A 144179-nucleotide genomic window follows, 5' to 3' on the forward strand; every position below is an offset into this window, starting at 1 on the left:
ATTTTTCCACATTCAATAATTTATAACACAATGGGAATTTTCTTGTTTTTATCCCTCAAAGCAGTATCGGAATTCAATATCGAACTGAATATTCGTGTGTCAACATCTTCCTCCACGCTGAGGCCAACGATCATTTCCACCTCCCAGGCGGCCCCTCTAGCCTTAATCTCGTTTTCCCTCTCTATGGCGCGCGCCGCTCAAGCTTCGCTCCCCTTCCTTTGCGAAACCTCAACCGTAGATCAAAAAGCGACAAATCCCAACGCAGCTTCGCTCTTTAGCTCCACCCCCACGTGGCCCCGCCTCCTGGTTGCCAAAGCAGCGAGACAGCAGCCCAAGGCTTGGGCGGCCGGCGGCCGGGCGGGCGCGAGGGGTGGTTCCTTCCTCTGGCCCCGCCCACTCAATCCATTCTAGCCGAGGCAGTTGGAGCCTGGCCTTCGCGGGAGGAGGAGGAGGCGCCGCCGTGTCGCGGAGGTCGGGAGTGGAGCGTTCTCGGTGGTGAAATGTAAGAGGGAGAGAGAGAGAGTGAGAAAGCCGGTGAGGAAACGGTAGAGAAACGAGAAGGAAAAAAAATCTCGGTTTTGGTTGCTGCTTTTAGAAGGAGGCTGCGCTTTTTATTTTAGTGTTTGGGTATCTAAGGAATGGAGTGTGGAGGAAGGTGTGGGAAGCTGAATGTGATAGATAGTATTAAAGTCCTGTTGAAGTGGAGATAATATATTTTCAGAGTAAACATATTTCGAAGGGAGGATGGTATGACACTTCCTTGAGGTTTGGCTTGCCTTTCGCGCAGACCCAGCCAATCTGTTGCTCTCCAGGTGTGTTGAGTTAGAGTCCAGCTGTTGCAGCCATGCCGTTGCAGGCGGATGAGAGTTGTAACTTTTAAGCTCCCCAGGAAGACCTCTCTATCAGGCTGAGGAAGTTTTGGAAATGTTTCTTTTCTCCTTAGAAAACAAAACACACTTCTTGACTCTGAGAGGGGGTCAATAGCAAAGGCGGGGGAGGGGGGGCGGGAAGCCCAGCAAGCAAAAGGCACGACAAGGCTACGTGGTGATAAAGATTATTATTTCAGTGACAGCTAAAATGTTGAAAAACGTGATGCTTTTGTGTACAAACAGGGCTGCAAGTATATTTATTGATACTTCCAGCCCTACATTGTTCTCCAGATGGGCTGGGTCTATTTAACAGCCAAGCTGGGAGGGGTAGGGGGAGAACTTGTGGCAGCTGGAGAACACTAGGCTGGGGAGGGTTGGTATGCACTGCCTTCCAGCTGATGTCATCTTTGGTAACCGACAGGAAGGTCCCTAAGATCCCGTGCGTGGCTAGCTTCTGTTTACTGTGCTGGTAATCAGAATTGAGACTTTTTTTGCATCCTGTTCATTTGTGTGATGCTTCCTAGTACAATGAAAAAGTACCTTTTTCAAAGTATTTTCTGGGTTGATGATTAGTTGGGTTGTAGGTAAAATTGTGTCATATTTGATGTTAGGATTAATAGTAAAAAATAACAAAGTTATTTGATAGTTTTCTTCAACCCCTCAACTGCTTGCTTATCTGCTCCTGCATCCAGCGTAAGCTCCTTCTTGATTTCAAAATCTTCATCGCTCTAAGGTCCATCTTATCTTGTTCATTTCTTCTGCAGTTCAAAGGTTTCCCTTCTCAGGAGATTTGCCTTTTCCAGCATTACTGCCACTGGGCTTGGAATCGTCCCTACAAAGAATTGTATCATACCATTCCTCTCATTGTTTTCAAAATTAATATTTTCCATGATGTTTTTAACATAATATGCATCTTATTTCCAATGTAAACCTGTAATTAACACCTCCCCCATCCAAATATACATAGATGAAACAAATCATTGTGGATAGGGACCAGGGAAACTGAGGTTCAGAGTCCATCCTTAGCCATGGAAACGTATTGTGTAATCAATACAACACAATAGCAGAGTTGGAAGGGACCTTGGAGGTCTTCTAGTCCAACCCGCTGCCTAGGCAGGAAACCCTATACCATTTCAGACAAATGGCTATCCAACATCTTTTTAAAGACTTCCAGTGTTTACCCAATACATTTCCAGGGTGACTGAGCTAATCATAATCCTGCAGCCCAACCTACCCCACAGGATTGTGGAGAGAAAACGAAGAGAGGGCTTGGTGTAAGACCACCTAGAGCTTTTGGATGAAATGTGGGATATAAATCTAACAAAATAAATGGTTTTTTTTCTAATTTATGTAGCTTCACTTTCCTTTGTTTTCATAGGCCAAAATTTTGGGGGACTTTGGATTTTAAGCAGCAAATTTTGCTCCATGAATTACCTCCCAGTGAAATTAAATGACCCAAAGAGTTTCCTTGTGAATGAATTGAAGGACCATCATTTTTGCAATGCTTCTATATTTTGCCACTTAAAATTCTCATTCCTCAAAAAAAAAAAAAAAAAAAAACCAACCCCAAACCCTGAAACCCAGATCAAATGGCTTGCTCTTTCTTGCTCTTTAGGGCCTCAAAGTAGTTGTTTGAACCTGAGGTTATTAGTTAATTACTATTGTTATGTGATTGCTCTACTTTAATTATAATGTATAGGTTAATACTTAAAACTGCATTCTCCAAATTGCCCCAAATCCATTGTCATTAGATGTTGGATCACATCTGTCATCTGTAGGCACTTTGACCAATTGGTGGATGGTGGACATTCATATCCAAAATGCATGGAAAATAGTACGTTGAGAGTTTTTCTTGCAGTTGAATACTATACATTTCAAACAGATACAGTATGTATTTAATAGCACATGGTGTAATTTGATATGTAGGTTGCTCTCAGGCTTGTGAAGTAACACAAGCCTTTTCTTCCCTATTTTCTATCTGACATAAATAAAGAACAAGAGGAAATTGCTTAAATTTCAGCTTTCTCCCCAACTGTGCTATTGCTTAGAAATATAACAGAATAACAACAATGAAAGGACCTTGGAGGTCTTTTAGTCCAGCCCCTGCTCAAGCAGCAAACCCTACAATACTTCAGACAAATGGTTATCCAACATCTTCTTTAAAACTTCCAGTGTTGGGGCATTCACAACTTCTGGAGGCAAGTTGTTCCACTGATTAATTGTTCTAACTATCAGGAAATTTCTCCTTAGTTGAAAGTTGCTTTTCTCCTTGATTAGTTTCTACCCATTGCTTCTTGTCCTGCCCTTTGGTGCTTTGGAGAATAGTTTGACTCCCTCTTCTTTGTGGTAGCACCTGATATATTGAAACACTGCTATCATGTCTCCCCTAGTCCTTTTCATCAGACTAGACATACCTATTTCCTGCAACCTTCTTCATGTGTTTTAGCCTCCAATCCCCTAATCAACTTTGTTGCTCTTCTCTGCACTCTTTCTAAAGTCTTCACATCTTTTTTTATATTGTGGGGACCAAAACTGGATGCAGTATTCCAAGTGTGGCCTTACCAAGGCATTATAAAGTGGTATCAGCACTTCACGTGATCTTGATTCTATCCTTCTCTTAATGCTTGATTCTATCCCTCTAAGATTGCATTGGCTTTTTTTTGGCAGCTGCAGCACACTGCTGGCTCATATTTAGCTGATTGTCCACTAGGACTCCAAGTTCCTTCTCAGAGTTACTACTATTTAGCCAAGTACCACTTATTCTGTAACACTGCATTGGTTTTTCTTTTAAACGTAGAACCATATTTTTCTCACTATTGAATTTCATTTTGTTAAATAGAACCCGGTGTTTCAATCTGTCAAGATTCTTCTGTATCTTGATCCTATCTTCTGGAGTGCTGGCTATTCTTGCCAGCTTTGTATTGCCTGCAAATTTGATGAGTTCCCCTTCTAAATCATTAATGAAGATATTGAAGAGTACTGGGTCTAAGACAGAGCCTTGGGGTATCCCACTGCATATTTCCTTCCATGTAAATGCAGTTCCATTGAGGACTACAGGTTGAGTGTGGTTGGTCAGCCAGTTACAAATCCATCTGGTGGTGATGCTGTCTAACTCACATTTTTCTATGTTAGCGAGTAGTAGGTTGTGATCTACTTTAGCAAATGCCTTACTAAAGTTCAAGTAAATTATATTCACAGCATTTCACTTGTCGGTTAATTTTGTCACTTTGTCAAAAGATTTGTATGGCATGATTTGTTTTTGACAAGCCCATGTTGTTGAGTGTAAATTGTTCTGCGCATGCGCAGAACATGAAAAAAATGATTAAAAACCAAGCAGGCAGTGGTGACCAGGGAACCAGTTTGGGAGCATGGCCAGCCTGCCATCCCTACTGGTTTGGCGATCCCGTCCCAATTTCCAGTACTGGTTCGCCCAAACCGGTAGCAACCCATCTCTGGTCTATAGTTTCCTCAATCTATTTTTTCCCTTTTTTGAAGATGGGAACTACATCATCCTTTTTCCAGTCCTCTGGTAGTTCTCTGGTGCTTCAGGATCAGATATAGTTCAGTGATTCTGAGGTCACATCTGCCAGTTCCTTCAGAACCTTGGGTGTAATCGATCTGGTCCTAGTGATTAGATTTCCTCTAGAGTGGACAGATGTTTTGGTGTTTTATTTATTTATTTATTTATTAGACTTATATACCGCTTCATAGGGCTTCAGCCCTCTCTAAGCAGTTTACAAATTTTTTAGCAAATTGAGTCAGCAACTTGCCCCCACAGTCTGGGTCCTCATTTCACCCACCTCGGGAAGATGGAAGGCTGAGTCCACCTTGAGCCGATGAGATTTGAATCGCTGAACTGCAGATCACAGTCAGCTGAAGTGGCCTGCAGTACTGCACCCTAACCACTGCACCACCTCGGCTATGTTTACCCAAGTAAACAGTTTAGAAAACAATATTATATTAGCTCCAGTTGAGATCCAAATTGATCTTTGAGATAATCTCAACTGGCTTTGGGATGATTTTGTTGGAAGATGTTGCACGGGTAACAGGAAATGTACACATTCCATGATTCAACTTGAGTTATACATTCTTCTTGGGTGTAATGAGATCTTGATAAAAATGTAGCCAGTATTACATGGTGACTTGTGATAATCAGTAATGTAATTGCCCAGAAGAAACAATCTACAGAGATGGTTATATGTTAAATGTAGGCTGTTTCTCAAGGCTCTAGAATATTGTGATGTCATACAACTTAGTAGACTTGGTGCAAAACAGAGCACTGAAGCATCAAAGATCTTCACTGTTTACCATGTATGAGAATTTTTTTTAAATGCAGCATTTTTAAAGGTCTGATTTAGATAGCTGGATTCTCAAATTTATGGAAATTATCCACTTTTAAAGTGACACAATCTTTCAGACATGGGGGGAGAGTTATGTTAATTTGTGGTAGCACTTTTTCAAACTAACAAATTTTATTAAAATGATTAAATTTTCGTAACTGTAGCTCATTTTATTGAATGAAAACATACCTTTTAATAAAATTTGTATCTCGAAAACACTACCTGTCTTTTGATTTATGGCATTTTAGAGTAATCAAGGTATTAGACAAGTTTTTCCCAATTTTCTGTCTCATTGGGACTGCAACAATTTTCTTAAAATAGTCAAGGCTCTCTACCGATAATGGTAGTTGTAGTACATCACATTTATAGGATACTCAGTTGGGGAAAGTTGTATTACAAGAATGTGAAAACTGTGATTCCCTAGAGAACTTGGCTTGTTAGACTCACAGCACAAACAACAAATAGCTTATTGCTCTTGCATGACTAGCACAATTATTTTTGTAGAAGATTTCATGAATCATAATCTATGATGCATGAAAATTTATGCCACAGGTTTGCCACACAGCTATAATACAAATTTCAAGGCACACATGATAGTATATACCATATTTTTCCAAAGTAAGATTGGGTCTTATATTAATTTTTGCTTCAAAGGATGCATCCGGGCTTATTTTCAGGTGGTCTTAATTTTTTGTTGCTGCAATGGATGTACTAAATGCATCCATTTGGCGGACGATCTTAACTGGGGCTTATTTTTGGGGTAGGACTTACAAGCATCCTGAAAAATCATGCTAGGGCTTATTTCCCAGTTAGGTCTTCTTTTGGGGGGAAATGCAGTATCCGTAGGGCCCCCAATTTTTGTTTTAACATTTATTTTTAAAATTACCATCTGTATTTTTTGTATTAGAATACAAATACCACTCCCCCCCTCCAATTTTCATTCCTGTCCTTGTCTACAGTCATACACTACAGCATCTGTCCATAGTTGACCCTTTGGTTATGCAGTAAGAAATTTGTTACCTGTTAAGGTGTGAAAACTTTGTTTTTATTTTTTACCTTCCAGATTTTGTTGAGTTCAAGTTCTCATCCAACCAGCCCCCAAAGGCCAGTGATTATGGATATCTGGAGCTGTAGTTCAACAGTATCCGAGTGGTAGTATAGTTTTCCTGTCCTCCCTTATATTGAGTGCAACGATGAATGAGTTAAGCAGTTTTAGATGCCTATGCTTAAAAAATAGCTTAGGTTTTAAATTCCCTCTCTTTGTTAAAGCTATGTGGAAGTTTGAAAAGAATTGGCAGCCCTAGTTTGCTTAACTAAATCAAATTAACAAGTAGCTGGATTTTCCTAGCAAACCAAGCCATAAACAATGATTTTCAAGCAATAGTTGCTATGTCAGCCTTTCTAGCCTGAAGGTCCTCCATGTATATAAACTTCATATCCCAGCCAGCCTAGCCTTTGCTGAAATTTCTATGAGGCAATCCATATATCTGGAAAGTGTCTATGTTGTGGAACATTGAAGTAAGTTCACAAAATACATTAAGCCCAAACCAACAATGACATTGTTGCTTATGGGCAATACCATCTGTGTAACTAGTAGTGAAAGGGAATTGGATGTATGTATGTGCAAGAGCAGGATAGCTGAATTTAAAACATACTAAAGTAGGCTTAACAGCATCTAGTGCACAGATTATTCCCACTTATTTTTACTACTAGAAAATTTCTTCCACTTTTGTTTGTGATATTTTGGTCAAAATGTTAAGGAATAAATGGTAACAAAATCTTACAGTATGGAATACATATGGTCAGAATGCTAAATAATTATTTCATTATTTAGGTGACTCCAGGTCATATATTAACCCCCTCTTCTGATGTTCTGTTTTTCTTTACCCAGATTACAATATTGTTTAGGCCAACATGTTCCATACTCATTTTACAGGAAGTTATTTTTTGCTACCTTAAATATTTAAAGAATACTTTATGATCCCACTTAAGCCCTTCATTATTTCCATCTGTATACTACTAAAACTTTCCTGGTTGTTGAAAAGATGCATCTGCTTCTTTAGTTATTCCTGTTTATAAAAGTTATATAGGTATAATTTATATAGCTGAATACAGAGGTGGGCTCCTGCCAGTTTGGACCGGTTCGGGTGAACTGGTAGTTCCAACCAGTGGCTCGGCCTGCCCAGCCCCCTTGCCCCGGTGCTATCCTGTTCTTTATAATCGCTGTGTGTTTGATGCTATGCGCGTGCTCACATTTTCGGTTTTAGCTGAACTGGTTGTTACATTATGTGATGCCCACCTCCGGCTGAATACTTTCTATATATTTTTGTCTTTCTTTCTGCCTTTTCCCATTCCCCACAAAAAGACACACATGTACATTTGTGTTTCCCAATTGTACTTATGGAAATCCTTTGGTTCACTAGAGCACCTACAGTCTTTCTCCTTGAGTATAAATGTGTTTTTACTACTTAACCATCATTGTGGGCTCCTGAATTTTGTTACTGATAGTGTGTCACATACCTCCATACTTTCCTTGAGGATGCTGAAGCGTTCCAGTGCAGTGGTTACTAGACTAGGTTTTCTTTAGAAGAAGACATTGGAAGTTTACAGAGTGCTGAAATATTTGGTGTACTTGAGAATGTATAAGTAACAGGTACAGACCAGCACATTCAGTTCTTTGTCTTTCATTCTCTGATGCAGCTATTAAACAAGCCCAGGGCTCTGGACAGCTATTACCTCAAGGCAACTTGAACATACGTAGATAGGACACCCCTAACAATGGGAATGTTGATATTGCATAATGTAATGGGAGAGGAATGGTACATCTGCTGCACATACAGCATTTAAATAAGTAAACTATTGGAGATTGTAAGTGAAGTAAACAGTTTTGGACAAAGTTGTGTACCGTCCCAAATTAAAGATCTGTATAATTTTAACATCTGGCCCTTTAAATTATATGTTTTAATTTCTTGGTGGCACTCACATGAAGTATAACGTAGAGGAGAAATAACTTAGCTCATGAAATTTATCATATAAAGTCCTTAAGGGTTTCTGTTAGATAGATAGTTAACCAGAGATGTTTTGGAGCCCTAAATAATTTTAAGCTCTGATTTTTGCTTGACAAGTTAAAGGAGAATACAGAATAAATCTTAGTTTAAGGCAGGTTTTCTTGAATTCACACCTGCTGCCTTAAAACATTTCAAGGCCAAAACATTGGCGCAAATTCTATATGGGGCAGAAACAGGTATCCTTGCAAAGAAAGACTTGCTAGAAATCATACAAACCAAATTTTTGCGAGCCATCTTAGTTGCACCCAAAGGAACTCCAAATGCCCAGTTAAGAATTGAGACAGGCATGCCTCAAATTCAGATAAGAGCCTGGAAGATAATGATCATTCATTGGCTTAAAATGCATTTCTTTCCAGAGGGACTGTCCCCACTAGTGTTGATTGGCAACTTCCCCTCCCCCCGGAAACAAGCAATTGATCACAAGCTGGGCTCTTATGGGCTCTCACAGGTATTCTTAATGTCCCTAGGCTTTGACCAAGCAAAGTAAGTAGTAATCAATAGAATGAAGGACATGGAGTTTCAAGAAGAATTAAATAGGTTGCCTCTCCACAGTAGGGACAGAATCAAACGGGGTGTGTGTGGGAATTGGCAAGATATCTAAATGACCTGATCTTCCCAAAACAAAGAATAGCATTCTTCAGAGCCAGATTTAACATTCTTCCTTCAGCACTCCTCCAGGGCAGGTATAAGAGAACACCAATAGCAGAATGGGTCTGTATATGTGGTAAATGACAAGTTGAAGATATCTCACATGTTCTATTACACTGTGAGCTATACAGAGTTTATAGGTCTGCATATATTCTCCCCTTATTAGAGAGATTACCAGGGAGGGCAGACAATTTTTATGTAGGCTTTCTCCTCCAGGATACGAACCCGGCTACCACGTATGCAGTGGCAAAATTTTGTGTTGCTGCAATGTCCACAAGAATTACAGTTGTCATATTGTATCAATTATTTGGACACATCTCTAGCAATTTCTGGACCATTGTATTTATTCCATATTTATCAGCTTTTCACCCATGTAAACCAGGGAGTGACCTGAACAATTTGAGAACATGCATGTTGTTATCCACTTTTAATGTCAATACTTTTAAAATATATTTTAATGTCAGTACTTTTTAATACATTGTAAAAAGTAAAGTGTATTGCTGGTCTTTGACCATAATAAAGTTTTATACTACTGAATTCACATTGAATTTAATATAGTTTACTTTCTAGTGAGCTGAAGGGTAGAATTGTGTTCCAATTGAGAGTTTAAAAAGTTATAAAGGGCCTTAAATGATTCCCCTGATTACCTATTAGAGAGCACAGCTGTTATGGCTTTGAGGGGGAAAAACGGAAAAAACACTCCTAGTTATATATAATTGATATTACCAATTGATCAGAGAAAGAGGTGCTGTACGTATATACCGTATTTTTGGAGTATAAGACGCACCTTTTTCCCACAAAAAAGAGGCTGAAAATTTGGGTGCATCTTATACACTGAATACAGCTTTTTTTTCTTTCCCGAAACCCCGCCCCTTCACCAAAATGGCCGTGCAGAGCCTGTAGGAGGCTTTCAGAGAGCTCCTGTGGGCTGGGGAAGGTAGAAATGAGTGAAAAACGGCTCATTTTTTGCTCAATTTTGCCTCCCCAGCTCCCAGGAGTACTCTCTAAGCCTCCTAAAGGCTATGCATGTAATTTTTTTGACAAAGATGAGCCTGTTTTTGTGAAAAACTAGCTGGTCTTTGCTCATTTTGGGGGGGCCTCACCCCCCAGGGACATTCTGCAATCCCTCTAAAAGCTATTCATGCCTTTTTTTGGGGGGGGGGTAGGCTGTTTTGGGGAGTTTTGCAGAGTGCAAAAACTTTTTTTAAAAATTTGCCTCTTCAAAACCTTGGTGCGTCTTATACTCTGAAAAATACAGTGGGTGATTATTCAAAATAATCTGAGGTTTCTTTTGAAGTGAAATCACATTGTCTTAATGTAAGAATTTTAACAGCCAAGACATTGGATAATGTAAGTAAGGAAAAAGCTGCTTATCTTACAGTTTCATCAGCATTTCTTAGCTTCCAATTAGTGTCGTGATTGATATCTTTGGCTTGGCTATGAGGTGAGAATATTACCACCTTTACGCTTTGGAAAAGATGTGTAATGTTGTGACAGTGAAGATTACAAAGTTTGTTCTGCCAACCTGATAAAGTGTTTTGTGGATAATTCAAGCGGGGAAATCATAGGATGGTCCAGTCTTAACTAGTAAGAAAGCAGATACCAATCTGAATTGCTATTGGATTCTAAGACAGCTCCTGCTTTCAAACTATTTAGACAGCAAATATAGTTATTGCATCTTGTTTAGGCCTATCAGGTTTTTTGGAAGAGAATTGTCTTTCCTATCCTGCAGCAGTTTATAAGATTACCAGCGATAACTGCACAGTTTTCATTATTTGTTTTGAGGCTGCTGGGAGTAAGCAACATCAGAGAGCCACAAGTTCTAATGAAGCCGTTGTTCCAGCTAACCCGGTATTATTTGCTTTAAATGCAGGACCAGCTAGCCTAGTATTCTCTGCTTATTTACCAATTGGCTTTTGACAAGTGTCATTAGAATTGGTCTAATTGAAGTGGTGGAAATAAATTTCCCTTCCATATTGAGGCATTGTAATAATTCATCAATTCTTGCTGCAGTTTCCATCTTTTATGATAACATAATTTATGATCTTGCATAATGTAGTCCATGTACACTCATATCCTCTGGAGCCTCAGCTCTATGAGGAACAAAAAAGCTCAGGAGGATATGAGTATACATGGAGTGTATTATGTCGAGTGTTCACATTCCTAGAGTGGAGGACTTGATTGTCAATGCTGACTGGGGAATTGACTGAAGTTTACCCATCTTAAAGTTGTCAAAGATGCACTAGTTAATTCAGTCATATTTCTGTTAAATGTGGAATATGATTGAAACCTCAAAGAACAGGTTTAGCTAAGTTGCCTTACACTGGAAAAGTTTGTGTGGCAAAGCAAACATAATAATCTTAACAATGAATAAACAGTGGGTATATCTGCCTGCTTTTCTTGCAGGTAGGCACAGCTGAGAAGTCACAGATTGCTCAATAGATACTTTATGAACTAGGAAATCCGGCATCTTTTGAGAACAAGTCAGAATTTTTGATTCTCACAAAACACTAAGCAAATCATAGATGGAGCTTCCATCCAGGCTGCTATGGGTTCGCCTGGATTCGGGAGACCCGTAGCTAAGGTTATGGCTGGTTCGGAGAACCTTCCAATCCCACCCCTGGCTGGCCCCACCCTTGCCTCCCACCCCCCGCCCCTCCCAGGAGTCTCCACGCAGCTCGTTTTGGATGCCAGGTAAGTACAGGGCCTGCGTGGAGGCTCGGGGAGGGGGAAAAATGGGCCTCCCAGAAGTTACAGAAGGACAGAAACGGGCCTATTTCCAGCCTCCGAAGGGCCTTGAGCCTGGGGGAAGCAGTTGCCGCCCTCCTAGAGGCTCAAGGAAAGACTCCAGAGCTGGGGAAGGTGAAAATGCCACCCACCCACCCCGCCATGATGCAGGAGGCTGACTAGGCCACGCCCATCCAGGACCTGGGTAGAGAACCCGTTGCTGAAATTTTTGAAGCCCATCCCTGGATTCCATGGTTTGCTAGCTGCATCTTCTTGTAAGAAGAATTGATGCAGTCAGTTAAAGCAATCAGCATCAACATGCTGCTCGTTAGCCATACATTCTTTTCTTGTGTTCTGCAATTAGTTCACCTAGTTTGGGGAAATCAACAGAACATCCTAAGAAAGGCATATGTTAAGACATTGGTATTTTTGTATCATTCTAAGAAAACTACATTTGATTTTTTAAAACATTTTAGCTCTGTGTGATATTTTCACTAACTGGCTGTGGAGGATCAAAGTTTAGACAAGTGTCTTTTGCCCCGTGATCCTGGAGTGATTGATTTATAAGGCCATTTTTTAATACTACAAGTATTAGTTTTGGTTTTTGAGAATTTAGGGATATCATGCTGGATACTTGACATTGCTCATTAGCATTTCTCAATAACAAAGTGCATTTATATTTTGAAAACATATTTCTGTATGGTAGGAATAAGGTATGATCATTAGTTAGTAGTTAATGCAACATTTGTGGGTTACACCTCCAGGATGAGGCAATCTTTTACATTGCTTATAGATTGCTTTTCTCACCTCCCTAAAACATTTATGGAATTTGTTGGATTTATTTAAAATTGTCTTTCTAACATCTTGTAAACCATTTTGGCTGCTTGAGAGAAGAACAATATAGAAATAATGATATACAGGTAGTTAGTGTCTAGAAAATGCCAGTGTCTGTGTATAGGCAGGGCATTAAGAGTTTCTGAGTAAATTCAGGTCACGGCATATTCTTAAAGGAGTTGTTGTAAACACTAGAGCAGGTGTTCAGATGATCACCATAGCAGCGGTCCCCAACCTTTCCAGCTTGGCGGATCAGCACAGGGGGTAGAGGGGATGATTCCGTGTGAGCTGCAAGCATGCGAAAATGGAACTGCATGTGTGTACTCTTCTGTAACCTGGGGATTGGGGAGTCCTGCACTATAGTAATCAGAATCTGATTAGACGTAGTTTGCGCCAACTTTTGAATTGTGTGTATGTTTTCCAACTAGGATCTTGCTGTTGGGAAACCTGTGTCTTGCTAATGTTGTTTTTGGAGCATTTGCAAAGTACTAGCATGTGCATCCATGATAGCTAGGCAGAAATGTGCTTTATATTTTATCTGCTTTCAGCTGTTGATTAATCTGCTTCATAAGAGCAGTCTGGGTAAAACATTTGAGTTCTTTGACCTCCTCTATGTAGTAGTGGCTTGAGGCTGCCTAGAACTCACTAGTAGCGCTTGAAAGAACATCCTGTCTTGCCATGTTACCCATTATATTTAGAGGTAGGTGTTTCAAATGAACCAAGCATTCCTGTCTGCCCAAAATACAGTAGCTGTTTTCAAATATCACATGAAGCCTTAATGTAGTATATTTGGGTTTCGGCTTAGCACAAACTGTGAACCAAATTTTTGTTTTTTAAACCATCATTTATAACTGATTGTTATATGGGCACTAAATCATAACTTACCATTATGAGTGAACCCTGAAGCAAACTATGATTTAGTATTCTATGTGAATGCTATTGTAGTGCAGCTTGTGTAGCTCTCAGGTTGGATGCAACCATTTCTACGGAATGATGGGTGCTTGCTGTCAACAGAAACTTCTGGCAAAGATCCATGATGTCAACCTTTGTGCTGACTTCAATGCACAATCATGGTGGTGACATAGCCATAGGTGTCCCTCACAAAGTTTTTTTTTTTGCTGGTGCATCTTAAAGCTTTATTCCATTTATATTCTCCAGTGGCAGCTGATATTTCAGACATTTTGCTGTTTAACCAGAGTTCAGGATTTGTAGAAGAAAGTTGCCAGAGGAGAATGCTTTTAATCTATGAATTTGGTTTATAGGTTGAGCAGGAGAAAAGGGGTTTGTAGTATTAACAAAGTCTGGTCATTTGTTACCACGTACAGATCTAGGCTCAGACTCTCTTGCAACATAGCTGGTTATGCTGAGACTACTATCTCAGGCAGTTAAACCTTGTGTTTATCAACATTATCTGTACTGTGTCTTAGGCCAGATGGCATAGGGTAGATAAACTGTTATGTATAAAGAGAATTTTAGTTCCGGGTCTTATCAGCAACAGGAAGCTATCTTTACAAGGTCATTAGTGTCAGATTTTAGAAGGATTTATGGGTGACAGTAGGTGTGCCGGACTCACCCTATTCTTGGTTGCTGGTCTACATCTGCTGGAAGGTAGAAGGAGATGGAGGAATGGATTCATCAGTCCAGACTTTAGTCCAGACCCAGCATCCAACTCGCGGCCCGCTTGTGGTCCTGGAGAGCTAGTGATTACTATCCCACAAGATAATAAAATATGAAAAAATAAATTAAATTTGTTATTCATATTCATTAACTATATTATGTATTTTATATGTGACCCAAGAGAATTCCACTTCACTCAATGAAGCCCAGGCAAGCCAAAGGTTGGACAACCATGTTTTAAAGTATGGCACGAATGACTTAAACAGTGTACTTAGATGGGCTAAACAGGGAATAGGTAGTTTGTTGTTCAGAGTGTTTATTTATTTAAATAATTTGTATGACTGCCCATCTCACAAGAGTGATTCTGGATGGCATAGACTGTAGATCCTAAAATAAAAACTAGAATTTAAAACCCAAAGTTCCTCAGATTAAAATAGTAAACCTCAGTCACAGAAAGAAAGCACATCAACCGCAGTGGAGCTAACCTGCTCTCTTGGAGATCTAGGCCCGTGATGGCGAACCTATGGCACATGTGGCAGAGGTGGCACACAGCGCCCTCTCTGCCGTTGCCCTAGTTCTGCTCCACCGCGCATGTGCACACGCCTCCCCACCGGCGAGCTGGTTGTCGGGTCTCTGCTGTGCATGTGCATGGCGTGGAGCGTGTGCGTGGGGCATGCACGCATGTGTGGTCTGCGGGGCACTGCCAAGGACGCATTGCATTTTTGGGGTTCAGGCATGCATGCTTTGGACTAGTCTGGAAAAGGTTAGCCATCACTGATCTAGGCAATCAGCGTTTTGCAAAAGGCTAACAATATCGGGGTCATCTGGATTTCTTAGTGGATGCTGTTCTTTAGGGCAAGTGTTGCCAGTGAGAAGGCACAGCTCTGGAGTCTAGCAAGATGACACTGTTTGATAGAAGAGACCCAAGGGTGCAAGGCAAGCAGAGACAATAGGAGAGAGGCAGTTCTGCAAATAGCCTGGCCCTGTGCCAACTAGGATTTAATAGGTAAGAACCAGCACCTTGAGGCACACCTGGAAGCCTCACGGGAGCCAGTGCAGTTTGTGAAGGAGCACTTTATATGAGTGTAATAAGAAACACTTAATGCAGCTCATGTTGCTGCAGTCTGAACCAGCTGCAGCTATTGAATGCTCTCCGAGGGCTGCCTGATATGGAGTGCATTATACAGTACTCCAAACAGGACATGAGCAAGGCATGAGTCATCATGTGCAATGCCTCTTGGTTCAGGAATAGGCACAGTTGGTGGAGAAAAAGAATTTGTCCAAGAATCCTTCTTGCCATGGCTGCCACCTGCTGTTTTGAATAGAAGACCCCCCCCCCCCAAACCAAACACCAATTTTGTCTGGGGAAGTAAACCCCTGAGAATAGTTAAAGATGGAATATCTTTGGAGCCCGGGGATCTAGGATTGAACTGAAGCCTGTTTCCCCACCCCCTCTAGATCCTCACAGCACAATTCGGAAGTGACTTCCACAGCATTGCTTGGTCAACCCAGGGTGGAGAGATGTACAAATGGGTATTATCTGCATAGTGTTGATATCACACCTCATGCTGACCTCACCCAGCGGCTTCATCTAGATGCTAAATAGGAGTGATGAGATGGTAGAGCCAGTGAGGCATCCCCACAAAGCTGTGGTAACCCAGCTATTATCGTAGCATAATGTGTGAAGCTGGTCATCACTTTAGACTATAGTGTTGTTTAGACTTTACATAATACTGGCAGCCCTCAGTTAATGACCACTTATCACAATGATTTGAAGTTAACAATGGCGCTGAACAAATGGTACTGATGATGAGCCCTGCTGAGGCTTGTCTCAGTAGCTCTGTGGTTGTGTAATTGTGATTTGGGTGCTTGGCAATCTGCTTGCACTTCCAATGGTTGCCGTGTTCCACAATCATGAACAGTTTAACAGATTAATAGAGTTGGAAGGGACCCTGTAGGTCATCTAGTCCAACTCCCCACTCAAGCAGGAGACCCTACACCATTTCTGACAAATAGCAGTCCAATCTCTTCTTGAAAGCCTCCAGTGATGAAACTTCCACAACTTCCGAAGGCAACTTCTGTTCCATTGGTTGATTGTTCTCACTGTCAGAAAAGTCTCTCCTTATTTCTAGGTTGAATCTCTCCTCGGTCAGTTTCCATCCATTGTTCCTTGTCTGGCCTTTGGGTGCTTTGGAAAATAGCTTGACCCCCTCCTCTCTGTGGCAGCTCCTCAAATATTGGAACACTGCTATCATGTCTCCCCTGGTCCTTATCTTCACAAGTTGCTCCCCCTCTCATTGCCTTTTCTCTCAAGAGAGCACTGCTATGGCATATAAGATCCCAAGAATCTTGTAATCTGTAGCAGCACTTGCTCAGCCTGTTTGAACCGGGCTGCAGCACTCACCTTTGCATTCACCTGTACTCTGTGGCACTCACTTCTCCACCTCCCCCCCTGCACTCATGTTGTAGCACCTACCTGCTGTCCAGCCTGCATTCTGTAGCACTCACTCATCTGCTGGCCTGCTTGTGAATCTCCTAAGGAAAAGCTTGCCTTGACTGGGACTTGCAATTTCCTGCTGGCTTCCCCATTGACTTGGCTTGTTGAAAGCTGGCAGGAAGTATCAAGTTGTGGTCATGTGAAGTCCTCGCTTAATGATCCACAATCCTTGTTTAACATCACTGAGGACTGCTAAGATTGCTGTCACTAAGCAATGTTGTCATGTGAGGTTGTGATTTATGACTGCATTGCTTAACAATGGAATGGAAACAAAATTTCGGACTCAATTTAATGAAAATTACCTGTACATTGCATTTTGTTAACTGGGATTTAAGGTTAAGGATTTAATAGTTTCCTTGGGCACAGAGGCCTCAAAGTTGGTTAATAAATCTAGCTTTTGCAATTTTGGAAGAAACTAGGAAAATTAATATCCCTTTTTTCCTCCCTCTTTCCTTTGCAGGCTGTTAACCTCCTGATTCATGGTGCCATTTTGTACTTTCCTACATACTCTGAAGATTTCTTAACTGAGAAAAATAGGAGAAATTACTGCAGGCATTTATGTATGCTAGCTTTGGTAAAGAAAGCAAAAGATTTGTACAAAGATTTGTAACTGCAACTAATGAGTTGGATTTCGTCTGTTTAAATTAGCATTGTTTCCTGTAAATTTCAGGAGGTTTGGGAAGACGTTTCTAGTGCTGTATTTAATGATTTTTCCTTAGAGGACATTCAGGAGATTAACTTCGTGACTGTGCTTGCCAGAGAGACATATTTTTTTCTTTGATATTAGTAGTCCTGCTTCTTTTATGGAAATGCATTCTTCTAGGTACATGGAGAAACTGCTGTGATAAATACCAGCAGCCCCTTCTAGCTGCAATGTTTTGAAGCAGCCATAGAGAAGGAGATTGCTTAGTGCATTGACGGGAAGTATTAAAACTTATGTTGACTTGGATTTACATGGAACAGTCCTTATTCCACTGTTGCTAATGTAGAGTTGCTTGTAACTGTTTAAAAAATATGTTGGTGTAACTCATGTTCCAGTCAAACAGCATGCCTATAAAGGCTCTGGTTGGGGCATAAAGTTTGATAGGCTTGCTAGAGCTTATTCAATTCTGTCCACCAGAAAGCTCCTTCGATTAAGTCCCATAAAAGGGCTTTAAAATAAATGAGCATGAAAGCAGAAGGGTCTTGGAAGGTCATGTTTATGTTAGTCGGAGCACTTTGCCAAAACAGTGAGATGTTTGGACCTCATTTGCTGCCTTGCCACATATGAGCTCTTAATTTCTTCTGAGTGGAAGAGGGGATGTTTTATTCTATTTTATTTAGTTAATTTTGAGGTTACTCAATTCCATAATGGCTCTGGGCACTTCACAGTTAAAAATGAAAAGGCTAATTCAGCCATTCCTTATTTAATGACTACGTTGGTTAGTGACTATTCACAAATACACACACAATTACTACCATATATTGCTGTTATATTTGTGAATGGTCACTAACCAACATAGTCATTAAATAAGGAATGGCTGAATTAGCCTTTTTTTAACCAATATGTGCACTATTCTGTGCCTGACAGTTTTATTTTTAGACAAATTTACATGGATAAAATGATGGGAAACATCTTACAAGATGCTTACTTTCAAGATATTATGACTGTAGCCATTACAATAAAAGTAGTCCTATATGGTATTGGTTTCTTAGTTTGCTCTACTGGCTGGTCTGACAGCCTCCTAGTCCAGAAATAGATATAACTGGCACACCAGATGAACCTGTGCAGAGGCCTTCTTGGCCACAGCTGTCTTATCGTCAAGCAGGATCTGTGTATCCAATAGGACCCTTGATCGTACATTAGTCTTGCACGGAGAAGTGCAACCCCATTAAAGACTAAAGATGGAATATTTGTCCCCAGAACCATGGGAATCAAGCATCTGAGTCTTGTCGGGCTTGAGCCTGAGTGTTTCTCTCCCCATTCAGTCCTGCATAAGCAGGACAACTTCGCTTGATTAACAGGAATTAAGAATTATAGTTGAGTATCATTAGCATATTGATGATACCCGATCCCAAATTGATGGCTGTATCTCACCCGTCAACACTGACTGAAACTGCCGATAGAGAGAGGAGGAGAACCACTGCAAAACAATAAAACTACTCCTCACTCCTGAAACACATCCAATTGGATAGTGTGGTTAATGGTACTGAAAATTGTTAGGTCAAGGAGACACTTCTCCCATTCTGACTCAACCACAGATCATCAACATATGCAATGAATATTGTCTCTGTACTCATCCTGACCTGAACCTGAGTGCCTTGGGTATAGACAATCTAATCCAGGGATATCAAACTCAAGGTCCACAGGCCGCATCTAGCCAACAAGGTGCTTAGATCTGGAAATAGTGAAGGACCGGCCTGCGGTGCCTCTGCCAAAGAAAATGTGGCCCTCCCGAGCTCCATTTTTGCTGGCAGAGGGTTACAGGAGGCTGTCGCAGGTGAAAACAGAGCTCGGGAGCCCATTTTCACCGGCAGAGTGCTCAGGCCACAACAGGTACCCCCGACACAAGTGATGTTGAGCTGTCCATGCCCCCTGTCCATGCCCCCCCAAGGTCAAACTCAACCCTGATGCGACCCTCAATAAAATTGAGTTTGACACCCCGATTTAACCCCTCTATATCCTACATTTCTCCATAATGAAACCATAACAATGTATGTTGTGATGCAGTATAGTTTTCTACCCAGAGCTGATCAGATCCAGGTCATCTTATCTTCAATAAGATGGTTTCATTATCTAACTTCAGATCAGATCTATTTCAATAGGATGGTATTAAAAAGAAAGGAACTGCAAAGGAGTTTCATTCATTTTTAATGCTTTGTCCAGAAGGCCCATGGAGTTTTGAATCCTGATACAACAACTTTGTATTTAATGTTGTTATATGTCCCTGGACACACAATACATAATATAAATGCTTCAGGCAAATTTTTTTGTGTGGTATAGAGGAAATGGCTTGCCCATAGCTGTGGCTTTTTGTGGGTGTGTATGTGCTTTGCTTTAACTGTCATTAGGAAGAAGAATGCTATTAGAAACAGGACCCAATCTTAATCTTTATTTTTGCTTAATGTGGTCGGTGACTCCCATCCGTTCAGTTCACATGCATGCTTGCTATTTGTTAACAAATAAAATGTGTTAATTTATGTACGGTATACAATTCACAAACTGTCAACTTCCCAGAAGGACTTGAGGCAGTTTACACTGTAAAGAAAAACAACAATTAAATTCATCATCAACTAACACAGCCCAAGTACTGTCACACTCAGCAGAATAAAATAATCTGTCAGCTCAACTATCTTTTTTTTATCTTTGTGAGAATGATGCTGTTGTTCAGTGCTCTTCCATTGATCTCTAAGCTATTCTTCTTTGGCGGCAGCAGCTGTGCAGAGTCCCTGCCCCCTTCAGTAACCACAAAGACAGTGCCATCAAATTCTTCAGTAGATGCTCTTTGTTTGCTGGGACTGCACAGAACGCTGCTGCTATGCTATTGATTCTGTCAGTACCATCCAGGTTCTAGCAGAAACCGCATGGTGACACTCTTCAGATCTTCCACTTTCTTTTTGATGTTTTTTTCTTCTATGTACTACACACTTCCCTTTACCATCTGCATTGTTCTTCAGTTGTGACAGGGCCCATTCCTTCACTTTTATCACCTTAAACACAGTTGAAGCAAATGGAAGAGGATCTGCAATTTGAGAATGATACCTTGGTACATTTTCAGGGGCCAGAATTAACAATCCAGGGTGGCTGCACTGGCTAGCCAGTGGCCATTTATTTTTGTCCAAACCATAGTTCATGGCATGCTTCGTATGAGTGAACCAGATCACTTATCCCAATTGTATAGCTAAGGTAAACTTGTTTGCATTATATTGAGCCTAGTCACTGTATTGAGGTATGTGAAAACTGAGCTGATTTTTGTTACACTATGGTTTGCTTAAACATTCATCAAGTTAACACAATTGACTGCATGCATTACACCTTAAATTTATAGACAGAATTATCATAACATGCTAAGCCAGTATCAAACAAACTGCATTATAGATTAATAATGTGCAATGTGAAGCTGCTCTATGATTGCATAACCATGCAATGTTTAGAGACAGACCTCTCTAAGCGGTTTACAGAGTCAGCCTATTGCCCCCAACCATCTGGGTCCTCATTTTACTCACCTCGAAAGGATGGAAGGCTGGGTCAGCCTTGAGCCTGGTGAGATTTGAACTGCTGAACTGCAGCTATCAGTCAGCTGAAGTAGCCTGCAGTACTGCAGTCTAACCACTGCACCACTTCAGCTCTTGATGATGGACATACCTTTCTCCTTTTAGCAGTTACATGGTAGCCTTGCTTCCTACTGGAATCTCACAGGTATTGAGTATTGCTCACTTCTTGCAACCTGATTGAAAAAAGGCTATGGGGTAAATGTAAAGGTGGTTTGTTTTTTTAGCTCTAATGTTTATTTTTGTGACTTTTATATGATCTCTTGATAAGATTCTGTGTGTTTTAGTGAGTATTTTTAGAGGAAAAAAATTAAGACTGCTTTGTATTGAGTTCAGATGGTAGCAATATGGGACACATTTGCTACTATCTTCTTTGTGCATATTTGAATTAGGACTGCAAATCTAGAATTTCCGGGTGTTCTCATCTGTCTGCTCACATAATCCCAACTTGTTTAGCTTGTTGGGATTTGCCAAGTTCTCTTTCTGTATTCAGAGGGATGTAAAGAGAGGGACTATATAACTGGCCTCACATGTTTTTGAGCTATGGCTTGTATAACAATAGTTTATTAAATAAATCACAGTTGGCTGACTCTTCATAACCCATTAAAACCAAACCAAACAAATCATATTTTGGCTTCAGCAGTATGTGAACCAAGACAATTTGTCTTTATGAATGACAGAGATACTGTTTTGCTCTTATTCTAGCTTAACATTCAACTACAATGCAGTAACTACATTCCGTAGAAACAGGACAACTTCCTGCTTTCTAGTCTGCATTAATTAATTCATGACCTTCTACCAAACTAAATGTTTATTCTGACAAGCCAAACAATTAGATGCCAGGAACACAGTTAGGTCACTATGTGAAAATTGGGGTTAACTCCTTCCCCTCCAAAATCTGAAACACTGCACCATATGGATTTAACATTGGTCTGCCTCACAGAGCTTCCTATAAGGACTGGTAAAAGTTGCCTATGAAATGTACATACATATATACATGTCACTAGTGGGTACAGTATCTCATATTAGACACCTGTTTTAGCTTTAAAAAGATTCCTGCCAAGACAAATGTAATATTTTAAATCATAGTACAATTTGCATTCTGAAAAATGACACTTTCTACCATTTGAAAGCTATGATAATAATATGCAGGGCAGAACTAAAGTAGCATTTTATAGTAGCTTAAATTCAACCACTAGGTTTTTTTTCTTGCCCAATTAAAAAACAGGTTTCCCCTGTTAATTTCTTATTTAGACTCTACCTTCCACTTTGTGTTACTAATTAGAATACAGAAGATTGTTTTGATCAAATTCCAACTGTATACAACAAATGCTCATGAGCAAAAGGAAGTGAAACAACTTCCATTTCACTTAGTAGACGAAAACTGAAGTAACTCAAAATATGTTTGTTTATTATTTATTTCTCATATTGAATTTAAATATGTAAAATCCACATTACTGCCAGTTATTTGCAACTTCCCATTTTCTCAGTAGAATACCATCTTTCATGTGTTTTGATAGCTGCTTGAGAGTTTATTGATTTTGTGTTTTGCTTTGAGCAATCCAAACCCATCCCTAGGGAGTTGGTGAACTTGGTTATGCATTCCAGATGAGTGGTGCATCAAGGTTTGCTAGCTTAGCAAGCTTTGATTCATGGCGAAGACTTTAATCATGGCTAGCCAAAGTATCCTAGTTCACAGATAATGTTAAACAGGTAGAGAGTTCATGCATCATGCCAACCCTAAAATATCAACTACTGTAATGGTGGTGTTGCTTTTGGAAAAAAAAACCTGATGATATCTGAAAGTGAATCTCATGGATCAGGATATGTATGTGGGGGTATATAGGAGACCATGAAGTGGATAAAACAGTGGGATGATTTATTTACAGGTGCATATACACATTTCAGGGACGCAGTGGCTCAGTGGCTAAGATGCTGAGCTTGTCGATCAGAAAGGTCACAGTTTGGCAGTTTGAATCGCTAGTGCTGCGTAATGGAGTGACCTCCCATTACTTGTCCCACTTCTGCCAACCTAGCAGTTTGAAAGCATGTAAAAATGCAAGTAGAAAAATAGAAACCATTGGGAAGGTAACAGCGTTCTGTATGCCTTCGGTGTTTAGTTATGCTGGCCACATGACCACGGAGTCTTCTTTGGATATAGCACTGACTCTTCGGCTTTGAAACAGAGATGAGCAAAAACCCCTAGAGTCAGGAACGACTAGCACACATGTGCAAGGAGAAACTTTACCTTTACCTATAAACATTTCAAGTGACATTGATAACTTTTGAGAAGGGGGTGAGTGTCCTTTCATTAGTTTCAATTATTCTGTCTGTGCAGTTATTCTGACTGCGTGAAATTTATGACACTGTCAGTCAAATTATTTCATGCGTTATGTACATATACTATGTTTCTGTAACTTTTTAATTTCTAACCTGTAAAAGAATAAAATTCTTTTGTCTCTTATAAAGATGAGCTGAACTACTGTGAGGTAGGATATGTCTTAAAACATGTTAGTTATATTGGAGATGGGTTGCTGAGTATTGGGTTTAGCTAATCATTTGCTTGGAAGGAGCTATTCCTTCTCTTGAGTGCGGGGCTGTCTGGTTTAATTATAGAATAACTGGAATTTAACTGAAGACAAATCGACCTTGAACTGGCTCCTGAACTGGGCTCCGAATAAAATTTTAGTGAGGGATCCTTGGTGCTCTCTGACCTTGCTTGTTTTCTTCCAAACATTTCATTACCCTAATAGGTAACATCATCAGTGCTAGTAAGGAGCATTGTTTGCCGCCAGATTATATTCTGCTGTCTTGTCTCGCTGTCTCTGTGGGAGGGGCGGTTTTAGAGATTCTTTGGTTGGGCTGTTTACTGATGGCAGTTTCTTGATTGGGGTATTGCTTACTTGATCATTGGTCTGAAGTTAACCTTGGAGTTAATCTGTGTTGATCTGGATGCTGATTACTGGTGGAGAGGTGCTGGAGTCTTTTTCTCTTTTGGGCTGGTGGATTATCTCTTTTGCATATTCTATAGATTGTTAATGTTGATTGAGGGCTGATTTGTCAGAGTGCCAGGCTTTTTGAAATTTCCTGGCAATTTTTGTGGCTAGTCATGCCTGTGCATTGTGAGATGAATCATCTGACCTTTCATATAGTTTTTCTTATTGCAATTACTTCCTTAATTAAATGTAGTAATAGTTTAGCTGTCTTAACTTTCACTTCTTTCTCTCTGGTGTTTTGGCGCCATGTGACTATGAAATCTTTATCGCAACAATAATTGCCAAAAACTGGCCCAGAGCATTTGAGGTTTAGGAAATAATAGGCTAAAACTCTAGTTGTTGGTAGTTGCTCTTATCATAATTTTACTGGGCAGTTTACTTATTATGCCCTCTTAATATTTCCACAATTTATTATCTAGGATGCAAAATTTCTCTTTGTTCTTTGCCTTTGATTTAAATTCAGAGATTATGTCAATAGGTACAAGAACTTAAGGCCGAAATATAATAGTTGGTTATGTTGGCCTCCTTTCAAAGCTGCTTGATGCCGTTATACAAAGGGATTGGGTGTATTTATGTCATCAAAGTCTTGTTGAGAGTGATTTAAATTTACCGATATTTATTTTACGCCAATTATGGATGATGCAATCAAAGAGATTTTATCAATAAAGAGTTTATCGTGACCTACTCAAAGTTATGAGTCCTCCAATTACAAACATATAGGAGGTTGCCATTACGATTGCAAGTCATAATGTTTGTAAAACAGGTTGGCCCTGTGATCTATTCAATTTTACAACTTTTTTGCAGCAATTGTTAAGTAGACCCATTGCTCACTGAGGCTCAGTTTTGCCAAAAATTAGAAGTAAGTGTGCAAGTAAGATGCGTGACCATGGGATGCTGCAGAAGACTGTAAATGTGGCCACATTGCTGAGCACCCAAAATATGATCACATGATCATGAGAGTGGGAGAGGAAACTATCATTGGAACTTTGGATCTGGGTCTTCTACTTTTTCCAGGTAGGTCATAATGTTGGATGGTCGCTAAGTGGCCAGTCATAATTTGAGTACTACCTGTACTTCAATTCCATTTTCTTGCATTTGAAATTGTTTCTAAACTCTTTATGGGGTGCATGGAGCAGGCGTGCTATTGCCGGAAACTTAAGGAAGCAACTATTCCTTTGCATCTCTCTTGGCAGCTGTTCTTCATAGGCAGTGTTTGGGTAATGATCCAGTGAGACAGTTCTACTGGAACTCTCTCTTTCAAGGGGCAATACTAAATGGGATAAGAGGGGAAGGCAGGTAAATCTAGGAGCAACAATTTAGATAATCCTAGTGTCAGGGTAACACCCCTAATGAAAGAAGACTCCGAGCCTTGAGTTTCCTCAAAGTTCCATTTTATTAGAGATGTCATATTGGCACATCTGGGAAAATCCGAATCTGAAAGTTTCCAGGTTTCCCCCACCCAAAAGAAAGTTAGTCCCTGCCCAGCACCCACATGTCTATCACATGGCCCAAACAGGCTCCGTTCAAAACTGGAGATGCCTCTCAGTCACACCATTGCAGCTGCAAAGCAATGTGTCCTTGACTCTCTGAGAAAGGAATCTTATTTTTAGACTATATATCTCCCCCATACTCCATATAATCCCACCTCCCATTTTCCCACAGCATTAATTGTGGCAAGCCTGAAGGCCCAATGTAAAAGATGGCTTCCACCAGGCCTGACACTTGGCCTTCTTTGTCTAAGAAGAGGAGAGAAGTACCCTCAAATCTTAGGTGATTTGTGAAGTAGACAACTGGACTATATTTTTAAAAATATCATCACACAGGTACAGCAATCTTACGAAAGGTTGCCAATGCTATCATAGTATTGTTATATGAGGCAGGCTAGTATATTACAGGTAGTCCTTGTCTTAATGACCACGATTGAGCCCCAAATTTCTGTTGCTAAGAGAGATATTTGTTAAGTGAGTTTTGCCCCATTTTACAACCTTTCTTGCCACAGTTATTAAATGAACCACTGCAGTTGTTAAGTTAATAACTCGGTTGTTAAGTGAATCTGGTTTCCCCATTGACTTGGCTTGGCAGAAGTCGCAAAAGGTGATTACATGACCCCAGGACACTGTAACGGTCATAAATATGAGTCACTGTTCAAGAATATGAATTTTGATAATGTGATCATAACGGACATAAGTGTGGGAAACGGTCATAAGTCATTTTTTTCAGTCCTGTTGTAACTTTGAACGATCGCTAAAATTATTGTAAGTCGAGGACTACCTGTATTTCCAATTTGCTCAGATTTGTAGAAACCAAAGCCAGTCTGGTGAATTGATAGGTTCGGGGAGATTTGAACAAGAGATTTGTGAATTTGTAGCTCAGACTCTGATCCTTTGCATTATAAATATGGGAACATGTCATTTCATACTAATTTATGAGATTTGCATCATACGTTCTTCCAGAAAATAGCATTTGGATACTGACCAGACACTGGTTTGGAATTTGGCAGTGGTTTTACTCTCCAAGCTTGTTTCAATTTAGTTTCTGAACATTTTGTTACAAATATTTTCTGTCGTCGTTTTGGAATATTGGAATTGGAATATTTAGAAAAAATATTTTGGAGTACATGGGCTATGACTGTTGCATCTGTGCACAACTCGTTAAAACGGCCTGGTCTTTCCCCAGGATAATGCAAACTCCCTTCAGTATTGTATTTATATTTTTCCTCTGGTTGGTTTGATTTCAGTAGATAAATTTTCTTAATAAGAACAACAAAAAAGGCTGTTCAGCGAAAGTCTATTAAGGATTATCAGACATAACATATCTATTTTAAACTTGATCAAATAAACCCAACTTTATATTCATTTACTTTTAACAGTCTTGATTTTTAATCTCTTCAAATAATGTGCTGAACTTGATTTCATTGTTCTTTGTCCCTTCTCATAAAATTCTTCAAAGATTTAAAAAGTCTTTTTTATAAATCCAATATAGGAAAGTTATCCAGGTCATACTTTTGATTTTTTATTTCTTTGCCCCCTTTAATTATTATCAGTAGGTTTCATTTGTATATTCAAGGCAACTTCTTTTTCCATTTTATTTTTATATCCTGTCACGTTTAAATCCATTTTCAGTCTCAATCTTGTTCAGTAAAAGCTGTTCCTCTTCCATAACATCTTCTAAATATAATCTATAAAACCAGATATTATTATAATTAACTTCGGCACACATTGTTCAAAAATATCCTTCAATACACCCAATTTTAAAATATTTTGCTCCATTCTGTATTCGTAACTTTAAATATTCATCTCTTTCAATTGTAATCTTTAATTCCTTCTGGTTCCCTCTAGTGTCCAGTCTTCAAAGTTTTATCCTAGCATGTTATTTAAGAGAATTCAAAACATTGCATTTCCCATGGGAAGAATACTTACAATTAATGCCAAATTTAGAATTCTTCTGGAATTCCTTGGTATAATGAGACTTTAAGGATTTGTTTATAGGTAAGAGATGGGATATGGGAAGATCATTGTTGTATTTTAAGGGAAAATGATGTTACTAAAATATTGTGTACAATTTGATAAAATTGGTTGTTAATAAAATTACTATTAAAAAGAAAGGGATGGATGAAATTATTCCACTTTCCTTTTATTGAAGGGTATTTTTATTGGTTGGGAAAATGTTTATTATAAGAGAATTACTTTATTTTTTTTTTTTTTTTTTTTAAATATAATTTTTATTAAACATTATTACCTTTAAAAAAACGGAAAAAACAATACAACAACATAAATACAACGACATAAGCAAGACAAATCATACATAACAATATAAAGTAAAACATACAGATACAAATACCGTTTTAAACATACAACCCCCCTCCCCCCCCCCCCCCCCATGGTGACAGTCATTCACAGCCTGGTTTTTCTTTCTTTCCTCATTATTAGGTCTCTAAGCCACATCTTCTCATTGCAAAATTCAGGGATCTATTACGGTACCTATGTTGACTTTCCCCATTTTAAGTCCCTGCTGTTCTCCTAGTCGCCCACATATACCATAGGTTCCAGCTAAGATAATGTTCTGTTTCTCCTTTGTCCCTCAGCCAACCCGTCATTCTGTCCATTTCTGCACATTCGTAGATCTTTTTAATTAAAGCATCTTCCGGCGGTATAGTGGTGGATTTCCAAAGTTGTGCATAGGTTATTCTTGCGGCCACAATTATATGCAGGCTCAAATGCCATATTGAACTGCTTATGTTATCTGGTTTGATGCTTAGTAACAGGTTCTCAGGTCTCCATTCAATGTTTGCCCCGGTAACCTCTTTTAACCATTTTTTAATCCTTTTCCAATATTTCGTGGCCTCAGTACAGGACCACCAAATATGGTAGAATGTGCCATCCTTTCTTCCGCATTTCCAACACAATGGAGATAACCCAGGAAACATCTTAGCTAATCTCGTTGGGGGGAAGTGCCACCTATAAACCATCTTGTATATGTTTTCTTTGAATGCAGTAGAAGTTGTAAGTTTAATGGTCTTACTCCATAGATCCCGCCATTTGCCCATTTCAATTTCATAACCTAGGTTTCTCTCCCATACTGTTAGAAGGCATTTGTCCATCTCTTCATTAGTATCTTGGGAGGTCAAAAATTGGTAGATCTTCGATAACATTTTTTTGTCTCCACCAAACAAGATCTTATCTAGCCCCTGAGGGTTTGGGTAGATCCCGAAACGTGCCTTATCACTTTTAAACCTGTTTCTAACCTGTAAATATTCCCACCATTCCAAATTCCTGCCCTGTTGCTCTAATTCCATCTTTGTTTTTATGTTGCCCTCTTCTGTCATGATATCTTTATATGTTATGTTTCTTGTCCAGTTAAATAAACTCGGATGCGTTAAGGCCTCTAATGGTGCCAACCAACACGGAACCCTAAGATAGTATTTTTTCCTCATTTTTTCCCAGACCCCCATCAAAATCTTCCGAATATAATGTCCCATGAAGTACCTATGGGGGGTGTCTCTTTCTTGCCAGAGGGAGGCATGCCATCCCTGGGGGAGGTCATGTCCCTCTATAGCCAATAGGCGCCTTCTATTCAACATCACCCAATCTTTCACCCATGTCATGATTGCTGCGTTATAGTAAGCTTCCCAGTTGGGTACTCCGAAGCCTCCCAGTTCTCTGCGTTTTTGAAAGGTTTGGGCTTTGATTCGTGCTTTCTTGCCTTGCCATATAAACTGTGTCACTATTGTCTCCAAGGATTTAAAAAAATTTTTGTCCAATTTAGTTGGTGCCGTTTGAAACAAAAACAAAAATTTTGGTAATACATATGTCTTGACTGTCGCGATTCTGCCCATCAGAGACAATTGTTTGCTACTCCAATTAGTCAAATCTTTGGATACCTGTTGTAGCAATTTCATATAGTTATCTACCTTGATAGAGGAACATCTCTCCGTCAGCCAAATTCCCAAATATTGTACTTTGTGGGCCATGTTGATCCCTAACAGGCTTTGTACTTCCCTTTTCTGGTTCAGAGTCATATTTTTAATTAACAGTTTTGTCTTCTCTTTGTTTATACGTAGCCCCGCTATCCTACCGTACTCCTCTATTTTACATAAAAGTTGTATCCCAGACGCCATAGGGTCCTCCAGGATAAAAACAAGGTCATCGGCGAAAGCCTGGACTTTGAATTCCTGAGCTTTAACTCGTAACCCTTTAATTTGTGTATCGCTTCTCACTATTCTAAGAAGGGGTTCTAATGTGAGGATAAACAGTAGGGGGGATAGCGGGCATCCTTGTCTTGTGCCTTTACCAATCACAATGTCACCCGCCTCTTCTCCGTTTACCAATATTGTCGCGGTTTGTCGTACATAAATTGCCCGAATTGCATTTAAAAAACTTTCTCCAAACTTCATGTTTTCTAATTGTGACAACATAAAATTCCAATTTACCCGATCAAAAGCCTTTTGTGCGTCAAGAAACATAAAGGCCACTTGTTTATCTGGCCGAGCTTCATAATATTCTAAGGCATCCAAAATAATTCTGACATTGTCTTTCAAATGCCTTGACGGCAGGAAGCCATTCTGATCAGAGTGTATAAATTTGTTAAGGAAAAATTTGAGTCTATCTGCCAATATAGCTGCAAAGATTTTATAATCCACATTCAAAAGTGAAATGGGCCTATAGTTTTTAATTTGGGTACGGTCAGCTCCAACTTTAGGCAAAAGGGTTATATAAGCCTCGGCCCATGATTTCGGTGCAATAGAATCCGTCAAGACAGCATTAAATATTGCTATCATCTCTTGTCCTAGAATTTCCAAAAAAGATTTATAGATTTCAACTGGCAAACCATCCATGCCAGGGGTTTTGTTGTTTCCCATTTTTTTAACTGCCTTTTCTAGTTCCTCTAATGTTATCTTTTGGTTCAGTACCCCTTTTGCTTCATTTGAGATCTTGGGTAGATTTGCGTTATCTAAAAATTCCTTAATTTGGACCTCAGAGACTTCTTCCCTACTATATAGTTGCTGAAAAAAGCCTTGGATAATTTCCTGTTTCTCCCCCTTGGTTTCTACTAATTCCCCTTTACTATTCTGCAGTTGAGCTATACGTCTGCTCTCTCTTTCTTTTCGAAGTCTATAAGAGAGCCAGCGACCCGGTTTGTTAGCATGCTCAAAAAAGTTTTGCTTAATCCCCCTAAGCTTTCGAGCGACATCCTCCTGGTCTAAAATAAATGGTTTGAATTCACTAAGAAAGAGAAATAAAATACTAAATGCTTTACGGAAAAAGAATTGTGATTTGACATGCTTGCAAGAAGTACATATAGCGAACCACCAGCAAAATGTGTTGTATTACCCCCGGCTGGGTATAATGTATACAAGCTTAGCAGATGAAAAGAAAAGGGGCACTGTGTTGTATGTTAAAGACCATATCGATTCTAAATTGGTGTATACGGATGGGGAGGGTAGAATCTTAATGGTCGAATTGAAATTTGGTCGATATAAAATCTTGCTGGTGGCCATATACGCACCGAATGACAACCAAAGTACCTTCTTTAGAAGGTTGCATTTAAAAATTGCAGAGTTAGGCTATGATCATATTTGTGTGGTGGGTGACTATAACGCGGTGGCAGATAGGACAATGGATTACAACCCAGGAAACATCCAAAAGGGGGGAAAATTAAGAGAAAGGAGGAGAGTTCTCCCCAAAACCTTTGAAGACATGAGGGAGGAATATGAATTAAAGGATGTATGGCGTGAAATCCACCCACAGAAACAACAATTTACTTTCTTTTCACATAGACACCAATCCTGTTCTAGGATCGACATGGCCTGGTTGACACCAGAAATTGGGGACTTGATTAAGGAAGCAGCAATTGAGGTCAACACTTGGGCCGATCACAATCCACTCTTATTGGTATGGAAGGGAGTAAGGCAGGGGAGGAAGAGAAGGTGGATGATGAATACAGAGATAGTGAAAGAACAAGAATTTCAGCAAATGTTTAAAAGGGAAATGAGGTTTTTTTTTGAAGAAAATAGGAAAGGAGTAACCCCACAAATACTTTGGGATACGGCCAAGGCTTATATGAGAGGCCTAGCTATCAAACATACAATAGGGACCCACAGGAAAAAATTAGAAGAGAGGGCAAAATGGGTAACTAAACTGGAGGTGGTAGAAAAAGCCTTGCAACAGAACACACTAGATGATAGGAAAAAAGAAGAAATGGCTAGAATTAAGCATGGGATCTCTCTTTTAGACCAAGAGAATTACTTTAGAAGGCACACATTTTGATTGTTGTATTTTGGGATTTAAAATAAATAGATTTTAACTGAGAAAAATATATTCCCCCCATTTAAGAAAACTAGAACTATAGAGCAGAGACATTGCCCTGCCAATAAAAGTGTGTATAAGTCATGGCTATGGTTTTCCCAGTTGCAATGAATGGCTGTGAAAGTTGGACCATAAGGAAGGCTAAGCGCCAAATAATTGAGGCCTTTGAACTAGGGTGCTTGAGAAGACTCCTACGAGTCCCTTGGACTGCAAGGCGATCAAACCAGTCAGTCCTAGAGGAGGTCAACCCTGACTGCTCTTTAGAAGGCCAGATCCTGAAGAGGAAACTCAAATACTTTGGCCACCTAATGAGAAGGAAGGACTCACTGGAGAAGAGCCTAATTCTGGGAAGGATTGAGGGCAAAAGAAGAATGGGATAACAGAGATTGAGGTGGCTGGATGGAGTCACTGAAGCAGTAGCCGTTAAATGGACTCCAGAGGATGGTAGAGGACAGGAAGGCCTGGAGGAATGTTGTCCATGGGGTCGCGATAGGTTGGACACGACTTCACAACTAACAACAACAGAAGTATAGAGAGTGATCCAGCATAGCTTACTTGTGAACAGCTGAGCTTTAGATCCCTTGTGTGTGTATCTGTATGTCTGTATGATAATAAGGAGGTGTAATACTTCTCTGTTCCTAATGAGTCTGACCCATTTTGTTATGCTGTGAAATGAATCACCTCTGTAAAAGGAGAATTAGTCTCTTTAAATCCCAGGAAAAAAAAATCTATGCCTTGGTTATCTAGATTCTTGCTTTCTAAGGTCTTCCTTCAAGCCAAGAAAACCAGCCTCTTTCCTTCTGTTGACTGACTTTTTGTTTGAAAAATTCACAGCTATCATGTGGGCTGCATGTTGCAACTGGTTTTGCCTGAATGGACAGCCTGAAGACATGCCACATTGCCCGCAGCCAGGAACTCGAGCATACTCCAATGCTGGCTACAGCTCCTTCCCATCTCCCACAGCTTCAGAGCAGAGTTGCAAAGCCTGCGGGGTGCAGTTTAGCAGCTCCTTCCTTAAGGTGAGTGATGAGATCCTTTGGGACTAATTATTGGAAGAAGGCCTCTTTTTAGACTTATTTTAGTGTATGAAGCACTCAGCGCTGCTATGATTTAAAACCCTTACATCAGATGGTGGAACGGATCAAGCTGCAAAGTAGAAAAGTTGTGGGCTTCTTTTAAAGAAAAGTTTGAGCTGCATCTAATAAGATAGAAAGATTAAATCAGACATTTGGGATTCCCAAATTGTAATCTGAGTGGGTCATGCTGATTGGCACTGATGGGAATAGTTCAATAGTTCAGGGGTAGAAGACCCAATTCCTACTGTTGCTTTTAATGTTGGCATGTGTAGTTTCATGGAAGTTAAAAGCATAAAATCCTAGAGTTGAAAAACACTGCAGAGAACATCTAGTCCAAGATCCTGCCCAGGGCAAGATCTGCCAAAATATTTTGGGCAGATGCCTACTTAGCTTCTGTCTAAGGGCTTCCAGGAAATTCTTCCCAATATCTAAATCTACTTCATGCACTTTGCAGGGACAAACCACCCTTGTCAGACCAATAGCCACACTTAGCCACTGAGTAGTGTAGGCAGGCCAGAATGAAGACTAAATTTGACTTAATTTATATTGAACCCTAAATTAAACATCACCAATAATTTGATTAACTGATAATGTGCCATCAAGTCATTTTTGACTCCACATAGATCTTCTCCATAACCTGTTCTTCCAGGTCTCCCAAAAGGTGCACTCCTTGTCACTTAACTGAGTCCATCCACCTTCTTGCTGCTCATCCTCTTCTTCTCTTTCCTTCCACCTTTCATATGTTTAATAACCTTCCCTCCTGTCACAGTAATAATTAAACCAGTGGCAACTTTTGAAGTGGTTTTGAGGCCTGACATGCTGGCCTGAAGTCCAATATTAGACTCTCTTACTCTGTTTGTATGGTGTAGCAGCTTTCATAATGCCAGAAGAGAAAGCTGTGGGTTTAGAAAAAGCTCCTTAGATATACTAATCTCCTCACCTTGGAATTCTAGTCCATCTTCATAGACCTTCCTTTTATCCTGCTCTAGGAAAAAAAATGAAGCAAAAAAGAGAGTTCTAGATATACCTCCTCGGACATATAGAACAGGCTTCAACTGTTCTATATGGCTTCAAAATACCCCAACTAAAAAAATAGCCGTACAGCTCTAAAATGGAAAAGTTTGTAGTGGGAATTACTTTTAAGACCATGTTGCCAAGTGACCAGCAACAAAATTAGAGACAAAACTAGGGGATCCAATTATTACATACTGGATTCCAAACAAATTCCAGCACGTTCAGTTCAAGATGATCCTGCAGATTTGTTTTTTTTCCCCTCTACTTGAAAACAATGTCGAATTTCAGAGTATTTGCAGAATGAGGGCTCTTTAGTGTTCTTTGAGCTTGGCTGTTTTCTTGTAGACATTTCATCATCTAGCACTGATAATACTTGGAGTTGTAGTCCTAATTTCTCTGAAGACTGCAAAGTTTTGGGAAGAGGTTACGTGTAACTAAACCAACCTCATCCCTGTTGAAAGAATTACTGATTCTAATTGGAACAAAAGTAAGATGTGGTATATTACCAAATTCCCTGGGATATTGCAGGGATGGACAGGCAGCTGCTATCATAAAGTTTTAGATTACAGCTTTCATCTTACTTTATCTCTAAGGAAACAGGCAGTGTTGATAAAAGTTGAAATGCAAACAACATAGAGGGCTATAGAGGTGTATGTCACAGTAAATAATCACTGCTGTTTCAGAACCTAAACTAGGTGTATTGTGGTTTTCTTCCAAAGGGAACCAAGCCCAGATAAATTCTGCAAACCTCTACATTCTATCTATTTATGCACCCTCTCTTCCAAACTATAATGAACATTTTGTCATACTGGCTTTTAAATTTATTTGCTGTCCGTCTCATGATATGAGCCGAGTCTGAGCAACTGAGACTACAACTGAGACAAACTAATTTTGTGTCTTGAGAAGAGAAGCACGAGGGCCCCCCTGTTGCTGTTGTGAGGTTAGGCCTACAGCAGCAACCGTTCTCAAACATTTTGTCTTGGCGCCCCTTTACATTCAATTATAAAAATAATTGAGGACCCCAAAGAGTTTTATATGGTTTTATCTATCAATACTTAATACTTTAGAAATCAAAACTGGGAAATGTTAAAAACATTTATTTGAGATCATAGACCTCTGAAAGGGTCTTGGGAATCTCCCAGGTATCCCCCACATTTTGAGAACTACTGGTTTCCAGAAGTGTTTCTCAAATTTGGCAGCTTTAAAATGCACAGCTGTGGGATTCTGGGATTTGAAATCTTAAAAGTTGCTAAGATTGAGAAATACTAGTCTACGGCAGGGGTGTCAAACTGGCAGCCCGCGGGACGGATGTGTCACACACACGCCACACCCACCCCAGCTTTGCAAAGGGAAAAAATGTCATGAAACGTCACATGATGGCACCGTGATGTGGTGAATTTGACACCCGTGGTCTACAGGTTGAATTACAAGCCCAGCTGATACTTTATCCTCACTTCTGCAGGCTTTTGTAGCAAAATGTTCCTAGTGACTTATGCTTTGCTGATCAAATTTGTCTTTTTTGTGAACTTCTGGGTAGATAGGCCTTTTTTTGGAAAATCAACACTAATCTAGAGTGCAAATGATGGTGGGAGATTGCTCCGAATGGGTGAAAGAGACATAGTCCCATCTCCTTAGGTAAGAGTACTCACTTAGCCAGAGTATTGTCCATAGAAATACATCCAGAAGTTGAGTAATAGAATAGCCTCAGACACGTATGCTTTTATTGCCTTGGTGTTCATAAAGGCGGAAGCAGAAGCTGGATTTTCTAGCTATCCTTGACTTGTGTACTAAATTCTTAGGCATCTGACCTCTCCAGAACCACCGGGGTCCTGTGGAACAAGACCTAATCCACATTCTTCTCCCAAGAGATTTGTATTTCAATGGGTTTTCCCAGCTGTTTTCTTCCCTTTCCTGGAAAATCCTTCCAAGAGGTGGCAGGAGTCCAAGTTTTTAGTTTCTCAGCAAAAGTCTCTGACCTGCTCCACGTTCCCAGACAAAATGCGATGAGGAAAAGTGGGAGGTGGATGTCTGAATGGGCATATGGCCTTTTGATCACCCCGCCCCCGGCCACCCCCACAAACACACACAAAGAATTGGGAGCAACTTCAGCAACTGACAGCATTGGGCAGCTGCCAGGAGTGCCAATCCCAGTGCCTTATTGCCGCCTCTTGTTTGTTTCTTGGATTTATGGTCTGCTATTTGTTCAGGGTTGTGCGCATAACATTCCTTTCTCCATTTTCTTCACCGCAACCCGAAATAGATTTGTGTGTGAGAGAGATTGACTGCTCCATGGTCACCCAGTGAACCACTGTAGCTATGAACTTCTGGGCTTCCCTGACGCCAGGACAGGCAGTCCTAAAACGTACGGCCACAACTGAGCTCAGAATTTATGTTGGTAACGGAGGCACTTGTTTAGGGAGCCGAGGTGGCGCAGTGGTTAAATGCAGCACTGCAGGCTACTTCAGCTGATTGCAGTTCTGCAGTTCGGCTGTTCAAATCTCACCGGCTCAGGGTTGACTCAGCCTTCCATCCTTCCGAGGTGGGTAAAATGAGGACCCGGATTGTTGTTAGGGGCGATATGCTGACTCTGTAAACTGCTTAGAGAGGGCTGAAAGCCCTATGAAGCGGTATATAAGTCTAACTGCTATTTTACGACTTTTCTTGCCACAGTTGCCAAGTGAATCATTGCAGGTTGTTAACTTAGTAACATGGTCGTTAAGTGAATCTGGTTTCCCCGTTCACTTTGCTTATCAGAAGGTCACAAAAAGGGATGACATAATCCTGGGATGCTGCAACCGTCATATATGTGAGTCTGTAAATCATGTGACCATGGAGATATTGCAACGGCCATAAGTATGGAAAAGTGATCATAAATCAATTTTTTCAGTGCCATTGCAACTTCAAACAGTCACTAAGTGAACTGTTGTAAGCTGAAGACTACCTGTATAATATCTTAACTACTACGCCCCATAGACTTTTCTGCCTGCTATTCTAGTCAGCATCAGGCAAGCTAGATCTTGATGCTGCCACCCAGATCAGAGGCCTGCCATAAATGGATTTTACATGGACTAAATAGGCCCCTTGGTATGATCCAGTTGGGCTCCTACAGTCACCATTTAAGGTCCCTGTAGCTATATGTTTACATGTTATATTTGTCAGCAACATTAACAATCCGTTTTTTATGCATGACTCATATCCTGAAGTAGTCAGTATCTCCAAGAGTGCTATGAACTTAAATTTGGATTTGGTCTGCTTTAATGAACTGAAGAAACGTGGACCAATTTAAAAAGATGGGGACTGGAATAACTCTGGAGGAGTTAAACTTGCAATAATCAAGACTGAATTACGATATAAGTGATCTCTGACTCTGATCTGGGGTTATTGTCCCATTGGGAGCATATAAGCATGTATTATCAATAGGATAGGTAAAGGTAAAGGTTCCCCTTGCACATATGTGCTAGTTGTTCCCGACTCTAGGGGGGTGGTGCTCATCTTTGTTTCAAAGCCGAAGAGCCAGCTCTGTCCAAAGATGTCTCCATAGTCATATGACTGGCATGATTAAACGCCGAAGGCACATGGAACGCTGTTACCTTCCCACCAAAGGTGGTCCCTATTTTTCTATTTGAATTTTTATGTGCTTTTGAACTGCTAGTTTGGCAGAAGCTGGGACAAGTAATGGGACCTCACTCATTACGGGGCACTAGTGGGTTTCGAACTGCTGATCTACTGACCATTCTGATCGACAAGCTCATCATCTTAGCCACTGAGCTACTGCGTCCCGCATCAATAGGATGGTTCCACCACAAAACCGCGCTCGACTAAACCGCACCCGACTAAACCGCGTTGCTGACGTCATCAACAGGGCTACAACAGCGCGGAGACAGAAGCACGCTGTAAACCCTAAACCTAAAATTAACCCCTAAACCTAAACCTAACCCCCCTAAACCTAATCCTAAACCTAATCCTAAACCTAACCCTTAACCTAACCCTAACCCTAACCCTAAACCTAACCCTAAACCTAATCCTAACCCTTAACCTAACCCTAAACCTAACCCTAACCCTTCACCTAAACCTAACCCTAACCCTAACCCTAACATAACCCTAAACCTAACCCTAAAGCTAATCCTAAACCTAACCCTTACCTTAAGTTGAATCGGCTTGTTTTCAAAGCGCTATTTAAAGCGCCCTTCTTTCTCCGCGCTGGCTGTTGTCGCCCTGTTAATGACGTCAGCAACGTGGTTTAATCGGGCACGGTTTAGTCGAGCGCGGTTTTGACGGGTCACGCAATAGGATACTATAGTTAAATTGGATTAATACTGCCATGGCATATATATCTTGAGTGGAGGAAGTGGGCTTTGAAATGGCACATAGAATCGAAGTCCACACATCTTAAAGTTGCCAAGTTTGAAAAATACTGCTTTTAAGCATTACTTTTAGCTCTAAAATATGGATTATTGAAGGTGAGTTCAGCGTAAAAGTGTGTGTCATGTCATTAGTTGTGGCGTAGTTATAATTTAACATACAATGGATTAGCACGATAAACCCTGTGTACTTTCTGTATCTTGGGGTTTAATCTTAAATAGGAACTCACAACAAGTTTCAGCTGATCTATTTTAATTTTGTAGTTTTCATGTGCGACAGAAAGCAAAAATAAAGGAGAAATATAATTCCTTCCTGCTTTTAGACAAGTCCGGATGTGTTGCAAAACTTCAGAGGAGGTGTTTTCCCCTTTGTTTATCTGCCACTTTTGTTGATGCATCTATATAGCAGATTTTAATGAAAGCAGATGCCAGAAGGGAAATCATTCACTCTGATGACAGGAGTTATCTTTATTTATCAGCTTTAATTCCTTCATAATGGATGATAACAAGGATTTGTATGGCTGTGAACACAATTTAATGAGATTAAGTTAGCTTGGACTCCTCTGGAATAATGATGATGCGTGACAGGAGTCCTGTTTGAACTGACAAGGAACATAATTTTCTCATTTGCATGAGAAGTGGATCTGGATGGGAGCAAACAAGTTGGCACTCAATCCAGACAAGGCCGAGTGGCTTCTGATGTTCCCTCCCAAAGATTGTCCAATTATTCCATCTCTCAGGCTGGGGGGTGAAATTATACGCCCCTCAGAGAGGGTTCGCAATTTGGGAGTCCTCCTGGATCCCCAGCTGACTTTAGAACACCATCTGTCAGCTGTGACCAGGGGGACCTTTGCCCAGGTTCGCCTGGTGCACCAATTGTGACCCTACCTGGATCGGGAGGCTCTTCAGACAGTCACTCACGCCCTTGTGACTTCAAGACTGGATTATTGTAACGCGCTCTACATGGGGCTGCCCTTGAAGAGTGTTCGAAGACTTCAGTTAGTCCAGAATGCAGTCGCGCGAGCGATTGTGGGTGCACCTAGGTACACCCACGTCACACCTATCCTCTGCGAGCTGCACTGGCTACCCATTAGTCTCCGAATCCGCTTCAAGGTGCTGGTCGCTACCTATAAAGCCCTACATGGCATCGGACCTGGGTACCTGAGAGACCGCCTCCTGCCGATTACCTCCCTCAGACCGATAAGATCTCACAGGTTAGGTCTCCTCCGGATTCCATCTGCCAGCCAATGTCGGCTGGCGACCCCCCGGGGGAGAGCCTTCTCTGTTGCAGCTCCAGCCCTCTGGAATGACCTCCCCGTGGAGATCCGGACCCTTACTACCCTCCCGGCCTTCCGCAAAGCCACCAAGTCCTGGCTGCTCCAGCAGGCCGGGGGGCTTGTGAAACACCCAGCCCCACGGAAATTGTGAATGTTGCACCTTTTTTTAAAAGTGTTGTCTATTTATCCCCTTTCCCTTGTCTGTTGTGAGCCGCCCGGAGTCCTCCGGGAGTGGGCGGCGTACAAGACAAATAAAATGAAATGAAATGAATGAAGTGGTTCAAGGAGAAAGATTTTGCTTTGCTTGTTCTTTAGTCAAAGCAGTGAGCCCTGATGAGTTGCTCAGGGAATCTTGTGGGATAACAACACTTCCTTTGGTTCATTTCCCATGTACTTTAAATTGAGAAACACTTGACCCAAAGTGACCAGAACTTTTTGAGTTGGGAAGACGTAATTACCATAAGTTTTTCAGGCTGTTTGTTTTGGAAGCATTTTTATTATTTATTTATTTGTTAAATTTATTTACCACCCATCTCATGGTGGGGCTACTCTAGGCAGCTTACAAGAGTAAAAATGGAGAAATGAAAAGGAGTGTAGACATAAGGGTAGCAAAGCAATGGAACAATAGAATCATCAAACCGCTCGGGATGTGTGTTCTCTTAAGATGCAGCCTGTTGTGCCTTAAAATGGCTTCTACTATACAGCGCAGTGGAATTGCCATGGTAATGGCTTCACAGTACTCCACAAGGGGGCTCCCTCTGGTAAGGGGGAAAATCCAACATTAGGAATTATGTTTGCTCCGGACATTTTCCCACTATAAATAAATTCCTGGGCAATGCCCGATTATCAGCTAGTAAACAATTAAAAAAAACAACAATGAGAACACAGCTAAATGAGAATAATGGGTGGGAGGGGAAGCTAGGAGTGAGGGGACAGGTGGGGTTTGCTATCAATCTATCTAGTGTCAGCCCTCAGGCTGCTATCCAGGGGGAACCTGTCCATCACCATGCCCACTCAGCCATGCTTACAAGCCACTAACACTGCCACATTGATGTTGCCTCTCTGATGTCGATTGAGCCTGTAGCTGCATGTGGCTCTTCTACTTGGGTGCAACTGCCTACTCTGATGTAACTCTTTTGCTCGGATGCGGCTAATCAGGAAAGAGGCTATGATGACACTGAGTGGGGGTGTGGCTGAGGTGGGTCATGGTGATTGGTGATGGTGGGTGTCATCTGGGTGGAGTTGTGGGTGGAGCTGGGTGTATATATAAATGGGTGATGGTGTTAACTTGGTTAAAACTGACTTGGATTTGATTACCTTTGTATCATTGTCATTTAGTGCTGGTTATCACGTAGTTTCTTAGATAGAGATAAAAGTTTTTCACAAAACAAACTGAATCTCTGTTTGTATGCAACGTGAACGCCGGAACGTGACATCTAGTAGCCATCTTCAGTGTGGTATTCCCCCATCTAGGTCCCCAGTGAGGAATTTTTTAAAATTGGGAGATGCTTTTATGGATGTAGGAAAACACCACTTTTTGATTGTTTTGTGCTCCTGATGAATCAAGTGCTTAATGCAGAGACTTGACCAAATTTTACATTTTGTTTCAGGAGGAACAGAGTGACTGTACCCACAAAGCTCTCTGGTGTTGCCTTGCACTAGAAATAAAGCCAACACTTTGGCAGTTGAAAAATTTCCAAGTGTTCAAATTTAGCAAAGAGTTCTAGACCGCATGAGACTTTTTGCATATTTGTTATGCCTGTGATCACCTTTGAACCTGTTTATGTTAGGCACCGAGTGGAAAGTTGTAATAGGCATGTGACCTGTACATTATGTGAGGTAGAGCAGGGGGTCTCCAAACTTGGCAACTTGGCTGGCTGAGGAATTCTGGGAATTGAAGTCCACACGTCTTAAAGTTGCCAAGTTTGGCGACCTCTGAGGCAGAGGATGGGCCAATGGTAGAATAAGCGCCTATGGGAAGAATTTGATGGAAGGCAGGCAGCATGATATACTGAGAAAGAGAAGCTGGAGAGAGTTTATGCAAAGTAACAGGAATGTGCATAATAAATTTAATGAGTTGTGATAATTAAAGAAAAACAGTATAATATAAAATAACAAAAGTAGGAGAAGATTAAGTAATATTGTCAGGCTCTGAAAGTATTCTTGAGAAGACAAAGGGGCATCATAGCAAGTATGGACACTGCAAGTTCGTTTGCGAAGATGGTTTGCTGTTGTAAAAAAACCCACCACCAGTAATGGAATCCCACACATTGACTGAATTCCAGTCCATATATAGTGATAAATATGTCTCAGTAAATAGCAGCCTGCCAGTTAGTTTTTCCAGTGTAAGTGTTCCATTGCTGTTTTCTGCCTCAGCACGGGTCTTCTGTCCATTGCCCTGCTGTGCTGACCCCTGCCTCATCCTTTGGGTTTTTCTCTATATTCTCTCTCCTCATTCCTCTGCTTGCCCTTCAAGCTACAGCCAAGAGAGCTTTGAGAGCTACAGACTGAGCAGAATTTACTCCACTTTTGATTTAGTTGTGTGGATCTAATATTGGTGTTTCACGTCTGAGGTGCTAAATGTTCCATAAGGATATATTTTCAGATAGCAGCAGCAGCAGCAGCAACCAATGTTTAGCGACTAACAGAGTAGCTAGACTGGAAAATTGAGCAGGCTTCCTCCGCACCCTTCTTGCCTCACAGAAGGTGGTGCTGTGAAACTGCCTTCTCATGACTTACATCATGCCAAACCAGAATGTGGGAATCTGATGGGTTTTTTTTTCCCTCTGGGGATTGATAGGAAGATGGTTAGCTTGCCTGCCTGTTTCTGATGATTCACAGACGGCATGATCTCAATACTCACAAGGATGGTGTCACGAGAGGGTGCAAAACATGTATTCTGCGCTGTGGTTTGGTTTCCCCCCTGACGTTCTCTCTCCTCTTCTCCCCCTGCTGAGCAGCGCGTCTGCCTGGACTGCAAGAAAAGCTTCTGCCCTTCCTGTTCGCACCAGCCCGAGAGCAGCCCCTGCCTCTGCCACCTCTGTGAGCGATTCCGAGCTACAGCTTTTCAGCGGGAAGAACTCATCAAAATGAAAGTGAAGGACTTGCGAGATTATCTGGAGCTCCGGGAGATCTCCACGGAGATGTGCCGTGAAAAAGACGAGCTGGTGTGCTTGATTATCAGTCAGCAGCCCTTGGATCCCCAAAGGGAGAGGGCCCCCCAGGTTCCTTGCCCAGCACCAGTTTCTGTTGCCCAGGAGGAATGTACAACGACACCAGTTTCACAGGATTACCCTCCCGAGCAAATTTCCACCAACCCTGCCTTGCAGACTGAGGAGCATCCCCAGGTATGGATGCCTTTGCTACCCTGGTCCAGGTACCAGGATACTTATTTATGTGTCTTAGTTCAAGGTCCTGTTGGCTGCTGTTGTCCGATGTGATGATGTTGCTTGAGTATGGAATTTGAAAAAAAGGGCTTATACAATGTAGTGGGAAAGAAAATAGATAGCAATAGCACTTAGACTTATATACTGCTTCACTGTGCTTTACAGCCCTCTCTAAGCAATTTACAGAGTCAGCCTATTGCCCCCAACAGTCTGGGTCCTCATTTTACCCACCTCGGAAGACTGGAAGGCTGAGTCAACCTTGAGCCTGGTGAGATTTGAACTGCCAAATTGCAGGCAGCCGACAGTCACCAGAATTAGCCTGCAGTACTGCACTCTAACCACTGTGCTCAACATAGATATTTGGAATGTGTATTTTGTGTGCAGAACTCCCAGGTTCAGCCTCCTGCCATCTTCAATTAAAAAAACAGTAATTTATAAGAGGGATTATCACGTGGAGGCCACGCCCACCCCAGCTCCGCGAAGGGGGAAAAAGTCACAAAACATCACGTGACGGCAACGTGTTTGACACCCATGATTTAGATAATTTTCTTAATTTTGAATTATTCTTAAAATTGGGTGGGCCAGAGTCTTCAACTTAGCCAGGTTTCTCTGATCCCTTTGGCTTAGCCACTACCTCTCTCCTGTTTTGAGAACTGAGGGACTGGGAAAGGCTCTGCTGTGTCTGTGTTTCATTTTAAAAGAATTCGTAATGGCAGAGATATGGGAAGTCTAGCACTTCAGTATAGGGTGGCTTCTGCCTCCCCCACCCCATCCTGCTCTTGATTCTACCTCCTAAGATATTTTTTTTACACTTCTAAGAGAAAATAATGCAAAATCATCTCCCATCTCGGGAACGCAAACAGGTCTGAGAAGCTTATGAAGAAATTATATTTCTGGCCAGTGTTTAGTCTTACATTTTAGAGTATATTTTTGTTAGTAACATCTGTACAAAATTGCTTTCCCCTCCATAAAATATTTGTCCAGTTTTTATGGGTTTATTATTATGAAGGCCCATGGCAGAGGAGAGTTCCTACCAGTTCGCACCAGTTCGGTAGAACCGGTTCGTCAAATCTACCGAACTGGTTAGAAGAGGTTCCACTAGTGGACCCGGAAAGCAGGCCACACCTACAGAAGAGGTTCCAAAATTTTTTGAAACCCACGACTGATACACACACACACACACACACACACACACACACACAGAGAGAGAGAAAGAGAAAGAAAGGAAGAAAGAAATAAAAAAGAAAAAAGAAAGAAAAAGTGAGAGAGATGAAAGAAAAAAAGGAAAAAGGGGACAGAGAGACAAAAGGAAGGAGAGGGAGAGAGAGGGGGGGGGGGGAAACACATGGCTGGCAAGCCACTCCCACCAGGTCACATGGCTGGCAAGCCACTCCCATAAAGGAGGCTACACCCACAGAGTAGGTTCGAAAAATTTTGAAACCCACCACTGGCCCACGCAGCGGGAGAAGATTGCATTGAGCTTAAGAGTTTCCCTACAGAAGACTTTTAACTTCCCTTTTTACTTTTCCAGAGAGTAGATTACCTAAAAGTTAATCTTCCCCTGGCCGAATGCAGGAAGGGAATTGCAACTTTTATGATTAAAGATGTCTTCCTCCATTTGCCCAGGTCATGTCAAAAGTTTTTTTCCACATTCTGCAACTCCGCTCCCATCCTCCCAATTTTGGTTAAAAAGAGTTCCTTCCGTTCTAACCTGGGTGGGCTTCACGGTGGATTTTTGGTGGCTTGAAGGACATGCACGTGGCTGGATGCTTTCAGTCGAGGGAATCCTAAATCGGCAGGACTTCATTCTTTTCAGACCTTGGTGTGGGAGATGCATGGCTAAGCTTCCAGAGAGAGGGCCTTTATGGGGCTTTGGTATTGTGTCATAAAAAAATAATGCCTTGCATTCTCCATGATGTCACGGTTGTGTCACAATGGAAGGCAGCAGAGCAGAGCCAGGCCTTCATAGCACGTCTCTTGCTAGCTCCCTACAGCTCCATCATGACTGTCCTGGCTCTGCTTCCTTGGAGATACCACCCAAGGGCTTTCCTACGTGAGCCAAGGCAGTCCTAACAGGGCTTAGCCAACAACAAGGTGAGGGTCTCAACCTAAAGCAAAATTCCTTGTCCGGTTTTGAAGCACCGAGGATGGTCTACCTTCTCACTATGGCCCTGTGCATTGTCTCGGGCTCTCTATGATCCCTTGAGTGAGCCAAGTGAAGGCCAGCTGAAGGGAAGCTTCTCCTCCCCACATTTTCTGAACAGTTCAGTTACACTTTCTCTTCTTAGGCAAATGGGCATGTGCTGCCGAGCCAGGACGATATGGCAGAAGTTGAGAGCGCAGTGCAAAACCTGCCTGAGGAAGAGACGCAGGTAAGAGAAGGTCAACGGCCTGCTTTTCAGCGATGTAGAGGCCGAAAAGGGGAAGGCTGTATCTTGCTATAGCTGATACAGTCCGAGTCAACACTCCAGGCCTAACCCAGAAATGGGTGAAGTCCTTTTAAGTGCAGAGGATGCTACAGAAATAACTACATGCTTGGAAATGAAAAGAGGTGCAATTCTGGAATAGATTTGAAGCTGGAAGACAGATAGAAGAATATTTGAAGCTCAGGGTTGGAACTGTGGGGTCCTTGATGGTCTCTCAGCTGGGTTGCTTTCTTGCAGACATTTCATTACCACACTAGGTAACAATATCAGTGCCAGCATGGAGCTGGAAGAGGTAGGATCTGCTCCTGATTCCTTTATGTGGCTTAAAAATAAAACCCTCAGCTGCTTCATTCCAGCAGCAGAATCAGCTACACAGCACTTAAACTGCCTTCTGCAGACATGGCAATCCCAGTACTCCCCTGCATTCTTGCTCCCCATTTGCTGAACCTCAATAATGGAGCATATTCTGTGCTGCTCAGACAAGGCGTATGTCCGTTTACAGATACAGACCTTTGTAAAAATTGTACTTTGTTGACCCTCAAAGCAATTTTATCATGTGATAGAATAACATGGTGTTTTTTTGTTATTGATTTATTTATCAATTTCTAGACCACTCAACCCCAAAACAACTTGCAGGGGGACTTCACAAAGTTAAAAGAAACAATTACATAAAAAGAAATATGACATAAAGTAACGTCCATACACAAAACATTAACCATCTGAGGGAACGACACATCCTTGCAGTCCACTCCCCCCTCCCAATCCCTGCTTAAAGGCACTCACCCAACATCTAAACCAGGGGTCAGCAAACTGTGGCTCTAGAGCCGCATGTGGCTCTTTCCTCCCTCTGCTGCGGCTCCGTCACCGGTCGGCACCACAATTTTGAGAGGAGGTTCCCGGGGGGGTGGGGGGAGAAGCACAGTGCGCCAGGAGAAGACTCTATGGCAAGGGGAGGGTTTTCCAGTTGTCTCCACAATTGATAGGGCTTTCGGTTATGACAGGTAGAAGAAAAAGTATGCCGCGCTAGGAGGAGCCTCTATGGTGGGGGAACTGAACTTCCGGTCAGCTCCAAAATTGAACAGGGGGCTTCCGGTTAGAACTTTTGTGGCTCCTGGTGTTTTCTTTTCTATGGGAAACGGGTCCAAATGGCTCTTTGAGTGTTTAAGTTTGCCGACTCTAAACCAAAGGCCTTTTTTTTAAAAAAGGATGTTGGGAAAGGTATTGGCACATACAAATCTTCAGAGGGAGGCTGTTCTAAATGGCAGGAGCAGTGACAAAAAAAGTCTTGCCTCCTGGACCCCATTAGATGATGTGGCACTGTCTACAGGTAGTCTACGACCACAATTGAGCCCAACATTTATGTTGAAAGTGAAACATTTGTTAAGTGACCTTTTATGACTTTTCTTGCCACAGTTGTTATGTGAATCATTGCAGTTGTTAAGTTAGTAACATGGTTGTTAAGTGAATCTGACTTCCCCATTCACTTTGCTCGTCAGAAAGTCGCGAAATGACCCCAGGACACTGCAACCTCCATAAATATACGAGTCAGTTGCCAAGCACCTGAATTTTGATCATGTGGTCATGCGAATGCTGCAACGGTCTTAAGTGTGAAAAATGGTCACAAGTAACTTTTTCCAGTGCCGTTGTAACTTTGAATAGTCACTAAATGAACTGTTGTAAGTTGAGGGCTACCTGTATTGGAGTTGCTGATTTTGTTGGGACACGCAGGAAGGGACGTCCATATGGGAGATGGGCAAGCCCTCATTTGTGGGTGTTGAGCACAACGAAGAGACTGTTGTTATGGCTTACTGTTGTGGCTTTATTATTATTACTATTATTTTTTCTGCTGTAGCTTTTAATTTTTTTAAACAAAATCAAAAAGTTGTGTTTAACTTTGGTCTCGGTTGCTTGACTTCATTCCTGTGGTGAATGTTTCATTTGTTCTATTTCAGTCCACTGATTCAGAAGATAACCTAGTTACGGGACGGAGGGCATCTCTCTCTGACCTAACAAGCCTGAGAGATATTGATGCCCTCTCGGTAAGGCAGTTGAAAGAGATCCTGGCTCGCAACTTCGTTAACTACAAGGGCTGTTGTGAGAAATGGGAGCTAATGGAGAGAGTGACCCGCCTTTACAAAGAGAAGGACCTCCAGCAGCTGGGTATGAAATTCCTTCCTCCCTTCCTTCCTTCCTTGTTTTTGATTTGTAGATATTAAGGACAGTTAGGTGGGATTATTTGGAGTTTTAAAATTACAGCATCCCTATGGAGAAAGCAGTTCCTTTGGTTGATTTGGGTTCATTGACACGGAAAGAGCATTGGCATCGGAGCAGATCAATAGCTGTGTTTATACAACATGCTTTAACCAGGTCAAGCAATCTGGCGGATGCTTTTGTACGTCTGCTAGACTGATTTAAATTTGATAAGCTTGGTTAATAACCTTCAATAGGTTTTCATAGCGTAAAACTTCTGCTTTTGTCATTTAACTTAATAATTTAAATATAGTGGAAAAATCAGAAGAATAATTCATTGTTCAGGTTCAGGCTGTGGCCTGAATGCAACCAGTGCTTCTTTGGGCTCTTGCAATATTTCACTCCGTTGCCTCTTAAGCCAAACAGAATGGTAAATGGTTTGTTTCTCCTTTGACGATCACAGATACAGCAATAACCAGGGTCTGTCCTTTTCCCAAGTAACATTTTCCACCTTTTATCCAATTCCTTAAACAGTGGAAAGTGGAAAGGTAGAAAGTAGAGTGATGGTTGGAGAGTATGAAGGAAGCCCATTGATTTTCCTTGCAACCTTGTCAGTGGTGGGATTCAAATTTTTTTACTACCGATTGTGTGGGTGTGACTTGGAGGGCGTGGTAGGGGAAGGGTTCTGTAAAATCTCCATTGCCTCCCCACTCCAGGGGAAGGTTACTGCAAATCCCCATTTCCTCCTGGTCAGCTGGGACTCAGGAGGCAGAGAATAGATGGGGACGGGGCCAGTCAGAGGTGTATTTACCGGTTCTCTGAACTACTCAAAATTTCTGCTACTCCAGAACTGGTCAGAACATGCTGAATACCACCTCTGATCCTAATTCATGCTTTTTTCCCCTTTTCTCATTCAGTTTCAGATACTGACGATCAAACTGGTAAGCATCTTCTTCTTTGTCTTCTCAACATTGTAGGCTGCAACTATTTAAACAGGAACACTTATTGTCTTCCAGGAAAATTGGTAGTCTTAAATCAATGTAATTTGGTTTCTTTATTTGAGCCAATAAAATGCATGTATGCTTTAGTGTTTGGGCTACTAAAACACACACACACACACACACACACACTGTCGTGTAAATGCATTTTATATACATTAATATTGTGTATTTTTGTATTAGCAGAATGGAAAACCATAGGCAAAATATTTCATGAAAGCCCCAGAAATTACTTTAGATTGGCTACTTTTTCTCTGCCTTATGGAGCAGTTCAAAATTATAGGATAAATGCACAGGAATGAGTAAAATAGCATTTTAGACAAGAAAAAACCCAAATGCATGGTGCTCTTAGCATTACTGAATTAATTCATTTTCTAAGTTTACACGGTGCATTGAATCATAGATTATCAGGCTGGTTTGCCATAATATAATAAGTCTCAAAAAAATCAAACTCTACGAATTCTAGATCAATGGAATAGGCTGCCATAGGAAGTAATGAGTTCTAGACGTCATCAAACAGAGGCTGAAGGATCATCTGTCAGGCATGCAGAGGTGGATCTTATACTAGGCCGAGGATTGAAGTAAACTTCCATTGTACATGATTTTATGAACTTTATTAAAATCAACTCTAATGGATCTTAGTATGCTGCATGAGTTCATCTACAGTAGACATGATTAAGCATGTCTTATATAAGCCTACATGCTTCTCAGTTTCCTGGGCATATGACCATGTTCAAGAACCATGCCATATAGTCTTGAAACTGTTGCAGAATGTGGAGATAGCAATAGCACTTAGACTTATATACCACTTCATAGTGCTTTACAGCCCTCTCTAAGCGGTTTACAAACATCAGCAATATTGGCTCCAAAAATCTGGGTCCTCATTTTACCGACCTTGGAAGGATGGAAAGCTGAATCAACCTTGATCCTGGTGAGATTTGAACTGCCAAATAGTAGGCAGCCGGCAGTCAGCAGAAGTAACCTGCAGTACTGCATTCTAACCACTGCGCCACCAGGGAGATAGTCACAAAGAGAAATACATAGAAATGGAGAGGCATTGTGTATCTGTGTGTCATGCAAATTCCTACCCACCTTTGTTCTGAAGGGGGGAAGACATGCTGAGGAGCAAGGGTGAACCTAGGAGAGAATAACTGGAAAATAAAAGAAAGCAGGTAGAAACATCTGAGGTGGTAGCATGCAATCTTTTCTAAAGCAGTAGGTAGAAACAGAGGATCGGCATCACAAGTGTGGTACACTTTATTACCTTGTTTTTGATGTTCTAAGTTAGGGGTGTTAAATTCAATTTCATTGAGGACCACATCAGGGCTATGGTTGACCTTGGGTGGGGGAGCAGGTGGGCATGGCTGACTGGATGGGTGTGGTCAGCTGGATGCCACTCACAGCATGGCTGACTGGGTGGATGTGGTTAGCTGGGTTGGCATGGTCAGCTTGACCTCACACCCCAAACTGCTGGCCTGATGTTTCCTCTTTGCACTGGGTAGATTGGGCCAAAGTGACATGGGTAGACTGGGCTGAAGTGAGGTGGGCTAGCCCCTTATATTTTCCAGGATGGCCCCCTGGGCCGGATCTGACCACATTGAAGGCCGGATCCAGCCTGCGGGCCTTGAGTTTGAGACCCCTGTTCTGAGTGAATCGAACCCAGTCACTCTATGTTTCTTTTGCTTCCTGCCAGAAATTTTAGTCTCCCATGCTAAAAATCCTTCTTCTCTTCTTGTTGTTCCAGCTCCAACTGGTAATGCCACCCTCCCTGGTTCTGAAGAAAATCTCTGCAAAATCTGTATGGACTCCGTCATTGACTGTGTCCTATTGGAGTGTGGCCACATGGTGACTTGCACAAAGTGTGGGAAACGTATGAATGAGTGTCCCATCTGCCGGCAATACGTGATAAGAGCTGTCCACGTTTTCAGGACTTAAAAGCACAGGAAGCAGGACTAATATTCTTCCACTGTGACAGAGAGCACCAGTCCCAGAGCCACCCAGTCCCCATTCTTAAGAAGCCCACAGATGATAGGTGAGATGAAGGATGGAGGGCTGCGGAGAATTGAGCTGTGATTGGCTGCCTACCCCAACTAATACTGTGCATTATACTACAGTGCCTGGAGAGCTGGACATCCTCAGTAGATCTAGAAAGCAACATGCCTTTTCTTTGTCTGCTTTTGACAGGGCATAAAGAAACTCTTGATGTTTCCAAGACATTGAGGCTCTTCCCCTCTGGAGTAAATAAACAAGGTGATCTAAAGAGGAAGAGAGATTTGCTTCTCTCAATTCTCCTTTCTCTTTGACTAAATCCTTGAAGGGGAGAATATATATTCCTCCTTTTTTTGGATATATATTTTTTTTAAAGAAAAAACTTTTAGTTTATTAGCTAGCCTTGCTGGTCAGGCTGAAAGTTGTCTCTTCTATTGCCTTGGATTCTTGTACAGAGTAAACCTGTGTCCTACCGTAGTGGCCATGGTGACATATCTACAGATGAAGAGGGGTTGTAGGCGAGGCGAGGATTTACAATGATGGAGTTGAAATTTTGCCAGTTTTGTAGCGAATGAGTATCTCAGGGATACTTTCTATGTTTTTGTTTGTTTATAATTTTGTCATGATCAAAATGCGGTGGCCTTTAAGAAAATCAAGTTGCATTATAATTGATTTGTTTTGTATTGTCATTGGGGAAAACTCTTTAACATTTGTTCTGGATTTTGCTTATGGAATTAGCATTTGGGATAATAAGGCGGAACCAGTTGTGCTTTTTAAAGGCCAGCGTCAGATCATAAACTACATTAGGGCCTGTCCTTGACAAAGGATCCTCTTCATTTCACTCTTTTGTTAGCATTTGCTGCCTTTCTGATAATAGTATTTCATACCGAGATGAACAGATGTCCAGATTGCTTTCTGTAGAAGTTCAACTACTTGATTTTTTTGAAGTACGTATTTCTGCCTTTAAATGACAAGCGTTGGCATTTCATTTGCTTCTATTGAAAAAAAAAATCTTATGTTCTTTAATCACTCTTCGGTGAAGCATTGAAGTGAAGAAATTGGATACATGGGATCAGAATGGATCTTTTCATTAGTAAAGATGAAATGAAATGCTGAAGATGGAGGGTCTTTTGCCGTGCTCTTCTGAAACCATTTTTTGGTGACTACGCAAATGTGTTTAGCTATCTAACTGCAGTTAATGAATCCCCATGAATCTTGGACTGGATCCTACTTTTACAACTGACGGAGAGGACTGTTTTAGGAAGAATCACAGAAAAAAGGTAATCAGTAATTCTTAAAAAAAAAATGGTTTTGGAAGAAATCCAGGAGAACCATTTAGTTGTTTACATACTATCTTCTTCCAAGGGTGTTTCAGAAAGACAGTTTTTCTCTCCATGTTGCATAAAAAGCCTTAAGAAATGTGGCACTTTCATATCAGCGGCTTCCTTCACTGTTCATGTCTTAATTCCCAGTCAGCCCAAGTGCTTTCTTAAATTTTGGCTGTTTCCCAAATTTGTTAATTGCCTTTTGTAAGTTGAAGATGCCTTATAGTTTGCCTTAAGCCTACAGTACAGGTGTTTTGTACTGCAGTTCTTTTTAGCCTTAGCAGCAAGGGAATTGTATTTCAGAACATAGGAAGTGCACTAATGCTGCCTTAAGTCCTGAGATGAGTGTAAAATAGTTAACCATCAATTTGCTTACAGGTTGCATCGATGAAAGATTGCATATAAATCTTTCCTCCCTTTCTCCTATGGAATTCCACAGGTGTTCAAAAGAAAGGGATATATTTTTTTTACAAATCAGTTTGCACATGCAGTATATATTACCTTCTTCATTATGGTTCCCAAAGATCTACCTTCAGAATTGCACTATTGGGCATGGCAATATCCCAAATACCTGGGATTGTGAACCTCTGTCCTACCTACTTTTTTTGTAAATGCTTTTGATAACAGATTGTGAGATATAATCCCTATATGTATATCTGTAACCTCTGCAACCAACATCGTAGTTTGTGGATAGTTTTTTTAAAAAAAAGCTTTTTTGGGGCGGGGTGGGGCTTCGGTGCATTTTTAACACGGATTGGCTATGTATAAAGCCAATGAGGGAAACAATTTGTAACCCTTTTCTTTGGGATGGTGAGGAACAGAGGGATTTTTTTTCCATATAGGAAATCTTAAAACTTCAGTTAATGTTAGAAATGTCATTTGAGTTACTGTTGTTCAGCTGTTAAATTTCCCTTTTCCCCCTTTTAGGAAGGACTTTTTAAAAAAATAAACTTTACATTCCAATAGGGGGCACGATAATGAATAAAGGGGTTCTTTGTGAACTTTGTGAATATTAGATGTTGATCATGCCTAAAACAAAATTGCTGGTACGGGTAATAGCAGGGGAAGAAGAGGTAGGAACCTGAAGAAGGAAAATACCCAAATCTCTATTTGTTGTCAAGTTCAATGTAAACATGGGTGGTGACTTAACAAGTTAGACAGGGCTGCTCTTCCCAAAGCGTTGGGCTATTCCATGGGTGTCAAACTCGGTTTCATTGAGGGCCGCATCAGGATTGTTTGACCTCAGGAAGCTGGGGTGGGCATGGCCAGCTTCATGTCACTCCTGTCGGGGGCATCTGTAGTGGCCTGAGCGCTCTGCCAGCGAAAACAGGCTCCTGAGCTCTGTTTTTGGCTGCCACAGCCTCCTGCAACCCTCTGCCAGTGAGCTGTTTTCATTGGCAGAGGGTTGCAGGAGACCCTGGCAGCCAAAAATGGAGCTTGGGAGCCCCTTTTCGCTGGCAGAAAAACCACGGGCTAGTTCTTTGCAGTTTCCGGTGCAGCCCCGTGAGCTGGATCCAGTCCCCGGGCCTTGAGTTTGACACCCTTGATCTATTCTGATCTTCCCCACTGATGGGGAAAAAAAAGAGTTGGGACAGCAATAATGTCCCAATCATGGGTAAAACAAGTAGCTTGTTTCTTTTTCTTTCTATCCCTTGTATAATGAAGTTCCCACTGCCACCCTATTTTGATTCAAAATTTGGTATTTTCCAATGACTGTGATTTGAATTTTGGTGAAGCGAAACCTTCTCCATAGTGATGCTGCTTTGTGACTGATGGACTGCTGCTGCTGCTGCACTAAGCTATGGAGGATTTCTGTTATTCTACCAGAAAAAAACAATAATATAGCAATGTATTGTCTGAACAGTGGGAAAGTTAATTTTGACTGTGAGAAGCTGTATTTCGACAGGTCTCACTAGCACAGAGTCCTGCTTTATAATTTTATAATAAAATGGAAACATGTTATTAAATTATGCTCCTCTTTTTCTTTTTAAACAAAGAATATGTTTCAGGTTTAACATGAGTTACTTGATACTTGGCAAAATATTGTTTAGACTAATAATGAAAACTGGAAACCGATCCTTTTGCTTGATCATGTCTTGATGGCATAACCGTTTGAACCAGAGCCCGTTGTGTCTGCAATGTAAATGAAACTCCAAGGAGTATCCAACAGTCCACCTACCTGTTCCTTCCACTATTTGCAAACAGCAGTTTAAAATTCCCTTTGGCCATTTTTCCTGCAGGTTGGTTATTTTAACACCTCACTCTTGTGGCCCTCAGTTGAAAAACAAAAGCTTGTTTTCAGTTCCATGATCTCTGAAAAGGATGCTCAAAACACTATGGAATGAATTTTGTCCTTTTTTTTTTTTTTTGCGTGGGGGGAATTACCAGTGTTTTGTTTTCAGTTCAGAAAATTTCACAACTCCTGCAAAACATTTTAGTTTTAATTATTTGTATGTAGGACTGGTGAATGTGAACTTCCATGAAACATGGGCTCTTAAGGGATCTGTTCCACTGCTTAAGGGCTCTCAAGTCAGGAAATTCTTCCTTATTTTGAGTTTGGAGCGTCCTCTGAAATCTTCCATTGATTGATTTTTATGGTACCCATGGGAGCTCCAGAGAACAAACCCACAGTCTTCCTGAGACAACATTGGAAGATTGGTATCATGTCTCCCTTTAGTCTTTGCCTCTTTAGGTTGAACATGCCCAGTTCCTGTAAACATTCTTCATAGGATTCAGCCTCCAGACCATTATCTCAGTTGCTTTTTTCTGCATCATTTCAGTTTCTCTGCGTCCTCCTTGCATCATGACAGAACTCAATGCAGTATTTCACGTGTGGTCTCACCAATGCAGCATCGAGTAGAGCACTCATCTCCAGTGATCTTGACACTGTACCTCTGAGGATGCAGCCCAAGTTTGCATGAGAGCTTTCAGCAGCAAAACATACACTGCCTTTGGCTCATGTTTAACCTGTTGTCTACCACAGGGGTCTCCAACCTTGGCAACTTTAAGACTTGTGTACTTCAACTCCAAGAATTCCTCAGCCAGCTTTCAACTCCCAATTCTGGGAGTCGAAGTCCGCAAGTCTTAAAGCTGCCAAGGTTGGAGACCCCTGGTCTACCAGGACTCTGACATCCTTCTCACAAATACTACTACTGAACCAGGTACCAACTATTTTGTACCTAAGCATATGGTTTTTCCTAAGTCTAGAACCCTACGCAGATAGCCCTCAATCATTTGTTCAGTGACCATTTGAAGTTACGATTGTGCCAAACAAATTAGGGGATGGTGAAGATAGGTAGCAGCAGAGTGCAGAATGGCCAAAGGCAGAGATGACAGAGAGAAATGAGCTTGGTAGTGCAGCAGAGAACTCAGCTGGGGAAGAAATAGCAGGATGGAGCCTGCAGTTCGCACATGGCAAGAGAAGTGTGAGGTTCTTGCCTAACAAAGACAACAGGGACTGTCAGAACTTCCATTGTCAAGTGTTGTAATCGCACGCTGTTTCACCTAACACCAGCTTTGCTCAGTGATGGAAATTTTGATGGGGTTCATTAACCAGGGTCTGTCTGAACGGCAATTAGTTGGATAGGGCCCTATGTTCATCAGTATCCTTACAAATCTTGAATCTCTGTTCTGAGGGTTAATAAATCTCCAGCTTTGTGTCACCTCAAATTTGATAATAGCAATAGCGCTTAGACTTATATACTGTTTTACAGTGCTTTTACAGCCCTCTCTAAGTGGTTTACAGAGTCAGCCTATTGCCCCCAACAATATGGGTTCTCATTTTACCCGCCTCGGAAAAATGGAAGGTTGAGTCAATCTTTAATAAGCATCCCTTCTGTCATTTTATCTAAGTCATTTATGGAATTACTGAGCATTAAACCCAGGATAGAACCGAGGTACCCCACCGGATACCATATTTCAGAATGACATAGTACTGTTAAAGATCATGTGGCAGGTATGGTCGTTCAACCCTGAAAATCCGTCTGGTAATGAGACCGCCCATCCATTAAACATTCTATAAAAAATAAGCTATTCACTTCAAACAAAACATAATAGATAAAATGCATGCTACCCTGTTTCTCCCAAAATAAGACCTCCCCTGATAATAAGCCTACTTGGGCTTTTGAGCGCATGCGCTAAAATAAACCCTTCCCTGAAAATAAGCCTGAAAATATTGCAACACAGCAGCAACCATGAGGTAACCACGCTCGCTGCCTCTTGTACCTCAAAAATAATAAGACCACCCCCCCCCCCCCGAAAATAAGGCCAAGTGCTTATTTTGGGAGTAAAAAATGTCCCTGTTTTATTTTCAGGGAAACATGGTAGTATCATCTCTAAAAACTTCCAGACACAAGGATAAAATAAACTGTCAAGTAGTGAATGGCTGAGAAATAGAAACGAAATAGAAACACATGGTTACGTAGTGCCAAATTGATCTTTAAAAAGTTATATACAAAATTTTTGCACAGCATTATTATTATAAAGAACTGATTTATGGCACATGATATGTGGAGTCCTTGGTGTTCTCTAAGCTTGATTGTTTTCTTGCAGACGTTTCATTACCCAACTAGATAACATCAGTGCTATCACTGAGTGAAAATTAGGAAAGGGAGCTTCCAGATAAGGTTTTGTTTCTATTTTTCATTTTAAAAAACCCTACACATTAAAAACAAGTGGAAATATTTTCAATTGATTGCTATTCAGTCATTTTTTTCATTAGGTACTTAATTCATTCCAGATGGTGATCATTTAATGGATGCAGTTAAGAAGTCTCTACATTTAATCACTGTTTTTCATTGGAGCTATTTGCTTACAGCAGATAATCTAGCATGGAGTCACCAGTCTTCTCTTTCGGATGCATTCCCAAATCCACTCAGGGGAGACATGCTTAGCAGCTGGGTTGTCTTCCATCCTCCCCATCACATGTGTTGCTGAAGTGGCATCATACTCCTGAACCAGGTCTCCATCATAGGCTACGAAATAACGCTTGAGTTTCCTGAAACCCTCCACAGATGGGGGAAGATAAAGCTTAACCCCAGTGAATACGTCCAGTAGCATCTGCTGTTTTGAGGTAGGAAACACACGAGAAGAAGGATGAACAGTCAACGAGAATTATGTTTTTAAAAGGTTCTAAATTGGAAGGAACAGAGCTGTATGGTAACATGCGTAATGTAAGAGAAACATACTTCAGCATTTAGGTGCTGTGTGTACACAAGACCTGCTTAATCGGGGTCTGTGGAAGATTCTGGAGCAACTACATTTCCTGAAAATGCTAAACTTGGTTGGAATTAACCCAGGGCTTTGTTCTTGCTTTGCATGCTGTGGGAATGCAGACTATAAGGTAATCCTTGACTTACAACTACAATTGAGCCCAAAATGTCTGTGGCTAAGCAAGACAGTTAAGTGAGTTTTGTCCCATTTTATGACCTTACTTCCCACAGATGTTAAACAAATCACTGCAGGTCTTAATAACACGGTTAAATGACTCTTGATTTTGCTTCTCAGATGGTCACAAAAAGTGGACATATGACTGCAGGGGATTGCAACCCTCACAAATAAATGCAAGTAGCCAAGCGACTGAATTTTGATCACATGACTGAGGGAATGTCACAGTGGTACTGTATCCTTATAATTCACGTTTTTCACTGCCACTGTAAATTCAAGTGGTCCCTGAACAAATGGTTGTAAATTGAGGACTGCCTGTATTTGGTTAAATGTGCTGTGTGTGGCCAGACAATAGATTATTTTAATGAGATGATGAAGTTTATGTGTGAATGCAGTTAGTGACAAAATGTAGTTCTGTAGCTACTTAGGAGACAATTGAAAAAAGTGGAATAATTCAAGAACCTTGCTTTACTTCAAGAGTAGGAAATTCAAGAGAATGGTAAACGAGAGCCCAATTTGTAATGCATTAGTGACCTGTGACAGCCACTAGGAAAAAATTAAACAACCCCACCCCCACCCCCCCATCACAGGGAGAAACCACAGCAATTATACACAACGTTGCAAATGTGTTCACCGGATGCTTGCTAACATGTGAAATGGTTGCATCTGGTGTCTTGTCCTCCTCTCTTCCCACATCCCAGAGAATTTTTCTATAAATGGGTGGGGGGGATGCACTCATACAGGAGTGCAAAGCTACCCTGTTTTCCCAAAAATAAGACCTCCCAGATCATAAGCCCAATCACGCTTTTGAGTGCATGTGCAAAAATAAGCCCTTCCCTAAAATATTTAAATGCATGCGCAGCTGTTCCCGCCATCTCCTGGGATGGGGGAACATACCCCACGCAGAACGGCCTTGCGGAGGCCACTCCCGCAAGCCCTAGCTACTGCGTCCCTTCTCTTAGTGGCGGACGCAAAAAGAGCGGCAGGTCCAGCAACGCCAGGGCTGGCAAGAGTGTGCCAGAAACAGAGACAGAACTTCCAGCCCTCTCTGGATCAGCTGATCCGCGGGCCACGGTTAATGAGCCTCCTGCACCTCAAAAATAATAAGACCTCCCCAAAAATAAGGCCAAGCCCTTATTTCAGAGGTCTTATTTTCAGGGAAACATGGTACCAAAATTCAAATTAATTGACTAATTTGTTTTTTTGTGCTTTTTTTTTTTTTTGTTCAAGTGAAATGCTTTTAAAATGTGTGAATAAGAGTAGAACAGTCTGGTTTACTGCAGTCATTTAATGGCTAAATCTGAGGTGGTGTTTTGAGAGTATGTTACTAGATCTCAAAAAGGGCCTGGTGTCCTCACTGCCTTCCACTGAACAGGAGAGAAGGACTCTCTGCAAGCTCTCCAATTCAGCTTCTCTGTAAGGAAAACAATAGTTGTTGCTGAAGAACTTCATAGTTTTGTGATGGGCACAGGGTGCTTGAAACATCCAACCGTCTCCTTGCCGAGATCGTATGTGGTTCAATATTGTTTCTAACGAGGAGGAAGGAGAAGTAGCCAAAAAGATGCTTTTGGAAGCTTTCAGCTCTATTCTCAGCATATCTCCTCAACTGGTCATTGGCAAGAGATTATCTTTTAATGGAGCAATGCAATTCAGTTACATTAGCCAAATGTTGATCAGACAATACTGTCCGATTCCCCTCTAGAACAGGGATCTCAAACCTTGGCAAGGTTAAGACTTATGGACTTCAACTCCCAGAGTTCTTGCCGCTCTTTTTGCATCCGCCACTCAGAGAAGGGACGCAGTAGCTAGGATTTGCGGGAGTGGCCTCCGCAAGACCGTTCTGCGTGGGTGGTAGGGGCACGTGGGGTATGTTCCCCCACCCCAGGAAATGGCGGGAACTGCTGCACAAGTCTTAACGTTGCCAAGGTTGGAGACCCCTGCTCTAGAACAATTCCAATTTCTGCAGTGCAGACTATATTTCCTTCAAAAAATAGCTGAAGCTAAAGAGAACTTTGAAAATGCAGACTGGCTACTATATGGAAGTCCTCACCTAACAACCATTTGTTCAGCAACTGTTCAAAATTACAGTGACACTGAATGAAGGGACTTAATGACTTGTACCCAAAGTTACATCTGTTGCAGCTCCCCCATGGTAAAAATCCAGATGTTGGGCTATCTGCCCACCCACACTATGACAGCTGCAACCCTCCTCAACCCACCTATCTTTTCCCCATCTCACCCGCCCACCCACGCATGCAAAGCTGCTGCAACCCTGAAGGCCTGCTCCCCACCTCATCACACTCAGGAGGCCCAAGCTTGCTCCCCACCCACCAGGTCTAGGAGGCCATGACTGGTTACAATTCCATAGGGTGTGCAAATTGGCCCACTTAGCTTTGCAGTTTTTCTGTTGATGGGTACACACAGCCTATGCGAGGCAAGGCCGCACCATTCTTGCAATTATTTGGAAGGCTGCTTTTCAAAATTGCATAATAGGCATTCTGGGCCTGGTGGGGAGCAGCCATGAAAGGTTTTCACATGCTGGTGAATTGAGGAACTGAAGGCGCTCAGGGCCTATTCCAATCCCCTCAGACACCAACATACTCCTTACCTCAGACCAGTGGTGAAATTCATTTTTTTTTACTACTGGTTCTGTGAGCATGGCTTTGTGGGTGTGGTATGGCTTTGTGGGTGTGGTATGGCTTTGTGGGTGTGGCAGGAGAAGATTACTGCAAAATCTCCATTCTCACCCCACTTTGGGGCCAGCCAGAGGTGGCATTTGCCGGTTCTCTGAACTATCCAAAATTTCTGCTACCAGTTCTCCGGAACCTGCTGGATTTCACCCCTGCCTCAGACGCTCTACTTACCGACTGAGAGACTGCTTATGACCATGACTGGGAGTACCAAGATTGTGGTTGTTGAGCAAAATCGTTACATGACAACTCACTTAATGACTGTTTTGCTCAACAAGTTGAGATTCTGGTCCCAACTGTGGCATCAAGTTGAGGATTACCTGTAATATGAAATGCTAGGGAACTGTAACAGACTCGAGTAACATTTACTTGGGGCGTGAAATTCAGTTCTCCATCCTTATAAAAAGCTTAGAATGTACATTATAGATGACAAGGAGGTTCGGAGGATTTTCCAATTTGTTTACATTGAGATTCTTACCTTTCTTTTGTCCTCCTCCATCTCGGCTGCTTTCCTTTTTTCTCCGCGCTTTCCCTCAGTTTTCTTCAGTGGAGATTTATCTAGCAGTTTGCTGGCTAATGAGGGAAAAAAGTTTCTACATCAATCCTAAGCAGATGGCAAAAAACAATGGATTCATATAAGAAAGGTTATCCTGCCCATGGAAATAGAGGCAGAGGACACCTTCAGGCAGGCTCTGCAGCCATTCCTGCTGACTGACGTTATATTTGAAAATAACAACAGTTTTTAGTTCTGATTTTATAGCTTGCTCCATCGTAAGATTCAAAGTTGGCAACAGGTAGTTGTTTCTGCAATGACTGGAATGCTGTATGTACCTTCTCACACTGATCACCAAAAGCAACCGGAGGGAAACCTCATCTTTATATTATGTACCCAAGAGCATTTTGAGCACAAAATGGCACAAATCAAAAGAGAACTTGATTCCGTTTCTAATGGACCAAAGTTGTCCATGAGAAGTGAATTCTCATTGTTGAAGACAGGGAATGGCCCAAAACCATTTTAAAGCTTCCAAAATACAGAACGGTAATTAGCCCCGTATATCTACCAAGCCAGTACTGAAACAATACCTACCAACACTGGTTGATTTAATAGATTAGCTAAGTGTCAAACACCTGACAATGTAAACAGCAGCCATGAAAAGCATGTTTGAATTGGAAAGGTAATGTTGCAGTGTTTAGATTTCTAGAGGAAATCACTGTGCACGTGGGGGGCACAGCAATTATTCGAAAAATTCTGATCCTCGCAACTATAATCCTGAGATTTTTACAGAACAAGGTCTGACTAGAACCGTGATGACGAACCACATGTGGCACGAGGAGCCATTCGTCAGGGCACACGAGGCTTGCCCTGTCATCTGGCTAGCGCGCATGCATGCGCTGGCCAGCTGACTTTGGCCTTTTTTTGAGGCCATTTTTCGCAAGGGAAGCCTCCTGAAGGCTCCTGAGGGCTAAGACTGGCCCTATGAGCAAACTGGAAGTCAATTCCCTAACTTCCGGTTTGTCCGTAGGGCCAGGTTTTTGTGTTTCGGAGGCTTCGGGGAAGGCTCTGGAGGCTTCAGGAAAGCTCCTGAAGCCTCCAGAGCCTGAAGCCTCCGGAGGGCCTCTGGGTGGGGCCGTGGAGGTTGTTTTTGCCCTCCCCAGGCTCCTATAAAGTCTCTGGAGCCTGGGGAGGGCGAAAAAAGCATGCCAAAAATGGGGGGGGGGGAAGCCCTGGTCATGCGGGCATGCGTTCTGTGGTCGTACGCATAGTATTATGGGTGTGGCCGCCCGCGGACGACTCCCCCTGCTTTTGACACGCGAGCCAAAAAAGGTTCGCCATCACTGGACTAGAATAAATCTAACTTGGTGGGGCGGGGGGCGGAAGTAAAAATGGATCCCTGGAGAAGTTTTAATACCTTTTCTCCACTGCTCACCTTCAGGCTTCTTGGCTTTCGCAGGAGACTTCCTGGATTGTGGTTTTGCAGCCTTCTGAGGAGAAGACAATTTGGGCTGGCCCTCAGTTTCTCCGCTGCTGCCCGTTGTGGAGTTCTCCTCTTCTGCTGCAACTACCAAGAAGTCCGATTTTTCTTTAGATATTTGGTACAGCTCCTGCACAAAAGCCAGAAAGTTCCATGAAGTTGGGGGCGGGGGGGGGGGGGGGAGAGCTTTGTAGCAAGTCTTTCTGTAATTTCCCACTTCTACCTGCAAGGTACAATTCAGATTCTACTGGAAAAAACAGGACAATAGGCACACTGGTAAATTATTCCCAATGAAACATCTGGGTTAACAAATGGCACAGATTCCAGCTTAATGTTGATGAGAAGTCTGGGATTATCAAAAGCTTCAATTTGTTGTCTTTTTCTCAGTGTGTGCATGCTAACTTTTTAACCACTATTGACTATTTTCTCTGGAAAAAGAAGTTAGATGCTTTCAGTCAAGCCAGATAGATGGGTTTGAATTATTCCGACTGAAGGTTGGACAAAAGCTGATCTACAAGGCCGGATGTGAATCACACTGATCCACCAACACTGGATCCCATTACTCTGTGTTGTCGCCCATATGTTTTTCAAAGAATTCACCAGTGCCACATAGAAGGCAGAGGTCTTCCCCATATGAGGAACCCAGAAACCTACCGAGAGACCCATTTCTACATTTCATGGCTAAGGACACTAAACAATGCTTCCTTTCCTATTCCTTTTCCTTAGCATGGCCACTTAAAAATGAAGGGATCTTATCGCTATCTTGACCAAGTAAGAAATTTAGGAGATGGGGATTCTTTTTCAAAAGGTACTCTCAGATAATGGGAGTGGAGAAGTTCTCAATGACAAGATATAAGCCACAGACGAAAGATGAATTGTGTACAGATTGACGAGGAGAGCTGGGATGGAGATATAATTTATATATACACACATGCATATAAAGGTAAAGGTTGCCCTCGCACATATGTGCTAGTAGTTCCCAACTCTAGGGGGCAGTGCTCATCTCCGTTTCAAAGCCAAAGAGCCAGCGCTGTCCAAAGACTTCTCCTTGGTCATGTGGCCAGCATGACTCAATGCCGAAGGCGCACGGAACAGTTACCTTCCTACCAAAGGTGGTCCCTATTTTCCTACTTGCATTTTTACATGCTTTCGAACAGCTAAGTTGGAAGAAGCTGGGACAAGTAACGGGAACTCACTCTGTTACACAGCGCTAGGGATTCAAACAGTCAACCTTTCTGATCGACAAACTCAGCCTCTTAGCCACTTCTACATACATATACGTACACACACACACACACTGCAGAATATATATAATGCAGAAATGCTGAGAATTGTATTTCGAGATATGGATCTCATATATATAGGGTGGCTATATCTGTAAAACAAGTGACTCACCTTGAGTTGTGGGAGGGTGGTGGAGGTAGTCCAATCTTTGTCATCCCGGATACGAGTACACCGGGGGAAGCGGATTGAGATCCCATCAGCTGTGTGGGCCTCTGCTTTCGAGAATTCAGCGCCTGTAATCTCCCAGACTGGTGCTGCCTAAGACAAATGGTAATGATTGGGGAAAAAATCTTCCTTGCCAATGAACCAAGAGATGGAGTGCTCTGTGCACCATGAGTGATGATGTGTCCTTGGTGCTCTCTGAGCTTGATTGCTTACTTGCAGATGTTTCATTACCCACTTAGATAACATCATTAATATCACCTAGTTGGATAATGAACTCTTTGCAAGCAAATAACCAAGCTGAGAAAGCACCATGGACTCAACATTTTAATAATGAGCTACATATATATTTTCTTCTACAGGAACCATGAGTAATCACGGTCCATCAATTCTACACAGGCGTTTATGTTTTTCATTAATTTTAAGAAGCAGGTACAAAATTGAGTGTTTTGGATTGTGTAAGATCAATTTGTGTGAGATCAATATTAGATAATCTAGCCAATCAGAGGAACCCATGCAGAGTCCCGAATTACTAACTAAATTAATTGATTTGTTATTGATTTGTTTGGTCAACAATCCTTTTTATGTCATTAAAATATTGGATCAATTTGGAAGCATCCAATTTGGCTTTAATCAGTTCAGAAAGGTTTTTTCATTAGGACAGTCAACTGAATCACCCTTGGACTAATACCCTAAATGTACCAAAAGGACATTTAGGGTATTGTCCAAAGTAAAATATTCTTAACAGAAGGTTATCTGTCTCTTCTTGAACATCTCACGGCAACAATCTGGTATATAAAAACAGGACTTTAACCCAACTTTTGCTTAGAGTGAATCTGGTCCAGAATACTACAGCGTGAGACTTGCTCAATTTCATTCTATTTTGTTTTTGTTTTAATTTCTTATCCCAATGGCTGTGTAATGTAAGCTATATGAATGTACAATATATCAATGTATAATAACTCCTACAAGGTCCACTTTCCTATACCCACTGCGCCTGGCTTTTCATAAATGGATTGGTTTGTAGCTGTTACTAGCATTCTTCCATGATTTTTTTGCCTACGCATTCAGAAATCTGGAAAAGTGTTCAGGTAGTCCTCGAGTTATGAATGTAATGGAGCTTGCCCATTCCATTTGTAACTCTAGGATTCGTGGGAGTGAATCTTGTATTTTGAATGCGACCACTCTTTCCTTTTCACCCATGCATTCACTAATCAAATGCCTGGGGAGGGTGAAAACAGCATTGTCGTCCACCCCCCTCCCCCTTCTGGAGGTCCTCCGGAGGCTTCAGGGACCTTCAGGAGGCTTCCCTGAAGCCTCCGGAGCAGTCAAAACAACCCTCCGAGCAAATGGGAAGTCACTTCCAGTTTGCTTGGAGGGTTGTTTTAAGCGCTCTGAAGGCTTCAGGGACCTTCAGGAGAAGCCACTTTTTCATGGGAAACACCCACTCCCATAAGACATTTTACCTTTGGGTCTGGAACAATGAAATCCGGATAATAATTCTTATTAATCTTTAACCAGTCTGGAATTTTACTGGGATCCTAGACAATGGAAGAAAAAGGCATCCATCAATGTAGCCCATTATTATGGGATGGAAAATAATGATGATTAAAGGAATAAATGGTTCCCATACATCTAAGAAAATTGTATTGCACTGCAGTTTTCAAAGCTTTGGCATAGAAGCTGTCCACAAGCTAGCATTTAATACCCGAAAAATTCCAAAGAGATGAAAAACCTAGTACAGAAATTGAACCAAGAGTCTGTGCTGGAACTGGGCCCACTGATTATGGTCCAATCAGGGTTTGCTAGTGTCACATTATCGTCAGAAACCATGATTTACAAATTGCTATACCCCGAACAACATACTAAACAAAAACCAAATAATAGGTTATTTCAACAGGACTTTGGTGGTTGTTGTGATTGTGGGAGACAATTACATCATAATTTCAGTTGCTTTATGGTGCATGGAGGGATAGGGGGGACAATATACAAACATTGCAAGTAAGTTTTAACTTAATATAACTAAGTACATTATTATCTTACCCCAGGATTATTCTGAGATATTGGAGAAAGAGATGAAATGATTGGAAAATAATTCAGTTTCAATATAACAACAAATAGGAATGAGAAGGAGTAACCCTTTGTCTTCTGCACTGCTTCCCTATTTATTCCATTTTGCACAAACCTGAGGAGTTGTCAATTAGGACCAAGTTATAGTAAAACAGCATTTAATATCCTTTAAATTAGGGGTGAAATGCTGTGAAGTCTGCTACCACTTCGCACACATGTACACCGCAGGCGCTACCATGTAGCTCCGACAATCCGCTGTGCAACAATCAGCTGTGCCACATTATATCGCGTGGCGCAGCTGATTGTTGGAATGTAAAAAAATGCTACCGGTTCACCCAAATTGGTAGCATTTTTTTTACTACCGGTTCGGGTGAAGCAATCCAAACTGGAAGCATTTCACCCCTGCTTTAAATGCAGCAATACAGAGAAAAGAGCATGACCTCTTTGAACTTTAAAAACCCAGATATGGAGGATCATCTGAATGTACTATTTGTGTACATGGGTAAATGAGAAAAAGAAACTGGATCTCGATCTTTAGCATTAAACTCAATCAGGGAGAAGTTTAAAGCTAAAAAAAAAGTTAGTTTTAGTTTCCATGTTTCAAATTACAGCAAAAACATTGCCATTTCCTGCAAGACAAGACTCACAGGAAGCTTTTTCACCTGGTGAGCCACAAGGCCTTCTAAACACAAACCTTGCTGATTTTCACCATGTCCAATTCTTTCTGAAGCCGGGCAAGTGTGGCATCGTCATGTCCGCCAGCACATTTGGTCACTGTGCACCACTTCTGGCTGTCAGGATCATAGCAACCCATGAGAAAGATGGACATCATCCCACCTAAAGCAATGAGAAGAGACAAAAATGGCAATCAGGTGGAGGAGGGGAATAAATCTAATTTTATCTTCTAAAATCTCTCCTCATGACAACAGTCAGAGACTGCAATTGAAACAACCTGAAAACTTTGGTTTTTGAACATTGCATCGCATGCAATGCAAGCCTTTCAGTGGTGGGACATTTTATAGGCCTTGACTCAGTTGTTAGCTTGCCACTTTGCTATTGTAAAATGTTTACGGTGTGGGTAAGAAGTGGATTGTATTGTGAAGTTTTCATATCTTTTGGATTTTGTTGCAGATATTTCCTGAGCCGTGGTTAAAAGGTTGAGAAAGGCTGCCTGAGGCTCTGAAAAGCCACAGCAAAGCAATACACACAAGATTAAGTTAGAAGTAGGCATATAATATAGGGGCACGGTGGCTAAGATGCTGAGATTGTCGATCAGAAAGGTCGGCAGTTTGACTCCCTAGCGCCGCGTAACGGAGTGAGCTCCCGTTACTTGTCCCAGCTTCTGCCAACCTAGCAGTTCAAAAGCATGTAAAAATGCAAGTAGAAAAATAGGAACCACCTTTGGTGGGAAGGTAACAGTGTTCCGTGCGCCTTTGGCATTTAGTCATGTTGGCCACATGACCACGGAGACGTCTTCGGACAGCGCTGGCTTTTTGGCTTTGAAACAGAGATGAGACTGTCCCCTAGAGTCGGGAACGACTAGCACATATGTGCGAGGGGAACCTTTAACTTTACATAGGCTAAATGAGACAGATTCCTAATCAAATCAGTTATTTATGTACTGAGGACCAGGCTCTTACTATGTGTTATGAAACATCCCATAGTTTAATAATCAATTATGTGCTCAGTATGTAAAGCTTCCCACGTTTCACTCCCAACCAACTTCAATAGGCTAGAGCAGTGTTTTTCAACCTTGGCAACTTTTAAGATTTGGGTACTTTAAATTCTCCACTTGGCTGGCTGGAGAATTCTGAGAATTAAAGTCCCCATGTCTTAAAGTTGCCAAGGTTGAGAAACACTAGGATAGTTTCCAAACTGAAATTCTGGAGAACTATAGTTAGTAACTATAGTTAGTTCTATCCTGCTCTACGGAGTGGAGAGTTGGTCTCTGACAGAAAGCCCCTTGAAGAGACTAGAAGCATTTGAAATGTGGATTTACAGGTACATATAAGTCGGGTTGACAAAATCAGAAATGAGGTGGTGATAAGCTGCGTGGGAAAGCCAAGGGAAATCATCAAAACCATAAAAAAGCAAAAGTTAGAATATTTGGGACTTGTGATGCGACACCCAGAAAATACGGCCTCCTTCACTTAATCCTCCAAGGAAAGACTGAAGGCAAATGAGGTCCAGGCAGAAGAAGAACATCATGGCTTCAAAATCTAAGGGACTGGTTTGGACAAAACTCAGCAGCACTTTTTCATGCGGCTGTTGAAAAATAGGATCACCAACATGATCACCAACGTCTGATGATGGATATGGCACAAGAAGAATAGTTAGTGACTCAACTTACTATAGTGCCTCAATATAAATACAGGTATTAATGGGGAAAATCTCAGCCCAAACACTAAATCAATAGGAACAATTTACTAAAGAAAGAAACAAGGGAAAAAATCCAAATGTGAGTTAATATTGTCTATCTAGTCTAGAGAAAATATTTACGTATCTTCAGGCTGGACTGAGTTAAAAAACTGAACTCTACCAGTCAGAGGTCAAGACTTTTTTCTAACTCAGTCTCCTAGGCTAATTGACAAAGTTAGCCTATCCTTGGATTCTCCAAGCAGCGCACAGGAGAACTTTCCAAGTTCAAACGTCTTGGGAAACATCTCAAAACTCCCATCTAACACCTCAGAGAACTACAGCAGGTCAGTGTGAACTAGGAAGAATAAAGCGTTTGGATTCTCATTCTGGATTTTTAAAAATACCCACCTTTGCTCCCCTGGCCATAGAAGGCACCCAAAACCACCAGGTCTGCTGTGTCTGCCATTGCTCCCTCATTCAGATAGTCCTTCTTCACTTTGAGCCAGTGGCGTTTTCCTGGTTCATAAATACTCTATCCAAAACAAAAGCAGAATGGGAACGATACAGATTCCAAGGGGAAAAGGCTGGTCCCACTCTCTCTAGTGCAGATCCCACTTTTGGAGATAAAGGACTGCAGGTGGCCTTTAATTGGTACGGACACTCCAAAAGGTAAAGGGGAAGGGAGATCAGAGGAAAACTCTCAATGTCAACTAAATTACACTTAACACGGTTCTCAATTTTACCGATTCCCTCCTCGGTCACAACAAAAATTACAATTCAGCAGCAACTTTTACAGGGAGTCTTGGAGGTGTTTTTTTTTTTTTGAGAGTGGCATGCAATCCCGGCGTCTAAAACTACACAGTTCTTTTCTAACTCTGGTGACAATAGAAGTTCCCACCCATTTTATATTCTTCCTAATCTAATATTTCTTAATGGTTAATATATTGAGAGATATGCATAAGCAGCTAACTCATTTTTTTAAAAAAAACTGTGTCAATGTATTCCCCCCCACCCCCAAAGATAACTTTAAAATAATAATAACCATGTCTTCTTCAACATCTTTTCTACTCAATTCTAGAGGTCTGCTTATCTGCAATGAGGAATTGGTGACTTAACACCATTCATTTTACGGCCCTTTCTGGCCCCAAATTCATAGAAACAGCTTTGATAGAGTCAAAGTAAAGAATGAAATTTCCTTCTCCAGAATTGATTCTTTTAATCATTCTGGGACTACGGTAAATGCTTTTTATATTTGGAGATTTGGAAGGAATGCTGAAGAGGACAGTTAAGATCAGGGGGGGGGGGTCAAACTCGATTTCATTGAGGGCCACATCAGGGTTGTTTGATCTCAGGGGTGGGCATGGCCAGGGTGGGGGTGGGCAGCTCAATGTCACGTGTTGGGGGCACCTGTGGTGGCCTGAGCGCTCTGCCAGCAAAAATGGGCTCTCAAGCTCTGTTTTCAGCTGCGACGGCTTCCTGCAGCCCTCTGCTAGCCAAAACAGAGCTCGGGAGGGCTGTAGGAGGATGGATCTATCAAGGCTTTATAGTCTTTACTATTGTTTTGTGGGGAGGGGGATATTTCTGAAGTCAAAATTGCTTTCCAGTTATGGCTTTTGAGCTGCAGTGGCCCAGTGATTAGAGTGCAGTGCTGCAGGCTACTTCTGCTGACTGCCTGCAATTTGGCAGTTCAAATCTCACTAGGCTGAAGGTTGACTCAGCCATCCTTCTCAGATGGGTAAAATGAAGACCCATATTGTTGAGGGCAAGAGGCTGACTCTGTAAACTGCTTAGAGAGGCTGTAAAGCACTGTGAAGCGGTGTATAAGTCTAAGTGCTATTGCTATTTTCAATTTGACAGACTTTGTAGCCTGCTGGCATAAATGGTCGGGCAAAAACAGCAGCTTGCATACCTTCACATCTTTCAGCACCAATCCCTCCAGCCCTTCCCGGATGACTCGGTTGATCATGTCGGCGAGGTCTGAAGCTTTCTGGAAAATAAGGAAAAGAGAAAATGGCCAAGGCAGGATTGAGATTTGCCATTTCACTGGATATTTAAACATTTCTGAACGTCTTATCCAGATGATTTAACTGGCTGATTGTCCATTTATTTCAGATAACAAGCCAGCCAGCCAGCTTACTTATTTCATTTTGCTTGAAAATTCCTGGCCTAAGACATTCTATGTCTTATGACCTATGTTTGGCATATCTACCTTTCATGAATTGTAAAGCTAGAAGGGTAAGCATCTCATTAATGCTTATTTAATCTTAATTCTGCTATCTATTCCATTTTTCCAGACCAGACCAGACCAGAAAATCAATTCAATAGAAACATTAGAACTATACCTGATTAAACTGGCTATACCAGAATCTTGCAACCTTGATTGTTCTTTACAGACCACAGTGAATCAGGGAAGAGCCTGTTTAAATCACTTCTAAATGCTGTTTTGCTTCTTGGGACTGAAAAAATTGTTTCATTTTCTTTGCTTAGGTGATGGTTCTTGAGTGTTTTTGTCAAAGTTGTTTTCTTACATTTGACACCATTCCCTATTAATCCAGATGGATTGGAAGATGAAAGCAGTTATATGGAACATAGGGCCCCAGGACGGGGAATCTAGAAAGAACCCTCCACAGCTGGTCCAGCCCCTGGGTGGGTGGGTGTGGATGGTTGCTGTTTTTATTGCTTCTTGTGTGCATGTGATCTAGAATCATTGAATGAGATGGGCACCAATATATTTGTAACTTTTACAAATGAATGAATGAATGGCATCAGGATAGGGAAGAGGACACAAACTTTTTTTGAGACACCGAAAGTAAAGCCCCCAATGGCTCACACACGTACCGAAGATTCAGAGAACTTTCTGCTGAGCATTTTAAAGCTTCTCCAAGTCTCATTCTTGCCATCTAAAATGGAACCTACCGTGACATGCTTCATCTCTGAAAAGAGAATTCGATTGGGAATTTCCACCATGTTATCGTGGAGAAATTTGCGACGCTCGCGCAGAGGCCTAAAGGAAACAGAAAAGGGCAAATCAGCAGAAGAAAAACGTGGGTGAGAAAAAGTTCCTTTAATGATTCTAATGTCAAACAGATCCTGTACTTTGGGGCATTCTTTGCTGAGCACTCTTACACTTTGTGGAGAATAAATTTAAACATAGAGGGTGTCCGTAATCCAGCATAGATTTTTCATGGAGCAGAGACCCACTCTTGGCAACCATAAAGTGTAGGCCAGTTCTTTGCTCAGATTCAGGCTGATATAAGAAACAATGCTAGCTACAGGGGAGGATTAGCACTCATTATGCACCCACCTGTCCATCAAACTGACGTCATTGAAGTAGATGCAGTCAAAGACAAAAAGGCAAACATTGGCATCCTGGAAAGCAGCTTTCTGCAAAGGGATAGCAAAAAAACCCCCATGAAATTGACTACATGATATCATTTCATGAATAACAGCAGCCAAGGCTATTTTGCTATTCTGGAGAGGGACAAAGTCTAAACTAGGGATAGATAACTTGTAGCCATCCCGTGCTCATCTTTGCAGGTTATTGTGAGCTGCCAGCGGCCAGCAGAAATGGCCGCAGATTCAGACAGTGAGGCGGTTGGGGAGGAACATGGGTCAGTCCTAGAGTCTGGGAAAAGCTCTGATGAGGGTTCTGTGTCGGAGGCAGAGAGGGAGCCAGAGCCGTATGCCAGTTATCAGCTGCCTTCAGAGTCAGATATCAGTGAGGCAGACAAACAGCTGGAGGCTGTTCCTAGTGTGCGCATGCGCAGAGTTGCCAGATGAAGGGAACAGCTAAAGAACAGGAGTCGACTTGGGAGTAAGGTGATGAATGGCCCCTCCCAGAGGAAGTAAAAGAGCAGCAAAAGGGGAGTGGAGTTTGCAGGAGACAATCAGTTTGCCTAATTGGTTAGTGACTCTCCGAGACTTCTTGTCAGGTTTTGCAGATATCGGCCTGTCAGCTCTCCAAGCCAGATAAGGTCTGTGACCGTAAATCCTCCTTTGAAAGACTTTGCCGGCTGTGAATGAGCAGAATTCACTGTAAATTAATAAAATGTTTTTTTGCCCAAGGAGGAGTTTGTCAGAACAGGAGTCGGTCAGAACAGTTATATTTGTTTGTATTTTTATAAAAACAGTCATTGAATTGGAGAGGGAAAACCTATTTCCCCCCTTTAACAGATACCCTACCCACACCTCCTATGGTATGAAACTATGATGCTGAAATTTCGCCTTTTTTCTAATTTAATAACTCAGGCTCTAGCTAATTCTATACAATGTCTTCTAGTATAAATCTATACAGTCTTTGTTAATTTGGGATGAGAATTCACTCTGGAGAATGACGTTGGAGAAAGCTGGGCTCCATTCCCTCCCCGTCAGCTAAAAAGGACTGTTACCTTTTCATTATTGCATTCTTTCTATTAAATGCAGGCTGTTCACGCCCTGCTCTATAAAAGAAGTCTGCTATAAATTGTATCGATGGTTCTCCACCTGTGGTCTGGGGACCTGCGGAGAGGCCGCAATGTGGTCACAGCATATCCGCAAAGGTTGAAGAAATATTATGATTAAAATTTCAAGTTAAGTCCCAGTGATCTGTGGCCACGAAAGATATTTAATGGGGGTCTATGGTGAAGAAAAGGTTGAGAACCACTGAATTATGCCATCTCTTTGGCGTTGGGAGAGACCTTCTTCTGAAGTACCTTATGCACTCCCAGGGTCCCAAAAGGCAGAGGCTTCCCCAACTTGGTGTCGATCAGAAGAACTTCAGCATCCAAGATCATACTGTGTCCTCCTGAAAAGGCCTTGGGGATGAAGTCCTTGAAATGAGCCACCTGATGAAATGCAAGCAAGCAATTGCGTTCTGTGAATTTTTCAATCCATTTGACGGGCCAAGAAGCATCGACTGGCATTATAGGCAGACAGAAAGATTTGACTTGCCCAGTGTTTCCCAACCTCAAGAGCTTAAAATGTGTGGACTTCCAACTCCCAGAAGGACTAGATCAAGCAGGACAAACCCATTGGTTGAGCAGTGGTTAAATGCGGTATTGTAGGCAAATTCTGCCCACAGTTCAGTCCTGATGGGACTCAGCCTTCCATCCTTCTAGGGTCAGTAAAATGAGGACCCAGATTGTTGGGGGCAATATGCAAATAATGCTTACATTGTAAACTGCCCAGAGTGTGCTGTAAAGGCGCTAGGGGGGTGGCATATAGATCTTCATGCTATTGCTATAAAAATTCTGCTTTCCTTCCTTTTATCCTCCCCCCCCCCTTTTTTCTTTCTTTTGCAATCCTTGTTTTTATTTTATTATATTTTATTTGTCAGATTTTGATGCTGCCGATCATTCATAGGGACGGTTTAAATTTTTGTTGCAAAAATAAAAAAGCCACCTGGGAGACGACTGTAATCTTAAAAAGCAAGGTGAAACCAATGGTTAAAAAAAAAAGGTTATGCACATTTATATTAAGGTGGGGGGGAATAACTGCCCACAATTAAACACAAAAGTGCCAAGGAAACTGTGAAGGCCAACATTTCGTTTACAATACTTTAAATCAAATATACACAGAACTTTTAGAACTCCTTGTTTTTCCTGACCAAACTACAAAGCAAGCCGCCTAAACTACACTTCTGGTACTACTGGGTTTCGCTGTGGCTGAATTAAGATTAATCCAACCACATGGATTAGGCTTGATGTCCACACAAGAGCCAGAAACCCATACTTTACTCAAGAAGCAGCCCATCCTCTGGGGATAGTGGCACAGTGGTTAGAGTGCACTATCACAGGCTATTTCTGCTGCCTGCTGGCTGCCTGCAATTTGACAGTTCAAATCTCACCAGGCTCAAGGTTGACTCAGCCTTCCATCCAAGTGGGTAAAATCCAAGTGGGTAAAATGAGGACCCAGATTGTTGGGGGCAATAGACTTAGAGAGGGTTGTAAAAGCACTATGAAGCAGTATATAAGTCTAAGTGCTATTGCTATCCGCTCCACTAACCTTGTGAGGGAGAACGGGTTTCAAACTGCGGCTGAAATAGCAGAAATGGTCTCCCTTCTTGTGCACTTGGACACGCTCCCCATCATACTTAATTTCTGAATACATGCCATTGGGACACTTTTTCATGGCATATTCAATCGATTTGCAAGCTTCAGCCTTATAAGAAAAGGGAAGAAAGAAAAAAAATCCAGTTTAAAACTCTTAGCTTATTAACAACCAGCTGCCTTCTGGCAAATTAGATATTGACTCTATTCAAAACAACCTTCCAAACTAAACTTCTCTCAGATGCCCTGGACTATAATTCCCTGGCCAGGCATATACTAAAGTTTTGTAGCTTTGGCAACTTGAAGACATGTGTCATTTTGAAATCTGTATGTTTTAAAGTTGCAAGCTTGAAGAAGCACCATGGCTCGAATGGCTGAATGCTGGGCAGGAGGTTAGCAAGCCCATCTTTGAGACTCAAGAGCTGTTGTGGGGTGGGGTTCAGGTCTTGTCCTTCACTCTAGCTCCTCCTGGGGACACAAAAGGAGCAGGTGGGTGTCCCCAGGGCAATGGTGATGTCACCAGCTAAGCCTTTTAATCTTCATACCATTGCATGAATGAAAGTCCCTCTAGAGAACTTTGACTTGATGTCTGAGAGGGGAATCAGATGCCAGATGCCAGAAAGGGCAAAACAGTTCACATATACAGACAAGGTCTTTTGGAGAATGCCAGGCTAAGATTACAGATAACTTAAGAGTAAGCAGTGCTGAGTAGACTGAGTGACAAAGCAATGCAGATGTTCAACAAGATTTTTGCTTTCTAGGAAACAGATTCTGAGGAGGAGTCACACTTTCCTATTTTTAGAACAGTGAGAAAATTAGTTTTAGTTTGACCATGGCCTAGAAATGTTATTATCAACAGCCACACACTCTTGAAAATGTATAGTTAAAGGACTACTATACAAGGGTACTTACTGCATTTTTCGGAGTATAAGACACACCAAGGTTTCGAAGAGGCAAATAAAAAAAAAAGTTTTTGTACTCTGTGAAAACGGGCCTGTTCCCCCCCCCCCCAAAAGGGCATGAATAGCCTGTAGGAGGCTTGTAGAGTGCTCCTGGGGGGTGGGGTTCCAAAAATGAGCAAAAAACAAGCCCATTTTTTGTCAAAAAAAGGGCATGGATATCCTTTAGGAGGCTTATAGAGTGCTTCTGGGGGGTGCGGGGGGGGAATTCAGCAAAAAATGGACCATTTTTTCGCTCATTTTTGCTCTCCCCAGCCCCCAGGAGCACTCTGAAAGCCTCCTAAAAGTTAGGCATGGCCATTTGGGTGAAGGGGGCAGGGTTTCAGGAGGCAAAAAATGATGTATTCAGTGTATAAGACGCACCCATATTTTCAGCCTCTTTTTTGAGGGAAAAGGGTGGATTTTATACTCTGAAAAATACGGTAAGTAGGGCAGACAAAAAAATAAAAATAAAAAAACCACGATGGAACTCTTGATTTTTTTCCTTGTTTTTATTTTACTGCAGATTTCATTGTATCCCATAGCTGCTTCATAAGTGCTGAGTGATGGATACAATTCAAGTAAATAAAAGAATAATGCAAACATTAAGATATTCAGCTTGGACAATTGAGACTCAGGTTAAGTACCATATTTTGGGAGTATAAGATGCACCTTTTGCCCTCAAAAAAGAGGGTGAAAATCTGGGTGTGTTTTATACACTGAATACAGCACTTTTGGCCTCCCGAAACCCCGCCCCTTTTGCAAAAATGGCCGTGCATAGCCTTTAGGAGGCTTCCAGAGTGCTCCTGGGGGCTGGGGAGGGCAAAAATGAGTGAAAAACAGGCTGTTTTTTGCTCGTTTTTGCCCCCCACCCAACCTCCAGGAGCAGTCTATAAGCCTCCGAAAGGCTATGCACGCCCCCCCTTTTTTTTACAATAAATGGGCCCATTTTTGTGAAAAATGGGCCATTTTGGGGAGGTCTGCAGAGTGCAAAACATTTTTTTTAATTTGCCTCTTCAAAATCTTGGTGCATCTTACACTCTGAAAAATACAGTAATACTACATTGCATACTGGCAACATACTGGCCAATCCCTCTCTCTCAGCTCAACCTAATTAACAGAACAACAGAGCTGGAAGAAACCTTGGCGGTCCGCTAGTCCAGCCCCTTGCTCAAGCAAGAGACTCTATACCAGCGATGGTGAACCTTTTTTGGCTCGCGTGCCATAAGGGGGGAGTGCAGGGGGGTTGTGAGTGGGCGTGCCACACCCATAATGCAATGCATGACCTCAGCACGCATGCGCACATAACTGGCGCTCCTCCCATTTTTGCATGCTTTTTCCGCCCTCCCTAGGCTCCAGAGGCTTTATAGGAGCCTGGAGAGGGCAAGAACGGCCTCCCCCGCCCCCCTGGAGGCCCTATGGAGGCTTCAGGAGATTCCCCTAAGCCTCCGGAATGCGAAAAACCAGCCCTACGGGCAAACCGGAACTTCAGCCAGTTTAAGCCTTCCGGGGCCTTCTGGAGGCTTCCCTGAAGGCTCTGGAGGACAAAAAACGAACCTACTAGCAAAGCATCTACGGTTGGAACGGGCCCGGCATCACCCACATGGATGATTGTGGTACGCGTGCACACGGTGCGTGCATGTGTCGTACCTGCCTGCGACACCTCTGCAAGCCTCCGCGACACTCCAGCTGCTCATTGGAGCATTGCGCTGGTGCTGTATGCACCATGCACTTGCGCGTAAGCGCCAAAGGCTTAAAGGACAGGTAAGGACTTGGGCGGGCGCGTGGGCCCTCCGGAGCACCGTACCGGAATGATTCAAGGTGCTCTGGGCTGGGCCTGTACCGGGACGTACCGCCTGCAACCCACTACTGGCGTGCACGCTGGGGTGCACACATGCATAGCATTATGGGTGTGGCACGCAGGCACACGACCCCCTGTGCTCCCCCCACTTTTGGCATGGCAGCCATCACTGTTCTAGGTTGCTTTTCTCCTTGGTTGGTGCCAATTTAACCCCCTGGGAAATCTGCCATCCCAAGATTTTCCATCACAAACGTGAGAAGTTATGACGTGAACCCCCCTTGGCAATGATATGTATATTTTCCCTCTCTTTTTGTATCCTCTTCTCCTCCTCATCTCTTTAGGTGGGACTTTCGTCTCCCTGCCTGGACAGATCTGGAAGAGAAGGGACCCATCCATCCACCTGTGTCCCCCATGGCTGACATTCAATTCAATTCAATTCACAAGGCAGATGTCGGGATGAAATCAGAGGACCTCTTATAGCCTGTCTGCTCCACCTTCTCTCACAAAAAAAAAGGAAGACCATTAATAAATAAATACCTGCTTAAATCAAATGTATACTTTTCTAACTAACAATAAAACCTGAACGTAACAGGATGTCACAGGCGGACAAAGAGGTTGTTCCAGATCCTGCAGCTGTAGCTGAGAAGAACCACATCTCTGCAGACGCCACCTGTTCCTTACCAGCATGGGCTGAACCGGCGTCATCAGAGCTGCCTGGACACTAAGAATTTTCTTCATGCCTGGCTGAGATTCTTGCTGGTTCTTCAACACTCGCTCCACCACATCATGGAGGTTACGGGATGCTTTGAAAGCCTCATAAGCATTGGGGTCCAATGCATCAAGTCTGGGTAGGAGATTGAGAGAGATTGAGATTTGTTTTATTTATATGCCGCCCTATTCCCAACGGGACTCAGGGTGGCGAACAACTCAAGGGGGAAAGGGAACACAAAATACAATACAAGCAATTAAAATAGCCAACAGACACACAGGTCGAGAGGGGAAGGGAACTCATCAACCCCAGGCCTGCCGACACTGCCAGGTTTTAACGGCTTTTCGGAAGGCCTGGAGAGAGGTGAGAGTCCGAATCTCTGCGGGGAGTTCGTTCCAGAGGGCCGGAGCTGCCACAGAGAAGGCCCTCCCCTGGGTAGTAGCCAGATGGCATTGGCTGGTGGACGGAACCCGGAGGAGGCCAACCCTGTGTGATCTAATGGGTCTTTGGGAGGTAATTGGCAGCAGGTGGTCTCTCAAGTACCCAGGTTGGAATACCATGAAGGGCTTTATAAGTGACAACTAGCACCTTGAAGCGTATCCGGAAAAGAGAAGGATGATGATGATTATTATTTTTAAAGAAAGGGACGAGTGTGGGTATAACTGGAAAAGGATTGGGGAGCCTCAAGGTCAAGTCCATCCCCACCCATGGAAGCTCATAAAGTGACCTTGGGCCAGTAATTTTCTTCTTATCCTAAAGGGATGCTATTGTGGGGAGAAAAAAACAGAAGGACTTGTTGCATGGGCTTCGGAGGAAGGGCAAGATTTCAATCTAAAGAACAGATATATCAACAAACTTTAAAGAAAATGACTGCTTCTAGATTCAACCAGTGTCAGGCCTGCAAGCCATCTTTTCTTTTGGACTTGGGGCATGCCACACTTTCTACTATTCATTTTCTATTGTGGGGAAAAAGGGAGGGGGGATTATATGGAGTTCGATGATTTGTAGCCATAACAACATTCTTTCTAGAAACTCAAGGTTATCCTTTGTCTCTGCACCTGGCTGGAACTGGATGGGTGGAAGCTGCCAGATTGGACCATGTGATGAACTTGTGGGTGTTGGGGCAGGATCTTGAACTTTCAACCGGGTGGGAAAACCTGGAAGCTTTCAGATTCGGGTTTTCCCAAATGTGCCAACATGGCTCTCTTAATATATTGGAACTTTTGAGGAACCTTTTGCCTCGGACTTTGATTTACTTTTGGATGTTATTTGGAACCCTGACAACCAGTTTGGTGGAAGACAAATTTCTCCAAATTTCATCTCTCTAAATATCTCGAATTTACTTTCCAGTTATTAGCGAAGTTGACAAGAGCTGATGGGAAGCTTAGTTCAACAGCATCTGGAGATGCTATTAGGATGGATGTTTAGTTGGAGTGACAATGTCAGGCCTGCATTTATATTCCTTTTAGAATTTTGGCCTGCCACCCTTTCTCTTATTTCATTATGCTGTTTCTTTAAGTATAGTCAATGGGAGGGGGAATTAGAAGGAGTAGGATTTTGGAATGTATGGTTTTTCATTCTTTGCTAGAAGCCAAGGTCATCCTTTGTCTCCACACTTTCACACCTGACCGGAAGAAGCTGGGCATGGACGCCAGCGTGGAAGGAGATTGGACCATGTGATGGACTGTGGGTGTGGGGACAAGATCATGAACTTTTAACTGGGTGGGATTCTGATGTAACTTCCAGAGTTGGAATCCCCATAGCACAATGCCAACATGCCTGCTTTATTAAATTGGAACTTTAAGCATAGTTTTGCCTTCGACTCTGATTTAATTCTACATGGTATTTGGAACGCCGTCAGACAATTTATGCTAGAGCAGCAGAATCTTTATGAGAGGGACTCCTTGAGGGAGAGCCATTCCCTTCAAGACACCCCATTTTAGTACCTTTGCCCTTTAAAGAAAAGTAATAGTCACCCTTTTAATAACAAAGGCTTTGCATGTCACCATGGAGTCTGGGAAGTTGCTGGACTATAGCTGAAAGGAACAACCTTTCTTCCATAATGACTGACAATCAGAGTCTAAAGGGTCTTGCAACTAAGTAGTGCATCTATCTAATTATCTCATTACTGATACCGCTAAAATGTTCGGCTTTTAGATTTCTGACATTCTCAACCTGATCTCAGCTTACACGTGCTTTGCACCAGCATTCATTTTCAAGTCGTGTTTAATCAGTCGAACGATGCACTTCAGGTCATTAGCGGTGCACCTGGAAAAAAAAAGAGGGATACAAATGCAAAAAATGCCTACGTCAATACACAGCTGAGATGCTGGGCCTCCAGTTTTGTGTATCTTCTGTGTATCTTTATGCTATCCCCAAATAGGACCTCCACTGCAGGGAATAGGAGCATGACAAAATCATGCGCACACGCCCACACCCACAATGCAATGTGCCCCTCCCCACCTGCTTGCGCAAACGATCCCCCCCACATTCATGCGCGACACCCCCCGGTGGCGGAGGGGGGCATTTTCGCCCTTCCCAAGCTCCGAAGTCTTTCCTCAAGCCTCTGGGAGGATGAATGTTAGGGGTATCTCCGTTGGGAGACAGGAAGTAGCGCAGCGGAATGTACAGCTAGAGAGAAGGAATGTTGCTAGTAGAAGAAACACACGAATAGAGACTCAGACACTGCTAGTAAAAACAAGTAGCTTTACTACTAATATTAGCTTCACAAGCAGTGATAGTGGATATTTGTCCAAAAACAATTCAAAGAACAAACAATTGCTTACAGTCGCAGTTCACGTTCCAGTCATCAAGCGAGCAAGTAGTTATCAAGCATAGGACAAGCAGAGAGAGAGAGAGTGAGCTTTCCTGACTCCCTCTTATTGCAAAGTTAATTGCAGATTGTAAAGTTAATTACAGCTGATAAGTACATTCACCCATTTAAAGCAACATCGACCATTTGGTATTGTATATGAATCTATATTGCCTACCAAACACTAGGAGTATACTTCCAACAGTAAAAAAAAGTGTCCCCCCTTGGAGGCCGGAAACAGACCCGTTTCCAAACTTCCAGAACTTCTGGGAGTCCCGTTTTTTGCCCTCCCCAAGCTCTGGAGGCTTTCATCCAGCCTTCAGGAGGGCAAAAACGGCTTCCCCTTCCAGAGGCCTTCCTGACATCAAAAACAGAGTGCGAGGGGGGACGACTTCCCTCCGACCCTCCGCCCTGCACATGTGTTTCCCGCATGAGTGGCAGAGAACTGAAAATTAGCTGGCCGGCAGGATGCACTTGCCCATGCATGGTGGAGCTGAGCTGGGGGACGGCTCACATGCCCCCAGAGAGGGCTCCGTGTGCCACAGGTCTGCCATCCCAGTGCTAGGCTTTGACAGTATTCAGCAATCGCTGAGCAGACACCTGATCAGGCCTACCTGTTCCAATCTGACCCTTACGCACAGTTCAAAATTCATAAACATTTCCTTTTTCTACCTTGATGCAACTTCTTGCAGTAGGTTCTGTTGCTCCTCTTCTTTGGAAAGTTTGGATAGCTGCGTCAGGAACTCATCTACTTCCTGGATTGTCAAAAGGCTCTTGGCAGCAGGAGGGCAAGACCTGCTTGGCTCAAAGAAGATCCGCACCGTTTCTGAAACGTCACCCTGGTGTGAGATACAAAAGGGAACAGCTACAAAGAGCCCTGCTAAGGGCAGAGGCATGTTTGGCTTGCAATTGTAAATGGCAATAATAAATTAATTGCAATCTGGAAAGCCTCAGGAATCTTTTGAGATCAGGCCATTGAAGTGTAAACCAGTAGGGAAGTTCAACCTGTAATCTGCAACCCTAAAGCACCTACATAAATTGCCAGTAAATTGTACTTATAGGTTAGTGATGGCTCACCTTTTCCGGACCGAGGACCCAAAGGGTGCACATGTGCACACAAATGCGCTCCCCCGAAATGCAATGCGTGCATGGCTCTTCCCCTTTCAGCATGCACATCTGCCCTCCCCACAGGCCTCCCACGCCCCGCGCAGCCTCCCCACATGTGCCTTGCCCCCCCCCCGCATATATGTGGCAGAGACCTGAAGACTAATTGGCTGGTGGAGGGCATGCGTGCATGCACAGTGGAGCCGAATTGGGGCGACGGCGCATATGGCCACTGAGAGGCCGCTGCGTGCCACCTCTGGCACATGTGCCATACATTCACCATTACCTTTATAGGAGGTTCTTGATTTGCTGTTTTCCAGAAAACCATGTTTTCTTCTGGTTTCTGGCAAAAACTGCCCCATAGGAAATACTGGGTTTGCTTAACAATGGTCGCAAAAAACCGCAAAAGGTTGTAAGGTTGTAAACTTGAATCTGGCCATGTGACTGATTTCTGGGCCGTCAATTGTAGTGCTCAAACTCTTAAGAGAAAGAGGCATGCTGTGCAGAGGGATACTGGCCACCAAAAATCTGACTCCCTTTTGCTCACCTTCTCAAGGTCTCGGACCATGTCTTCCTGGCTGCAGTTGAATATCCTACTGAAGAGCTTCACGATCTGCTTGTCATTCAAGTTGTAAACACTTTTAATGACTCCGGGCAAGAGTAGCTTGATGGTTAGGTAGAGATCACCCCGAAAGCCATCTGGAAGAGGCACAGATGTTTGCAATAGGTGAGCAGAAACAGGGTTACTGTTTTTCAGATCGGCGGCTGACTTAGCCTCCACCACCTCTGTTCTAGGCTGCATTAGATGAGAAGAATAATGCTCATCATTAGGGATAATAGGTTGGTTCCCCCCTTGCACATACATGCTAGTCATTCCCGACTCTAGGGGGTAGTGCTCATCTCCGTTTCAAAGCCTAAGAGCCAGCGCTGTCCAAAGATGTCTCCGTGGTCATGTGACTGGCATGACTAAACGCCAAAGGCGCATGGAACGCTGTTCCCTTCCCACCAAAGGCGGTCCCTATTTTTCTACTTGCATTTTTCACATGCTTTCGAACTGCTAGGTTGGCAGAAGCTGGGACAAGTAACAGGAACTCACTCCGTTACGTGGCGCTAGGGATTCAAACCGCCGACCTTTCTGTTCGACAAGCTTAGCGTCTTAGCCGTTGAGCCACCTGGGATAATAGACACCTCCCTCCCCAAGTCACGGTTTGCTAGGTGCTCTTGTGCCTTCCTTAGCATTTTGCTATTTCAGTGCTTTTATCAATGAGATCCTGCCACTCTTGTCCTACTTATAATAAATGACACATGAAAACAATAAATTGGTATGAAATTATAATAAATATTATGTTTATCCCAGATTTGTTTCTACCCAGACCCACCAGTGAGAACAAAGAGAAAGAAATTGTACCTCCACTGGTTCCCTTCTGTAAGAAGTTCTGAATTATCTGAGTTTTTACATTATAACTGGATTCGTCAGCCACCATTACACACAGCTTTCTGAATTCCCGCAGCAAACAGTCCTTGTGTTTCGGATCACTCTTCTCGGTGGACAAACTGGGCTTGTGAGAAGAGCCAGAGCTGGCTGTTTCTTCAGGAGTGCCTGACTTTGCTGAAGAGACAAAGAGTTTGAGGGCAGACAGAAATGTCCAGATTTCATTCATTCAATGCAAGCATGGTTGAGCATTTCCTGAGAGCATAACACAGGTGGTCTTCGACTTACAACAGTTCATTTAGTGACTGTTCAAGGTTACAACGGCACTGGAAAAAAGTGACTTACAACTATGTTTCACACTTATGACCATCGCAGCATCCCCATGGTCATGTGATTTACATTCGGTTGCTTAACAATTGGTTCCTATTTCTGACGCTTGCAGTGTCCCATGTGATCCCCTTTTGCGACCTTTTGACTACCAAAATCAATGGGGAAGCCAGATTCACTTGACAACCATGTTACTAATTTAAGAACTTTCCATTAACAAAAATGGAAAGAAAAGCCGTAAAACTCGCTTAATTAACTTCTCACAAACCCGCCATCCTGGGCCCAACATTTGAGAAGCCAGGCTCTGCCTGTCACAAACCAGGACAAAGGGTGAGTGATGGAGGAGTAACACCTCCTTAAAAAACCTTGGTCCAGCTGGCCCAGCTGGTAGCACCTCATAAAGGCCCCTTTCCAGGGTTACAGGAGAAGACGGATAACAGTTTTGAAGGTGGAAGAGGGCTCTATCCCCCAACGGCAGATAAGGCGGCAGAAACATCTTCTAGGAGAAGGGAAACTCTGATTACAAACCTCCACTGCCTTGTGGCTCTATCCACTACTGGAAAAGGCTTCAGGAGTCAACCTCGAGGCCTAGTCCCGGAAGCAGTTCGTGACTGTGTACAACCATGTTCTGGTAACTCCTGAGATGCAGCTGGAACCAATAGTATTGGCTCTGCCGTTCCATTGGACTATTTCAGTGACGTGGAGAGGGGGGATCTGCTGCTTGAGTAACAGTCTATCCTCCATATTAATCTACCCAGGCCTCGTGCTCTGGAGAGGACACTCCAGCCTTACCTCTTTCCAGAACACAATACCAAAATCTCTTGAGACTGAAGGATGCCAATGCAAACTTCTCACTTAGCAACATAAAGCTCACTTGTACACCCAGAATTTGTCTGGGCTCAATTGTCATAAGGTGAGGACTATCTATATTAAAAAAAAAAACTTAAAAAAACCCTTCTGAGCGCAGAAATACAGTACATTTTGCCTTTTGATTATACTTCTAAACACAGAATTGTAACATCTTAATTTTCATTCTCCAATCTCATCCTGAACTTTGGGACAAGAACGGCCTTTACTTTTCTCAGCTTCATAGTTTGTATGTTTGCAGGACACACTGAGCCTAGTTATCATGAACAGGCACCTTTTGTTTCATCCTGCCCAGTACAGTTTTTCAACCAGAGCCAGTGGCTTTCTTAATAATAAACATGCCTCTGAATTTCAATTATATATCATTTCTAGTTAGCATTAATTGAAATTTGAAACCCCTGTGCTTCTTCAGAAATTAAAAACTGGTAATAGGTTGCTGAACCTAGCATACATAGGCATAGATTATTATTATTATTTTGCTTCCACTGCTACCTTACTTAAGTCAAAATGAAATGTCAGCAATATGTTGCAAGAAAGTAAGGTTTCTCACCAACCTGCAAAACCTGAAAATTTCCTCGGTGAAGGATTTGAAGAAACCAGAGGCATTTTCTTGGGTGATGTTATTTGTCCACTAGGAGAAATCTTTGCCTGGATAACAGCTTTTTTCTTTGGAGTGTTTGAAGTTTTGGAAGAAATGTCTGTGAACAGAGAAGGGATCATTCATCATTCGGTGTCCTGAACAATACAGACATTTCGAAAGTCCTAACAGTTACCCACTTCTTTTTTCAAGGCTAAAGATGCTCTTTTATCAGGCAGTTTTCAAACTTCTGATAATTCTCATGGTCCTTTTCCATATCTGTCCTATTGTGTAGTTTAACAAAATCAGCCTCAAAATGTCCAGAGTTTATTCTACATCTCCACTGAGATCATGCAATAGATACTCAGGAAACTTTGCTTTATTTGGATCTATCCAACCTTCAATATGTTTCATTTTAGGACATTAATAAAACCTACAATACTGCTAGTTGATTCAAATTTGTTACTTGGCAGCACGTGGTTATTGGCAAGTTCATATTTTTGGAATCATTTGGGATATTGTTATACTGATTGAATGTAAATATCCTCCTGATTTAATATTTGCTAAGTGGGTAAGAATAGTGATCACAATTGCACCCCCTCCCTGCTTTAATTTGTTGAAATATTTATAAGCTATCCTTTAGCAAAACTGTTTTAGGATAGTGTGTGTATATATATATTAATTACTGAATAAATTACTGAAAAGTTCTTGAGAGGGAGATATATCTTTTCAATAATTTATCCTAACACTAAGTATCATTTAACAATCTCATTTTATAATCTTGCTTTGACAGAGACACAATTAGGCTTGGTATAAACAAGGTTCTACTAGGCAGGAATGTTGTGAGAACAACACAACGTTCCAAACACTATCTTCCATGTACTACTATACTACTCTCTGTAGTAGGTTACTCTGTAACCTTCAACTGAACAAAACAGTGCATCCTAGAGCGAAACTTTTTCAACCAAGAAACTTCAAATGGGCTAACTTACAAAATACATCCAACATCCGGGACCTGCGAGTTCTGGGGAATTGAAATTGGGCAAATTTTATAAAATACTTAATGACATAAAATTTACTATACATCTTTTTGTAATGTAAAATTTCATAAACGTTTTCTGTGGGAACTGCTGATATTTGACTGTGGTATACAGTTCGATATGGGATATTTTCCAGGCAACTTTGAAAATCTCCAAATTGTAAAGAATTTTTCTAGCACATTAGAAAAGGGGTCTCTAACCTTAGCAACTTTACGACTTGTGGACTTCAACTCCCAGAATTCCTCAGCCAGCATATACTGGCTGAGGAATTCTGGGAGTTGAAGTCCACAAATTGTAAAGTTGCCAAGGTTGGAGACCCTTCCATTAAAAGATCTGGCACTGCTGAATGCATATTTTTCAAACGATGATCCAATTGGTTGTCTAGAAATTTACACAAATGTCACCAATACTCCAATGGCAGTACCTTGTCAATCTTTGATCTCAAAAACAAATGCATAATAAAGAGGCCAAATCTATTTAGCATTTGCTTAGGAAACCAATAGAAAATTCCAGACTTTTCCTAGACTGGAAAGTAAAAAAAAAAATTACCACACATAAAAGCAATGCAAAGTCACTTCCACATTACTACTATGGGGGAAAAAAGTAATACGAATTTCATTTAATCATCAGGAGGCGAGGTCAACTCAAGAGGGATTTTTATAATTGCAACCTCCGTGATGCGCATCTCACCTGAGATGTGCTGATTGATCATCTCCTTTTCAGCCTCCTGCAGTTCCTCCCAGCCTTCCAAGTCTGTGATATCTTCGATCTTCTTGGTCGTGGCCCGAGCCCTTTCCAGCTTCTCAAATATGCACTTGACGTGATACCACTCCTTCATATCCCCACCGGATTCAGAGAAGGGATTGGGCACCACTTTCCCAATGCGCACCATCCCTTTGAGAATCTTCTCTTTGCACTTTTTGCAGCCAGCAGTGCCTCGCTTGGCGTAGTCCACACAGTATCGCTGTTCTGCCATCTCGGAGGCAGCGCAGAAGGATGTCAGGCGGCAACCATGCAAAGCTGCTGGAAGGGGAAAGCTGGAGAGGCCAGATTGGTGGTGCCGGAGGCCAGTCAAAGGCGAGGCGCCCTTATGGAGGAAGCTGAGAACGCCGGTCTGACGGTGAAGTGTCTTCTTCGGCAGCCAGGTCAATTTTTCACTTCTGCTAAGGTTCCTGGCTGCTTTCAGAAAAGCTTGGCGAGAAAGAAGCATGTAATTCCCTTTGCTGAATCTGATGCTATGAAAAAGAAATTATTATTATGCTTTGAGGCAAAGTCAGCCAAATGTTTAGACCACATTTGGCATTTTATCCGTTTATCAACTCCTTCTTGAGAACCTGGGATAGCGAGGGGTTGTTTGAATTATTATTAGGTGGAGACAATGGTTATTGCAACTCAACCACAGAGAGAAGAGCTGCACTCATCAGTTGCAAGAGCACTAAACAGCCCCCAAAACCATGTCTTCAGGGGGAGGGGGACAGGTAAATAACCCAAATAGACCCCTTTGAACCTTAAGGGATAAAAGTCCTTGGAGGGTAACCATCCAGCTTAGAGGAGGAGAGCCAGGGGCTGCCCCCTAGATACAGGTCACCTGAGACTTACAACAGTTTGTTTCATGTGTTCAAAGTTACCACAGTGCTGAAACATGTGACTTATGACATCTTTTCCCAATTACCACCTTTGCAGCATCCCCGTGGTGACATGTTCAAACTTCTCTACTATCAACAGTAGAGACCTTCAAGTTTCTAGATTCTATCTCAAGACCTAATATGGACACCTAACATAAAAAATGTCATCAAAAAAGCACAACAAAGAATGTTCTTTCTGCGCCAACCCAGGAAGCTTAAACTGCCCAAAGAGCTGCAGATTCAGTTCTACAGAGGAATTATTGAGTCTGTCATCTGCACTTCCATAACTGTCTGGTTTGGTTCTGTAACCCAACAAGACGGACACAGACTTCAGGGGATAATCAGAATTGCAGAAAAAACAATTACTGCCAGCCTGCTTTCCATTGAGGACCTGTACACTGCACCAGTCAAAACGAAGGCCGTGAAAATACTTACAGACCCCTCGCATCCTGGACATCAATTGTTTCAACTCCTACCTTCAAAACGATGCTATAGAGCACTGACACCAAGACAACTAGGCACAAGAACAGTTTTTTCCCTAATGCTATCACTCTGCTAAACAAATAATTCCCTCCATACTGTCAAACCGTTCATTAAGGCTGCATTACTATTACTATTAGTCTTCTCATTGTTCCTATCATCCATCTCCTCCCACTTATGACTGCAGGACTGTAACTTTATTGCTTGTATCCTTACCATTTATATTGATATTGTTTCCTGATTCCTTATTTGTACCCTATGACTATCATTAAGTGATGATGCTTGACGAATGTCTCTTGTCTTTTTATGTACACTTGAGAGCCTTTGCATCAAAAGACAAATTCCTTGTGTGTCCAATCACACTTGGCCAATAAAGACTTCAATTCAATTTCTATTTCTATTTTATTCAGCTTGGCAATTCATTCATATCCTGGGGTCACATGACTCCCTTTTGCGACCTTCTGACAAGCAAAGCCAACGGGGAAGCCAGATTCACTTAACAACCGGGTTACTAACTTATCCACTGCAGTGATTCACTTAACAGCTTGGGCAAGAAAGGACGTAAAACGGGGCAAAGCTCACCTAACCAATGTGTCACTTAAACAACAAAAATGGGGGGCTCAATTGTGGTCGCAAGTCGCGGAGGACTACTTCTATTGGCAATATTATCACCGTATTAAGGGGGCTTCGCAGACCATCTTATAGCGCGCCCACCAATCATTTCTCTCCCCCCCCCTCCCCCCCTCCAGCACGTCTGTACTCCCCACTCCCGATCTGGGTTAGACTCTCAACAGGCAAAAAAGGAAAGGGGAGACGAGGGAGAAAGGCAGCCGCCTTACCCGCAGAGAGAGCCAGCACGAACGGGAACAAAAGCCGCGGGGCTTCCCCAATTCCTCCCGAGCTCGGCTCCTCCCAGCGGCAGCTTTGATTCTCACGTGGCCTTGGCCTGCAAGGACAAGGAAGGGGCGGAGCAAGCGATGAAGAGGCGTGTCTGTCAGACGCCGCTCCTCCCTCCGAAGCGTGAGAGGGACGTAGCCACGCCCCATCATTTCTTTTTTAGCCTTTCCCCGCCCACCTTTTTCTTTGGACCATTCAGCGGAGATAGCGGCGGCGGCGGCCTCTTTCGATCTAGGCCACGCCTACCGCGTGCGAATAAAAGGCAGGGAACGCTCGGGGGTATGACGTCAGCCCTCTGCTCGCGCGTCTGCTCAGTCGCGTTGTTGTCATCTATTCAGTAAACCGTGGTTAAACAGGCGTTAGGTTAATGCAGTGGTTCCCAAACTTGGCAACTTTAAGACTTGTGGACTTCAACTCCCAGAATTCTCCAGCTAGCTCTTCTGGCTGGAGAACTCTGGGAGTTGAAGTCCACAAGTCTTAAAGTTGCCAAGTTTGGGAACCACTGGGTTAATGTAATGCAGGGCTCCCCAAACCGGGTAACTTTAAGACTTGTGGACTTCAACTCCCAGAATTCTCCAGCCAGCATAGTTGGAGAATTCTGGGAGTTGAAATCCACAAGTCTTAAAGTTGCCAAGTTTGAAGACCTCTGATGTAATATGTAAAATTAGCAAGTTTATTCAGTTGGATTTCTTAGTATGTTTAGGAATGTAGCCTTTATTTACTTTGCGCTCTGCATTATTAATCAATCATGCTGTTAATGGTGTTTTAACTTGTTTTAAATAAATACTAGGTTTTGTTTCCGCTGAGTTTCAGTCCACGCAAAGAACTATTCTTAAAACAATAATAAAGGGACCCATTTGCACGTATTGGAGAATGCCTCATTTCTTTGCATGCATGAGCCAATTTTCGACAGAGTAAATGAAGGAAGATGTGGGGAAGTTTTTTTTTTCTTCATCTGGGGGTCTGTATCTCACCAGGCACGTTATTAATGGAACAAATCTCTGGTAATAAAATTTTCCTCTCTTTCTCTCCAAGAAATAGCTTGGGAAAAAGAGAGTCTTTTCTGTCCCATGCATTTCTTTAAGAAATGTAAATATAATGAATATCTGTTAGCATTCAGGGATAACTAACTGAATATTTGCAGTCAAGACCATTACAGTATGAACAGTTTTCTTTTTAATGGGAACTTCTGCCACTTAATTACATTGCACAGTACTCTTAGCATTCTGTGTATGCTCAAGAGCATATCCTGTAACAAGCATAAGATCACGTGAAGTTTTAATACCACTTTATAATGCCTTTGTAAGACCACACTTGGAATACTGCATTTAGTTTTTTGGTCGCCATGATGTAAAAAAGATATGGAGACTCTAGAAAGAGTGCAGAGAAGAGCAAGAATGATGATTAGGGACTGGAGGCTAAAACATGCTGCTTATTGCCTCTGATAAGGCTTCTGTCTGCCTTGCAGGAAGAAAGCCTAAATTTCCTTGCCCATTGGAGGAGAATATGGATGGCATTGATGCGTTCTCTGTATAGTAATGGACGAATACTATGCAAAAGTTAGACAATTACAAAGATGATTAGGGGACTGGAGACTAAAACATATGAAGAACGGTTGCAGGAACTTAATGAAAAGAAGGACTAGGGGAGACATGATAGCAGTGTTCCAATATCTCAGGGGGTGCCACAAAGAAGAGGGAGTCAAACTATTCTCCAAGGCACCTGAAGGCAGGACAAGAAACAATGGGTGGAAACTAATCAAGGAGAGAAGCAATTTAGAACTAAGGAGAAATTTCCTGACAGAGCAATCAGTGGAACAACTTGCCTCCAGATGTTGTGAATGCTCTAACACTGGAAGTTTTAAAGAAGATGCTGGATAACCATTTGTTTGAAGTGGTGTAGGGTTTCCTGCCTAGGCAGGGGTTTGGACTAGAAGACCTCCAAGGTCCCTTCCAACTCTGTTATTCTAAGCATATCCTGTAACAATTTCCAAGAGGAGAGAGCATGTTGCGGAGATGTTGTTCTGAATGAATACACAGAGTTCATCTTTGGTCAGAGATAGAAATGATGCATATTTTGGTATATATCTTTGTATATTAAAAGAGGATGCATTGTCATAATTATGCCCCACCCACCCACATGTACACTATGTTAATGAGGAACATTGCTTTTGTGAGTTACAGGTAGTCGATTTAATGACATTGTTTTGTGACATTCGAAGTTACAGTGGCACCAGTGGTGGGTTGCAGGTGATACGCCCTGGTACGGGCGTCCCGGTGAATGCCCCAAGCACCGGGTACCGTTCTGGTACAGTGCTCTGGAGGGCCCACCCGCCCACCCATAGTCCTTACCTGTCTTTAAACTCCACTGAGCAGCTGGAGCATCGCGGAGGCTTTCGGAGGCATTGCTGGAGGGTAGGACGCATGTGCGTACTGGTTGCAACGGTATCCGGAACTCACCACTGAGTGGCACTGAAAAAAGTGACATATGATTAGCTTTCATACTTAATGACTGTTACAGCATCCCCATGATCACATGGTCAAAATTAAGGCGCTTGGCAACTGGCATGTATTTACGACAGTTACACTATCCCAGGTCATGTGATGACCATTTGTAAACTTTCCAGCCAGCTGTTGACAAGCAAAGTCAGTGGGAGAAGCCAGATTCATTTAATGATCCCATATGTCAGGGTTCCAAGTAAGACCCCCAACGAAAGAAAACTCCGAAGTGCCATTTTATTAGAGATGCCATGTTGGCACATCTGGGAAAACCCGAATCTGAAAGCTTCCAGGTTTTCCCCACCCAGTTGAAAGTTGAAGTCCCTGCCTAGCACCCACATGTCCATCACATGGTTCAATCAGACCAGTGGTGGGTTGCCAATTTTTTTACTACTGGTTGGGGATCCGCTTGCGCTTGTGCGCAATGCTTCTGCACTTCTGCCACCGCTACTACCGGTTTGCCTGATTCGGGCCTGTTCTATCTGGGAGAACTCGGGTGGAGGGAAGGACTGAGGCAAGCCAGATCTCTTAATGCTAACAGTTTAATGCTAACAGGTTGCCAACGTGGCATTTCACTACGCGCACGTCTCAGCTAACGGCAACGCTGAGACCCTGCTTGACAGCTCTTTATATATGCCGGCTGTCAAGCAGGAACCAATCAGAACTGAGTATGGCGCCCCCTAGTGGAACCAGGAAACAGCCATAGACAACAGAGCTGAACTGGGAGCAATTCACCTCTGAATCAGACCTGGTCAAAACTGGAGATGCTTTCCAGTCACACCACCCCAGGTGCAGGGCAAGATGTCCTTGACTCTCTGAGAAAGGCATGTTATTTAGATTATATATCTCCCATACTCCATATAACCCCCCCTCCCATTTTCCCATGGCAGAAAATGTGGCAGGCCTGAAGCCGCATTGTAAAAGATAGCTTCCAGGCCTGACACCATGATTCACTTAAGAACTGCAGTGATTTGCTTCACAATTGTGGCAAAAAGTCGTAAAATGGGGCAAAACTCACTTAGCAACTGCCTCACATAGCAACATAAATTTTGGGGTCAATTGTGGTAAATAGCTGCTAACTGTAGTTTGCAGTATTTATATCCGAACACTTAAAAGTTGAGGTCATGATAGCATGAACTGTGTTATAGTTATTTGTAAGAGCTTTTTCTAAATAGATATCTTGCAGCTTTTTCTAATTTCCCTTCAGAGTAGAAATATTTTAAAGGTTTGTTGTTGTAAACACCCAGAGGTATGTTAAAATGTTTATGTAATAAACAAGCAGACAGAAATTAAAGGACTTTGGACGATCATGGGAGGAAAAATACAGGCTGATGGAGTACTGTAATGAAGATTAATTAGCAACATGAACACAAAATTGGTCCTTAATCATTTGGGGGAGAGGGAAAGGCTGCCTTTGGTAAGGCAAAAGTCAGAAATGGGCACAGCTTGATCCTATATACTGGTGTAGTCGAAAATTTTTTTCTGCAATGGGGTGGGGACAGACTGGGTTTTTTTCCTGTTGGTTTTTAAAAGAGTTCTAAGCCTTTGTGAAGCCTTAAGCCCATCAGGTTTTGTGTATCTCACCTCAAAATGGGAAACATCTCTGTCAATTTCAGCCTATAGGACCCAGCCCTCTCCTAGAAAAATGAAATATTCTAGGAAATATTAAAAAGGCAGAATATTAGGTTTCCCTGGATGAGAAAAGGAGAAACATGTTTTAAAGACAAAGCAGCTCCCTGCCCCCCCCTCCCTTCACCTCCAGGGTGATGGGATTGAGACATGGCCACCCATCTCACTACATGGCATCTGGGAAGATTACATCACCCAGCAAAGCTCAACCAAGCCTGGAACTCAGGACAGCCTACAGCCGTGATGGCTAACCTTTTCCCCATCGCATGCCAAAAGTGGGGGGAGCACAGGGGGGTTGTGCACGGTCATGCCCACACCCATAATTCTATGTGCGCATGACCCCCTCCCCCCTGCTTTTGGCATGCGATAGACCCATTTTTCTCCCTCCCTAGGCTGCAGAGTCTTTTTAGGGAGGGCAAAAATGCCCCCCGCCATCCCCTTGGAAGCCCTCTGGTGGCTTCAGGAGGGTTCCCTAAAACCTCCAGAGGGCAAAAAACGGCCCTACAGGCAACCCGGAAGTTCAGGAACGGACTTCCGGTTTGCCAGTAGGGCCGTTTTTCACCCTCTGGATCCTTCAGGGAAGCCTCCCGAAAGCGAAAAACGTCCCAACGTGCAAACCGGAAGTCCGTTCCCAAACTTCTGGGTTGTGCATTAGATTGTTTTTTGCCCTCTGGAGGGTGAAAAATGGCTGAAAATGAAGGCTGAAGTCAGCTGGAGCTGATAGGGCAATGCCTTGCATGCCCTAACAATGGCTCCACGTGCCACCTGTGGCACGCATGCCATAGGTTCGCCAACACGGACCTACAGAGTTGCCCCTGCATGGTTGGATTGGAGTCTGACAACCAATCAGAATACAAGCTCAAATTCAAAAGCCCAGAGAGGTTATAAAACTCAGGCACTCTCGGTATCTCTTCCCTTCAAAGCATGTGATCCTGTCCACCATTAAAACCTTCTTTCCAAGCAACTTTCATGAATCCAGTGTCTTTTTCCTCATGTGGAACTGAACTCAGATGGACATTTCTTCCAACAGGCCCTTCTGAGGATAGGACTTGAGGCTACGCAGGATGTTGTGCAAATTGCCCCCTGTGTCTCCCCAAGGCAATTTGCTTCTTGAATTGAATTTATTGCACTTATATGCCGCCCTTTTCCCCAAAGGGGACTCAGGGCGGCTCACAATCCAAATCAGGGAAGGGGATACAGATAAGGGATAAAAAAGACGAACAAAACAATACACAATTTAAAAGCACACAACAACCATACCATTCGAGGGGTGGGGGGGAAGCTCTTTAGCGACAGGCCTGTCGGAACAGCCAGGTTTTAAGGGCTTTGCGGAAGGCCTGGAGGGTGGTGAGGGTTCGAATCTCCACGGGGAGCTCGTTCCAGAGGGTTGGAGCAGCCACAGAGAAGGCCCTCCTCCGGGTAGTTGCCAGCCGGCATTGGCCGGCGGATGGAATTCGGAGGAGGCCTAATCTGTGGGATCTAATCGGTCTATTGGAGGTAATTGGCAGCAGGCGGTCTCTCAAGTACCCAGGTACATAATTGATTCTTACATAATTAATGTAATGTAATTAATTCTTACATAATTGATCACAAAATCTTTGCCTCTCTTTATATCCTCTTTGACTTTTTTTCTTGGATTAGTAGGTAGATTGTGAACCATCTTGGCCAAGGAAAGGAATGTGAAAAGTGATGAATTATTAACTAATAAATCACCTTGATGTTGTTGTGTGGAAATATTGTTGGGTGTTCTGTAATCTGGCGTTATCCAGATCTTTTTCAATATAACCCCAAGCGAGGATGAGTAATGCCTAAGATTCTGATAGCTTTAATTGAAAAGCTCTCTACGGTAGTATTCATATATCATGCAGATGGAAAAGCTCAATTTAGTTTATGTAGTTTAAAGCACAGGTCCCCAACCCCCAGTCCATGGCCTGGTGCTGGGAATTGGGCCGCGCAAGCAGTGGGTGAGTGTGCAAGTGTGCAAAGTTGCATTTACACAAGCAGTATGCATGTGTGCGAAACCATCCCCTCTCCCACCACTGCCACCAGTACACAGAGCCAGATAGATTGGGGACCGCTGGTTTAAAGCACAGGTTTTTTTTCATACAGATGATTAGGAAAAAAAAGCTAATTGTACAATCTATTTAGTTTCTGAAGATAATGTGTAGCAGCAACTGTCCTGGAGGAGATGCTCCAGTGGTGGGTTGCAGGCGGTACGCCCTGATACAGGGTACCGGTGCCTGCAGGGAACACTCGGTATCATTCTGGTAAGGTGCTTCGGAGGGCCCATTCACCCACCTATCCTCCTTACCTGTATTTGAGCTCTTCGGAGCTTCCATGCCCGGCATGTATGGTGCCTGCGCGATGCTCCGCTGAGCAGCTGGAGTGTTGCAGAGGCGTCACAGAGTATCGCAGGAGGTAAGGACACATACAGCGCGCGCGTTCATATGATGGATGGAGTGATGAAGAAATCACTCCCTTAATTTGTGTAATTGTACACGTGCGCAAAAGGAGATATCATAACAGCCTCATAGATGACCTTGTAGATGAGCCTCACTCTGTCAAGGATCTAGAGTACTCATCTTATAGGATCTAAGCCCCTAGTTCACTGTAACAGCATTGCCAAAAAGGCATTAAGAGTTGTTAACCTAATTCTGTGAAGCTTCTTCTCCGGTTACATTGTATTGCTAATTAGGGCATACAAAGCCTTTGCCAGACCAATATTTCGAATACAGATAATTCTCAGTTTACAACTGGTGGCTTAAGTAGTCATTTCAAGTCACAGTGGACCCCCTGAGGGTACTTATGTCCCAGTTCTGATGACTGACAATCCCCCCCCAGTCATGTGACCACATGTTGTGTGCTTGGCAACCATCCCTATTCTGACCTCATGAGATAGGGATCTATAATATCATTGATCAATCTTCATTAAACTCTTACCATTTTAATATTTTCTTATAGTATTAAGTTTATTGCCTTATTGCAGATACACGCTCCAGGGAGTGACTAGCAGTATAGTACAAATGCAAATGAAGGTGGTTTTAATTTAACCAGATGCCGGTTGTAGAGATTACGTTATGGAATGAGTCTATTACGGATTAATAATGTTAAATGAAATGGTCTCTTATGGCACAGACAGCTATTGATTACTGACAATCACATCTCAATAATGTAGTATGTCAGCCGAGCTAGCACAAGCTGCGCGCTTTGAAAATCAAATAGTTCCAAGGCTAAATTAGTTGCCTGAGCATTCAAGTGGCAGTGAAATGAGTGGTTACAGCTATTAGCATTCATAGTGCAAACTGGTAGGTAGCGTAGGTCATGGCTGGAGGATTCTGGGAGTCTTACGTATGCATATTAAAATTGCTAAGATTGAGAAGTGATGTAGGAAATGTTGGGGACATGTCGGTCAATATACATTTCTGAACAATAGTAACATTATGCAGACCAATGGTGGGTTTCAAATTTTTTTAGAACCTCTTCTGTAGGTGTGACCTGCTTTGTGGGAGTGGCTTGCCAGCCATGTAACTGGGTGGGCGTGACCAACTTGTAAAATGTGTTGAAACTCACTTAACAATGTTCTTGCTTAGCAACCAAAATGTTGGCTCAGAAACTCTGGCATTTGAAGCACACAAGTCTTAAAGCTGTCAAGTTACAAGACCCTTGCACCCCTTTAGAAAAAAAAACCCAGGGGTGTTCAAATTTGACAGCTTTAAGACTTGTGGACTTCAACTCCCAGAATTCCTCCTCTCACTCTTCATCTTGATGATGTGTGGATGGGCGGGGGGAGGGAGCTGGAACCGGTTCTAAACGGCACTGTAGATTTGTGGAACCTCCTCTATAGAAGAGATTAGAACTGGCAGGAACCCCCCTTGATGCAGACATTTACTTTGGATTTTTAGCAGTCTAGGTTTTAATATTCTGAAACTAGAACTTTTAGATTCCCTAATCAATTGTGTGATCTTGGAATATCCCATTTTTGAATACCCATTATCACCTGGATACAGAATGCTGAACCTAAAATCCTCATTTTTATAAGCTTTGTTTCTCTACTCCCAAATTTGTCTTTTCATTTAACTATCAATAGCACTGTTTCCATGATCTCAGTGGAAAAGGGATTTTTATGTGCTTTTAGCTCCATTATAATGAAAAATTATTCATGCTAAAATGCAAAATGCAGCTCTTGTACCCTGGGGATTTTCACAGAACAAGTGTGGGAAGATTTTTCATAGTTAAAGACAAAGCACAAAGAAGCAACATTTATATGCCTGGTCACTATGATCCAATGGTGGGTTTCAAATTTTTTTAGAACCTCTTCTGTAGGTGTGGCCTGCTTTGTGGGAGTGGCTTGCCAGCCATGTGGCTGGGTGGGCGTGGCCAACTTGTAAAATGTGGTGCAACTCACTTAACAACGTTCTTGCTTAGCAACCAAAATGTTGGCTCAGGAACTCTGGCATTGAAGCACGCAAGTCTTAAAGCTGTCAAGTTACAAGACCCTTGCACCCCTAACCCTTTAGAAACCCCCCCCCAGGGGTGTTCAAACTTGACAGCTTTAAGACTTGTGGACTTCAACTCCCAGAATTCCTTCTCTCGCTCTTCATTTGATGATGTGCGGACAGGCGGGAGAAGGGAGCTGAAACCGGTTCTAAATGGCACTGTAGATTTGTGGAACCCACCCCTGCCATGGTCTCACTCCACAATTTTCTAATAGTGAAATGTGTTAGTTATTAACTGCAAAGTTTCAATCTGTATTTTAGCTTGTGGTACAGAAAACCCTCTTTCAAACTTGAGTCCTGATGGCTCCATGGATGCATCTAGGCCCCTGATAGCGAACCTATGGCACGTGGGCCAGAGGTGGCACACACAGCCTTCTCTGTAGGGACGCGCACCCTTGCCAGCTGCTCTTCTGGTTTTCTCCATGCACATGTGTGCCGGCCAGCTGGTCTTTGCGTGTGCAGGAGCGCCGAAAAACGGCCCGAAAAATTCCCCCCAAACAGGCATGCGCACACTGGCCAGCTGGTCTTCGGATTTCTGGTGCTCCAGCGCACGCGAACACCAGCTGGCCGGTGCTCATGCACGTGTTGGAAACCTGAAGGCCAGATGGCCAGGATACACATGTGCATCGGCCGGCAGGTCTTCGGGTTCCATTGCTTCTGCGTGCATGCACACCGTTCTGGCTGGGCACTCAGTGCTGAAAAGGTTCACCATCCCTGATCTAGGCTGAGAAGAATATAGAAATATTTGACTATTGTGTTTTGTAAGATTTTTTCCTCTAACTTCCCAGTCTAGGCCATAGCCTTTGAATCTCCTCTCTCAGTTGAATTCAATACTGTGGTTTTTGAGATCAGACAGGTATGGCTAGCTCCGTGATGACGAACCTAAGGCACGTGTGCCAGAGGTGGCATGCAGAGTCCTCTCTGTCGGCATGTGCACCATTGCCAGCTGCTCTTCTGGTTTCCAGCGTGCATGTCAGCTGGTCTTCGTGGGCCCTGGAGTGCCAGAAAACGGCTGAAAAACACAAAAAAACCCAACAGTTTTTCAGGCACTTTTCTGGGCTGTTTTTAGGCTGGTTTTGCCCTGAAAAATAGCCTGAAAACAGACATGGACGCACCGGCCAGCTGTCTTTGGGTTTCCAGCACTTTGGCGTGTGCACATGCATGTGCATGCACGCGCGTTCCGATTTGGGCACTCTGTGCTGAAAAGGTTCTCCATCACTGGGCTAGCTGCTGCCATCTAAATTTTTTAAAACAGTGAATGAACGGGCTGCTTATGTATGATCTCAACTTTTACTATTGTTTGCTAATACACAACTCTGGATATCAATTTAAAACAAGATTCTCACAGTTTGTACCACCACTTCAATGCCAATGGAAAGAACCAGGTCTTCAGCACCCTCTTCAAGAGAGGTAGGCTCAGGATTGTGCAGATCCTGGGGGAAAGGTTGTTCCAGAGCAGGCACTGAGAAGGTGTACCTCCTGAGTCCCAGAAGGTGGCATTGCTTAATAGAAGGGTGTTGAGACTTTCTATCTCAGCCCCAGGAAGAAATCAATGGCAAATGTTAGGAATATAATCTAATGGTTGGGTTGGCAATATATAAATCATGTAACAATGTTTTTTTAAATCATATTTAAATCATATCTTTAAATCATACTGTAAAATCTGATTGGTTGCTGTTTTCCTCAAGCGGCCATAAGAGGGAGCCAGAATGACTGTCAGCTCTCTGTTTGTTAGATGCTGGGCTGATCTGATCTGAGTGTTTTGGAAGCTGGCTGTTAGAAAGTGCCGTGAGCTATTGTAAGTTTTGAAACTGCTAGCAAACTTTGAGTATCGGACTGTTTGTATGATTATGGACTATGTTATTTGGATTATCCCTTAACTGAAAGACATTGATGACTGACTGTCTTATCCATGTATGACTTGGACTGTTTGATGGACTCTGATACCTCTATTTCCACGAAAGTAAAAGCCTATTTAAACTGCAGTGTCTCTGTATGCTGGTTTGTGTGTTCTCCAACACAACTCTCACAACGCTTCTCTGAACGCACTCGCTCTCCCAACGGGGAGCTTACCTAATAGCAAACTACCTCCAAAAATGTTGCCAAGAAAAATGCAGAGGCATTGTCCCTTGGGCTCACTAGGAGTCAGTGGTGGGTTACGACCGGTACACTCTGGTATGGTACTGGGTACCATTCCGGTACAGTGCTCCAGAGGGCCCACCCGCCTGCCCGCGGTCCTTACCAGTATTTGAGCTCTTCGGGGCTTCCACTCACGCGCATGGAGCATACGGCACCTGTGCGACGCTCCAAAGAGCAGCTGGAGTGTCACGGAGGTGTCACAGAGCATCACAGGCGGCAAGTACGCATGTGCATGCTACATGTGTGTGCGCATGCACTGCGCACGTTCATGTGATGGACGTCGGGCCCCGTTGCACCGTACCGGTTGAAACGGGATCCAGAACCCACCACTGCTAGGAGTCAAGGTTGACTTGATAGATTATAAGGGCGCAGCCTTTAAGACCTGGCTAGCCAGTCAGGCCTGGGGATAAAGATAATATGTCCCCACCCGAATGATGAATGAATGTTGCTTACTATTTTACTTTTATGTATTGTTTGCGTCTATTGTCTGTACCCTCCCTTCCTTATTTTATGTAAGCCGCCCTGAGTCCCCTCAGGGAAAAGGGCGGCCTATAAATACTAATAAAATCCTAAAATCCTAAATAACATAGCGGGTGCCGGATATACTCACCAACATGAAGAGAACAACAGCAAAAGCAATAATGTATGGCAGAGACATATACTTAAAATAGCAGAATGAAATACAGAAGATATGAAATACACGTCTTAACTCTGCATAACCACCTTTCTTTAGTACAGTTTAGGTTTCACAGATACTCCAGGACAGGTGGGGAATGATGGCCCTTTATGACTTGGAGATTTCAACTCCCAGAATTCCCGAGTCAGTCATGCTGACTTAGGAATTCTGGGAGTTGAAATCATTGGTGAAATTCATTTTTTTTTACTACCAGTTCTATGGGTGTGGCTTGTTGGGTGTGGCAGGGGAAGGATACTGCAAAATTTGCAAAATCCCCATTCCCTCCCCACTCCTGGGGCTAGCCAGAGGTGGTATTTGCCGGTTCTCCGAACTACTCAAAATTTCCACTATCGGTTCTCCAGAACCTGTCAGAACCTGCTGAATTTCACCCCGGGTTGAAGTCCCCAAGTCATAAAAAGGCCATCGTTCCCATCTCTGTTCTAGGAGAATACTGGTAAGAGCTGTGAATTTGGGCTCAGTTATCAGAGGCAGGAGCAAATGTGCAAGTTAACATGACCTTCGAAGATGGATAAAATGAGGACTCAGATTGTTGTGGGCAATATGCTGACTCTGTAAACCTCTTAGAGAGGGCTGTAAAAGCACCATGAAGTGGTATATAAGTCTAAGTGCTAAGTCCTATTGTTATATGGTATACAGTGCCATTCTGGAAAATGCTCAGGTTAACATATTATATGATTATCCACTGCATGGCCACAGAGTGTCGATGGGTCTATATTTATATGCATTTTTGCTCCCCTTATTTTACTTGCATTTTTTTAAAAAAAATCCCCAATGATAGGAAATCTTCCCTCCATATTTCTTTTGTGCTCCCCCGATGCATTTTATGGTTGCGCTTATTTCCTGTCCTCCTCCCTGGGCTTCATTTGCCAAGGCTGCCGCCGCCTGTCATATTATAGGAGCTCTGGAGATACTCTGCAAAATGAAAAATGCCTGGCGTTTCTAATATCATTAATTTTTAAAGACCCGTCTTTCTCTTTCAAGGCATCCATTGTTATTAGTATTAAATGGTCCACCCAGAATTAGTAGAAGTAAGAAATCTCAACCATGTACACACATGAGAGATTTTACAAGCTATTCCACAGATCTCTCTGCTACCATTAACGGACAACTTTGCAAACTGATATTAATAATGTACTCAATATTTAATTGCTGTTCAGAGTAGGCGAGAGAGCAGCAAGTGATGAAAAATAGCTGCTTCTTTTAAGCATTATATTATTCCATTCAACACGCACAAATCCACGGCTGAGGTAAAATGCTGAGGGAATGCCAAATGAGCATGAAGGAGTTATTTTGCATTTAGTGTCCAGGACACAGTTAGCATCAGTGGGAAGAACTTCTCCTTCCTTTCTTGAAGCTATTCCAGTGGTGGTTTTCAAAAATTGTTGGAACCTACTCTGTGGGTGTGGCCTCCTTTGTGGGAGTGGCTTGCCACCCATGTGACCGAATGAGAGTGGCTTGCCGCCCATGTGACCGGATATGAAATTATGAATTAGTACTTAGGTTGGTCCAAGTAGCTATTCAGAAACTCTGGCATTGAAGCATGCAAGTCTTAAAGCTGTCAAGTTACAAGATCCTTGCCAGTGGTGGGTTTCAAAAAAATTTGGAACCTCTTCTGTAGGTGTGGCCTACTTTCCGGGTCCACTGGTGGAACCTCTTCTAACCGGTTCAGTAGATTTGATGAACCGGTTCTACCGAATAGGTGCGAACTGGTAGGAACCCACCTCTGAGCTATTCTAGTGTGGCTCTTCTGATTCAAGTCAATTCCTGAAATGCTCTAAACCAGGGATTCCCAAAACCAGCAACTTTAAGACGTGTGGACTCCCAGAATTCTCCAATCAGCACAGTTCTGGGAATTAGTCTATGTCTTAAAATTGCCAAGTGTAGGAACCCTTGCTCTAATCCACTGTGCAGATTTGCATCCAAGTCCTTGTAGGATCACTGATTTAAGAGAGCATTTACCCCTCCAATGCACACATCCTAGACGATACTGATGCCATGAGAGATGCATAAAGCAAGTTTTCTTCACTGGGGTATCATGGCTTTGTAACAGCTGCTTCCTGGAGATCTGGCTGATGCCTACTCCTGAGCCAGCAGTGTGCAGTGGCAGCCAAAAAAGCCAATGCAATTCTAAATTGCATTTACAGAGGGAAACAATCAAGATCTATTGAGGTATTAATACCACTCTATAAAGCCGTAGTAAGACCACACCTAAAATACTGCATCCAGTTTTGGTCACCACACCAGTGGTGGGTTGCAGGCAGTACGCACCGGTACGGGCATACCGGTTCCTGCCCGGAGCACTGGGTACCGTTCCGGTACAGTGCTCCGGAGGGCCCACCCACCCGCCTGAGCTCCTTACCTGACTTTAAACTCTTCGGCACTTCCGTGCATGCGCCGAGCAGCTGGAGCGTCGCAGAGGCATTGCTGGAGGGTAAGACGCATGTGCGCGCTGCATGCGTTCATGTGGAGGACGCTGGGCCCACCACCGCACCACACTATAAAAAAGATGTTGAGACTCTAGAAAAAGTGCAGAGAAGATCAACCTAAAACATAGGAAGAACAGTTGCAGGAACTGGGCATGGCAAATATAGGGAAGAAAAGGGCCAGGGGAGACATGATAACAGTGTTCCAATATTGGAGGGGCTGCCACAGAGAGGCAAGTTCAACCTATTTTCCAAAGCACTTGAAGGCCTGACAAGGAATAATGGATGGAAACTGACCAAGGAGAGATTCAACCTGGAAATAAGGAGGAATTTTCTGATAGTGAGAATAATCAACCAATGGAAAAAGCTTGCCTTTGGAAGTTGTGGGAGCTTCATTACTTGAGACTTTCAAGAAGAGATTTGGACTGCCATTTGTCAGAAATGGTGTAGGGTCTCCTGCTTGGGCGGAGGGTAGGACTAGATGACCCACAAGGTCCCTTCCAACTCTGTTAATCTGTAATCTTCAGCAAGGCTGTTAAAACCAAGCTATTCAGAACAGCCTCTGAGGATTAAGATCACTGCCATTTGGTTTGCCTGTAGTAGTAGTAGTAATAATAATAAAAATAATGAGCTTATTTGTTTTAGTAAAAACTCTTTTAGGGTTTAATAAAAGTGTGAAGAAGAAGAACTAAAACAGTTAAAGGCTTGGAGACTAAAACACATGAAAAACAGTGGCAGGATTTGGGTTTGGCTAGTCTAGAGAAGAGAAGGACCAGAGGGGATATCAGTGTTCCAGTATTTGAGAAGCTGCCATGAAGAGGAGGAGGTCAATTTATTTTCCAAAGGACCAAAAGACAAGACAAGAAGCAATGGATGGAAACTAATCAAGGAGAGAAGCAATCTGGAATTAAGGAGAAACTTCCTAACAGTGAGGACGATTAACCAGTGGGACAGCTTACCTTCAGAAGTTGTGGGTGCTTCACATCACTGGAGGTTTTTAAGAAGAGACTGGACAGTCAATTGTCTGAAATTGTATAGGGTCTCCTGCTTGAGCAGGGGGCTGGAGTAGAAGACCCAATTCACCTCACAGGGCTATAATAGAAGGAGGAAGCATTGCATGTATCATCCAAGGCTGCAAAAAATAAAGACAGAATCAAATAAATGCATCGTGACTGTATTCTATTGTATAGTGTGCTGGTGTAAATGAATGCATTGTGACTGTAGAGTTCAGTATTTGGTGGTACAGTTCACTGATGCTTTCCTGTGCTAAGCCCACGAATAAAGTATTGTCACTCTTTCAACCATGTGATCGAAGCTCGACTCCTTTGTACACGGTGTATGGCACATTAAAAGTATATGGGGCTTTGATTGTATGGTTGTGGCTGCCATTTTGAATTTTTTTACCCTTTCCCTGTTGATGCTCCTGCTTCAGAGAACATTAAAAGAACATTGCTGAGTTGGACCAGAAGCCCATTCATTCATGCTTCCCATTTCCCATCCAGCTGTATATTGTCACTGAACCTAGAAATGCTGTTCAGTGGTTATGAATTTTATCATCCATGTTGTTTTCCTTCTTGAAAGTGTGGGAAGAAATATCCATCTGGGTTCAGTTCCAAGAGGGGAAAAAGACACTGGATACAGTGATGGCTGTTTGGAAAGATGGTTTAATGATGAACAGGATCACATGGTTTGAGGTCCTAGGCAGAAAGGGGCATCACAGGCCTTGAAGATGTTGAGAGAGCCTGGGTTTTATACTCTCTCTTAGGCCCCGCCTTTGAGCTTCCTGTTCCTGTGTAAGAAATGTATTCTGATTGGTGGTCAGACTTCCAAGGGGGCGGGGGTCTTAACTTAACTTTGAAGGCTGTCTGTCTTTTGAGTCCCAAGTTTGGTTGAGCTGTTGCTGGGTGATGATGTAATGAAAGGGCTTTGGGATTCCTATTATGGCTCTGTCTGAAGGAGGTAGATCTTTGTTATGTAGAATAGACTGGCTCAGGCCTTAATGGCCCATTGGCAAATGGCCCATTCTCAATGGGCCTACTTTTAATCTGCCTCCCTTTTAGGGGGAATATTCTGCCTTTTTAATATTTCCTAAAATATTTCATTTTTCTAGGAGAGGGATGGGTGCTAAGGTCTTATAAAGGGACACTGAACACTGAATAGTATCGCCACAATCATTTTAACCTCCAGTAAGCCATTTTTCCTAGTGGGGACCAAGTGCTTCCTCTGAAATGCAACTCATATGATAGGAATACGTAGCAAGGCTTTCAAAGTTTATTTGAAGGTGCACAAAGGCTCTGCTTACTTATTTTTAGGACTGTCATAATTGTGTTTTAGATGGCTGTATGACCTTACCATCAACTCTTCCTCTCCATAAGACTGTCTCCTATCCCAAGATGGGGACCCCCTAGGTGTAAAAATGGCTAATTAAAACAAACGCAGTAGCATTTCTCCTCTTGGGGGGAATATAACTACCTATTGTGCAGAGATTTTTCTTATTAACAATTTCTTTTAAGCCAAGTTGAAATATAGGAAGGCTTTCAGACTATTTGTGTAAAAAAAACAAAAAAACCCCAAACCCCTGGTTGTGCTAGATTGTGCTAAGCTACAATGGAAGCTTTCTAATTAATTGAAGCGGCCGTGGAGATAATGGGTTTATGGAAATAGAGGGTTCCTGCAGGAAGAGACTGTGAGCTACAAAAGCATTAGCCTTAATGGGATTTTCTTGCCTTTCCTTCCCACCACTTGCACTTTATTGCGGCTTGTAAATGTTTTTATTCTTCCCCAAGTCTGTTTGTGGCTGTAAAACTAAGTCTAACTCTTAAACTAAGTCTTACGAAGTGAGATTGAGGGAGCCTGGTAGGTTTATCCTTAAGAATAGGTGGCTGGAGGAAATGTACTCACCCCTTTCACACACAAAGGCAAGACCAGGGGTGGGTTCTGGCTGCTGCTACTGCTGGTTCGCTCAGGGACGCGCTTCGTGTGCATGCGCAGTACTAAAAAAAATGCTTCCGTGCATGCGCAGAAGCAAAAAACAAGATGGTGGCACCTACGGCACCGCCGAGAGAACCAGTTCAGCGCCGTGGCAGGCCAAGTTACTACCTACTCAGTTGAACCAGTCCAAAATGGTAGGAACCCATCTCTGGTCAAGACTCTATCATGCCAGAATGCAGGACACAGAATCATCATTTCACTTGATAGAGAAGCATCTTCAGCTTGATTGTCAGGAGAAACAGCCTAAGAGTTTAGGGAAGTTGGACACAAACAGGATACCAATAGAAAAGAATATTTGTAGCTCATGGTTGAACTGTAGAGTCCTTGGTGCTCTCTAGTCTTGGTTGTTTGCTTGCAAGTGTTTCATTACCTAACTAGATTACATCATCTCTGCTATTCCATTAACACTGACAGGGCAAAGTTGTATATAAACACAGATTTGAGCCCCACTTTCTTCCAGCAGTGATGATTTTACCTAGTTGGATGATGAAATATCTGCAAGAAAACAACCAAGACTGGAGAACACCAAGGACTCCACACAGACATGATAATTTTACTGTTCGACAGAAAAATGCTCTTTATGTAAAGAAGTGATGGGCTTCCCTTCATTTGATGTGTCAAGGTAGAAGTTTAGTAAACATCTGTTGGGACAACTTGAGCTTAGATTGTTATTCTGAGTAGGGGGCTGAATTCAGTGGGCTGCTTCATTCCAATTCTAGGATTCAGCAGGTTGCATCTAGAATAGAATAGAATAGAATAGAATAACAGAGTTGGAAGGGACCTTGTGGTCTCCTAGTCCAACTTCCTGCTTAGGCAGGAAACCCTACACCACTTCAGACAAATGGTTATCCAACATCTTATTTAAAACTTCCAGTTTTTTTGGAGCATTTACAACTCCTGGAGGCAAGTTGTTCCACTGATTGTTCTGTCAGGAAATTTCTCCTTAGTTCTAAGTTGCTTCTTTCCTTGATTAATTTCCACCCATTTCTTCTTGTCCCGCCCTCAGGTGCTTTGGAGAATAGTTTGACTCCCTCTTCTTGGTGGCAACCCCTGAGATATTGGAACACTGCTATCATGTCACTCCTAGTCCTTCTTTTTGTCAGACTAGACATACCCAGTTCCAGCAACCATTCTTTATATGTTTTAGCCTCCCGTCCTCTAATCATCTTTGTTGCTCTTCTTCAGCTCTGACAGGATAGGGAATTGAAGGATTTATATTCCTTGCAGACAGCTGGTAATTTGCATCCTTTTAGAGGGTCATTGAAGCACTTGGAGGCTCATCTGTGTCCTCACGGTCCACTGAGCACTACTCAGGTGACCTTGAGGACACAGATAAATCTCTAAGTGCTGAAGAAGCTTCTTGGATGAGAAGCGAAACGTCTTTAAAAAAAAACCACAAGAAAGTCCAGTTGCCTCCTGAAATAAAGCACCTTTGGGACAACCATAACCTGGATGACTGAGAATCTCTACAGACATGGAGCAAAAGTATTTCTTCTCATGATGTCAACATTAAATCTCTGAGGATGCAGCCCGCAAAAGCTGAGGCAAAGACCTTCATAAGTGGTATTAGATGTTAACTTGCAAACCAGGGGAAAGTAATGGGAGATCTCTTGGTATCTATCGTCCAGTGGTGGGTTTCAAAAATTGTTCGAACCTACTCTGTGGGTGTGGCCTTTTTTGTGGGAGTGGCTTGCCGCCCATGTGACCAGATATGAAGATGCCGACGACACTTGTCAGAACCACCTTAAATTATCTCACACACAGCACTGGCATGCATAAGAATAGGATGTAGTTTTTTAAAAGGCATCTTTGGTTTGTGTTAAAACAACTTCAACACACGCAATGTTCTGATTGTGCCACAAACGCAGTAGTCATCCTTACCTTTCACAGAGGCACTGAGTTTTATAAATATGAGCATGATAGTGTAGAATAATCATATCCAAGGTCCAGTGGTGGGTTTCAAAAAAGTTTGGAACCTCTTCTGTAGGTGTGGCCTGCTTTCCAGGTCCACTGGTGGAACCTCTTCTAACCGGTTCGGTAGATTTGACGAACCGGTTCTACCGAATAGGTGCGAACTGGTAGGAACCCACCTCTGCTATCATCCCATAAACACCTTTGGTACTCTTATTCAGATTTCATTTATTTTTCAAATATTTTTCAATCATTAATGGAAATAAGAAGTTGATTTGCTTCCAAAGCAGAACATCATCTTCTAGCATTATCAAGATTCCCATGAATGCTCACAGGCATTCTCAAAAAAGTGAAAATGGTGGTAACTACAGCTGATGGCCTTTGGAAAAATGTCCACCTACCAGGAAGAACCAAGTCCTAGGAGCCCACCATGACTGCCATGTAGTGAACAAGAACCCCTCTTTCATAATGGAAGCCATTCAATGAAAGTGTTCAAGTAAGTTCTCAAATTATCAAATAAGCTCACTTTTTTCTAGCTTATGAAGATGTAGGTTGCGGTCGACTTTGTTGAATGCCTCATACCACTCTATAAAGCCTTAGTAAGACCACACCTAGAGTACTGCATCCAGTTTTGGTCAACACACTATAAAAAAGATGTTGAGACTCTAGAAAAAGTGCAGAGAAGAGCAACCAGGATTAGGGGACTGGAGGCTAAAAGATATGAAGAACGGTTACAAGAATTGGGCATGGCTAGTCTAGCGAAGAGAAAGACCAGGGGAGACATGATAGCAGTCTTCCAATATTTGAGGAGCTGCCACACAGAGGAAGGGGGCAAGTTATTTTCCAAAGCACCTGAAGGAGAGACATGGATGGAAATTGATCAAGGAGAGATTCAACCTAGAAACTAGGAAGAACTTTCTGACAGTGTGAACAATCAAGCAATGGAACAGAAGTTGCCTTTGGAAGTTGTGGGAGCTTCATCACTTTCAGGAAGAGGCTGGACTTCCATCTGTCAGAAATGGCGTAGGCCAGTGTTTCTCAACCTTGGCAACTTGAAGATGTCCGGACTTCAACTCCCAGAATTCTGGGAGTTGAAGTCCGGACATCTTCAAGGTGCCAAGGTTGAGAAACACTGGCGTAGGGTCTCCTGCTTGGGTGGGGGGGATTGGACTAGATGACCCACAAGGTCCCTTCCAACTCGGTTAATCTGTACCAAAAGGTAGTTCTTCTTTGTACAAGGCACAGACTATGAGCTAGATGGCATCAAGTCTTCCATTTAATCTCTTGACCACTAGGGGCCGCTTCTGTTCTACTGAAAAATTCCAAAGCTTCAACTCTTGATAGCATCCCTTAAAATTTTTTTGGGGGGATTCGTCCTGTATCTTTGGTGCACATGACACATTTATTTGCTAAAGCTACCTTCTGATTTACTGCCGTAGAAAGCCCTGACTTCCAACTTTCAGATTCTCAACAAACTCCAATCATGAGAAATTTGGGATTGTTGCTGTTGTTATTTTAAATTTCACCAATAACTGATGTTCCATAACGAAATGTAGCATGGAATAGTCTTTAGAAACTTACAATTGCCTTTTGATTTTTGGAGGCCGCTGTGATCATTTGATCATTTCTATATATTCCTCCAACGTCTATAAGATTTTCCAGTTCTAAACCTAGAGAGGAAATGGAAAAATTGTCATCTTCCTCATGTTTCATTGTAGGTAACAATATTTCATTGTGCTGGAATAATGATAATAAACTGTAGAATTTCATGGCTCAGATTTTGCCAATTGTAAGATAAGATGGCTAACATTACATTAGATTTCAACTGACCCCCCCCCCCCGTCTTTTTATTTTGCAGTCCCTAAAAAAATCTTCCAGGTGGATTTTTATAATTGGATGAAGGATGACCAGGATAAGGGAAGAAAATACATAACATATGGTCCTCTGTATGTAGAGGGGAGAGTTTTGATTTATACAACTAGAATTCTTTCAGGGCTATAACTAGAGGTGGTATTCAGCAGGTTCTCATCAGTTCTGGAGAACCGGTAGCCGAAATTTTGAGTAGTTCGAAGAATGGGTAAAACCCATTCTGACTGGCCCCGCCCAGGGGTGGGTTCCTGCCGAAATTATTGCTGGTTTGGTGCATGTGCGCATTTGCACCTAAAAAGGTCTGCGCATGTGCACAATGTTAGAAAAGGAAAAAAATTATTTTTTGCAATGAAGATTGTTCTGCGCATGTGCAGAACTGAAAATCAAGATGGCGCCGCGGCCAAGAGAATTGGTTCGGGGGTGTGGCAGGCCGAGTTATTGCCTACTTGGCCGAACCGGTCCGAACCAGTAGGAACCCCCACCTGGCCCCACCCCCATCTATTCTCTGCCTCCTGACTCCCAGCTGATCGGGATGGAATGGAGATTTTACAGTATCCTTCCCCTGGAGTGTGGTGGGAATGGAGATTTTATAGTATCCTACCCCTGGAGTGGGGAGGGAATGGAGATTTTACAGTATCCTTCCCTGGAGTGGGGAGGCAATGGAGATTTTACAGTATCCTTCCCCTGGAGTGGGGAGGGAATGGAAACTTTACAGTATCCTTCCCTGGAGTGGGGAGGGGATGGAGATTTTACAGTATCCTTCCCCTGGAGTGGGGAGGGAATGAAAATTTTACAGTATCCTTCCATGGAGTGGGGAGTCAATGGAGATTTTACAGTATCCTTCCCCTGGAGTGGGGAGGGAATGGAGATTTTACAGTATCCTTCCCTGGAGTGGGGAAGGAATGAAAATTTTACAGTATCCTTCCCTGGAGTGCGGAGGGAATGAAAATTTTATAGTATCCTTCCCTGGAGTGGGGAGGGAATGGAGATTTTACAGTATCCTTCCCCTGGAGTGGGGAGGGGATGGAGATTTTACAGTATCCTTCCCCTGCCACGCCCAACAAGCCACGCCCACAGAACAGATAGTAAAAAAATTTGAATCCCACCACTGATTATAACTGTATTGTCCACTAGGATATTTTATGAAGAGAGATCCCCATTTTTTGAAAACAGCATCTTAGAGTTCACGAATCATTTCACAGTTTCACACTTTTATAATCTTCCTTGGACTCTTCAATAATCTTCAGCTGGAAGCACACCATCACATTTCCAGTTTTCTCCAGCTAAAATGGCTAAGGTCACAATCGAATTCCACACTAATTCTCCGTGACCCTGATAAAGCTTTCCCCCTTTAAATCCTCATTAGAAACGTGTTGGACTCAAAAGGAAAAAAAGAGAGTATTTTAGCACATTCCTGAAGTGCTGTTTTGAATTTCTTAATAGCAGGTTTACAGCCCAATATTTCTACATCTTAAGACAATTTGTTTCTTTGTTGCTTAGACAAGGAACACAGCAGGAATTGGGTATGTGTAGTTTACTGTAATGAAAAGAAGGACTAGGGTTGACATGATAGCAGTGTTTCGATATCTAAGGGACTGCTATAAAGAAGAGGGGGTCAACGTGTTCTCTAAGGCATCTGAAGGCAGGATAAGAAACAATGGATTTAAACTAATGAGAGAGAAATTAATCAAGGAGAGAAGCAACTTAGAACTAAGGAGCAATTTCCTGACTGAGAACAATGAATCAATGGAAGGACTTGTGTCCAGAAGTTGTGGATGCTCCAACACTGGAAGTTTTTAAGAGATTGGACAACCATTTGTTTGAAATAGTACAGGCTTTCCTGCTTGAGCAGGAGATTGGACTAGAAGCTTCAGAAGGGATCACTGTCTCATAAATTCATAAAGCAATTATCTTGAAAGCTCTGCATGGCCTAGGATGCAGTTACCTGAGGGACTATCTTCTCCCAAAAACATCTGCCTGTCTCCCACGCTCCCACAGAGAGGGCATGCTCAAGTTTCCTCCTTCCAAACTTTGTCATTTTATGGGACCTTGAAAAGGTGCCTTTTCTGTAGTTGCCCCTGTATTCTAGAATGATCCCTCTCCCCATATGTGACAGATCCCAACTCTTATTGCCTTTTAAAAAAAACACCTGTGGTCACTTAACTGTGATTTACAGTGTTTGTGCTGTTTACTTCCAGTTTCCAGCAAAAAAGCACCCATTGCAGACAATGAGTCTGTCAACATCTAGCTTATGTATAAAAGTCCAGGATCATGTCTTTTCTGAAAAGCTTACTGTTTATTGAATGCATAGCATGGTTGTGGCCAGGTAAAACTAACTCTGATTTTCTCAGGCAACAGTTGATGGTATTAAACAATTTAGTTCCCAGCCAACCCCCAGGAATCCATGTAGACCATGTAAACAAGCTCTCTTTATTATGGGAACCATCTGCCTTCTTCTTCACACCTGTTGTTATGTCCTTGAAAGGTTTTCAGACTCTCATGAGTTTCAGTAAACTGCAGAAGTTTCATTTCTCCAAGTAACCCATTTATAATCAACATGCTAATGACAAGTTGAAATGAAGAGGCACCTAGCTGCTGATGTTTCACTCTTGACAAGATGCCCACTTTGACGCAGATGGGAAGTTCAGAAATGCGAACGATAGATAGATAGATTAAACAAATGATGGTGAATTTTTAAAATAACGGCTGTAGAAAATGTCATAAAATTGGGTCAGTCACGTGATACTCACTTAATGACCTGCATAACTTACAACCCTAATTCTGGGCTCAAATTCAGTGTAAATCAAAGACTACCTGTACAACGAAATTGTGGTAAAAGTGGATGTAATGTAATAGTACAACTAAAAGGTTCTTCACACCTTCCCTGGACAGTGTCAGCACCTCTCTAAGAGATGTATCCCTCAGAGTTTTGGAAGCCCTGGTTTAGAACAAAATGGCAACCATGTATTCAGTGGTATAGTATTCCTAAACATGGAGGTTCCATAAGGCTGGCCAGTACAGCAATAACTATTAATGGTCTTTCCTTTTTGAATTTTTCTTATCTCCTTTTCACATCATTGAATCCTACTGATCACCTTCCCCGCCCCCTCAGCTCTATCCCAAGGCAGTGATTCCTGGAAATGCTTTCTCCACGATTAGGAGAAATTGTGTTGATCCATCCAGAATGTCTGACCTCTTCACCCCCTTCTGGGAGGCAGGCAGTTACTGGCTGAATGGCTGATGGAGGCTTTCCAAACAATTCAGGGTTGCTCAAATTAATCAGCCAATGTTGACACTGTTTGTCTCAGTTATGGGACAGAGCTGTTAAGGCTGCTGCTGTCATTTGTTGGTTGATATTGAGTAAGGAAGGAACCACCAGTAAGCAAACATCCTCAGGGAGACAACCTCTTTCCACTCAATCACACCAGGACACAATCCATGCAGATGTTTTAATGCCGGGATGGTGCAATCAAAACTCTACCTCTTTTTAATCTGTGACATGTTTATGCAGTTTTATGTTTGACCTCAATCCAAGCTAGGAACAGTGGCTTTAGCAGCAATCCCCAGTTCATTCAGAGCATATAGGTTACTGTTGTGGCCCAGCAGGAGCCGTTGGAGCTACAAACAGACTCCGATAGCAAGAGACCCTATGAGTCAGCTCTGGAAGATGTGGAGGACCCTGGACAGGGTTCAGACTCCGAGCAGGGCGCAGAGAGGCTGGTTGGCCACCAGGAGGCGCCTGAGGCATGGAGCAGCAGTGAAAGCCAAAGGGAGTTTGTCTCTGACATCAGGCCCTTGAGCAGTGAGGGGGTGCAGAGGGAATTGGTCCCGGACGCCCGGCAGAGACGAGCGGATAAGCGCCGGCAGCAATTACAGAGACAGATAATTGGGCCCAGGCGGTTGCGATTAAGCTCCTCCCAAGAGAGTATATAAGAAGAGACTTTGGGAGGAGGCTTTTTGCAGGGCTCAACTATTATACTAAAGCTGGAGAAGCTCTGGTGTGTACTTCTTATTTGTGGAACTCTGGGTTGCTGCCAAAGTCTTGTCGGTGTGTTAATTTACTGTGAATAAATTGTCTAGCAGTAATCTTGTGTCAGCGTGACTCACCGTACGGAGGGGGGTCAGAACAGGTTACTATTTGTATTGGTCCTCTATGTCATAGATGTAACGATCTAGAAAAGCCCAAATGAAAGGGAAAAAAGAGTGCAGAGGCGAGAGGAAAGCAAGGCCAACTTGTTACCATATAGGAAGTTAACACCCACCCCTCTCCTAGAAAAATGAAATATTTTAGGAAATATTAAAAGGGCAGAATATGTTTCCTAAAAGGGAGGTAGAAACTGACCCCCTCTCTTTGTCAATGGGCCATTAAGGCCTCGCCCAGTCTATTCTCCATAACAAAGATCTACCTTCTTCAGACAGAGCCATAAGAAGAATCCCAAAGCCCTTTCATTATATCATCACCCAGCAAGAGTCAACCAAGCTTGGGACTCAGGACAGCCTACAGAGTTGCCCCTGCATGGCCCCATGGGAGTCTGACAACCAATCAGAATACAAGCTCAAATTCAAAAGCCCAGAGAGGGCATAAAACCCAAGCACTCTCAGCATCTTTCTTTTTTGCCCAGGATCTCAAACCATGTTGTCCTGTCCACCATTAAAACCATCTTTCCAAGCAGCCACCATGTTTCCAGTGTCTTTCTCCGCACTTGGAACTGGACCCAGAAGGATATTTCTTCCAATAAACCAATTCTTAATATTGGGCAGATTTTATCTCCTGGACTAAAAAGGGATGATATGGAACTGAAAGTATCTGATCAACTTATTTTAATCCTCAAATTGCTGAAAGAGCTGCCCTGCTTTCTAACCCTCTGTTGGGAGTCTACTCCTAGTTTTGGGTAGGCAATATATATCTTTATACAACAACAAATGGCCGTTGTTGCTTCAAATGAGTGGATGTACTTGTCAGGTGTAATTAACTTTACTATAAGAAGGAATCAAGAGAGCTCACGCTCTCTCTCTGCTTGTCCTATGCTTGATGACTTGATGACTGGAATGTGAACTGCGACTGTAAGCTATGGTTTGTTCTTTGAATTGTGTTTGGACTAATATCTACTATCTACTATCACTGCCTGTGAAGCAATTATCAGTAGTAAAGCTACTTGTTTTTACTAGCAGTGTCTGAAACTCTATTCATGTGTTTTTACTAGCAACATTCTTTCTCTCTAGCTGTACATTCTGCTGCACTACTTTCTCTCTCCCAACGGAGATACCCCTAACACCCTCTGTCCCCACAGCCACAAGTACTGTATGGTGGAATGTCCCTGGGAGGGGATGTCATAGCCTGGCTTGTCAGCAGAGACTCTGCTAGTCTCCTCATCCTCTAATACGGCCTGAGAGAAATGATTTCTACAGAGTCTGCTTTTAAGCCCACCCACCTCAGTATTAACTGGCTTCCAAGATCTTAGCAGGAAATCTTTCCCAACCCTTTTAACAGGGATTTGGATTTGTGGCTTTTGCATGCCAAGAATATGCTGCTCAGCTAGGGCATATCCATGGTGTGCCATCCAGAGACTTGCAGCCCTGCTCCCCCAATCACCCAAACCCACATCCTGTACATCAGGGGTGTCAAATTTAAGGCCCGCGGGCCGAATCCGACCTGTAAGGTGGATAAATTTGGCCCACAAGAATTAGCAAAGGATTGGCCCACAGTGCCTCTGGCAGCCACATCCTGTTTTCGGCCTGGACACCCTCCTGCAGCACTCGGCCAGCCAAGTTGGAGCACAGGGGGCAGGGTGCTTCAGGAGGGGGCCGTCCCGTCTCCCTCTCCCCTCAGCCGGCTTATGGAGAAAAACTACAATGCTCATCTGGCCCTTGAAGACATCCAGTTTGACACCCCTGCTGTACATCTTTGCTTACCAAATAAACCCGTATAAACTAGAGATAAGAAACATATCCTATTCTTGATCAACAGGTGGCAGGCTGGCATCAAGAAGCGTCATAGTTCAGGAGACTAAGATTTATTAATTTTTCCCAAAGCAGGTTGGGATAAACTAAAACGAGAAGAGAAAGGTGGGGGGGAAAAAAGGAAAGGGTGAAAATCCATTCTCAACCATTCTTTCTCTGTCCCATCCTGCAAACACTCAGTATAAACTACATTCCAGAATCTGGGAGAATCTGATTGAGCTCTATAAGATATATTTCCCAGCTAAAGAAATAGCTGGCCAGCGAGGGAACTGGAGGGTGGATGGGTGGGTGGGCAGAGGAAAAGCTGGTGGTTAGTAAGAAAAAGGAGTAGCAAGGTACTAACTTGGTTGTCTGATGAACTGAAAAATATATGTTTTGAAAATGTGATTGTTAATACTTTATCTGACAAATTGTCTCTTATTGCAGAGCTGCCTGTGACACTGTATTAGGTGATAATAGAATTCTAGGCAGAAACCACAGGAGACCAGCTCCATGCATTTAATTTGCAAAACTGCCACCAACCACAAATCTCTGAGGAGTTTTCCTTGCGATTCTCTCTCCTTTCTCTCTCCCTGTCTCCCCTTCCCGTGCAACCTTGTATTTAATTTTAATTCTTTTTTTTTTTTTTTTGGTCCACAGAAAACAAAAGGTTGGATGTATCTATTTGTTTTTGCATGTAGGCGAGTGCTGGCTAATAAGATTAATGTCTCAAGTTGTTTGTGGCAAATGGAGCCTTGTTAAGTGGCCCATTATAAGAGAATTATGCTTAGGTTAGAGAGAAAATGCACAGAAAGCAGAAAGAGTGGGCTATGCTGGGGACATGGTGTTATTTCTTAGCAGACACCATGGCAGAAATGTGTATAATAACATGGACATTAAAATATTTTCGAAAATGATGGTGATTCTCATGAGACTGCCAAGTGTCATGAAGTCTTGTTTGAGAATACGGTAATCTCATGAAAATCGAGACTTTTGATTTAAAACAGCCACATGCACACAGGGGTATTGGAGGTCAGCTTTTAGGAGAACTGTCAAGGCTTTCCCTATCTTGGCTAATATATTCCTGAACCTGGAACATTGGGTTCTACCACAAATGCGTGAACGACAAAAGCGCGCCTGACTAAACCGCAGTGACAAAAGCGCGCCGACAAAAGCACGCCGACGAATGAGCGCTGAAGCGCGCCGACAACAGCGCGCCGACAGAAGCGCGCTGTAACCCTAACCCTAACCCTAACCCTAACCCTAACCCTAACCCTAACCCTAACCCTAACCCTAACCCTAACCCTAACCCTAACCCTAACCCTAACCCTAACCCTAACCCTAACCCTTACCTTAACTTAAATCGCGCTTCTGTCGGCGCGCTTTTGTCGGCGCGCTGTTGTCGGTGCGCTTTTGAATCGCGGTTTTAGCGCCGCGCTTTTGTCGGCGCACTTTTGTCGTTCGCGCATTTGTCGGGTCACGGAACATTGAACATAGGAAATGCAGGTAGTCCTTGACCAGTGATCGGATGCTGCCAGTTTAACAACCGGTTCGGTGAGCGCGTGGCCATAGCACTTGTGCGCAGCGCTGAAAATGGTGCATTTAGATGCTCAGCGACTTACCTTCCAAGTCAGCAACGGTAAGTAGAAGAGTGAGGAGGGGGGAAATTAGCTGTACCACGCGACTGAGATGAGCTAGAAAGCAGGAAATGAAGGACAGGACAAGGCGTGGGTGCGTGGGCGAGGCCTACTGATCTTCGGAGTTACTGGTTCGCCTCAACCGGTCCAAACCGCCTGAATACCACCTCTGTCCTTGACCTACAACTGTAATGGAACCTGCCTGTAATGGCAGCCACTTCTGGAATCATATTGTGTGACTGTGAGACAAGCGGTTGTAGAAAGTTAGCACCCACCCCTCTCCTAGAACAATGAAATATTTTAGGAAATATTAAAAAGGCAGAATATTTCCCCTAAAAAGAGAAATAAAAACCTTAAAGGAAACAGAAACAAAAGACCCCAGCTCCCTGGGGTCAGCTTATATTTTGGTGCCAGCTTATCTACAAGACAAAAGACCTCAGCTCCAGGATGATGGGATTATCCTTCAGGGCAAAGCCATTCAGCCACACTAGGAAATTGCCCTTCATTGCATCACCCAGCAAGATTCAACCAAGCCTGGGACACAGACAGCCTACAAGCAGGGATGGGATTCAGCCTGTTCGGATCGGTTCAGGTGAACTGGTAGTTCTGGTGAGCAGTTGGCCCCGTCCACCTGCCCTTGCTCTTTCCTGTCCTATATTTCCCTCTTTTTTTAGCTCAGCTGATTCGTGTGGCACAGTAGATTGCTATGCATCAGCTGTTTTACTCACTGGCGCTGACTTAGAAGGTAAGTTTTTAAGCTTAAAATGGGTGGTTTGTGAATGCTGTGCATGGGTGCAAAGCACGCATATGTGCAAAGTGCACATGCACACATAAAGCACCTGCTCAGTGAACCAGTTGTTAAACCGGTTGCATCCCACCACTGCCTACAAGGTTAGCTGGACCCCACATATCTCCCTGGGAGTCTGACAATCAATAGACTACATTTCTTGCAAGGCCCAAGAGAGGGTATAAATCAGGGTTCCGGGTCCCTTCGCAGCCAATATGCTGCACATAGGGCCGGGCGTCCTTGTCGGGCACGTGGGCTGCACACACAAGCACACGCCACCACCATGCAACACCCAGCTGCTTGGTGGAGGTCGCGCAGGCGCCACATGCTGTGCATGAGTGCGCAATTGGCCCATTTGCGTCAAAAAACGGTAAGGAATGTGGGCAGGCAAATGGGCCAAAGGCACCACCGTTCCGATACGATGCCCACTGCTCCCAGCTACCACCGGTACGTCCATACCGGGCCGTACCACCTGGAACCCGCCACTGGTATAAATGTATCTCACTTTCCACTCCATATGTTCAGCTACCCAGGACTTCAAATCCATGTGGTCCTGTTCACCATTAAATCATCCTTCCAAGCAGTCTCCATGTTTCCAGTGATTTTCTCCCCACTTGGAATTGAACCCAAATGGACATTTCTTCCAATGTGCTTCCCTAATCCAAGCTCCGTGGCTCAGAAGATCTTAAGGTAAGTAGGGGAATGGGTGGGGCCTGATGGGGTGGGAAATAAGTGCAAGGCCTGGGGGCATCTAATGTGGGGAGGGGGAAATAGGTTGTTGTGGTGGACACTGCAGCATTCATGTGATCAAGCCTAAGGGTAAATGAATGCAGAACAGAACAGAACAACAGAGTTGGAAGGGGCCTTGGAGGTCTTCTAGTCCAACCCCCTGCTCAGGCTGGAAACCCTATATCATGCAGGGGCACTGCAGTGTCCATAACTCCAGGACCAAGTTGTAAGTAGCTTTTGAGGGGGTCTCCATTGTAACTTCAAAGGGTTGGTAAGCAACCGGTCATAAATCGAGGACTCTCAGTAGCGCCATTAGTCACTTTCTGATGGCACGTAGAAGCTACAGCTGATTCAGAACATAATAGCACAAATTCTTGGGCATGCCTCAATATGTCCACAAATTATCCATTGGCCTCTGGGAGCACTTCCTGGTTACCTGTGCAGTCCAAGAAGGGCATAGAGATGGACTATTTGTGGGACTTGTTCTATTCGCAGAAAAAGTGACACTGAGATGAGGCTTGGAGCAAATAGCTAAGAATTTATTAAAAGTAACCGTAACACTAACCGTGACTGCCAGCTAACACAGGAGCAGCGTTCCCACCATCTGACAACTCTTTTATACTCAGCCGTCAGACGACCAGCCAATCAGGAACCGTCTCTGGTTCTTTGGCTCCTGCTAGTGGAGCTGACCCGGTTGAAGACTCAGCAGGACTGACTATCTCCAGTGACATCTAGCTGCACTATAGGAAATGACAAGATCGGTCTGCTCTGGGTCCCATCTATTAAACAGCGCCATCTAATGGTGTGTCTTCCCTGTCATGGAGCCTGCCTCCTGGAACAGTATCTCCCCAAATTCTGTGCAGCCCCATTCAGGAGTGTCTACAAGATACGGTCAAAAAAGTCCAGATGGTGGTTGCAATGATGCGACCGGAACACCATCCTTTTTTTTTAGAAGCATCACATGTATCTAACCCCACCATCGCTGGTCCCATTCATTGGAAAATTCAGTTTGAAACACGGCTTCAGTAAAAACAAGCAGGCATTTTTTTTGAATTAGTGTTAAGTGAATCACTGCGGTTGTTAAGTGAATCATGGAGTTGGTGAGCGAATCTAGCTTCCCCCATTGGCTTTGTGTCAGGCCCGCAGCCATCTTTTCTTTTGGATCTTTGGCCTGTCTGCTATGCATTTTCTATTGTGGGAAAATGGGAGGGGGGATTGTACAGAATTAGATGCAATGTAGCCATAACAGAATTCTATCTAGAAAGCCAAGGTCATCCTTTGTCTCTGCACCTCTGCACCTGACCGGAACTGGATGGGTGGAACTGCCAGCGTGGCAGTGGGAGATTGGACCATGTGATGGGCTTGTGGGTGTGGGGGCAAGTTCTTGAATTTCTGACTAGGTGGGGAAAGTTTTCAGATTCGTGTTTTCCCAGATGTGTCAACATGGCTCTCTTAATAAATTGGAACTTTGAGCAATACTTTGCCTTGGACTCTGATTTACTTTTGGCTGCTATTTGGAACTTTGACATTAACCCGAATCCACACTTTGCTTGAGAAAAGCCAGCAGGGAAGGTCGCAGATGGCAAACACATCACTCCCCCCTCCCAGGATGCTGCAACTGTCGTAAATACATGCCAGTTGCCAAATGCCCACAATTTGATCACATGACCCCGGGGATTCAGCAATACTCATAAATGCAAGGAACGGTTGTAAGTCATTCTTTTCAGTGCTGTTGTACCTTTGTATGGTGGCTAAACGAATGGTTGCAAATTGAGGATCACTTGTATCTTGGTGAAGTAATGAATCCACACAGGTAGTCCTCGAATTACAACAGTTCACTTAGTGACCTTTCAAAGTCACAAAGGCACTGAAAAAAGTGACTTATGATTGTTTTTCACACTTATAACCATTGCGGCGTTCCCCATGGTCACATGATCAAAATTCAGACGCTTGGGAACTGACTCACAATTATGACTGTTGCAGTGTCCTGGGGTTATGTGATCCCTATTTGCGACCTTCTGACAAGTAAAGTCAATAGGAAAACTAGATTCACTTTACAACCGTGTTACTAATTGAACAGCTGCAGCTATTCACTTAACAACTGTGGCATGAAAGGGTGCAAAATGAAGCAAAGTTCAATTAACAAATGGGGCTCAATTGTGGTCGTAAGTCGAGGACTACCTGTAACCTGTTCCAGGTCTCTGTTTCAGCTTGTTTTACTGCCACGGTGCATTCCACATTAATTATACAATACAATACAATAGCAGAGTTAGAAGGGACCTTGGAGGTCTTCTAGTCCAACCCCCTGCCTAGGCAGGAAACCCTATACCGTTTCAGACGAAATGGTTATCCAACATCTTCTTAAAGACTTCCAGTGTTGGGGCATTCACAACTTCTAAAGGCAAGTTGTTCCACTGATTAATTGTTCTAACTGTCAGGAAATTTCTCCTCAGTTCTAAGTTGCTTCTCTCCTTGATTAGTTTCCACCCATTGCTTCTTGTTCTGCCCTCAGGTGCCTTGAAGAATAGTTTGACTCCCTCTTCTTTGTGGCAACCCCTGAGATATTGAAACACTGCTATCATGTCTCCGCTACTCCTTCTTTTCATTAAACTAGACATACCCAGTTCCTACAACCGTTCTTCATATGTTTTAGTCTCCAGTCCCCTAATCATCTTTGTAATTGTCTAACTTTTGCACAGTATTCGTCCATTACTATACAGAGAACGCATCAATGCCATCCATATTCTCCTGCAACGGGCAAGGAAATTTAGGCTTTCTTCCTGCAAGGCAGACAGAAGCCTTATCAGAGGCAATAAGCAGTGTGTCTTAGCGATGGCAGTTGTGTGATGATGAAGGGTATTGTTGCTTCCCCCCCCACCCCCCCAAGCCTGGCTCCCTTGTTCCTCTTTGCTGAAGCTTCTGGTGACAAATTGCTGGTTTCCTTAAGTCTTTTTCTGCTTTGATACATAGAACCTCTCAGTCTTCATGACACTTACATTCATTCCAGGTTATCTGATATAACCCTACAGCTCTGTACTTTTGCAAAACATATTCTTTCTTTCTTTCTTTCTTTCTTTCTTTCTTTCTTTCTTTCTTTCTTTCTTTCTTTCTTTCTTTCTTTCTTTCTTTCTTTCCTTCTTTCTTTCTTTTGCAGGCCATCTGATAAGAGTAGTGATAAACACCATCTCCGAGTTACTTGCTTTTTTTTGTCTGTCTGTTTGCAACCTTAACATACCCTGATCTCAGTGGTGGAAATGTTTTCCTATCCCTGCAGAGTTAAAACTAATACTGGCAGCTGCATGAAGTACAGGCAGTCCTCAACATACGACCAGAATTGAGCCCCAAATCCCAGCTGCTAAATGAGGCAGTTGTTAAGTGAGTTTTGCCCCATTTTACGACCTATCTTGTCCCAGTTGGTAAGTGAATCAGTGCAGTTGTTAAGTTAGTAACATGGTTGTTAAGTGAATCTGGCTTCCACGTTGAATTGTCAGAAGGTCACAAAATCACGTGACCCCCCGGGATAGTGCAACCATCATAAATATGAGTCGGTTGCCAAGTATCTGAATTTTTATCGAGTGACGACAGGGATGTTGCAATGCTTGTAAGTATGAAAAACACTTGTTTCATTGCCGAGGACCACCGGTGAGTCAGATTGTGAACACCTCTTGCTAGCAACATTAATAGAACACATTTGTTTTGAAATTATCCTAGAACAGTGATGGCTAACTTTTTTATCATTGTGTGCCAAAAGCAATACAATGTGCCTCCCCCCCCGGGCGCTCCCCCTGCGCATGCACACCTGACTGCCCCCCTGCGTCCCGTTTTGGGCCTAGCAGACCTCCCTGCAGCCTCTTGGGATCCAAACGTGTGCACGCTCACATTTGCAAACCAGTAGTGAAGATAAGTGAATCTCACCACCGATGCATCAGCAAGTTAAGGCTGGCTTTACTACTAGGCAAAACGAGCCAGCCCTTTCAGGCAGCAGGTTCTAAGAGGTGCTGGCAAACTACTAGAAGAGAGTGAGGAACGTTTTGCAGTCTTTTTCTGTTACTGAAACCAGCATTCATAAAGAGTCTGCTTCATTTTAACTAAAGATTGCAAAATGACTAGCTTTGCAAAATGTAATAAGACATAAATCATGCTCTATAAATTATGCTAGCTGAGATCTCATATGGTAACTATTTTTCTTTTTTACCTTTTAGCTTGCTTTTAGGTGAGCACAATGCGTAAAGCCTGGCATTCTTTGAACATTAGGGTTCAAGAAAGATTCAGGGGGTAATCCAATTGATTGCTATGCAGTGGAAGGGAAAATAGGCAACTGGACTTTCTAGTTTTTCTCTGAAGACGTTTCGCTTCTCATCCAAGAAGCTTCTTCACCTCTGACTGGATGGTGAGGAATGGGAGGATTTATACTCCTTGCAGACAGCTGGTCATTTGTGCTCTTTTAGTGAGTCGATAAGGCCACCTGGAGGTTTATCCATGTCCTCAGGGTCACCTGACTGGTGCAAATGGTTGCTGAATCATCTCAGAACTGTTAAAAGGACTGTGTTGTAGATTGGAGATAGCTGATGTCGTACCCCTCCCCCTCTGTTAAGAGAAGGCTGTTCAATTTTGACCTAGATGGCCTCTTTGACCCCTCTTTCAAAGGGGTCTGATGACACAAATAAACCTCCAGGTGACCTTAACGACTCACTAAAAGAATGCAAGTGACCAGCTGTCTACAAGGAGTATAAATCCTTCCATTCCCCACCATCCAGCCAGAGCTGAAGAAGCTTCTTGGATGAGAAGAGAAACGTCTTCAAAGAAAAACCAGAAAGTCCAGTTCCTCTTTAAAAAAGCACCTTTGGGACAACCATGCCTTGGATGACTGAGAATCTCCTTGGACCGGCAACACATAAGTTATTCATCTCACACTTACATCCTGGGCTGGGGCTAAAAGTAAATTGAGAAGGTCTACAGCAACTCTGTTCAGACCCATGCTGCTTCTAAGTTTGAAGATTCCACTTAGTAATTATAGCAAATTGATCTCAATAGACATTTCTGATTTTACATAATTAACCATGATCATCTCTTGGGCGAAATGAAATTCATTAGCTGAATATTCACATAGACAGTCTTTCTTCTGGCTTGCCAGTCAGTTTCCTTTGATGATCCCACAACAGAAAATTGGTATAATCTCCTAGTGACCACATAGATTTTCTCTAGAATGACCTGTCACTTTACAATGGTGTATCCAAGCCCCAATGGTATATCCAAGTCTATCAGTGTTTTGCTGCTGGTCATCTCTTCCTTTTCTTTCCCTCTTTCCTAACATTAGAGCTTTTTCCAGAGAGCTTGGTCTTTGCATAATGTGACCAAAGTATGATCATTTGACCCAGTGGTGGGATTCAAACATTTTTACTACTGGTTCTGTGGGCGTGGCTTGGTGGGCATGGCAGGGCAAGGATACTGCAAAATCCCCATTCCCACCCCACCCCACTAACCTGCTTTCCAGCTCTGTTATCCTGTGCAGGGCAACAAAAGAAGACCCAGCTGATCAGCTGGGACACCGATCAGCTGGGACTCGGGAGGCAGCAAATAAATGCCAGCCAGAGATTGTCCGAACTACTCAAAATGTCTGCTACTGATTCACCAGAACCGATCAGAACTGGCTGAATACCCCTCTGATTTGACCCTGGTGATTTATGTCTCAAGTGAGAATTCTGCGTTGATTTGTTCAATGATCCACTTATATGCTACCACAATCTAATCGTAGCTGAACAATATTCTCAGTTTCTCAGCAGGATAAATGGAAAAGCTAAGAAGTTTATTTCTACCATTGGGTCGCTTTAAGCAAGACTTATTTTCAACCAGACAGCCTAAACGGCTCACACTTCAATAGGGTATCATCCCAGCTGGACAATAACCCCATTGCCATTTGTTTTTTTGCTGTCTGAAGAAGGTTGAACCACTGTCTTCAGCTTCCCCCAAGGAAAGGAGCTGGGAGCAGCTCATAAACAAGTCATCAACGAGCTATAGTTCACTTCAGGGGGTGTTCATTTAGAGTTGTATCTTGTGCTTAATTGCAAAATAATAATAATGCAAGTAATCTCATTCAGCCGCCCCTTGTTCAGTGTTGGTTCAAAGTTATGAAGTGGCCGAACAAGGGGACTTGTGACTGTTCCTTATGTTTGTGGCCATTGCAGTGTCCCTGCAGTCACAAGACCATGATCCAGGGGCTTGGAAACTAACTCACAATTACAATGGTTGCAACATCCCTTGGCCGTGTGAATGCCATTTGCAACCTCTCCTTGCCCATCTTCTGACAAATGGGGAAGTTATCAGGAGGTTGCAAATGATGGTCATGCGACCAGGGAAACACTGCTACCAGGTGGGATTTGCCTAATGACAGCAAGGTCAGGTTGGAAGCCATCTTCACATAGGCCTTTCAAGCCTGCCACATTTTCTACTGTGGGAAGATGGGAGGGGGGATTGTATGCAGTATGGGCCATATGTAGTCAAAATAAAATTCCTTTCTCAGGAAGCTTGCCCTGTACTTGCTCTGCATCTGGATGGTCGAGCTTCAGTGGTGGGTTCCTACTGATTTAGACCGGTTCAGCCGAACCGGTAGTAGCTTGGCGGCTTGGGTCTCTGGAACTGGCAGTGACCCAGGCCTGCCACACCCCCGAATCGGTTCTCCCGGTGGTGCCATAGATGCCGCCATCTTATTTTTTGCTTCTGCGCATGCGCAGAGCAATTTTAGTTGTATTGTCGCGCGGCGCAGCCTCGAGCAAACTGGCAGTAGTCTTTGCCAGGACCCACCACTGGCGTGCTTGTGGAAAATCTCCAAATTGGAACTGGGTCTGATTGGGCCATGTGATGGACACATGTAAGTGCTGGGCAGGGTCTTGAATTTTCAGTTGGGTGGGGAAAACCTGGAAGTTTTCAGATTCGGGTTTTCCCAGATGTGCCAATATGACATCTCTAACGTAACGTAACTTTGAAGAAACTCAAGCCTTGGCGTTTTCTTTTGTTGGGGGGTATTACCTGGAACCCTGACAAGCAACTGGAACAGTTGCAACTGCCATCATAAATCAGTGCGATCATGGGACATTGTGTTTTGTGACTGTGTCACTTAGCGACAGAGTTGACGGTCCCAGTTACGGACCTTAAGCGAGGACTGCCTGTATTTCTGCAGCATAAATGCAGAACCATTGAGAATCACGTGTGACATTTCACTGATCTCTTTGTTACGATCTCATTTTTGTGTTCAGGAAATAATTTACGTTCCTTGGGGTGACTATGTGGTTTTGTGTGGGTGAGCATCTGGTATATTTCCAAGCTGTAAGCACCGTAACTTTTACCAAAAACCCGCTAGTTTTTCTTAGAAAGCTAGAGAGAGAATTCTCCCTGGATTTCATCTTCTGTCTGAATTGGTGATGAAGTTCTTCTCTCTCACACCCATTCAAAATTCACTGAAAAAAAAATAAAACAAAGCAATCCTCCTGGGACCTCCCTTAATTATCAGCTCTTGGCAGTTTTCTGCGGAGTGATTTTTGAACCTCTAGTAGTGCCCTGTGGCAAGTCTTTCATCTTGCTCCGTCTTATTAGGGAAATAAGCGGCATGTTTATCTGTAATCCAATTTGGATGCACTACCTTTGATCACCTTCAAATTTCATCCACTTAGTTGGTACTTGGTAGCTTTCCTTCAGCAAATTTCATTAAACTCCCATCTGTTGACCAGCAGATGAGCCTTCTTCTGTTCCTCCCCACCCACTTGGCAAATTCTGGATTCAGGGCATGAATTAATTGCGACTTTCGTTTTCCCAAGGATTTGAAAGCAGAGTCTCACCCTTTGAAATGCAACCGAAAATGATGTATTGCCATCCAGTGTCCACAGGTTGCTTATTGAACATGTGGCAATAAAATTCACACGGTTCGTGGAATGCCCTGCTGTGCAATTCTCCTGAAGGTTCACCCGGGTGGGCTTGAGTTGGATCGTCCTTGAAACTTTGCAAGCTTAAAGCGAGGCGAGAGTTTTGTTCTGACCGAGGCTTCCCAAGAGCATGAGGCAAACTCCTGATCCCGACAAAAACCCCTTTTATTAATTTACTGTGAATTCTGCTCATTCACATCCATTCACATCTTTCAAGGGAGGACTTACAGTCACAGACCTTATCTGGCATGGAGAGCTGTCAGAGTCAGCATATTGCCCCCAACAATCTGGGACCTCATTTTACCGACCTTGGAAGGATGGAGTCAACCTTGAGTTGGTCAGGATTGAATTCCTGGCATTAGAATGCAGAGTTAGCCTGCAATACCGCATTCTAAGTACTGCGCCAACACTGCTCAAGGCTACATCTTCTGTGAACACCTGGCCATATCAAAAACCGTAATAAACATTGCTACTTCGGTTTGTGATTCAATGCACCAGTTATTATTATAATTATTATTGTAATAATCTGGGTCCTCACTTTACCGACCTCGGAAGGATGGAAGGCTGAGTCAACCTTGAGTCGACAGTCAGCAATCAGCAGAATTAGCCTGCAATACTGCATTCTAACCAATGTGCCACTATGGTTCAGTACCTATCCATTCACACACACACACACACACACACACACACACACACACCCTACACTTTCTGCCATCAGAACTGATAAAGCTTCTTGGATGAGAAGCAAAATGTTTTCTTCTTCCTCAAGGAAAAAAAAAGAGCCCAGTTGCTGTTGAACCCTTTGAGACCCATTCCCAATGTAATTCAATCTATTCACCTTGATGCTGATTGTCCTGTTTTTTTCTTCTTATCTTCTACCTTTACCAGCATTATTGTTTTAGTGGCTATGATTGGAAATAGATCCCATTCTTTGTATTTACTATGCTTCTGGATTTACCTTGGGGCGGGGGTGGGGAGAGAATTCTTTTATTTTGTAAAAAAAAAAAAGGAAGCAAAGTCAAATATGCATCTCTGCATTCCACAGGTACCTTCTAGCTTCCAACCCATATTCCTGGCTCCCAGCACTGTAAGACTTGCTGAAATTTGGTATCTAAACATGCCAACAATGAAAAATAAAGGTCAGAATAGGCATGTTGGCTCATTGGAAGGCACAGCTCAGGCAAAAAAAAAAAATCCTTATTCTTTTGAATGACGTCCTTAATCGCCTCTTACAGTCCTCCAACAGATCAGGAGCAAAGTTGGAAACTATATTTGGAAGTCACTTACTCCTGAGCTATGATTTTGTTTATGACCTCCCTTGGGGTCAACAGATATGCTTAGAAAATTAAAATTAAACTGGTTGAAAGCTAGTCCTTTTGAAATGTGCTTACTACCTCAAAAATATGCTAAAGGTAAGTGAAGTTGTTAATGCATTCAGTAGAAATGGCAGGGATACGTTCAATTAGTCATCTTTAGCAGTTATTTTGTGAGAATATCTACAATAGAGGAAGTCCTAAAGCAGTGATGGCTAACCTTTTTGCCATCGCATTCCAAAAGCAGGGGGACCACAGGGGGGTTGTGCGCGGGTGTGCCCACACCCATAACTCTATTTGCACTACCCCCTTCACGTGTGCACGTGACCCCCCACCATCCCTTCGCTTTTTGTGTGCAATGGAACCATTTTTCGCCCTCCGGAGTCTTCAGGGAAACCTCCTGAAGCCTCCGGAGGGCAAAAACGGCTCAACATGCAAACCAAAGGTTTGGGACGAACTTCCGGGTTGCCCATAGGACTGTCTTTCTCTCTCCGGAGGCTTCAGGGAAGCCTCCTGAAGCCTTTGGAGGGTGAAAAACGGCCTTGCGGGCAACCCGGAATGTTAAGTCCTGGAGTCTACCACGCCATTGACTTACATTACTGGCTCCTGATTGGCTGAAATGCAAGCAGCCAGCTGGCGGGAGAATTCCGCTATCCTATTGGTTAAGCGTCTGATAGCTCTAGTATAAAAGGGCTGTCAGCTGTCCTTTGCTTTGCTGTTTGCCGGTTCAAGGTTTGCCTTACGTTGAGCTGTATGTCACTGTAAATAAAGGTTGTGTTAGCTTCAACCTGCCTTGCCTCAGTTCCTGTCTGCCTCGTTCTCCCTACAGAACACTGGCGATGAGGATGGGATAAGGTCTGAGGTAAAGGAAAGAAGCGAAGTCACTGCTAGAGCTGCCTCAAGTCACTGGCGACAAGACATCGCCCCAAGTCTGATTCCTCACATTCCGTCCTTCTAAGGGTGGCTAATCTACCGGCATTCACGGCATTCAGCCCGGCTACTGAAACATGGGACACTTACTTCGAGCAGTTTGAGTGCTTCCTGGAGGCAAACGACTTCACCGGTTTGTCTAGTGGCCGTAAAAGAGGCTATTTTCTCAGCGCCTGTAGCTACGAGATGTTTGGAACAGCCAGGGCTTTAGCAGCCCCTCAGTCCGTACACTCAATGCCTTGGGAGACTTTTCGCAACCCATGGGCTGCCTGACGTTGTGGTGACAGACAACGGGCCCCAGTTCACGTCGGCACCCTTCCAAATGTTTTTAGGCCAGCATGGCATACGACACGCACCCACGGCTCCGTTTCACCCGTCCAGAAACGGCCTGGCAGAATGAACTGTCCTATCGGCTAAGGAGGCATTGGGCCACCTGGGGCCAGGAAATTGGCATGACAAACTGTCCCAATATCTCCTGGCACAGTATACAACCCCGTGCCCGGTTGCCAACCAAAGTCCTGCAGAACAACTTATGGGCCGCCGGCTCTGGACAACTATGGACCGGCTGCACCCCGGCTATGCAGAAGAGAAAAGCCCCAACACAGGTGACACAACACGAGCCTTTAACGTGGGAGACCTCGTCTACATCCAAAACTATGGGGCTAAACCAAGGTGGCTTCCCGGACAAATAACGCAACTAACTGGACCCTACTCTTATAGGGTCCAGCTCGATGATGGGCGAGAGTGGCGCCGGCACATCAATCAGCTCCGTCGGTGAGCTACCAGTGCAGCAGATCAACAACCAGGACAGGCTGAATCCTGCCCTGGGGAACTAACACAGTCAGAAGCCGCTCTAGCACCCTTCTCCGATGCGTTTCCGTCGCCTGCCCTACCTGGTAGTCCGGTCAGTCCGGCGGTCATGCTTCCCGCCGACTTGGCCGCACAGGACACCCCAGCAGCGGCTTCTCCTTTGGCTGCCGCCACTGAACTGAGACGATCTGGGCAGAGCCGACGCTGGCCAGCGTATATATATGCTTTTGCTTCTTTTTAAAGCCAAAGAAAGAATCATTGGTTTAAAGCCAGATTTATGTTTAAGACAGGAGTAGAACTTGGCGCCTTGACCACTAACCCAAACTGTTGCTTACTATTTGAGTATCTTTTTCTCATTTATTCAAAATTCATCTTGTAACCTGGTGCTTTGTTCTTGCCCAATGCCCATTTTCTTATGTACTCTGCATATGGTTAGAGAAAGCGAATAAATTATGTCACTTTCACCAAGCTCTGCTCTGATAATATATTACTTCACTCAGTATGTGTATTAATGGTGAAAACATTAGTTTCCTCTAGGATCAAGACCTGCCTTGATCATTGCAAGATTAAAGAAGTACAAATAATTGCATTCAACAGCTACAATTAAAGATAAGCCTGTGAAAATGGTTTTCTACAACCAGAAATTATTTTCTTACAGAAAAGATACACATAAATTTCAGGTGTAAACTTTCATCTCTTTGAGCACAAAAAAAAATATTTTAACAGGACTCCTTTGGCGGTTACAATAATTCATGGATGAATTACTGCAAACTTGCTTTGCTTTCAAATTCTTCTTTAACAGATGTAACCGCAAAAAGATCAAAACACTTTTGAGTCTTCCAACTTTTAGTTAGTTTTGGTAGGTGGGCGCCGTTGGGCTGGACCTGACCTTTGGCAACTGTGTGAATGAAAAAAGATTAGAAACAAATGATTAAAAGTATATATATATATATATATATATATATATATATATATATATATATATATATATATATATATATATATATATATATATTGAACAAAACTGAAAACACATTTGTAGAGTAGAGAAGCAAATTGTGCCTGCTGAATTTCTTGTTCTACACAAAGACCAGCCACAGAATTAGGTAGCCCATTTTTGGAGCTTGTGTTACATATTGAACTAAAATAATCAAAAGAATTGGATTTTTAACTACATATTGGCTGCTCAGTTGCGAAGGAGCCAGACTTCAGAATCTTCAAGAGAAACGAGGTAAAGAAAGGTATAAACTTTGGGGAAGAGTTCTTTGTTAGACATGCTAATTGGCTCCTTACTGTACGCTTAACTAGCCCTGACCTAAAAGGACAGGATTGATGTGTGTGTGTTTGTGTGTAACAATAATGAATAAGTGAGTATCATTCACAGAAACTAAAAAAAAACCTCTATAAAGCTAGTTCAACATTTTAATATCCACATGCATTTTTCAACAAAGTTTGAACACTTATAGAAGAGACTTTGCTCACAGGTGTCTGCAGGATGGCATAAAAAAAAAATCAAGATGGCGGGTACAATGGTGTGATGCAGAGGTGGTATTCAGCAGGCTCTGACCAGTTCTGGAGAACCGGTAAATGCGGAAATTTTGAGTAGTTTGGAGAACCGGTAAATACCGCCTCTGAGTGGCTCCACTCTCATCTATTCTCTGCCTCCCGAGTCTCAGTTGATTGGGAGGGAAAGGGTTTTTTGTAGTAACCTTCCCCTGCCATGCCTCCCAAGCCATGCCACACCCACAGAACTGATATTAATTTTTTTGGAATCCCACCACTGGTGTGATGGTAGCTGACTTCCCTGGTGATCTGCCAAACAAACAGCATCTTCTGCAGGTCTTATGGAATTTACTCTTTGTGTACTGCACTTGCTACCAAAGCTTGCTAGCAACAGGGGACTCTAAGGAGCACCTTCCTTCCCCACTGGGCCACCCAATAGGAAAAACAATATCCCACATCTAACTGTCACCATTTTTTTTAAATGGCATCACCAGTTTGTGCTTCTGTCATTAGGAAACAACATACAACAGCATGCACAAGTATATATCCATAGCTGCAATAGGAATTATATACTAACGGAGCTATTAAATTAACAGTCCAATAACTGAATAGTAATAAAATTACCCTCAGCAATGGCAAAAGGCAGCTTTACTTGGAACAGCTTTCATCATGCAATGATGAAAGTTAAACACTATCAAACAACCACATCTGCCTGTCCTGGGTCCTTGGGAAGGACCCACTATGTGAATAAAAAGGCCAACTCAGTCAAAACATCTGGTTGACTATGCAACCAACCGTAAGTACAACAACAACAATAATCCTCAATGCACCCATTGCATGGGTGTCTGCAGGATCTGGGCAAAAAGTAAAGTTTCGAGTTTCGAGTTTCATTTTATTTATATGCCGCCCTATTCCCGGCGGGACTCAGGGCGGCGCACAAACTCAAGGAGGGGAAGGGAAAAAACCCCAAACTACAAAAGTACAGGGCATTTAAAAACAACCAACAGCCACACGATTTGAGAGGGGAAGGGAACTCATCGACCCCAGGCCTGCCGACACAGCCAGGTTTTAATGGCTTTTTGGAAGGCCTGGAGAGAGGTGAGGGTCCGAATCTGCGGGGAGTTCGTTCCAAAGGGCCGGAGCCACCACAGAGAAGGCCTTCCCCTGGGTAGTGGCCAGATGACATTGGCTGGTAGACGGAACCTGGAGGAGGCCTACCCTGTGTGATCTAATGGATCTAAGTGTATGATGATACAGTGCTTATAAAAAAACATGGGTGCAGCTTCAATCACACCATCTTGAATTTTTGATCACACCCTGCAGACCTTTTAGCTTGGGTTAACTACTTAGGTCTTGTCTCAAAGGTGTGTTTCAAAGAGCAACTGGACTTTCTTGGTTTTTTTTTTCTTGAAAATGTTTCACTTCTCATCCAAGAAGTTTCTTTAGTTCTTGAACTTCTCATCCAATAAGTTAATTCACTTCTTGAACCTAAAAAAACCACCCCAAGAAAGTCTAGTTGCCTTTTGAAAAGCACCTTTGGGAGAACCATGACCTGGATGATTGGTAATCGATAGACATGTCTATATCTTGCTTGTGACCTGCTTGTGGCAGATCTCTGATCGTCCTTTGGTCCTCCATCTTTCCTTCCCTGGTGAGGTCTCCCAACTGCAATACCCATTTGTATAAGGACCTGCCTTGGGCAGAGGATTGGGCTAGAAGACCTCTAAGATCCCTTCCAGCCCTGTGATTCTATGTGTTTGAAGATTATGGCCTTAGTGCATCTACAGATATGGACCTTTGTGGCAGTATTAGACAAAAATAATCTGGTTAAATGCAGCACTGCAGGCTACTTCAGCTGACTGCAGTTCAGCAGTTCGGCTGTTCAAATCTCACCGGCTCAGGGTTGACTCAGCCTTCCATCCTTTCGAGGTGGGTAAAATGAGGACCCGGATTGTTGTTGGGGGCAATATGCTGACTCTGTAAACCGCTTAGAGAGGGCTGAAAGCCCTATGAAGCGGTATATAAGTCTAACTGCTATTGCTATTGCTAAAAAAGGATTGGTAACTCTGGTTCTGCATGATTCTGGAATTTAACAATCACTCATCAAATTGCCATAAAAATTAACCCTATAAAGGCTCTTTATATCTGTTTCCTTGTTATAGATTTACTTCAGTTTTCTCAGCAGAATGGAGTAGCTCTTATTCTTATGTTGCAGAAATCCACAAACAAGGAGATAAACCTGCAGGGGAGTTAGAGCTCCATCCTGTAATTTCCCTTCTGGATAGTTACATCATCCCCATCTTAATCTCCTTTCCTAGTTGAGACAATTCACGGAGTGGTTAAGCATCTCACCCATTTACTATAAAGGCACGACCTGTGAAAAATTAATACCAGGAGTCATTTATTCACCAATAAAAATATTTTATTTTATAATATGAAGATCTACTAGACTGGTAAAAGCAAGTAAATTCTTCATTAGTTTTACAAATATCTTTATATAGTCTTTGGGGCCTCATTACTAGACCTGATAGCCCGTAGATTCTCCTTTGGAGATGGATGATAATTCTCTCGTGATTAAGGCAGGGTGCCAAATCAGTTGTTCTGAGGGCGATTAGATGGTTCCACCACAAAACCGCGGATGACAAAATCGCGCTCGACGAAAGCGCGCATTTGACGTCATCACAACGCGACGAAAACATCGCGCTGTGATCGAAAAATGTAAAAATAAAGCGAAAACCTTATCCTAACCCCCCCAAACCTAACCCTAACCCTAACCCTAAACCTAACCCTTAACCTAACCCTTAACCTAACCCTAAATCTAACCCTAAACCTAACCCTTAACCTAACGCTAAACCTAACACTAACCCTTAACCTAACGCTAAATGTAACCCTAACGCTCTAAACCTAACCCTAACCCTTAACCTAACCCTAACCCTAACCCTAACCCTAACCCTAACCCTTACCTTTATGTGAATCGGCTTGCTTTAATTTTATTTTTATTTCAATTTTTAATTTTTTTCGTCGTGCTGTGATGACGTCAAATGCGCGCTTTCGTCGAGCGCGCTTTTGTGGACCGCGGTTTTGACGGGTCACGGATTAGACTTTTATCCCCTGATCTCCTGTTGCTCACAGTGAGCCTTTCACCATTTCCTGCAAAATTTTAAGATATAGGTGATTGTCCACAAGGCTTCTATTTGTGCCTGAAATTAGCCCCTTTTCTCTTACAGAAGATGATTAAATGAAGATTCTTCCTGGAGGCTACCTCTCGGGGATTGATGTTTTCTATTAAAAAATGCAGTGCTTGGAGTTTGTAAAATATCGCTGGCGCCTTGGGTTATATGGAGCCTTTTATGCAGATTGGCCCCAACTAGCAGAAAAATGATAGATGATTTCCATAAACATGGAAACTCAGGGACCATGACATAAGAGTAGGTTTTCTTTCTCTTCCTCCTCCTCTTCTTTCTCTTCCCTCTAAGCTGCTGTGAAGGCCCATTCATCACGTCTATTGAGGTGCTGGAGAGAAAGTTCATTACAACACAGACACACACGCACCCACACCAACGTACACACACACACACTACCTCAGCTTCTCTTTTTTGCTTGATAGGAAACTGCTACCTCACGCCTGGCAAAGAGTTGGTTGAAGTCCCCCAGATATAGTCCTTGGAACCCCTTCCCAATAACTGCCATAAATAGCTCAGTCCTTTGCTATCTTGGGATGGAAATTTTCCTGAGCTATTCTCTAGACCAGTGATGGCGAACATTTTTGTCATGGAGTGCCCAAACTGGAATGCATGTGCATGCATGTGCATGTTCGTGTGCCAGAAACCCGAAGACCACCTTGCCAGCACATGTGTGTCAGTTTTTTGGCTGTTTTTGGCTGTTTTTAGCCAGGTTTGGGGCCGTTTTCAGATCATTTTTTGGGCCATTTTGGGGGCTTTTTTGCCCCCTAAAGCAGCCTGAAAATGGCCTGAAAAATGGCCTTGTTTTGGGGCATTTTAAAAACTATTTTCTGGAGCTCCGGTGCCTGTGAAGACCAGCTGGCCAGCATGTAAAAACAGGCTAAAAAAAAGCCTTTCGGGCCATTTTTTGGACCGTTTTGGGGGCATTTTCAGGCCATTTTCTGGCGCTGCAGCACCCGTGAAAACCAGCTGGTGAGAAACCAGAAGAGCAGCTGGCAACGGGGCACGTGCCCACTGAGAGGACTCTGTGTGCCACCTCTGGCACGTGTGCCATAGGTTCACCATCACGGCTCTAGTCTTCAGCCCTGAAATTTGCTAGTGTTCTTACATCCAAGTTCTAACCAGGCTAGATCTTTTGACACCAGCCAGGTTCACCGACATCCTGCCACTTGCAAGCCTCCACAGCTCGTCCTCGTTTAATGACACTTCAGTCATTAACAAGACTTTTTGAAGTTATGAGAGACCCCCTCAAAAGCTACTTACGACCTGGTTCCTGTGTTCCAATGGCTACACATACCTGTATGGTCACATGACTGGATTTCAGACGCATGGCAATCAGCTCACCTTTATGGCTGCTTGCAGTGTTCCATCATCAGGTGACGACAATCTGCAATGCTTTTTCCTGATTTCTGGCCGTTTTGACCAGTTTCTGGGGAAAAACATCCTTGGGAATACATGGGTTGGTTTAACAGCTGCAGCACTTGCTTAATGACTGCTGGAAAAAAAATTCATAAAAATAAGTTAGGTCATCCGTGTTACCTTGACTTACGACCATCATGACTTACAGTGAAAGTTCCTAGCTCCATTGCAGTAGTAAGTTGAGGATTACTGGCACTGATATCAGTGGAAGTTATGTTTAAAGGTTAAAAGTTCCCCTCACACAAATGTGCTAGTCATTCCCGACTCTAGGGGGCGGTGCTCATCTCTGTTTCAAAGCCAAGGAACCAGCACTGTCCAAAGATGTCTCCATGTGGCTGGCATGACTAAACGCTGAAGGCGCACAGAATGTTGTTAGCTTCCCACCAAAAGTGCTTCCTATTTTTCTACTTGCATTTTTACATGCTTTCAAACTGCTAGGTTGACAGAAGCTGGGACAAGTAATTTGTTACGTGGCGCTAGAGATTCAAACCTCCAAACTGCCAACCTTCTGATCGACAAGCTCAGTGTCTTAGCCACCGAGCCACCACATTCCCTGTTATATATAAGGAAGTTATATATAAGTCTACATGCAGACATTTATCTGAGAATCAGCTACATTTCACATAGAGAAGCTTATGTTGAATGAAGATGCATCAGACCAGAGGTGGGTTCTTACCTGTTCGGACCAGTTCTGCTGAACCAGTAGTGATTTTCTGCCCTGGATCACCAGAACAGCAGTGACCGAGGCTTGCCATGCCTCTGACCTGTTTCCCCAGTCAGGACGGCATGTTTTCCCCAATTTTTAAAATATTTTGCGCATGCATAGATCTATTTTTGGGCAACTGTGCATGTGCGTGGAGCAAACCGGCAGTAATACTGGCAGGAACCTACCCCTGCATGAGACACCGTGATGGGTTATGACCGGTATGCCGGTGCCTGCCGGAAGGACCAGGTACCGTTCCGGTACAGTGCTCCGGAGGGCCCACCTGCTCGCCCGCTCTCTTTACCAGTATTTGAGGTTTTGGGGGCATCTGCACATGCGCATGGAGCGTATGGTGCCTGTGCAATGCTCCACCGAGCATCGTGAGCAGTAAGTATGCATACGTGTGCTGCATGAGTGTGCGCATGCACTGCACACATTCATGTGGTGGATGCCCGGCCCCGTTGCACCCTACAAGTTGCACCGGGATCTGGAACCCACCACTGATCAGACAGTGCTCATGAGAAATAACTCGAGGGTTGCATTCCTGGGAGTGTGCTCACAAGAGTGTGTTTATGTGCATCCAGGCTTTCGTTGAAAAAGAAAGTTAGTCAGAGGAAAGTCACGGTTCCTTTAAGCTCTTCTAGGCAAAAGTTATGGGAAACAACCTCGGGGTTTAGCTTGACACTCAGGAGCCAGGACAGGGAAATGTTATGAATCTCTTTTTCCTGACAAGTTGGCTGTCGAATAGTTTCAGAGCTCAATTAAATGTGGCACCATCCTGATGTCTCACGTGGGGTTCAATGAAATGTGATATAACGAAGAAAATGATACCGACTGTCACAGCTCGCTGCTGGTGGCTTGGTTTTGATATGGAAATCTCCGATTGGAGAATGATCTTAGTGTCAGGTGGGGGACAAGGAGGGTTGAAACAGAAGCTCAAATTGTCTTCCTTCTGGTACACGATTCTGTTTGATGGGCTTCCCCCCCCTCCTTCTATCTCCCCTCCAGTTTTCTGCTGGAGAATCAGCTAATTTCCCAAACATCAATTGATTTCCCTCCTCCACCCTTTTTTTGCTGGAAGGAGAAGAAAAGCCAGGAACAGTCTCAACTGTTACAAATATGCAACCATAAAAATAAATGAAATCTGGATGAATGTGCGGATTTTGAAGTCAACCCTACTTGCATAACAAAGAAGAGATAATGAGAAATTATCTACAACTCCTTTGACTATTGCTTTCATCTCTCTTAGACAAAGGTTACTGATAATTATGAATGGACCACAAAGGGCTTTTCTTGTTTATTTTTTATTGCACGGCAGCAAATTCTTGCGCTGGTCTTTGTGATTTCCTGAGATAGATTTGCTGTACCTTGTTAAGGCAGATTTTGTTGCATGGGCAAAACACAAATTTTGAGACACAGCTGCATAACTGTATAAGAAGAGGCAAATTACACACTATTCTTCTTGTTTTGAGGAATTCTGCATCCCCTCCCCTTATTTTACATTTGTTTTCTTATTTTTGCAGTCAGACAGTTGTAATGTACTTGCTTACATTTTTGAAAAATACATTGGAAAATACAAGTAGCTAAAATACATTTAAAATTTGGCTAGCAAAAGTATCAACAGAACAGAACAGAATAGAATAGACAGAGTTGGAAGGGACCTTGGAGGTCTTCTAATCCAACCCCCTGCTTAGGCAGGAAATCCTACATCATTTCAGACAAATGGTTGTCCAATCTCTTCTTAAAAAATTCCAGTGTTGAGGAGAGGAGAGGAGAAGAGAGGGAAGGAGAGGGAAGAAAGAAAGAGGAAAGGAGAGGAAGGTTGGAAGGGAGAGAAAGAGAAGGAGAGAGGATAGGAAGGGGAAGAAGAAGAAGAGAGTAGGGGAGAGGTAAGGGAAGAAGGGAAGGGAAAGGAGAGGAGGAAGGAAGAAAGTATAAATATTTTGAATCGATAGCTCAAATGGGCTAAATTACAGAAAGTGTCTGAAATCCAGGACCCATGACTCCTGTGGAATTGAAATTTGGCAAATTGCATAAAAACTTTTTATGGTATAAACATGTTCATAAAACATTTTATAACATAGTACAAAATATCATGAAATGTTTCCTGTGGCGATGTTTGACTGTGCAACACAGTTCAACAAGGGCTATTTTCAAGGGAGATGCATCTCTGAATTTTTAAGAACATTTCCAGGACATTAGAATCTCTACCATCATTAAAAACATTGAGGAATGTGGTAAGGAAATATCTCTGAAAGAATGACTCCAGGGATCATGGGGTTATCTAATCTCCAATCTTGGCAACTTTAAGATTTGTGGACTTCAACTCCCAGAATTCCTCAGCCAGCTTTGCTATTGAATTCTGGGAGTTGAAGTCTACAAGTCTTAAAGTTGCCAAAGTTGGAGACTCTGCCTGGTCTAGTGCCATTTAAAAATCTCCAGGAACCTGAGCCAGCTCAACTTTAGGACCATTTCTTTTTTCTTTTTTAAATCTTACTGCAACATTAAGATCTTTTTATACACCCAGTTTCATGAGAACTCTTTCTTTTCCCAATATTGTCAGTGGTAATGCAGGAGAGGATCTGCTTTCTATTGAAATTCTTCCCTAGGGAAATTCATTTGACTTGAAGAAAACTCTCGTCTCATTAATGATGTTCTACTCATGTAAGTGGGTAGTATAATGATGCTCAGTTATGTAGGTGGATAATAATGTTATGCTTCTACTATTAGATTGTCCAATGGTGTTTCCATTATTTGAAGCAAGGGTCATCTTTCATTGATAATCATTACATGTTTGTAATTGTGTTTTTATAGCCATAAGGAAGAGGTGAGTAACCTATGAAACTCCAGCTTCAGTCTCTGATTCTTTCATCATTAACAATGAAATCAATCATGCTTTTAGATTTATATTCATTTCCTACAAGGTGTATGTGTATGAATAGGCTCATGTTTAAACCACAAAAGTATATTTTTCAAATACATATTCACTGCAGAGTGGCCATTCTTGTTCATTGTTGGGTCTCCAAATGGCCCAATCCCTTTTTAAGTACTCTTTCATCTTGCTCCAACTTCATCCATTCAATGTCATCTGACTGCATATTTTTTCCTATCGGAGTGCATTAATTAAGGAAGTTATACGATATAATTTCCCCCAAAACTCTTCTCTACTATTTCCATTATCATCATTTGCTAGAATACAACTTTCATCAGCTAATGGATTCATACATTCACCACAACATAAATGACACCAATTCATGCTTTTTGTCATATATTTTCGCCCTTTCATTCACAAGGAAACATACCCATTCATTTCTCTGCATGTATTCATCAACTTGACTTCACATGATCAAACCATCTTCATTCAGATTTATTATATTTTCCCTTTTTTCTTGTTTCCTAGGCAACACATCCATTTTTCTTTCTTTTGTGTCATTCATCAATTCACACACTTTATTTATTCCAATAGAAGAAAATATTTGTAGCTCATGGTTGAACTGTGGAATTATTGGTGCTTTTTGAGCTTGGTTCTTTGCTTCCAGACATTTCATTACCCAACTAGGTACATCATCAATGTGAGGGAGGACAGAGTTGGCTGTCCTACCCATGTCCTGTTACCAGGGACGTGCAGTCAGGGGAGGCAGGGGAGGCAGAGCCTCACCACTGTCATCATGAAAAGAAAAGAAAAATGTAAAAGGAAAAAGGCTGAGCTAGTTGCTGCCAGAGTCACAGTGGATGACTCTGCTTAGTGCTTAACTGTTTAAAAAAGCCTCTAAAAAAGTGCCTTCTACAGGAGGAGGTGGGAGAACGACGAGCCTCATCTAGTCTGGTGTTTTATGATCACTCGAGCAGAGGTAAGCAAGGGTTAAAAGCCGAAAAATTCCTGCTGTAGATGAGGCACGTCGTTCTCCCGCCTCCTCCTGTAGAAGGCACATTTTTAGAGGCTTTTTTAAACAGTTAAGCACTAAGCAAAGTGATCTGGCAGCAACTAGCTCAGCCTGACCTCAGCTCTTGCCTTTTTCCTTTTACATTTTTTTTCTTTTCATGATGGCAGGCAAGAGCAGAGTTGAAATCCTCTCTGAAACAGCTGGAAAAAGTACGTGTGTGGGTCAGAGGGAAGGCGAGGAATTCAAACTTCATCCTCGTGTAGATCCTTCCCCAAGTGTAGTTTGATTGCATGCAGAGCTACGTTGCCTTCTCTCTCTCTCTCTCTCTCTCTCTCTCTCTCTCTCTCTCTCTCTCTCTCTCTCTCACACACACACACACACACACACACACACACACACACACACACACACCCCTGGATAAAAGTATATAAGCCCAACTTCACTGATTACAAATTTGAAAAGGCAACGTGGCTCCACCTGCAATCAAAGGCTCGGATTATAAGGCAGCAGGGGAATGGGGGGGGGGTATGGCAGAGGAGCTGCTTTCAAGCCATTGGAAAATATATCCAATCCAACTTCTGTGTTTGTGTTCGTTTAAGAGTGAGTGAGTGAGAGAGGGATCCAACTTCTCTCTGTGTGTGTATCTGTTTGAGAGAGGGAGGAGGAAGGGAGAGAGGGAGGAAGGAGGGGGAAGGGAGAAGAAAAAGAATGAAGGAAAACTTTTTCACAAAGGAGAAAAACAAATGCTGTCGCTTTAAATCAGAACTGAGCATGCCTGGCTGTGGAATTCTGGGAAGTCTAAAAAAATTTGAAACCCCTGGGTCAGTGCCTCACCAGCCATAAACCTCACCTCATAAACTGGCAGCAGACCAGAGGTGGTACTCAGCCAATTCTGACCGGTTTTGGCAAATCGGTAGCAGACATTTTGAGTAGTTTGGAGAATCGGAAAATACCACTTCTGGCTGGCTGTGCCCCTATCTATTCACTGCCTCCCAAGTCCCAGCTGATTGGCTGGGTCTTCTTCTGTTGCCCTGCACAGGAGAACGGAGCTGGAAAGCAGGTTAGTGGGGTGGGGAGGGATCGGAGATTTTACAGTATCCTTGCCCTGGAGTGGGGTGGAAATGGAGATTTTATAATATCCTTGCTCTGGAGTGGGGTGGAAATGGGGATTTTGCAGTATCCTTCCCCTGCCACGCCCACCAAACCATGCCCACCAAACCATGCCCCATCCACAGAACTAGCAGTTAAAAAATTTGAATCCCACCACTGCACCAGACCCTATTCTCTCTCACATTGATGTTAGCTACTGGGGTGATTAAACATTTGCAGGCAAACAACTAAGCCCAGAAAGCATTGAGAATTTCATTATTTACTCTTCTTACTTTCCACAATCTTCTATATGCAGCATAACCAACATCAGATGAGCCCTATAGATGTTTATTTTATTAATCAAATTTATACAGTCATCCATTTCTAGGTGGTGCCCAACAGAAATTAACTCTAAATGGTGCACAACAGATATTGACTTCCAAGGACTACCATGGCTTTGGATTACTGAGGGTTTCACCAAACACTTTTTAGTGATAAATTATAAGCAAGGTTACCTGGCTTAATCATACTAAGACCAGACACTTCATTCACATAAAAATGTTACCAGTCAGTCATAGCACATTTAGGCCAGTATGCAAGGAGCTCAGATTTACCTTAAACGTTTCATGCTATTTCTCTGCAAGTAAGGATGTCTAATTCAGTGACTGCCTTTCAAATCAACACACAGTTCCCTGCATTCAGTGTGCAACGCCTGCTGTGTACTGAAACATGCTACAGGCTATAGAAAACTTAGTGATGAAAACTAACCAAGCTTCTTATTTGGTGCAGATTCAGTCTCTAGCTCTTTATTTGACTTGGTTAAGTATGTTTTAAGGGACACTTGTCAATCAGAAAGGTCGGCAGTTTGGCCGTTCGAATCCCTAGCGCCACGTCACGGAGCAAGCTTCCGTTACTTGTCCCAGCTTCTGCCAATCTAGCAGATTTTAAAGCATTTAAAAATACAAGTAGAAAAATGGGAACCACCTTTGGTGGGAAGGTAACAGCGCTCCGTGCGCCTTTGGCGTTTAGTCATGCTGGCCACATGATCACGGAGATGTCTTTGGACAGTGCTGGCTCTTTGGCTTTGAAACAGAGATGAGCACCGCCCCCTAGAGTCAGGAACTGCTAGCACATATGTGCAAAGGGAACTTTACCTTTACCTTTAAGTATGTTTTGTGAATACAGTCAAAGAAAGTACTTAAATGGAGTAAAGTGAGGAACCCTTGGTTCTCCAGCTGCAAATGGACCCTGAACCCCTTTTGCTTTTTGAAACCTCCCGAGCCTCCTCTATCTGTAGTGCCAAAATTGTAGCAGCCATTGCAGAGAATTGGCGCCTTGGTTTTCTGTAATTTTAGTGGTCATTTTCGTATTTTCACCCTTAGGAATTTGGTTTTGCATTTAGAATGGTTCAATCGTATTGCAAGTGGAATCATGCTTGTTTGGGAGGGTTAGTGTAAGGGGGTCTCCTGTGTCACCTTAAAAGGTGACGCATAAATTTATTTACGAGTCTATAGCACCTGGAAGAACAGCTTCCTTAAGCCACAGTCCCATGGTTGGAAGAAATGTCCTTCTGGGTTCAGTTCCAAGTGGGGAAAAAGATACTGGAAACATGGAGACTGATTGGAAAGATGGTTTAATGGGGGACAGGATCACATGGCTTGAGCTCCTGAACAGAAAAGGGGATCACATGCTCCCAGATGTTGGGTGAAGAAGAAAAAGGGGCAGAGATTCGGAAAGTCCCTGGTTTTATGCCCCCTCTGGCTTTGATCTTGATCTTGTATTCTGATTGGTTGTCAGACTCCCATGAGACCATACAGGGGCAACTCTCTAGGCTGTGCTTTGAGTCCAGGTTTGGTTGAGCATTGCTTCTTGCCAGGTGCCCTGTGGTGAGATGGGTAAAGGGTTAATACTATCATGCCTTAATCCCATCAGCTTCGAGCTGAAGGGAGGAGATCTTTGTTATGTAGAATAGACTGGCTCAGGCCTTTTAATGGCCCATTGACAAAGGTGGGGGCTATTAAGAGTGAGTCTGTTTCCTGCCTGTTTCACCATTTCTTTTTTTTCATTTTTAATAATTTTTTATTTTAAACACATAAACACATCAACAAAAACAAACACATAACTTAAAAACAACATAGGAACAATAAGTTCCATCGTATATCATACAGCAATTCCGAATCGGTTTCTTTGCAGTTAGTGTTTTCTCTACTATACATTTCTATCTTTCATTCATAATCTCCTTATTCGTTATCGATTTTTATGTACATTTCTTTATTTATTTAAACTTAGCTACTTATGACCAGATATTAGTTACCTATATTATGCTTTATATTTTTACTGTCATTTATTCTCTTACATACAGTTATAGATATACATTCACATAATTATTCTTTTTCTTTGCCATTCTTATATTATTATTATTATTCCATTTGAAAGGTTATAAGGTATCGTTTAAAATGCTTTGTTTACCATCCTTCGCACCTGCTAAGACACCACCTTGTTTTCTCTTTCTTTTCTTTTCTCCCTCCCTTCCTTCGCTACTTCCTTCCTTCCTCCTCTCCATCCCCTTCTTCCTTCCCTTACCTCTTCCCTACTCCTACCCTTTTTCTTCTCCTTCCTACCTTCTCTCCTTCTCTTTCTTTCTCTTCTTTCACCATTTCTTATCCAGGGAAATATAATATTCTGCCTTTTCAATATTTCCTAGGATATTTCATTCTTCTAGGAGAGGGGTGGGTGCTAACTTCCTACCCCATCAAAGAGACTTTTTGGTGTCATTTGAAGCAAATTTGTCTTCTGTCTCTAGCAAACTGTTCCTGTCATTTGGGAAGTCCGATTACAATGTGAGTGGAGGAAAAAAAAAAGGTGATTTTAAACAATCACGCTGTTCTGTGGGCAGCTGGCTTTCATTTCTTTTCTCTAGTCTCAAATCTTCAAGAATGGCAGCTGCCGGTGCAAAGGATCCAGAGGCTGTAAACACTTTTCTCCTTGTACATTTTACACAAAGCTGCTTTTGTGGTGCTTTCTCTCCCCATCTTCTCTGATGCATGTTATGCGTTTGAAAAGCAACCGGGTTTGAAATTGGAAAGGGAAGGCGGACAAACAAGCTTTGAGTCTTGTCGAAGAATAATTAGTTTTAATAAAAAAGGGAGACCTTTTCTGCTTGTGAGCTAGGTTTTTTCCTGAAAAAGAAAAAATCCTCTAAAATCCTTACACATCCATACATAAAGTTCATCTTATTCGCCAAAAAATGCCCTTCAGTCAGGCTTGCTGTATGATGAAACGGAAGTCGCTTTCTTTTTAGGAAGAAAATCTATATAGGTTCAGTTTTCATTATAGCAATAGCATTTAGTCTTCTAGACTGCTTCATAGTGCTTTACAGCAGTGGTCACCAACCGGGGGGCCATGGACCAACTGGTGGCCCGTGAGAAAATTC

At 42.8% G+C, this 144179-nt stretch overlaps 2 protein-coding genes across 7 annotated transcripts; one reads left to right on the forward strand and one right to left on the reverse strand.

Moving 5' to 3' along the window:
• Positions 1-423: 423 nt before the first annotated feature.
• RFFL (ring finger and FYVE like domain containing E3 ubiquitin protein ligase) lies at positions 424-53661 on the forward strand. Of its 4 annotated transcripts, XM_087717286.1 has the most exons (8): positions 424-534; positions 6273-6361; positions 32487-32671; positions 42341-42727; positions 45055-45138; positions 47145-47352; positions 48300-48323; positions 50125-53661. In XM_087717286.1, exons 3-8 carry the CDS (start codon positions 32492-32494, stop codon positions 50313-50315), a joined length of 1074 nt encoding a protein of 357 aa, XP_087573412.1. In that variant the 5' UTR covers positions 424-534; positions 6273-6361; positions 32487-32491; the 3' UTR covers positions 50316-53661. The 4 variants fall into 4 exon arrangements, with proteins under 4 accessions (XP_087573412.1, XP_087573411.1, XP_013915788.2 ...); XM_087717285.1 differs by lacking the exon at positions 6273-6361 and having other exon boundaries at positions 424-545; XM_014060313.2 differs by lacking the exon at positions 6273-6361.
• A 2450-nt stretch (positions 53662-56111) lies between these two features.
• Positions 56112-88318, reverse strand: LIG3 (DNA ligase 3). 3 transcript variants are annotated; one of them, XM_087717289.1, is made up of 20 exons: positions 88194-88318; positions 85940-86484; positions 84187-84330; positions 82415-82615; positions 81554-81705; positions 80575-80741; positions 79281-79358; positions 77063-77225; positions 73599-73754; positions 72308-72439; positions 70921-71000; positions 70533-70620; positions 69526-69603; positions 68025-68148; positions 65953-66095; positions 64655-64729; positions 63138-63284; positions 61698-61872; positions 60248-60342; positions 56112-56752 (listed from the first exon to the last, which is right to left on the reverse strand). In XM_087717289.1, the coding sequence occupies exons 2-20, from the start codon at positions 86457-86459 to the stop codon at positions 56519-56521; spliced, it is 2952 nt and encodes a 983-aa protein (XP_087573415.1). In that variant the 5' UTR covers positions 86460-86484; positions 88194-88318; the 3' UTR covers positions 56112-56518. The 3 variants fall into 3 exon arrangements, with proteins under 3 accessions (XP_087573415.1, XP_087573414.1, XP_087573416.1); XM_087717288.1 differs by having other exon boundaries at positions 56112-56755; XM_087717290.1 differs by having other exon boundaries at positions 56112-56755; positions 85940-86440; positions 88194-88302.
• Positions 88319-144179: the final 55861 nt, after the last annotated feature.

Source organism: Thamnophis sirtalis, unplaced genomic scaffold (assembly GCF_051295495.1).
Source record: "Thamnophis sirtalis isolate CommonGarterSnake01/CBP01778 unplaced genomic scaffold, rThaSir2_p1.2 scaffold_6, whole genome shotgun sequence".
NCBI lineage: Eukaryota > Metazoa > Chordata > Lepidosauria > Squamata > Natricidae > Thamnophis > Thamnophis sirtalis.

Bases quoted from the DNA above. Each gene is read 5' to 3' on its own strand.
- LIG3 (XM_087717288.1), bottom strand. From the start codon at position 86,459: ATGCTTCTTTCTCGCCAAGCTTTTCTGAAAGCAGCCAGGAACCTTAGC. The intron at 66,096-68,024 runs GTGGGTATTTTT...TCATTGCTTTAG, and splicing joins CTATGGCCAGGGGAGCAAAG to GTGGGATGATGTCCATCTTT. The intron at 60,343-61,697 runs GTGAGCAGTGGA...TTCCCTCATTAG, and splicing joins GAAAGCCAAGAAGCCTGAAG to CCAGCAAACTGCTAGATAAA.
- RFFL (XM_087717285.1), top strand. From the start codon at position 32,492: ATGTGGGCTGCATGTTGCAACTGGTTTTGCCTGAATGGACAGCCTGAA. The intron at 45,139-47,144 runs GTAAGAGAAGGT...GTTCTATTTCAG, and splicing joins TGCCTGAGGAAGAGACGCAG to TCCACTGATTCAGAAGATAA. The intron at 48,324-50,124 runs GTAAGCATCTTC...TTGTTGTTCCAG, and splicing joins AGATACTGACGATCAAACTG to CTCCAACTGGTAATGCCACC.